The sequence below is a fragment of the Haliotis rubra genome, unplaced genomic scaffold (genome assembly GCF_003918875.1).
Source record: "Haliotis rubra isolate DU_JTF1 unplaced genomic scaffold, ASM391887v1 Scf643, whole genome shotgun sequence".
Lineage (NCBI taxonomy): Eukaryota > Metazoa > Mollusca > Gastropoda > Lepetellida > Haliotidae > Haliotis > Haliotis rubra.
The window spans coordinates 25,311-169,489 of NW_025767350.1; the positions used below are offsets into that span (position 1 = coordinate 25,311).

Consider the following 144,179-nt stretch of genomic DNA (forward strand, 5'->3'; position numbering starts at 1 on the left):
AAAGAATAGTCTTTTGCTGCAGGTAGAGACGACGATTTATCTATTTGTCTCTGAAACGGTGGTCCTTGGCCACGCCGATAGTATTCACTTCAGCCCTTGAAGCATTAGCCTGAATACTGTTTTGCAATACTTTAAGAAATAACTGGAAAAAGAAGGTACATTTCCACCTTTCTTTGTATGGCGCCAGTCTTTCCCCTTGAACCAGACCCTAGCAAGGATGATTCAGACCCATCTAATTATAGGCCTATCTTATGAACGAGTTATGTTTGCATATAGGACGACTGGTGTGTTTGGAAACCAGTTATCTGATTGCTGATATCCAAAGCCTTTTCTGCATTTATTTATATAAAATACTATTGTTAAGAAACAGCATACCATAAATAACAATATGTAAGGATTGCAGCGTCTTTATTGCTGTAAAGAAGTTGGCAATCCATAAACCATATTGTTCCCATCCTTCAATCGGAAGTGAAAACAGACCGAAGACGGCCTCCCGCGCAAGAGAAAAACGGCCCCTCGAAAACGGTCTAGAGAAAATTCGGTCTCAGTTAAATGGGCTGGTATTATATTCAGCTTCGGCTTTTTTCAATCTATAAATGGGCTGGTATTAAAAATGCTAATTAGGCAGGTTTTTTTCAACATGTGAAATCAGCAAAGGGAGTTGTCTGAACTTGCATGTAACATCGCTACCACAGCCCTGGTAGAATTATAACATGATTACGCGAAAAAGGTGACCCGTGAACTTCAGGCTAAAATATCCCCAAATAAAGTGAAACGTAAGCACAATATATAAGATTAAAGTGAGTGAGTGAGTATGGTTTTATGTCGTTTTTGGCGATATTTAAGAAATATCACGCCAGGGAGACCAGAAATGGGATTGGCACTTTGTGCCAGGACTTCGGGCCTGTCATGCGAACGCTTTGAATATATGTTGTTTTGAAAGGCGTACAGATTTCAATTACTTGGAAAAAATAGTTATTGTGTCTCAGTATACAGTACAACCAGAAATTATTGAGAATTTAAGATTGTAATTTTTTATATTTTTTTCACTCTTTACTCACGTATTAAATGTGAATATTAGCAGAACATAACTCCAGGTTCAAAGACAGGTGACAAGTTAGTATTTGTCAAGTCACCATGGGCAGCAATGCAGACTTCAATGCGGCGGGGCATACTACTGATCAAAGAAGTTAGAATGTCGTGGTCCATGCTGTCCAAATATCGGACCACCTCTTCTTTCATTTCAGCAATATTTGTCAGATTTTTCTTATTGACACTTTCCTTCATAAGTCACCAAACAGTTTCTATTGGATTTAGGTCAGGGCTATAGCTTGGCCAATCTAATAATGTCATATTTTGGGTCCGAAACCAGGCCTGTGAATGCGTGCTGGAAAATCAAAAAATTCCATAGAACACGTGAGCAGTTGGAAGTAAATGTCCCTCGAGAATATCTGTGTACCGCTCACTGTTCATATTCCCTTCAAATACACAGAGGGGCGTTGCCCCTAACACAGATATGCCACCCCACACGGTAAATTTCGGACTGTACTTTGGGCGCTGATACAAAGGTTTTTCAGTTTGTTTGGTCCAGAATTTCAGTGTAATATGAAACAGCCACACAGAACTTTCATCTGAGAAAATCACATTGTCCCAGTTAAAAGTTCTATGCTGTAAGCACCAGTTCAACCTTCGCTCCTTTTGTTCAGGTTCATGATCGGTGATGGAATTCCTCGACTTTTCTGCCAACCCATTGCATGCAGCTCAGTTCTAATTGTCTCCTTACAGACAGCCACAGTTCCTCTATCAATCATATCCAGCCTTAAGTTTTCTAAACTCCTTCGTTTGTTTTTAGAAACAAGAATACCAAGCCGCCTCCTGTCACCAACAGTCAATTTTCTGGGCCTACCTGCGCCTCCCTGGTGCTCAATGCCATATCCATTTGCAATATTTTTCAAAACACAATAACCAGTGGACAGAGGGATGCCTGTTCTACTTGAAATCACTTTAGCTGATCTGATGTCCTTGTTATAATACTCTAAAATCAACTTCCTCTTCTCTAAATCATCCATATTGAGGATCACTGAAAATGTCGTCTGCTAGCAAGTAAACAAAGGGGGATAACTCTTCACAGACAAATGAAAAAGGATTAACGGAGTTGTCTCTCTTGAATGAAACCAAGCACTTGATAGCTGGTCAAGGTTGTTTATACTAGAAATCCAATTAAACATATTCCTAAAATTCTCAATAATTTCTGGTCATACTATATATGGTATGGATATTGATCTGAAGTAAATTTGCCACTGGCAAATACAACATATTACTTTGTTGGTTACCTTGTCATGTTGGTGTTGTAGGTTAAACAAGAGCTGATACAATCAGCTTCCAAATCCAGTGTTTGTAAACAATAACTCGAAAAGAAAACATGTAAGCTGTTACGTAAACAAACGGTGTGATTTGAATCTCACACCGTTCATGGTCCTATCTCTAAACTAACTTCAGTTCATGCAACGCAGGTATGTTGTTGATATAGTGATATCCAAGTGACTATCTTAAATGATCACGTACTGCCATAATTGGCAAGTATGCTCAGAATTATAACAAATAATAATGTTTAGTAAACTCGGGCATAGTTTTCCCACTTTTTTCTGTGGAAAACTTTGAAACTTGAATTCATGTCAGGATTATCGGAGCGATTTAACTTGGCCGTTGTTTGCATAACTTTGCAGTAAGTATTTGTATAACTTTCATCACGCTTGCTCCTACGGATGTTTTAAAATAAAATTTATTACATGAAGTGAAAAATGTAACAAAGTCTGTTCTTATGTTCTCAGTTAGGTAAACACATAATCTTGTGATGTTTCGCGGAATGTCAGGGAGGAACAAATATGGTTATTGGATTGTGCATTCAATCTTGTGACAATTTATGTATGGTCACTGTGTCATATGTATTGATTAAATTTGTTGACAAATGTTTTATCTGTGTTCATGGCAGCCAACGTCTTTGTTTTGCCATTACATCCAAAACGCATCGCTGTACACAACCGTCCAATGTTTTAAATAGTCACCAACTGCATATAAGGTCATTTGATCGAATGTCAAGTTTAGTTGGGTCTTGTTTTGACTGATATAGTCATGATGCAAAATAGGTTGGTTGTTGGGTTACTGAAGACCAATTCTAACCCGGATCTTCACGGGTAATGCAGGATAGGAGAGAACAGGTTGATAAAACGTTGCATCTTGTAACGAAACACTGCTCTTCTCATAGGGTTGAACTTGCTGTTATATAAACATTAAATTTCATAAAAATACACCAGTGATGGTGTACTTAAGCATCGCTGATTAGGTTGAGAGGACTGTATGTTACAGTCAGATTGTGAAATCAGTCATTTCGTGAAATGACTAAAAATTTCAGTCATTTCGTGAAATGACTAGGAGGATCAGCCATTTCGCTATTGGCTATATAAATAATTTGATGTGAATGTGCTTGGTAACGATTGCCAATGCACGAACCAAATCGCCAAAATGCATTTTTTGTGGCCCCTACTCTCAGAAACACGAAACACATCTCTTAAGAGGGTACATGGGAAAGATCGTGCGAAAAAATCAGCATAAATGGCCTGTCCTACACTGCAATATCACTGCACATAAAGTCACACACAGAGAATGCCAAGGTTAACCAAGGAAGAAAGAGAACGAGCAGTAGGGATAGTTGAATGGCTGACACTCTTAGTTATTTCACGAAATGACTGAAAGTTTTAGATTTTTTAGATTTCACAATCTGACTGTAACATATATACTAGCAGCAACACATGCTACTTCCAGTAATAGTTTCTGGTTGATGATAGCTACCTCATTATGGAAGGGCAGTGTCCACGATTCAACTGATGTCTTATCAACACAATAGGTCTTCTATTTGGGACAACCATGGCAAGCGAAGGAATATATCAATATGTATAAGCAGTCAGTATTTTTTGTTTTTCAACTTTTACGTGGTATTCCTAAATAGTCTGTCCAAATAGACCAAAGTGTTCTGGCCTTGTTTCACAGTTTCAATGAGGCAATTGATGCCACATTAGTTAGACTTGACAACATGTCTGATAGAGACGACTGGAGAGATATCATGATGGAAGGTGTCACTGGAGGAAGAGCAAGAGGTCCTGAGGGAGGAACACGGGTTCAGAGGACATTAACTGGGCTTGTCAGACAGGGCAAACAGTCATTCACGGTCCAAGTAAAATATGCAAGAGTCTGACGTAGAATATGCTCCAAGTTATGCCCAAACTTGACCAAACGTTTCGAGGATGAACGTATAGTGTGTGTATCTTACAAATGTGCTTAATCCAGGCATCAGGTCGGAATGTCCAGATGCTGTGAATACATTTCCTGAAGTTGTAAGAAAGATTTCGTTTCATGAGTTTTGAAAGGGCACTTACCTCCAAGAGATAGCCTTTGGAAAATAATTTGGAGTATACATCCATGAAAAAACAGATACTTAAAACATTTAAATTGGGTTGGGTTTACCGCTGCTTTGAACACTATTCCAGGTCTTTTAGCATATCAGCTTATTGTAAGAGGAAAGTGTGATGAATGAATGAATGAATGAATGAATGTCTTTATTTCCTCCAAAAATATATTCGAAGATTACATAAACAAGCATCAGTCAGTTACATATATCTACATATGATATGTACAAAGCACGGTTATTTACAAGAATGATAGTTCAGAATGTATACATCAAGGAATCCTTTAAAGAATAGATATAGTTCGAAAAATGTAGTATGATGGTTTGCCATGCTGTTTCATGAAGGCCACGGATGTGAAGTTTTGCACCACAAAACAGTACAAGGGCATCTTCATCATCAAGCATTTCAATTAATACATATAATTCTACGTCCAGTAGGTCAAGTAGCGTCATATAAAAGTTGTTTCTTTGTCTCATTACAGATTCACAGTGCAAAATGATGTGGGCATCGTGGTCATAGCAGTACTTATTACAAAGCATACATTCTTTTGATAATTTGGCTTTAGAACCGACTAGTACAGCAAGTTGTATATGGTTTTTATATTCTGGGTAAAGATACATTAGAGTGTAAAGCCTATGTAGATTCAGTGTTTGATGGATTATAGCATATCTGGACATATCCTCTCTAATGGAGAGTCTCAATTTCCATTGAGCTTCTTCATAAGAGAAGATACAACTTATAACTATTCTGCGCCAAATTGTCTTTGACGGAAAAATACCAGTTTGCACGTAGGTTAATACATAGTCCAGTAGATTATACTTCCGTGCTGTACATAACAGAGTGTTGCAAATACTGCGTGAGCTAATATTCAAGTGAACAGTGAGTGCTAAAAATGAACAAAACAGAGTTTTCGTTGATGAATTACAAGCGTTATTACATAATCTTCCAAGGAATAATAATCTACACTTGTCAATGTGCCCAACCATTGTCCAGAGACCTAGGTTGGCACATACAGAATCTGTTGGCATACGTCTGTTGAACCCTTGAATACATTTAGCGAAATATCGTTGGGCATTTTCCACCAGATCAATGTTTTTGCCATATAGCGTAGGCATGGTTTCACAACCATAGAAACTTGTAGGTAAAACCATTCTTTTCCATATATTAACACATGTAACTGGATGTAAGTCAGTACTGTTAAGACCCAATGAGCGCAAAGAATTTATGGTTTGCCTGGCCTTTTGACAGTTAGCGAAAACTCTATCTTTACAAGACACATCTGATAAGAGTAGAATACCACCATATTTTACTGATGGACTTACATTAATAGAGGTGTCGCAAAAGGAGAATGAGAGCTCAGGACAAGATTGTTTCCCTTTCTGAAAAACTACAACAGTGCTTTTCGATGCATTGTATGTTAGGCGCCATCTGGAAGCATATTCTGAAACAATATGAAGTGAATTCTGCAGCCCAGACGGAGTGTTATTTAACAGTGTCGTGTCATCGGCTAACAGGACTGATTGTTTAAGGTTATGGTAAATCAGTCGAGCATGTGTAGGGTTCTAACAAACATAGAAATAATCGGGGCTCGATTGAAATCCACCATAGGCATCTGACGTTCCTAAGAGAGTATAGAATGTACAAGAGGGAAAATAAGAGAAAACAGAAATTTCTGTTCATGTCCGTATATTGGCCTTAAACACATTGCTTGAAATTATAGTATTGGTGGTATTCTAAACAATAGTCACATTACTAGTATAACCTTATACACAGCATTTCTACGTAACTTCATAATGTTTTTCGAAATAATCAAATTACACACGTTGTTTGTCCATAATACATGGAAGACGGTACGGAATAGAGACTTTTTAAAATAAAAACACAACAACAAGGGACAATTTCACGTTATATTTAATTGCTGGAAACGTTATGGCGAGTATAAATCTTAACATGCATGCCTAATGTACTTACGCAGTCACAAAATAGCCGAAAGGTTCTTGACTTATACTACAGAATTATATAGATCCTAATATGTTGATCTTCAAGTGTTAATTCATTTAAAAAATGGGGCAGTTTTTTCACGCTGGTTTACTAATGTCAACAGCCTATGTATATTTCTATAATAACGTCAATACGATATTGAAATAAACTTACACACTATATACTAGTAATTAGCTGTTCGTTTCGGTAGAGATAATTTCAACTGACAACCAAGTTTCTACTTCAGATACATCAAGAGGTAGACAACAACTGGCCGACACATCTGATATATCTCCGGCTACGTACAGTTCAAGTATGCCTACAGTAAAGGGGTTAACGACCGTCTTGCTGGCAGCGTTCATTGGTAGGTTTGAGACTCACCGAGGTAATTGGATGTCATAAGTATCAGGTCTAATCCCCGATTACCCGCTGTATTAAATGTTTCGCGTGTGCAAGGACTAGGAGTACATTGCTAGGTTGGCCGACTCGACAGTTTTATGTGGACTTGAACCTTTGGTATTTTAATATACATACACTAAACGCCAAAAGAAACGTTACCCTCCTTTCTTAATGACGGAGGTACCTATCTTCAGCTGGCGTTGTGATACGTGGACGTCCACTTCTTGGTCTGTTTACGGTGACCCTAGTCTGTCTGAAGCCCTGAATAAGTCTTATAACCGTGATACAGTGGCATCCGAGGGCGTTGGCAACAGCATTGTATGTCGACCCCATCTGTACCATCCCAATGGCTCTTTCTCTCCCTTCAGCTGTTAATCGTGGCATATTTCTCGTACTTGTGTATCATATCATGTTGTCTAGGCTCTCTTCATACCCTATAGAATGATTCTACATGTGAAATGGATGCAAATACTGCTTGAATGTTGCTGCGTTTTGGCGATTGATATTGCTATATGTAAACAGAAAATAGAAAAATGTTACTTTGCAAAGCAAAAATGTTAACAAAGATGATTTTAGATGTTCCTAAACCTTTTTTCACAATATCAAAGACACGTTTTACTTGTTTTCACTAATACAAATCAGCATAAAATGTTTTAAAAGCCTGAAATCATAGGAATGATTATTTTACAGTTTTACACACTCTACAACAGTTGTTTCTTGTTTTAATAGTTGAAAAATGGTGACTTTAAATGGTTTATCATGGTCCCAAAGCAGAATTTTATTTTAACCTTTCCTTTGGACATCTAAATCACTGTTATTAGTTTATTTCGGCATGGACGAATATAGGACAATTTAACTCTTCTAAAATAGATGCATTTCACCTTAATATGAATGCATTTGAGAATTCGTGATTTGCATAAAGCTGTGTTGTTAAAGGTCACATGCAACGTAAAACACAACTTTGCAGATTCTGATACCTTTCGGTATGGACTTACCGAAACAAATCATCAAAAATGCAAATTCAACTTATAAAGTTGAAAAATAACGCGATGAAAAAAAACCGCGCGAAATCGGAGTTCAAACGATTCACTAATTTTCCCCCGACTTTTCGGGGGAAAACTGGTTTCAACAGCTGGGCTGCGCTCATAGCACGTGCGCAGTTAAATAGGTTCGCGCAACTTGGAAGCGGGCTGTCCGGTGAATACTCGGTGAAGGCTTTGGTGTGAGCTATTTTCCCAATGTTTTGTTGATATCTCACAGGCGCGAGCTTTTTATATGTTATGACAGTAAATAAACTGTTTATATGATTTCATTTGTCTATTTCACCACACGTTCTTCTTACCGAGTCACTTTCTCAGTTCGATACTTAAAAGCAATGTCATTATTTAGCGTTGACAGAATTTCTAACTGTGATATAGATATGTCGTTGTCACAGACATAACTCAATGTCTTGTTTTATTGACACCTGTGTGTCTGCCTGCCTGTCTGCTAATGGCAATATTCAATACACAACTGCGATCACTGACCACATGCAATTTGAACTTAACACCTATCAGGCTATACACCATAAACAAAACGCATTGATTTATGGCCCGAGTTCGGTCACTGTCACATTATGTAATTACACAGACAGGCAGGTGTGATACTTGAACACATGACAGGTTATGATGTCTGTTGATTGCAAAATGGTATACACAAAAATGAGCATGTATTAACAAAAAGCCAACATCACTATATATACACACACAATGAGCCGTGTGAGCATCTGCAAATGAACCAGCCGTTACACTTGAGTGCACAATATTGCACTTTTGATTTGCGATTGTACGCTTATAATTTTGTTTATATGTTTTTTCATAACCAGCGATGTATATTATATGTCATGAATAAGTGATAATTGTGTTTTAATTATGTTTGATTTTTTGGTTGCATGTAACCTTTAAGCTTTCTCGTAAACTAATACCTTCTGACATATCTTTGATAGTTTTTCAGTAATTCATAAAGGTAGGAGGGTAACGTTTCTTTTGGCGTTTAGTGTATATATATTTCAGTATATAGTTTTCGGAAGTGCGAATTTGCAAATAACCTTGTGAAATGTCGATTTATTGTGTGACATTGTCGATCCACACGAGATCGTTCAGATCTTTGAGATTTTTTCCATTCGGGCATTCCCAATGAAAAGTAATCATGTTAACGTCGACAGGTGAAATTTATACTCTGTAAGCGTTACTTTTAAAAGTTTCTAGAAAATAAACTGGTGGTCGGCAAATAGACGCATCAAATCACCGTAAATCACTTTAATTAAAAAGTTTGATTAGTTTTGTTTGTTGGTTGTTTATTGCCGCACAAAGCAATGTTCCAGATATACTGAGTCAAAAAAGAAACTTCACAAAATGTAATTTGAAAAACAATGAATAATTTTTCTCTGATGATACATCTATGTATCCGAAATGGGATCCCTATCTTTCGACTCTGGAAAAACGTCAGCAAAACCCACTCAAACCCATCCATTCGTCGTGCAAATGACGATCACGTGATCGACTTCTGGTCATCCGTGGAAACCTCACAGCTGCTGCTGACTGCGACCAGGTGCTCACCCCTGAACTCGTTCCTTTCATGGCGGCTTATGGCCCAGGTCTACAGTTCCAGCATGATAATGCTCGGCCGCATACCGCGATTTTGACACGAAATTTCCTTCAAAACGCTGGGATCAACGTCATGGACTGGCCATCGAAGTCCCCTGACCTTAATCCAATAGAGCACGTTTGGGATGCACTTGGGAGAAGGCTTCGTGGTCTTAGGAACCAACCTCAGAATTTGCAGGAACTTGGCGCTGCCTTGCAAGAACAATGGTGCAGAATCCCCAACCACGTGTTCACAAGCATCAGGCAGTCGATGAGGAGACGGTGTTTGGCGGTGGTGCATGCGCGGGGCGGCCATACACGATATTGAACTGAGAAATTTCGCATTTTTATTCTTGTGACTTGACATTCTGTATACCCATGTTTTGGAACGGCGGCGTAGCCTAATGGAACTGATTATGGCACTGTCAGTGTATCGAGTACACCACACAGATCTCAGCAATGAAATAATAACAATTTAACCATCTTACCATCTCTTGTTCTTTTATAGTGCCCTGAAGAAAGAATGTGAAGTTTCTTTTTTGACTCAGTATATGTTGCGACCCGTGAAGATCCGGGGTAGAAAAGGAATTCAGCAACCCATGCTTGCCACAAAAGGCGACTATGCTTGTCGTAAGAGGCGACTAACGGGATCGGGTGGTCAGGCTCGCTGACTTCGTTGACACCAATTGCGCAGATCGATGCTCATGCTGTTGATCACTGGATTGTCTGGTCTAGACTCGATTATTTACAGACAGCTGCCATATAGCTGGAATATTGCTGAGTGTGGCGTAAAACTAAACTCACTCACTCCAGCTATGTTGCGGCGGTCTGTATATAATTGAGTCTGGATCGGACAATCCAGACTGAGTGATCAGCATCATGAGCATCGATCTACGCAGTTGGGATACGATGACATGTGTCAACCAAGCCTGACCACCCGATCCCGTTAGTCGCCTCACACGACAAGCACGGCTTGCTGAAGACCCGGATTCTAACCCGGATCTTCACGGGTTGTGGTTTTGAACCACTTTCTAATTTAGCGCTGGCAGTTACAGAGCGAAAGGAAATACCTCAAAGTACGAAGTAAATGAAAGTTAGTAAAAAGTTTCATAAATCGAAACAACACCCATTCACTTTCCCGGACATCGGCGTGGCACTTAATTAAAGTTACTAGAACCTTTGAATCGGTCTCTTTTAGATGTTTTTGAATGAATACATATTTCATGCTCTGAACAGAGACTGATTCTGTCATTCCTTTAGGTACATCATACATGTAGCTCGTTTCTTGCTGTAGTGAGTGAGTGAGTTAGTGAGTTAAGATTTTAAGTCACATCAGCAATATTTCAGCCATATCGTGACTAAAACAAGAAATAATTTCACAACAAATAAAGGTAAATTATAAAAACCTGTCAGCGAAGGATTCTTAAGCCCAATTCACACTAGAGCACGATCGCTGTACGAATGCATAATTTAGGCATCGTACAGGCATCCGTGTTGTGATTGTGTTGTGAGCATACAGTGATTGTGTTGATCGTGTTCTTAGCCCATCACGAATATTCAAATTTAAAACCTGTTTTAAATTTGTAAAAATCGTGATATGGTCGTAGTCATTGTATAAATTAGATATCATATAGTGTTTGTGTCGATCGTGCTTCATCTTCTGGACACGACTCCACCACGAACACAACACGATCAAGAAATTTCTCAAAGAAATCAAAGTGTACGCAGCTTTGTGTGATCAAGACAAGGAGACACAACATGCCAACGAAGAAGTTCTCAGGTACTTCTACAGGAAAGAAGATGGCACTTAAAAGAGGGAGACGATCCAAGCGTCCAGCTAATCTACCTCTTTCTGATGATGATGATGATGTTGATGATACTACAGACAGTCCTCAACCTGGGTCTTGAGGAGTTACTACCGTTACTGCTGCTGTTAAAGTTCACCAGGAAGCAGATGGACCCAGAAGCCCTTCTCCACCACCTCCTGCAGACCTCATTTCAGCAGCACAAGTCGGTTTGGGCAGTTCACGTCCACCTGCAGACCATTCAGTCTGTTCTAACAGTAACCTACAGGTAACTGTTATATGGCCAGGTAACTGTAATATCTAAACCTTATTTATTTCATTTATTTGAAGAAATGGCTCTGGAGAGGGCTGTGGCTTTTTGTGTGAAGAAGAGTTCAGCTGCCCGTCTCCTTGGTGCCCAGGTAGCGGATGCTGAGGTGGTTATGGAGCATCACACAGCACAGAATAATGGAGTCCATGGATGACGTATTGACTTGGCACGGCATTCTGAGAAGGCACTAGAACTTGCAGGATGGTATGCCGAAAGCGTTCTCGACGATTCTTCGTGCCCTGACAGTCGATAGTTGTCTGCTCATCTGACGTCTGGAGTATGGTTTCATCAGCCAAGTTCGCAGGGGAAGGGGTCGTCACTGATGATGAAGTACGGTACTTCTTCCTCGCCACCGGGAAGTTTTTCAGGTGCAGGGAGACCCAGTTCACCGTTCTCCAACAGTTTTCTGAGGTCAGAAGAGCTGGCCATCCGAGCAGGAACCATTCGCTCCGATTTCGACATATACTAAGCAGCAAAAGAAACGTCAGTTTGGAATTTTCGTTGGCAGAAACGGATAAACATCTCCAACTTTACCTGAGCAAAGACATTCCTTCGCCAAACTCAGAATGGAACCCAGGAAATGGTCTCAAAATAGCAAACTGATCTCGGAGATGGTACGGTGTTCTCCATCTTTTTCATGCAACTCATGCTGCACGTGCTGTTCACAAGGACCAGCCCTATAAAATGCATCCCCAAACCTGGTTGAAACATTCACATTACAACGTCAGCAGGATGCCGCAACTCACGACAGCTCAGAGGAACCAGGCGCTAGGAAGACTTGAAGCTGGCCACACTGCACAAACCGTTGCCAATCACTTCCAGGTCAACGTTCGGACCATCTACAGGCTACAGCAACGTTTCCGGGCCAACAACACACCAACACCACAAATGGTCGCCCCCGTACTGGCAGACCAAGGGTGACGGCAAGATGACAAGACCACCATGTTGTGCGACAGCATGTACAGAATCCCTTCATGCAGGCATCCAAAACAGCACGCCAGACAGTGGGAACACACGGAAGACCAATCAGTACTGATACAGTACACCGACGTCTTAACAGCGGGAACCTCCATTGCCGTAGACCTTACCGTGGACCTATCCTCACCCCTCGTCTTCGGCGTGAACGTCTACAGTTTGCCCTACAACCCCAAAACTGGCGATACAGGCAATGGAGAACTGTTCTGTTCACAGATGACGGTACTGCGTATCAACTGCAGATGGCAGGACAAGAATATGGCGACGACGTGGCCAGCGTTACTCAGACCAATGTGTTATGGAAAGAGACTCATGGGGAGGTGCAAGCATCGTGGTATGGGGTTGAATAGGCCTGAACCAGAGAGTGGGTTCTGTGGTGTTCCAGAACCTTGGTCTAGGGAGAGGAGGCAGCATCACAGCGGTGCGCTACATCGACCAAGCTCTCAGACCCCACGTCACCGGAACAACATTTTCCCGCATGATAACGCCCGGGCCCATACTGCCAGAGCTACACCGGACTTCCTACAGCAGAACGGTGTCAACATAATGCAGTGGCCAGCCCTTAGTCCTGATTTAAACCAATTGAACACCTTAGGGATGAAATTCAGAGACTGAATAATGTCATACCAAGGCCGAACACAGCCGATTTATTGCGCCATGCCTTTCTCAGAGTGTGGTTCCAGGTGCCAATGGCCTTCATCAATCGATTGGTGCACTCCATGCATAGACGCTGTGCTGCAGTTATTGCCGCTCGTGGTGGTCACACTAGATACTGAAGTCAAGAGTCTGAATTGACTGCAAACGTTCTCGTAATGTCTTGAAATTCTGCTGAGTTATTCATTGATGTGTCAAGATATTCTGCACAAAAGATATTTTTGATCCGTTTATTATGTCTATTTCTGTAATGATTTGATTACAGTGCCTATCTAATTTTGAATTTGTAATGACGTTTTATTTGCTGCTGAGTATAGATGAACCTGTAGTCATGGTCCACCAAAGCAAAAAGCACCTTGGAGAAATAGCCCTTATAGTTGTAGAACATCGGCCCAGATTTCCTCGGGCGCCTGATGCGCATGTGTGTCCCATGCAGAGCTTCTCAGGCGTGGGGCATGTTCCATTTCTCCATCAAGCCGTCAGCAATTACTTTCCACTGTTCGGGAGTATTGCATAGAGGCATGACTTTGGATGAGTATACTTTTATGATGGCCTCGCAGATTTGTGGCACGAAGAGTCCAATGGTGTTCTTGGCGACTCTGAAGGAGTATTGCAGGTCCAGGTAGCCGTTTCCCGCAGCGAGGTAGTGAAGAGCAACAGCAATCTTCGAGCCTGGGTCTAGTGCTTACCTGATAGGAGTATCTTCCTCTTTGATGTAAGGGCCGACTCGAGTGACCAACTCTTGGAAGAGAGCATTGTCCACCCTAAGGAAGTTCTTGTAGCTGACCTGGTTTTCATTGATCAGCTCCGCTAGCAGAATCTTATATTGCCCATGCAGAGGTATCTGTAGCAACCAATCTCGTGTCCACCCTGTCCTGACTCCTCTCTTTCGTCCCTTCTTTGGTGGCCCTTCCTCCAACATCCTCCTCCTCTCCCTCATCTTCTCCTCCACCTCCATCTCCAAATCCACATCAGTTAGTTCCAGCTCCAGCTCCAATCTTCTTCTCCTAGTTGTCATCTTAGAAACCTGATGTATACTGATGCCCTTTCCCTCATTTCCATCCACTGCATGGTATACCCATATCACGGTCGTGAAGGGGAGTCCTTTTTAAGGGAAGAGTTCTGGTTGGTCACAATTTTGTGTAAAATCGTGCATAATTCGTACAACCATCGTGATGACATGCCTTTAGCTTTTGAACCTTGTCCAGAATAGATAATACGCGATGACTGCACAATGCAGACCGTTTGTTTCTTTCAAGTACAATGTCGTTATCAAAAACCAAAATATTGATGTCTATGCCTTACAGTCGGCGACATACACATAAAAGAGACAAAACCCTTTCCATATCCACAGAAATTGTTGACCTTACTGTTATTTGTTTTGGTTTAAAAAAATTATTCACAGGAGCCAAAATGAAGCCAAACTTGTTTTACAAAGATCCTTTCACCCAGTTATTTTACAAAGATACTTCTACTGTCCAAAACAAAATACGGCATGAAAATAATACGTCTGTCCAAATGTAGACTTTAATGAGCACAAAATCAGTGAAAAAAAGATTACGGTAATCTTCACTGAACAAGATGTACTCACAACGTTGTTTTTTTCTGTTTACAAGCATTGGTTGGGTTATGTTTAATCAACATACAGTGTATATTGTTTTGATATCAGTTGACCTTTTCAAAAGGTGTGCATTGTAATACTTTTAGTGACCATTAGTTTCTCCATCGTTAAGAGGTGTTTTGATAATATAATCAAGTTCACCTTTCATCTAAATGCAATACAGTGAGTGAGTGAGTGAGTTTAGTTTTACGCCGCACTCAGCAATATTCCAGCTATATGGCGGCGGTCTGTAAATAATCGAGTCTGGACCAGACAATCCAGTGATCAACAGCATGAGCATCGATCTGCGCAATTGGGAACCGATGACATGTGTCAACCAAGTCAGCGAAACTGACCACCCGATCCCGTTAGTCGCCTCTTACGACAAGATAGTCGCTTTTTATGGCAAGCACATGGGTTGCTGAAGACCTATTCTACCCCGGATCTTCACGGGTCAAATGCAATACAGAATGGAGTTTACTTTATTAAAACAAAACACGTAAAACCATAACCATTTTATTTGTGTAGAGTGGAGCTTTGAGTGAAACAATGAACTGCCCATTGCGTGAAATGAGCAAAAGCGGTCACCCAAATTTTTTTTCATTCACAATTATTGCCCATTGCATGCATTGGACGAACGGCCTGCCCAATGTGCAATGTGCAGTTGCACAGATCGAGTGTCACATATATCCAGTGTCTTTCACTTGCGACATACAAACTAACATGCTGTTGGCGTCTTACGTTAATGTTTCAGATATTGCAACAACGACCCCAACACTGCCAATAAAGTATACGCTTTACGGCACAACGAAAACCTGGAACGAGGCCCGTGCTGTTTGTGAGTCGAATGGTCAGCAGATGCTGAAGTTGGATACTGAGGCCAACTTTGACAACTTCATGGCGTGGAAAAACATCTGGGAGGCCAATGGACAGCTGTACGTAAAATATATATAAAGCAAAATTATTGTGAAACTATTTCATGAACCTATAACAGAATCTCGCTGTGAGCTGCCAACTGCCTGTTTGTAACATATTATCAATATGTTGGCACTTTGATCAACAAATGTACAGTTCGGATATTGGTTGTGAGAAGTGACATTTTGAAAAACTAGCTGGTACCTTCACGAAGCTTTCAGGATACGTTGTTTGGGACTGGCGACATGTGTACCACATAAATCACGTATAACTTGACATGTGTATGCATTACATGACGTTCTGTTGTTGTGACGCATGTGTGACCTGTCCGGTTGAAGAGACATGTGTGTTACATGTTCTGTTGTGACATGTGTGACATGTTCTGTTGTTGTGACCTGCGTGTCACATGTTATGTTGTGACATGTGTGACATGTTCTGTTGTGACATGTTTCTCGTGTACATGTTGTGTTGTGACGTGTGTGACATGTTCTGACATGTTTTGTTGTGCCATGTGTGTCACATGTTCTGTTGTGCCATGTGGGTCACATGTTCTGCGGTGACATGTGTGTAACATGTTCTGTTGTGACATATGTAACATGTTCTGCGGTGACATGTGTGTAACATGTCTGCGGTGACATGTGTGTAACATGTTCTGTTGTGACATGTGTGTCATATTTCTGCGGTGACATGTGTGTAACATGTTCTGTTTTGACATATGTGTGTCACATGTTCTGTTGTGACATATGTGTGACAGGCTCTGTTATGGTATGGGTCTGACATGCTCTTTTGTGATCTAATGTGACCTGTATGTCACATGTTTTGTTGTGACATGTGTGTCACATGTTCTGTTGTGACATGCCTGCGACACATGCGGTTCTTGTGACGTGTGTGACATTATATTGTGTACTCAGGGACTCCTTCAAAAGGGATTATAGCGCAACTCTTCCAATGAAACCATAAAAACTTAATTACGACAGTCGTATCGCTAAAATCGCTTTGTGGGACGGGTCCGAGACCGACCGTACCGCCTGCATTTATTAAAACGGTAAATTAATGTTCTTATATCGTATGTTTAGATACAAACTTTTATCATAATGCCTTACTTTATAAAAATGACTTCGTGAAATTACAATCAATAACATGGGTGTTTCAGGACCGAAGGTATATGGACTGGACTACACCAACATGTTCTCACAGACCCTACTGTGTTCAACTTGGAGTGGCATGACTGTGAGCCACTTGGAGCCTGGGTGCCTTGGGATAACAGCGAACCAAACGCACCAGAAACGGAAAAGTGCGTACGGATACGATTAACTAACAAGTTCCGCACATTCCAATGTAGTGCTAACCGTCACGTGGTTTGTCAAGAGGCTACAGGTAGGAAGCTTCTTTAACTGGTGCCGAAGGCCTGTTGTAACACATCTGTGTGGTATAAATGTAAATGTGGGTCTTGAAAGTGTACACATTTAGAACCTGTTATTTTGTAACAGACCATCGCAGAATATTTCATGTTGCCAGATCAATTCTTACCACATATAAATATCAGAAAACGAAATGGCTGAAGGCACTCGATTTAATTAAAGGTGTTTCTAATTCTAAGTGGGAAGACATCAACACAAGACGTAATGAGTGTGTATGGGCACAATATCACGCGTAGAGAATTCCCAACATCTTCACTGATTCATGTTCCAAAAAGCTGTCGTAGTGCAGGTCGTAAGTCTATGCTGATATATGATGGGTACATGATCTCATTGAAGCGGGATTTCAACTCTGAGGAAAATTCATTCTGATGTCTTGGAGTAGACTAGTGGTTAAAGCATTCGTTCGTCAAGCCGAATACCGATTCGATTCCCTACATGGGTATAAATGTGTGAAGCCCTTTTCTGGTGCCCGCCAGCCGTGGTGTTCCTGGCAGTATTGCTAAAAGCGGAGTCCTAAACTCCCTGATTTAATTTCGACACAATGTTGATCAATGTATGACTCGTCACACTTCGCGAACTAAATATTGATGTGTTTTTATGTGTTCACTAGATGAATGTACCTTTGAAAGATTTGATGGTCAGGACGTTGTTCTCCCTACGGCTGCCTCCTCCATTAATGTGGGTATTGATGACTGCCAGCGCGCATGTCTCACTTATACCGGAAGTGTACAGTGTGTTGCTGTAGTCTACAGCGAAACAGCATCTGGCGACCCTTGCAGGATCTACACTAGGCAGCAGGTGTACATAAACGACAATCCGGAAATGACGTCATCGTCTGGTAGAACAGCTCTCGTGAAGCGGTGTGTTCAAGGTACATATACATAAGAAGGTCTAGATCTTCCTTATGATGCAGGGATAGGAATGATTTAGGTATAGAATCGGTTCAAGCAACTTGTGTCGGTCATAAGGGATGACCTGAGTGATCTTTTGGCCAGACTAAGTGACTTGGTTGATATCATGTCATCGTAGCAAAACAGTGTGGATCATTGCTCATGATATCAGTCACTGGATTGTCTGCTTCACACTGTCACATACAGACGTCCGCCCTATAGCGTAATTACTCAAAACATCAAACTCTCAAATAATTATGGTTTTTCACTGACAGTCCAAACCTTATGTAATCCACATCTTTGTATTATTTCAGAATGAAAATACTGGACCTTTCCAACTTCTTAACCGATTAATTATAAATAAATCTTTCCTTTTTTTAATGTCATGATAAAATAACTTTCAGGTGATTACAAGTCGACTGCCGTATCGGTTCCAACAAACACCGATGTTGACCCAATAACTACATGTCTTGTGACCACTGAGACATCATGACATCTATTAAGACGTCAGAACCGATCTCAGCATCACCCACAACTATGGATATTCAACTGGATATTTTAACCGACACTCAATCAGAATGCATACATTCTTCATATGGAAGTTTTAGTAACGGTGATCCTGTGCACGAAAGTGCATTTACACCCGCAAATAGCTTTCCTGAGACGAACTCATTGACGTCCAGTTCAGTGAATTCTCCTGAGACATCCATCATAGAGACCGAACCTTCTTCCGAATCACATTCTACATCCACAAATCGCATGTACTCAGTCGCCGTTTCAATGATTTCCAATTCAGGAAAGACATCCGTCATTGAGACCGAATCTATCGAATCACATCTGACATCCACAATGACATCAAATAAGCTTACTCCTATCAGCCTGTATTTTTCAACCTCGTTAGTCTCTGACAGCACAACGACCAAAACAGCTTCTGCGTCAAACGTTGCACCCTCTGAAACATTAACGATGACCATGTCTGAATCGTCACAAATCACCACGTTGATTGATGTTGTTGATACAACATCATCTGAGGGTACAAAGTCTACATCAACTATAGTCAGCGATCCTCTGGAACCGGAAACAAGCACACAGGTTTCCAACCTGGATCTCGATCCATCTACGGTGGCGCTACGTACTGGTAAGAATTCGTTATCTCACCAATTGCCAATTGATGTTATTATCAGGACGTTGTCTAACAATACAAATCGATCATGTATATTGAAGCATGAATTATTGTTAATAGTGACACACCTTTTGGCAATGAAACTCCCAACTCAACTGTCATATGTATATTTTGTCAATATGATGGTCAATACTAGTAAACTAGTTGATATAGAATATTCTGTCAGACAATTACCATTGATTGTGCATCTTCTGATAACCTTGATGTGATCGAGCGCACCTTCTCAGCAACTGACACGACTAATGCTAACCAAAAAGGCTTAGTGGGCACGAGGATATCAGGGTTCTTGCAATGACATAAAAAAAATGCAAATATAGCTGAACTGTCGTCTCAAGAAGTCCAATCTGAACATATTCAAAGTCTTTGACTTCCACTGACATCATGTGTTGGAAGTTCCTGTAGGCGAAGGGGTTAAAACATATGACTCTGAAAATAAATGTGTTTATTTCTGCAGATTTCAATTTCCCCAGGTACAAGTACGCCGAGCGAGCACCAGTGTATTTGCACATGCATGCACCCTTTGATGTCGGTGGCAATCCACCACAATGACAATATATTGGATCCAAAGAATCTCTCCTCCTACAGAAGGTCCAAGACTTCGGCCTATGATGATCGTGTTTCGGCCAGAGCTATCGGCGGTTCAGGACTTGCCATCATCATCCTCGTCACAGCGCTCATCGTGTGTGTAGATGTGGACAGAATGGTCCGAGCGATGGGACGATGCAGAAGAGTGGACACTTCAAGCCCTTTGAATGTTTAGTTCGATGTTTTTAGAAGCGGAGGCAATTATAAACTACAAGCGCATTCCATGTTGTTTCGACGTCGACGGGACCTACGTAAATACTTCGTGTTATCCAAAGTTCGACTAAATCACAGCTTGGCATTCATTTACTTTGACAAACAAAGAGAAAATGAAGTTAATGACTGAAAATGTACAGGGAAAACTATTCGAGACAACCGTAACTTCGACTCATTAGCGGTCAATTTAGATGAATAACGAAGAAACACGCAGCCAAACGGAAGATCATCACATCAAATTTCCGCATAACGCTGTTTGACTTTATTATGTATATTTTTATATGTATGTATAATTTAGGAATCTAAATTAGATTTAAAAGTTTGCCCCTTCCCTGTAAGAAGATGTAACGGTAGGTATATTCCCCACTGCATGTGTCATGGAAATTGAGTGGGTTAAAAGCAGACACTAGAAACCCACTTCATTCCAAAAAGCGAAGCCTTCAAAAGTTTCAAAACATTTAATCTTTTTTACTCCCAAGTTATCTGCTTCGATAATTTGAATATAACTGAAGGTTTGTGTGATTTAATATACGTCATAGCTTGGTGTCATTTCATTGTTAAGTACACAAAATATTATTTTAACCTATAACTGCTGCATATGCTTGACTAGGGTATTACCATAAAGAAGTCATCATCTAGTACGCATGAAGTATCTGCTGTAGTGTAACTGCATAGATATTTTTACATGGTAATTTGGAGCAGCAGGCAAGGAAAAAGCTAGAAAATGATATTACCTTAACAGAATCATGTACATGCTCTAATTATAACCATTTCCTATTTCTGGTGCCTACTTTTGTTTTGGAAATGTTGGCGGGCTTGTAGCCAAAGGTATAGTCCGTTTGACTTCATTTGAGACCGATGAATTGCTCACTAACACAAAATCTAAGGTTACAACAAAAGTAATTTTGCACTGTCACATGAAATCGACAGACCAACTCTGATTCGGGTGTCCAAAATTATGAGCCAAATCATCAGAGTTGGTCTGTCGATTTCATGTCACTATGCAAAATTTGGTTTTGTTGCAATTATTAGAGTTTGTGTTAGTGAGCAATTCATCGGTCTCAAATGAAGTCAAACGGACTATACCTGTGAGGATTGTGACCAATTGTTCTGCAAGGACACGTAGGTGATGGCTCAAATCCTAGGTTCGCCCTCGTGCTTATGCTAATCGCCAACGGCTGAGGGATGGTGTAAATCCAGTTGGGGTTCATGCTGGAAGCAAAGTACCCATAGTCCTATCATGGTGATCTACCTTCAGTTGGTGGCGATCTATAGCCCGTTTTTATATTGTATTGTTAAATATGATGATATATTTTATAGTTACATGAAAGTTTTGAATCTCTATCTGTGATCATCTAGCCTTTTACTGTCCTTTGTTGACAGGTTTTAATTTGAAATGTATTGTTTAAAAATATTGTATTACTGTATAAATTCTTCAAGTCACAATATGGTGATCTACCTTCAGTTGTTGGCAATTTATAGCCGGTTTGTATATTCCATTGTCATTTATAGGTAAAATATTTTAGATTTAATTACTAGTCTTAAATTTCTTCCTGTGATAATCTAGTTGTTTTACTGTCCTTCGTCGACAGGTGTTTTAAAATGTAATTGTTTTTATTGTTAATTTATAACTTTTAAGTCACAATGTGGCTGAAATATTGCCGATGTGACTATAAATTTTAACTCACTCACTCACTCACTCACTTTAAGTCACAATATGGCTGAAATAATGCCGACGTGATTTAAATTAAACTCACTCACTCGTGCTGATGCCTGTATACCACCTAAATAACCAGGCTTTTTTTTGTTGAACGCCAACAACGGTGATACAGCTGTTTCAATGTTCAAAGCAAGACCCTCGGTATTTGACGGGTAATCCGAAAGTCATGAGCAAGAGAAAGCGTATGAAAGCCACAGTTAAAAACGTTTTCATCATCTGCGTAGATTATACACACATCCACGCAGATGATCATTTACTTCTACATAGTGACTTTTATCGCCATATGTGAGATAATAATAATTGTGCTTAACGTTACTCAGAACGTGATATAGTCTTGTGAAGTTGCGACCAGAGTTGTATGTTGTGTGCGTGCGTGCGTGCGTGCGTGCGTGCGTGCGTGCGTGCGTGCGTGCGTGCGTACGTGTCTGTGTATGGTCATTGATTTCATATTCATTTGGCCTTTTCTGTGCTCACTCACTTTATACATTTTATTTTGTCAAACTATCAGCCTCAAATAAATTTATTTAAATTCCCAACACTTGGGAACAACTAAATGAAGAGTTACTTTATTGAATGTTCTGATCGAACCTTACTTAAGTCAATACACCATTGACCATTATTAATTTCGAAACTGATTACATGAAACAGACCTATTAGTCTCTCAAGAGATGACGGTTATCAAAGTCGATAATTCAATAATAGACGACACATTCTCTTTATTTGATTATTTATGTAACTAAAAGTATAATCTACATGGATGGTACTTTACATTTCTACGCATATATTATAGTCCTAATACGCTTCCATAGTTCAGCATCCAGTGAGCTTTGTACCAAACATTTTAATTGCAAAAATGTCCATACCCACTCCATATGTATGGAATTTTGAATGTGCTAAAACAAATGTTTCTTCTTAATCGTACACTTCGCTCTGACGCCCTTACTTCAGAATATACTGACCCGTGAAGATCCTGGTTAGAATTGATGTTCAGTAACCCATGCTTATCGAAAGAGGCGACTAACTGGATCGGGTGGTCAGGCTCGCTGACTTGGTTGACACATGTCATCGTATCCCAGTTGCGTAGATCGATGCTCTTGCTGTTGATCACTGGATTGTCTAGTTCAGATTTGATTATTTACCGCCACCATATAGCTGGAATATTGCGGCGTTAAACAACAAACAAAGTCAAATATGTCAAATATGACCAAACATGACTGGTGTGGTCAAAGAGTTCACCGGAGATTCTGACTAAGAATTGATCCTCATCAGCTGATGCTGGGCGCATGAAGCGACTCAGTAGTTCCGAATGTCAGACTCGGTGACTTGGTTAATAAAGAGCCTGTCATCGCACCTGACTGCATTGTATCTTTTCTTATAATATCAATCACTGGATTGTTTTCATCATAACTCATTATTTACAGATAGCTGTTATAAAGCTTGAATAACCTTCAATGTGTCTTGAGGCCAAGCGTTAGTCACCTTGACTTGGCAAACAAAGTTCAACGAGATACAAAAACGTGCTGCCTTATTCCTCACAGACCATGTTGTATTGTGCTTTGGGATAACAGATAACAACCATTTCATTCTTTATTTGAGCTGTAGTCACAGAATATGAAGTACAGTTTTCTCAAATACAATTATACATCATTGTGAGTACAAGTCAATATAAAATAGAATTTTATGTATGTTAATGCAACACAGTTTTGGGCCAAAAAGTGGCTGAAATATTGTCGATATGTCACCCTGGCCCCACTTTTATGTTGAATTGTGCTGTCCCTTTTCGATATATTTTTTATTTAGCCTAAATATATTTATTTTTCATGTGTAACTTTCTCACAATAAACTTAAACTATTGCCGATGTTTGTTTTCACTCACTCACTCTATAGTCCTTCGATGACAATGTTTGAAATAAGGGTGGAATAATAGTAGGTGCCTCGTTGCAAATAACTTTAAGATTGCTGAGGCGGCGTTAAGCAGTACCAACTCACTCAGTCACTCACTCACTCAAACCCACCCACCACCCACCCACTCACTCACTCACTCACTCACTCACTCACTCACTCACTAAACCATCACGCCGAAGACCCGACTTCGATTCACCACAAGGGTACAATGTGTGAAGTCCATTTCTGGTGTCGCGGCGTAACACTCACTCACTGATTGTGTACCAGCTGAGCCAACAAGTGAGGGTATAGTACAAACACAAAATAGGTCGTGGTGAACTGGGATTCACATCAAAGGATCATAGGCCTCTTGTACACCTATGGGATGCAACTCTCCACAGTTAATTTGCAGCGTCTTCTACGACATGGCCATCCTTGTCCCCGAATTTTTACTGAGGTGCATAAAAGGTAAATTGCAATAGGAAGCACAACAAATTCCATATTTAATCAAATACATGTGACAAAATATCTCCATAATCATAAGGAATATCTACTTCAAATGATGCTGTCATTTTCTTGCTCCGCCGTAGGCACTAATAAAAAATACGTGCAAGGAAACCCTCCAAACAGTTCCGCACTAGTAACTGTGTTACCATCCGCAGTTAATCAATTAATGATATCTGTATTTAATGGCACGATGTCAGTAATTGCATTGGTGATATCAACAAGAACATGAATATAGCTTTAAATCGTATTCAGATATCGGTTTAATTCTTTTCAAGTTATCAATAATATGGTTCACCAAAATTAGAGGCACCGTTTCACACCAAACTTCTCTAAAAATAAATAATTCACTTCTCTCAATACTACTAACTATCAGCACTCAGGGAAGCTACCATATAACATATTTTAAAAAAAATACGTATTAAGATCACAATATTAAATTAAAAAGTTCGAATGAATTAATGCAACGTTGCATTAAATCGCCTCTTGCGCCCTCTACCGGCCGAACATTATTTCAAGCGAACCTCATAGCGTTTTGTCCCTTGGAGCACTCTTTACGAATATCCTACTGTACTTGTGATTGTTCAAAACTACTTCGGCAGTCACCGGCAACACCACGTGCGACAGTTTTCGATGTACGGAGCAATTGTTTACATGTATATTCCATATATGGCAAGTGTTCTCTGTTTGTAGGCTATTCGCCTCGAAGTTTCGATTATCGATTTCGCAAGGGATAATAAGTCTTTATTGTATCAATAGGAAGCTAAAGTGAGTGCATATGCCTCAATATGTATAATATAGGCCAACATATTATCGAAATGTGTGAAATTGTGCTTTTAATTCATTTCATGACATCATGAATCTATACGCACATATCTATAATGATTTCGATTCAAAATATTTTTAATGCATTTCAAAATATTTTCAGAAATTCGAGAATCCTTTCAAACAATTAAAGATATCAGTAAATTTCGAAACAACTGCGAAAACGGCTTGACACGCCATTATCCAAGCAAACTGTGATACATGAAAAAGTACACATTTTACGTACGCCGTTGTTGCGGATGTGGATCTGAATAACGCAATCAAGTGAGTGAGTGAGTTTAGTTTTACGCCGCACTCAGCAATATTCCAGCTACACGGCAGCGGTCTGTTAATCATCGAGTCTGGACCATACAATCCAGTGATCAACAGCATGAGCATCGATCTGCGCAATTGGGAACCAAGTCAGCGAGCCTGACCACCTGATCCCGTTAGTTGCCTCTTACGACAAGCATGGGTTACTGAAGGTCAATATTCTAACCCGGATCTTCACGGGTAAACGCAATCAATTACTGCATGCATATCCATTACACAAAAACGTGTTTTCTTTTCTATTTTTGCATATAGCTGATCAACAACAGCATAAATACCAGTGAATCAAAAAATATAAAAATAATCCTCTATTCCGACTCTCATCAGTAGCACTCCGTGATGGTTGCACCATGTCTGCGAATAATAGCAGTGAGAGTGTTTAGTTTTAGGCCGCACTCAGCAATATTCCAGCTATATGGCGGCGGTCTGTAAATAATCGAGTCTGGACCAGACAATCCAGTGATCAACAGCATGAGCATCGATCTACGCAATTGCCATACGATGGCATATGTCAACCAAGTCAACGAGCCTAACCACCTGATCCCGTTAGTCGCCTCTTACGATAAGCATGGGTTACTGAAGATCAATTCTAATCCGGATCTTCACGGGTAACAATCATATAAGTACTATATCTACTGTTGTTATAATTATTATAATAACCACTGCCACTAAAGGCCACTATAAGCAGCATATTATATCAACATTTCAGTTGGGCAGAAAATATTAAATGTTATTAGATTAGATTATAAACTTCTATGCATGTTGTAGTTTTGCCGCGGCCATTGAATCCATGTGTATTGGAATTATATTCTCAACTCCCTGAGGAGGGTATTACGTTTGTAGTTATAAATCAAACGTGGATTAGGTCTATAACAATACCTCTTTGCATACAGACATAAATGTAACGACCAAGCTTAAGAATTCCTACTCGTGCATATTTAATGCATGCGTCACATTTGGAAACACAATTGAGACAAGACCCATCCGAGAATCGAACCCACAGTTTCAGAGTGAATCTCCTCATCGCCAGCACATACAATCAGCAATCTAACCCACTCAGCCACAAAAAAGCCTGATGACGACAGTACCTGGTAAGATAATCACACCCGCTCAACGCTCCTCTTTTTAAAGATTTGATGTACAAACATCGCAACCCTGTCTAAGTCCATACACACGATGAACACAAACACGCACGCCAAGATGGCGATCCCAGTCTTTCCAATTGCTTGGGCTGATGGACGGTCATCTGCGGCAGATGTCTTGGACCTTCTGTATGCAGACACCTTCTTTCTGTCTATTGCAAGATCCAAATCCTCCAGGTCAAATGGTTCTTTGTACCTGCAGCTACAGGGGCAGTCTGTAACCTCTGTAGAAAAGTAAATGCATTATATCAAACCACACTTCTCTAAATTTGAATTATGCATTTCTCTCAATAATACTATCAGCCTTCAGGGAAGCTTTCATTCCAATACAAATACGTATTTAGATTACAATATTAAATTAAAAAGTTCTAATGAATTAATGCAACGTTGTATTGAATCGACTCTCGCGCCCTCTATCTTCATTATTTCACGCGAACCCCATAGAGTTATGTCTCTTGGAGCTCTCTTTACGAATATCCAACTTGTGATTGGAACCAGTTCGGCAAACACCGACAACACCGATCGTTTACATTCCCCATATAGTAAGTGTTCTCTGTTTGGAAGCTGTTCGCCTCGAAGTTTCAATTATCGATTTCAGTCAAGTCGTAAGGGGTAATAAGTCTTTTATTGCATCAATAGGAAGCTAATGTGAGTGCATATGCCCTGTATATATAATATAGCCTAAAATATTGTCGAAAATGTGTGACATTGTGCTTATAAAATTAGAACAAGCAAGTTTTTACCTGCAGGGAAGGAAATATGCCTCTTTCACAACTTATTAAACCGGTGCTAAAGGTAAACAGGTGAGATGACAGTGCATAGAATAAGATTTTGAAAGGTAAATCCGGACATATTTTACAGGTGGTTTGTATTTCCATCAGGGACACGTGCATTCGTGACCAATTCAACTCATGTTATTCCGGGACAAGCCGAAAACTTCTTGGAGGTTACGGAAAGGGGGCGAGTGGTGACGAATGGGACACGTGCGCAAAATGCTGACACTATTGTAGCATAAATTATTCATCCTGCGAAATTTGTCGTTGCTTCGTATATTTTCAAAAACATCAAATTTCGAGTTTTCGAAGAAAATTTGAAGAAACATGAAAATATTCGAAGCAGGAAGCAATAATTGAACTTCTCAGTCAAGTAAATAGTCATGTCAGACGATTGCCGTTTTTGTTAACATTGTGTTTGTCTATTACCGTTGCGTACACGATGTTACGAATGTCAGTTCGAGATAACAATAGAATTTCGGAACATAGCGTAAAATAGGTCATAACATTTATTCATTATAAAGAAGACAGCTGATGGTATAATCGACAGCAAAACTACTATTTGTAAGCCCCGGTTAAAATCTAAAAGATCAAATGGTAGAATTGGTTTTGTTTTATTCGTTGATAGATATAAATCTCTGACATACTCACAGTAGACATTTCAGTGTAAGTTAGTATCCTCGTGTAAGAAACACATAAGTTACCGTCGAAATATGTGATACTGTTGCTGACCCAAATAATCCAGCAACATTACGCCCATCCGTAATTGACATTAGGAGCACCGCCCCGAGTAGGGGGAATTCAATTACATGCAATTAGTCTTTAGATTGAGTCTCACTAACAAAACCAATATGTCCACCAGTATACACGTTTTGGGTCGTAAGAACGTCCAGGGAGAAGATTTTTCCCTTTAGAACGTGCATGTGTACCTAAAGGGGACTTCGTAATTCTGATGGTCAGGCACGGAGACTTGGTTGAAAGCGTGCCATCACACTCGACGGCGTAAGTAGTTGTTCATATTATCAACTATTTGGCTTGTATTTGGTGCGGCCTTAAACTTCAAACAGAACACCCAAACCACGGAATAGGATAAACACTTACCATAAACAATTGATTTGGTTGGTGCCAAAGAAACATCTTTCAATGTTGTCATCATTCCGTCGTGAATACTCGAAGATACCGGTTGTTGGTCACGAGACGTCTTTGAATCCCATGAACTCGGATCTTTACTTGGATAAGGAGATTCAGTCTTTGCAGAAGACTTGAAACTGGATTCTTTCCAGTCAGATAAACTTGACGACTCATCGATAAGAAACATCCCGACCGTTGTGTCAACGCTTGGCATCAACGAGGTCAGGGTCATCGCAAGCCCGGATGCGTACGTTGAATGAAATGATGAATCGCCTGTTGACTGAACGCTGGACAGCAATGACGACGTCATCTCTGTCACAGACGCGTACGCTGACTGAAGCGCTGAGTCGACTGTTTCAGGGACGCTTGGCATCAACGGCGTGGTCATCTCAATCCCGGATGAGTACGTTGACTGAAACGATGAGTCGCCTGTTGACTGAACTCTGGGCAGCAATGACGAGGTCACCTCTGTCACAGACGCCAATGATGTCTGAAATGAACTGTCGACTGTTATGTGGACGCTTGCTATCAACGGAGAGGTCAGCTCTTGCGTGGACGTTGTCAGGATCGAAGAAGCACTCGCTGGGGGAAGCTGAAAGCAGCGCTGTTTGAGTAGAAGGTGAAAGAATCACAGATGATGCTCCATCGGCGCTAGAGTTGCAGGAAACCACCGGTACCATGTTATCATTGGGTGCAACGTCCGGGGCAGTCGGCTCATACACACCTGCGGAAAGACACCAAACATTGACGCCAGTGTACGACCAATCTCGACGAACAACCTCCAGCTTCCCCTCACGCTCACACACATGAAAGATTTTATAGCATCAAAAGGCTTGACTCCTGAGAGTTTCTAGGCCTTCAGTCCTAGCTACCCAACAACGAAGCAGGTGTGATACATGGGGTCTCACCTTAGGCAAGTGAGTTTGTTCAAAATTGTCTCTGTTCACTCAGCAGAAAATGGATACCTGGTGGAATAAGTCATGTGACTATAAACCTTCTAGTGCAGGCGCAGCTTGGGTTATCCGGGGTGATAATAATCAGATTGTGATTTCAGTGCCGTTGAGCACCGTATGTGGAAACTAGGCGCTATACAAATCCATTATAATGATTATTATTATTAAATTGCACAAGAACTGTGTTGCCTGACGCCACACAGCTGGATTCCTGCCGTATTACGGCGGCCTGTAAACAAACCGATCAAGTTGTTATCCGTGAAGATCCGGGTTAGAATTGATCTTCAGTAACCCATGCTTGTCGTAAGATGCAACTAACGGGATCGGGTGGTCAGGCTCGCCGAATTAGTTGACATATGTCATCGTATCCCCATTGCCTAGATCGTTGCTCATGCTGTTCATCACTGGATTGTCTGGTCCAGACTCGATGAGTTACAGGCCGCCGCCATATAGCTGGAATATTGCTCTCTGTCACTTTATTGCGTTATTCAGATCCACATCAGCAACAACGGCTTAGGCAGTAATGCTAGTCTGGATTGTCTGGTCCAGACTCTATTAAATACAGACCGCCGCCTTATAGCTGGAATATTGTTGAGTGAGGCGTAAAAGGAACTTTCTTTAATTTTCGGCATGTATTTATGCTGCAAGTGGTTGCCGAAAGTTTTCTAACCAGGTTTTCATGTGTATTTCCTAAAACAATTTTATTTGATGCACAATGATAATGGGGACTGTTCACTGTAACAAGGATGCCAACCTACTTTTGGGACGCCTGGCCCTGCGGTATTCCAGATGCCACTGTGCAGTACTGGATGCCATAAATCTTTTTCTTGCACGCCGATGCCTACATTTCAATATTGAAGTACATTTTCATTTTTTTCTTGCAAAGGTGACATATTATTAAACTATTTGATTAAACTTTTTTAACTTGCATGTGAAAATTCCAGTCTAATTTACTTAGCTTCACGCACGTACTAGCTGAGTACACTGGTATGTAGTAGTTTGTTGTTGACGCCGCAACATACCAGCTGTCTGTAAATAATCGAGTCTGGACCAAACAATTCAGTCATTACATATATCTCAAATGTATGTTTTCTTATACCTTCAGACAACGAATAAGAACTATACAGTTCCAAAAACTGGCAGAAAAGGTGTTCACAATTTATTTTTTCTTTTAACTTGTCGTTTAACGCCGCACTCATCTATAATACAGCTGCATGTATATTGCAGCGGTCTGTAAATAATGGAGTCTGGAACAGACAATCCAGTGATCAACACCATTAGCATGGATCTACGCAATGGGGATACGATAACATGTGTCAATCAAGGCAGCGAGCCTGACCACCCAATCCTGTTAGTCGCCTCTTACGACAAGCATGGGTTGCTGAAGATCAATTCTAACCCGTTCTAATTCATTCACTGGTATGGGTCCTGAGTTATCAAAGTGCATGTGAAGACAAATTGGGAGGTATTCGGTGGTACCGGGAATTCCCGTATTTAGGCCCACGCGAAATTTAGCCCATGGGCTTAAACTTGGATTAAATTCTCGGGTGTTTTCAGTGACGTCCTTTTCCAAACGCGGAGACTTTGACTCTGAATAGTGTCACTGCCATAGATATCAGTCAGTTACTCCTGTCATATTAGTTGGAAGTTAAAATGTTGTTTTGGATTCAGAATTGCCGATGTGACGTAAAGCCCAACCACACTTAACTCAAACTATTAGTTTGAAGTTCATGTTTTGCATTTAATAGACTGTTATAACTTCAACATCATTCCGTTCCTGAGTTGAAATACTCACTCGAGTGAACATTTTCACTGCTTTGAACTCTAGAAACAGTGTGGTTCTAAATACTCTCTGTAGAGACTAGTCATTGTCTTAGATGTCAGTCAGTCCTCTCATAATAGTTTGAAGTTCGTGTTTTGCATTAAAGATTGTCAACTTTAACATTCACGTTTACATTTTCACAACTTTTAATTTTGAATTTATACACCAGTTTCCTGATTAAAAAATGTTAAAAATCCTGATTCTTTTCCTTTTTATCACAATATTGTGCATTTCGAATTTAAGCCAGTGGCGTAAATACGGGAGTTCCCGGTGCATTCGGTGGTGGGAGAGATCTCTTATTAGGAGTTTGAATTGAGAACAGCCCTTGGGTGTTCCTAAAACTTTGCATACACTATTCTCATATGTATATTTACTATTGCGAGGCAAAAGAACAATAACACTTAACAGCTCATTGGGTGTTCCTAAAACTTTGCATACACTATTCTCATATATATATTTACTATTGCGAGGCAAAAGAACAATAACACTTAAAATCAGCTATTTCTTTTCGGAAACTTTACCGGACCATAATTAAAGATCACCTGGAATAATTATCTCAAAACCAAAATTGGAAAATACAAGTTCTTAGGTTCTTAAATCACCAGTACTACATCCATGTAACAATCTGTAAATAATCGACCCCAGAAGAAAAAGTGAAAATAGGATTCATGGAGGCAATCAGCCGGTTACCTTCGATGCATCTTTTAACGTAAGTATTTGTTCCACTGTCAGCTACCAGGGACGGATTACTTTTAACGAAAACCGACTGCCGGCCCCAAAAATAACAGGCTGTCAAGGTAGGTGACGTTATTTGATGGAAAGCCACACATTCCATGGCCTCCGAGGAATAGTTCTTGCAAGCGTCCATGCATTCTTGTGTTGTCTTCACTTTCGTCCTCCAAAGAATTGTTAGACCGGAAGTCCTGTTTGATTCAAACATCTCAAATGTGCAATCCCCTGCAACGAAAATGACATGGAGAATTAGGACAAAATATGAAACGTTGTTCATTATGGGAATCGAACCCGGATAATCAGCGTTACAAACAGATTAATCAAAATCACATGTTGTACGTCGATGTGTTAATACAAGACACTTGATATGGATGTGCAACTTCTTTATTATTTACACACGACGTTTCTGGGCTAATACTTGCCCCTTTATCAGGTGAATGTTGATGAAGGTGCAAGTATTAGAAGAAACGTTGTGTGTAAATAATAAAGAAGTTGCATATCCATATCAAGTGTCGTGTATTACCCTACCAACTTCTAAATGCCTATCAAGATGTGATACTTTCCTGTATGAGGATTTGGCATATCCTAGTCACGATATAGCTGAAATACTGCCGATGTGACTATAAACCTAAACTAACTCACTCACTTATCAGTCAGTATCAAGGTTGTTGATCAAGTGTCGCAATAAGCCAATTTCCACTTTCGCGAAATAAGTTCGTTTAGAGTGATGTCCCTTTGTGATACTTGTCATAAGGGGCAGATAACTCTCAATGGCAAAGCTGGAAAATTGCTTCTCAGAACATCATATTGGATAAACGGGTCGTTCTGAGAGGAAGCAATGACGGCGCTAGTGTATTATCGTTGCGAATTAAACACCAAGTACTCGCCCAACACACTGTCCAGTTAATATGGATGTTCCATGTTAATGTCAATATTTCGGACAAAAAATGTTAAATTGAGCTGAGTCGTTTTATGTGTGTAAAATCTAATTGTTCAAGAATCAACGCATCATTTATTTAGATGAAGGGGTCATGGTTCTCTCAGCGTTCATCTGATACGAGATCTTCACGATCTTCTGTTAATGGCTTTGTGTTTGTGTTGCAGAATATATTGCATCGACTTTGTGAAGTCTAAAGTACTTGAAGGGCGGTGGGGTAACCTAGTGGTATAGATTCTCTCTCTCTCTCTCTCTCTCTCTCTCTCTCTCTCTCTCTCTCTCTCTCTCTCTCTCTCTCTCTCTCTCTCTCTCTCTCTCTCTCTCTCTCTCTCTCTCTCTCTCTCTCTCTCTCTCTCTCTCTCTCTCTCTCTCTGTGTGTGTGTGTGTGTGTGTGTGTGTGGCCATGACGTACTGGACCAATATACTGTCCAGTTAATGTACCCCCTAACCATAATTTATTAACGATCCCCTTATTTTGAAATGTGTACATGAAAACTTGTTTTGATTGTAACTTTATGTAATTATATTTGTGTATATGTGTATACTTGGTCTCGTAGCTGTATGGCGGAAACATTCCCGTTGCGACGTTAAATTTTAACCCAATCACCCAGAAACAACACGCACCTGTGTATTCCTCGCAGACAATATGGTATTTAGAGCTACATGCCCTAGTCCTGAACCCAGCACTCTCAGAATCATGAAGTCGCACACATCTGTGAATGGCAAGATGATCCGGCTCAGATAAACCACCCCACTCGACCCATCCGTGAGGCACACAGTCCAACGACCATCTCAGACTCGACACGTTGTCGTTTGGTTGAGACTGATGAAGTCCAGTCCAGTAATCGTTCGTCCTGTAATAGACATCATGGTCGATTTCGTATGTGAGGGGTGAGTGAGTGAGTGAGTGAGTTGGGTTTTACACCGCTTTTAGCAATATTCCAGCAATATCCCGGCGGGGACACCAGAAATGGGTTTCACACAATGTACCCATGTGGGGAATCGAACCCGGACCTTCGGCGTGATGACGTTTTAACCACTAGGCGACCCCACCGCATCTTCGTATATTAGGGTCATCACGCTCCACGGATGCCCACCAATTACAATCCATACAAAACATGTTCACCGTTTGTGCGCTTCCGGAAAGGTTGGTTGGTTGGTTGTTTAACGCCGCACTCAGCAATATTACAGCTATATGGCGGTGGTCTGTAAATAATCGAGTCTGGACTAGACAATCCAGTGATCTAGGCAATTGGGATACGATGACACGTGTCAACCAAGTCAGCGAGCCTGACCACCGATCCCGTTAGTCGCCTCTTACGACAAGCACGGGTTGCTGAAGACCAATTCTAGACCGGATCTTCACGGTTTGCACAAGGACAATCGTAATTCTTAAACACACAGTACTCACAAAAGTGAATTATTTTTCCAATCAGCCGCGATTTCCTGAAAATTCGTATATTTCGCCAATGTGTCCGGAGTGAGCATGTGTTGACCTTGAGCTTGACATATTGCATAAACCTCGTTCCAGGTTTTAAAACCGGGGTAAAGTGTGTATTTGACAGGAGTTGTTGGTAACGATGCTGTAATGCCTGCAAAAGAACGAACAACAACGAACGTGGTTATCTTAAATAATAATAATGATAATAATCAGTACTTCTATAGCGGTAAATTCCATATACCAAGTGCATGCTCAAAGCGCATACAAATAGACTGCTCATTAATATTCCGGATATTCCTGTGAGGCGCTAGAAGGTTATAGTCACATGACTTATCCCACCAGGTACCCATTTTCTGCTGAGGGAACAGAGGCAATTTTAAACAAACTCAATTGCCTACAATGCTTTTATATCAGTGTATGAGTGAGTGTGTTTGACGCCCGTTATTGCTGCTTGTCAGCTAAGTGTCAGGTGCTGGCCTAAGGTAAGGAAAGTCTCTTACGTTTTACCAAATCTATCTGCATGGGGAGAGGGCTGTAAAATGATTACATTTTTACTAGCCTTCATTGTCCCCACCGTGAGTTTGCGAGTTCACATTCCTGCTGGTTGCAAGAAGTAGTATACACAATGGGGGTTCTGGACCAGGGCCTTCCCAAGGCCTTAAAATTAAGGCCTTGGGAAGGCCCACTCCAGAGTCCCCATTGTTTCTGAAATAATCACTTTTTATCGAGCATGGGTGTCCGTCTGTCAAAAGGCTAAATGTTCAACGTATTGCCGTACTTGCTATAAAGTAGCGAGGTGATAGCTTCTTGAAGCTAAATCATACCGCAGCTCTCGGCAGTCCCGGCATTGCCCAGCTGCCATCTCAGAATCACCAAGCGAGCGCTGTGAGCGAGTTTCAGTGTCTGTCTCAGCTCAACTTGTACAGCCGAACGACCGGCTGGCTAGCTGGCTGGCTGGCTATGTTATGGTGATGTCCGAGAAACAGTTTATTGTGAATCTCCTTCTATGATTTGTTTGGTTTTCGTAATGACGGCTTGCCGGGCCTGTTGCTTCCCTAGTTCTATGAACTTGTGTTTCTCGTCTTTGCTGATGACAATGCTTTTACGAGTCTCGGTTCGAATATCTTGCTTCATTCTGTGGTACTTGGCGATTCCTGAGAGCACCGAACGAAACTCTTCCTCGGATATTTTGCTATCGGTGAGAGCGGTGGAAATATGATCATCTAAGGGCCAATCCCACCAACCCTGCCACTCCGGCTGTTATTTCGATGCCTAACACCATGAGTGCGGCCATGATGGTGGATAACAACCCGATACCTGCCGTGCCTAATCCCATGACGGTTGCCATCAGGGCGGTGTCGACACCGTTCACGGAATTGACAGCTCTGTGATATTTTTTCTGCAATGCGGACCGTGTATCGTGTTCACTTTCTAGTTGTTGTTTCATGTCGCATAACTGTTGCAAACGAAACCCGTGTACGGTTTCCAGTGTTTTTGCTACTTTGTCGACGACTGGATACAGTCCCATCCTATATATAATCTTTATTTATAAAATAATATTTAATTGGTTTTCCGTCAATCTTTGATGAATATATTTTAAGCTGATGAGGTAAATATGTTCGTATATAAAAATGACCCGGAGAGTAATGTAAGGCTCCTGAAAAACCATGATCCCCTCGAGGCTTGTAGTGGTGACTCTTACTGGTTGTATATAAATACGACAACGTTTGTATTGATGGCAATCATGCCAGCTTATTTTTAACCCATACAGAATTCTCACATCTTCTCCGGGGGCATCTAAAAGAAAGACTTAATAAGTGTAGAACCTTGTATCACACTGATCCACGAGGGTGGGACCCCAGTATACATTCTTAATTGTAACCAATTATGTTCGTATTCCGGCCAGATGAATAACATATTACCCGTTTGATCTGGTAATGTTGATACGTACGTCCCTTTTTATTTCTGGAAAAAAACTAGTCAGTACAAACCCATATTTTTTTATTTCGATGATATTACCATCATCATCTATGATAAGATAGGGGTAGGTAAGGATAATATTGATAATCCAGTTCAATTGAGATTCGATTATCAATTCTCATCGTTTGTAGACGTTGTTTTTAAAGTGCAGGACGTACAAGGTGTTTTCCTCGCTGGGATGATCGAATGTCCGTGTGTCACTGAGATCGGCAAGCGTGACATTGGAATGATGGTTAATATCATATATATATGTTACGAAATGGTTTTCAATTGGTTTTCGGATATTTCCTCGGAAGTGCACTTCAAACCCATGAGATGTATGTTGTCGGGTAGGAACATTTTGGTGAGCGATATCGTGTCTTCCACGGTGACGGTCACTCCCTGCAGACTGGTGTTAACGTTAGCGTTAACGTTCACCCGCACGTAAACGGAGAAACCATGGTATTGTTGTTGTTTGGTCCAGAGGAGTTTGATCCCTTTCACGATTTCAACGATGCCACGCTCTGACGGCGGTTCGCTGAGGTAGACTTGGATGTACAGCGTGTATTTCGCTGACAGATTTTCCAGGACGTCTACCATGCCATCGAATTCCGACGCCATCTACAATCCCACGTTTTGCGTCCTGGGTTTGCTCGACAGCATGTGAGCTACTTTTAGTTGCGTCAGCGCGCTGACGATCATGCTGCTTCTATGCATCGGGAAATAAGCTAAGAGCAGCGTTCCATCGTTCACGACTTTCATCAGATAGCTATCTTTGTTGTCTGTGAAAACGTGGGGAGAATCAAGCGTGATATTGAGAATCCAATCGATTAGGGATGACACTAACACCCATTTGTTGTCGTCATTGAAGATGAGAGTGTACTGCGTGTTTCTGGAGACAGCCGTGGTCTCTATGTCGTGCAGGTGGAACAGCCTGCCGCGGAACGCTAACTGGGGTTATCACCATTCGTCATCGCGGATCAGGTCATACCGTTTCTCCTTCGGTATCGACAGCCTAGGTCGTTCTTGCTATGTAGAAGGCGGCAGTGCGACACGTTTGTAAATGTTGTTATTCAGTTGCAAGGCGTACAGTTTGCCGTCGACGCCGGGTTCGTCGAAACCGCTTGGTCCACGAGGTCGGACATCGCTATGTTGGCGCATTTTCTAGCGTGTGTTCCTGGACCTTGAGACTCAGTCATTGTCGTATGTGCAGCGTCGCGCTGAGATATCCTATACTTACGGGATCGTGTTTAATATATAAAACTGATATTTTCAATTCTGTGATGTTGCCTCGGATTAATTTCTTGTACTGCCGCGACGAAAATGATTCGGTTCTGCTGTTGTTGTACTTTTCTGTTTTCATCGGCATGGCTTTCAGCAGCGTGGAATGTCGTTGGCCTTAAACATTGTCAGTCGTGCTCAGCTGATCGAGATGAATACACAGTTTGCAGTATGGAATGAGGTCGGGTCATTTCGTGCCGGTCACGGTGGTTTATGGTGGTATGTCGTTCGACATAAACCCGATCATTTTTGCCAACGGTCGGCTGAGTCTCAAAGTGTTTTCTCCGTTGATGGCTAACACGACCATGCCATTCGAGTAGTTCATTTTGAGTTCTGCTCCCACTGGTTTGAATATTTCGTCGTTGAGCGAGCAAATGCTGTAGTAGCCGTCAATTAATTGGTTGCGGGTGTTATTGATGAACAGCTTGTTGTTGTGTCCACCGAAGTTAGTCCATCGCAGAGCGCGACTTCGAGCTGACCTGACGTGTTATCGTGATTCCCGGCAGCGTGACGTACATATTGAAACAATATATATAAATATATGTAATGATAATTTTAATATGAGTGATAACGAAATTGCGAATCATGATGGATTCAAATGGAACGAGATTTAAAACGAATTTTATCGATATTTTCTAAAACTATATCGTAACCGTCAGTAATGCTCAGGTGGTGGTAAACTGGAATCAAATCCCGATGCAGTTTTGGCAAAACCAACTCAATTTTGCCGTGTGGTGTGCGACGACGGGATCGGGTGTGACACTCAACTATGGAACAGACAAACTGAGTAAGGCAGTCACCTTGTTTCATGTTTATTATCAGACGAGACGAATTTTGAAGGAAATAGGTGCACCTCTTCCACAAGATACAGCGTGGAGTATGATTGATGACCCGTACGATCGACGTGTGTACGAACATGTTTGCGATGAATTTATGATTTCCACGAATAAAGACTTTCGCCTTCCCGGTGTGAACCATGGTCTCGGTAAACTATACACTTATTTCTATAAATCCAAAACGTTTAGAATCCCTCATATGGACGGTGAGTACGTACCTGGATACCAAAGTTTACGGGCCCCATGACGAATGACCAAATTCATGTTTCGTACATCAAACAAACCCACCCTTGAGCATATTTCTAAATCTAATTTTTGTTTTTCCATATCAAATTTATAAACATATACTTTTAATGTCGCAATACGGACGAAAGCAAGATCCTTTCAGAAGATCGAGAGTGTATCTCAGCGTCAAAGCCGTGCGTCAGTCGGTGACCATCACCAACAATCCGAGCACGATCGATCAAAACCAAACGCTGCTGGTTCAATTCCCCAACCTGGGCGCGAACGGCCTCATCGTACCCGGCATGGCTAGACTGGCTTTTCACATCCCGTTGGACTCTGAGAACGACAAACGCACGATTGTGCGCAACCTGGGTCACGCCATCGTCAAGAAAACCAAACGGGAACGAGGTGCTGAGCATCGACGACAGCGATGTGTTTTACTGTTACGCAGACTTCTGGAGAACCCCAAACGAACGCAATAACATGTTGTATCAAGGACTTTGTAGGGCTAACTGCAAAAAGAATGACGTCCGTGTGGGAAAAGCTTTCACGCAAAACATACTCGATGGGATAGTGGCAAAGGACAAAGCCGTCGCCGAAGCGTACGGGAACAGGTTTTGCATACCACTCGACTTCGAGCTGCTCGAGGGGCACATGCCGTTTTACCAGGCCGCACTGGGCGACAGGCTGGAATACGAACTCACGTTCAACGACTACGGCAAAGTTATCTTCACGCTGGATGTCACAGAGGCCAGCTACATTGTTGACAACATCTCGCTGGAGTTCGACATGGTCACGAGCACGGAACTGGCTCGGCAGATTCGCAACCAGTATTCGGGAAAACTGTCCATCCTGTATGATCGTCAAGGACAAGAGCGACACGTTGTGGAACATCAACCTGAACGTGCCGGCTAGATCTATGAAAGGCATCTTGATTATTTCCGTGGCGGAATACCCGCCGTTACAAAGAAACAGCGAACTCACTTGGAATCCCGAGATAACGAAAGTGGAAGTGACCGTCGAAGGTGTGCCCAACCAACTGTTCAGCCAAGGCATGCGAGCTCACCAGCAGTGGGACGAAAGAAAAAAACAACCGGCCATCAAATGGCACCCACTGGAAGTCAACGATGTCGTCAAAGAGTTTACCCTACATGATGATTGGTTATTACCTGGACGACCATTATACGCTCTGGCTGGACATGCGATCCACGGATGACAACAGGCTGCACGGCAGCGGACGCTGCATCGAGGGGATCACCATCCAAAATCACCAAGAAGACGCAAACCGCCGGCAAGTTAAATTTATATTTGTATGTGATTATGGATGCTCAACTCAATATAGACAATGGAAGATTCGTGCAGGCCATTTATTGATTTACCTCGCGATGCGCACTGCACCATCGTGTGCGGTCAGATGGGGTGCGGCAAGATGGCATTCGTGCTGGACATGCTGGAAGAATACTATCGTGATGTGTTCGACCACATTGTCATTATCTGTCCTACTTTACAGATGAACAAGACATACACGGAGAAACTGTGGGTGATGACGGACCCGGACGTGCACAAAATCCATCCGCGAACGCTCCTTCAGGACTGGTTGCACGCTTACCATGACAAGTATAAAGGAGAATCGACTCTGTTCATCCTGACGATTGCAGCGCCAACAAGGAAATCGTGAAAACAAGAGACGTGCTGTCATACCTGGCCTTCCCGGGCCCGCACGCGAAACAAAGCGTTCGGGTGCTGACGCAGAAATTCAACTAGGTGCTTAACAACTTACGTGAACAGATGCGATGGGTCGCCATATTTCACTGCAAGGACAGGGATTCGTTCGAGGAATGCTTGTGAGAAAATGATGTGATCCCGACCAAACAAGAACGAGAACACATGAAGAAACTGTTAGCAGAAACGAAACACGCTAAACTCGTGCTAAAAAACGGACCAACCAGTAGCTTACCAACCACTTAGCAAAAATGCTAGAAATTTTATCTAGATAGACAAAGCAAAAAGCGATGCATAGCCGAGTTTTTACCTGATTGGCTTACCTAATTTATAATATGGTGAGTTTTATCGAAATTATCATAGTGTGTAACTTGACTTTCATCTCGTGTTTAGCGTGTGTCGGATTTTATTTATTTAGACTTAAAAATCGTTTGTCACATTATAAGATGGAGTCCAACGAACTTCTCCATCAAATGATTATGGGGGATGCCAATAATAATAATAATAATAATAATGATAAGCGAGAGAGACTGGTGACGCTCGCAGTCGGTAGCAAGCCAAACAATACTTGGGCGGTGACTATACTCCAGATAAAATTCATAAAATGGCCGTTGAAGAAATTGATAAGCAGTACGTTAGATACGAGTCCAGATTCGGCGCCGAAATTATAGAAACCATAGGTTCTGGTTTGATTCGGATCTTCATCGACATAACATCATACTTCTTTCCCATTCCACCGGAACGTCAAATTGACATGTGGAAAGAACTAGATAAAGATCCGATCATCCAACAGGCTTTGAGCTACGTCAGCTGCGAGCTGTACCACACATACGGCATGTTTTTGACTCCTTTAACCGTGGCGATCATCACAGCAAAGCACTGTCAATTTAAAGAAGAAAAAAAATAAAAATAATAATAATATACAACATGGATGCTGCCTCGCAACAGGAGGAAATGACGCCGACGGAAGCAACAGCAACGCCGATACGACTAGTCACCACCAAGAATCCTAAAAAAGTCACCGCCGGTAGAAAAGCTGATTTAGCCAAGCACCACAATAATAATATTAATAACTATTGCCGGTGCTGCAGCGGTGGAAGCAGGATTAATCGTATATACTAATAACAAGCAACCACCACCAAAACAAACACAAACACAATTAGAGATAAACCCACATATTGTGTTATAAAATAAAAATAAAAAAATAAAATGTTTTTGATATATACACACATGATGTCGTCGTCCAATGGAAAAACATTCGTCAACGATGCATATCACACTGCTGTGGTAGCCGGAATAGCTGTAGGTTACGCTCGCTTAAAGAAAATGGTTCTCAAACAGCCAACGATCAAGCTCGATTTCAACCTGCATGACATGGGCATGCTCGCCATAAACTTAGGGATGGCTATGGCCACCAAGGACATTCTGGTGAAACAAAGAATTATACCTTAAAACATTTTAAAGTATTAATAAACAAAACAACATTATATAAAAAAAATGGCTACGAACGCCATGATGGTTGGTGGTGCATTAGTCAACGCCCTGGCATTCTCAAATTACGAACGTCGAGCGCGGTCAAAATAGAAGCGGAATGAAAACGTCACGATTTGGCCGTGGAGAAACTGCAAGCCGCTCAAGCCGAGTACGCCAAAAAGCACGTGCAGAGTTCATCAACGACCAACTCGCTCGCGAAAACCACGCCATTCAAATGTTCAAGAACATCGACTACGCCATGCGAGAATACTACCTGCGCACCAGCAAACGACTCGAACCCCTCGATGACGAAAAAGTATTACACGCCTTCCACGGAACAGAAAGACCGGGAACTGATTTTCGTGGTGCTGGGTATAGCGGCAACCATGTTGATCGTCAAACAATTAGACTAAAATATATTTATGTGTGTATACATAAAAGATGGGAAGACGTGCACCGTATAATTGCAAGTACGTTCTGCTCGGAAAAACCGAAACCTGCGGCAGGAAATGCATCGCCGAATATTGCGGCATACACACATTGTCCTGGAGTGGGCCTTCCCAAGGCCTTAATTTCCAATTAAGGCCTTGGGAAGGCCCTGGTCCAGAACCCCCATTGTGTATACTACTCAAGAGGACACTAACGGGATCGGGTGATGAGACTCGCTGAGTTGGTTAATTCATGCAAACATGTGCTGGTTGCGTAGACCGGGATCTTCCCACTTACCCAACTCCTATTGTTTCAGGAGAAAATATCACTGGGGTGTGATAATCCCCTATAATCCCGTATTTTGCTCCCTGTGAAATAGTATCCGGGACCAAATGTGATAAAATATCAACTAGTTTTGACTCAATGTTTATCTTTATTTATTAATTATATGGCATTGATATAACTTACAGCCCCTGTAGACAAAGGACTGACCGCCGCGTCCATTGGGAACGAAACGAGTGTTTATTTGAACCGATGGTCATGGTGTCAATCACTGGATTGTCTGGTACAAACTGCCGTCGTATATTTCGGAAAAGTGCGTCCGTCAAACAAACAATTAAACAAACAAATACAGTGAGTGAGTGAGTTGGAAGGTGGGTGGGTTGGTTTTGACAGGTTAACCAGAGACAGAGAAGACAAAGTACGTGTGTCTCATTCACTCACCACCATTCACCAGGTTTACCAGAGACAGAAAAGACAAAGTATAGACCATTCACCAGGTTTATGTGAAAAGTCTCATGTCACATTCACTCACCACCATTCACCAGGTTTACTAGAGACAGAAAAGACAAAGTACGTGTGTCTCATTCACTCATCACCATTCACCGGGTTTACCAGAGACAGAAAAGACAAAGTACGTGTGTCTCATTCACTTGCCACCATTCACCGGGTTTACCAGAGACAGAAATGAGAAAGTACGTGTGTCTCATTCACTCACCACCATTCACCAGGTTTACTAGAGACAGAAAAGACAAAGTATGCGTGACTCATTCATTTACAACCATTCACCAGGTTTACTAGAGACAGAAAAGACAAAGTACGCGTGTCTCATTCATTCACCACCATTCACCAGGTTTACTAGAGACAGAACAGACAAAGTTCGTGTGTCTCATTCATTCACCACCATTCACCAGGTTTACTAGAGACAGAAAAGAGAAAGTACGTGTGTCTCATTCACTCACCACCATTCACCGGGTTTACCAGAGACAGAAAAGACAAAGTACGTGTGTCTCATTCACTTGCCACCATTCACCGGGTTTACCAGAGACAGAAATGAGAAAGTACGTGTGTCACATTCACTCACCACCGGGCCTATTAACGACAGGAAAGCACATGTCTCTGATGTACTGTTTGGGGGACGGTGTTGTAGACTAGTGGTTAAAGTGTTCTTCACGCCGAAGGCCGGGTTAGATTCCCCTCATGGGTACAATACAATGTGATTGATGGAATATTGGGTACCTCGGAAGGATGCGAAAGCAGCAATAACGCGTTGCGCCGTGTGGCAGCAAGAGTTGTGTGATCCCCAGAGGTTGAAATTGATGAGAAGATGTGCTGTTGAGATTGACATCCAATGATCGAGGGAAAAATACCAGCGCCTTGAGTCATGCACTAGTGCGTGGATATGTGCGCGGTATAAATATCCAATAATAAAAAAAATAATAATAGTATTGCTCAAAGCTACGTAAAACTATACTCACTCACGTTAAGCGTGCATGTGTCTCTGATGTACTTTACATCATGCACCAGGCTAACCAAAGACAGAAACAGAAAACTCACGTGTTTCTGATGTACTCACCTCCATGCACCAGGATCACCATTAGCAACTTCATTGTAGCTTTGTTTAGTATCTAAACGAGAATGGACAAACAAATTTAATAGATGCTGCTTTATTGAACAACTACACTGCAAGGGAAATCAATTGATGCTCTAATTAACTGCAAGTGTTGACTAATGTAGAAGATGGTTCAATATTGATTATAATAATTGTAGAAAATGTACATTGTGCACCTTAAATGTAACAGGAGACGATATCCACTATCTTTTTTACTGTCAATATCTTAACGAAATAAGAAAAAGGTTTCCGAAAAGGTTCACTACAAAGCCTTCAATATTTAACAAGATTTATATATTTCAGACAAAAAATGTATCCACTTCAATAACATTGCCCATATTTTGTCCATATGTAAATTCAGATAAATAAATAATTGTATTATTCATGTATATGATATTTATGTATGTCTGATGTGCCAAGGGTCCTAAGCGACTGTTTTCTATTGATCTTTCTTTCACCCCATTTTGTTAGAATGCTAGTTGCTCCAGCAGGTACGACATGAATATCAATCGTTATCTGTCGGTTCAATTCCAAACTTGTTCGGTCCTTGATAGGAAATTGGAGACATACGCTATTTAAAGGTCAATGTCACCAGATGGAGTAAAGTAAGCCTCTCTGGGAGAATTACTCTAGTAGCATTGACATTACCAGAAATGTGCCTGAATACAAACTAATAAGACCGACAGTACCCTTTCATATCCACACGAAATCCCTGATGGTTGGTACAAGCCATAATAGGGAATTGCAACGACATGCTTTTGGTCACTGATGCCTCCTCAAGTCCACCAAAAACTTTTGAAAGCGTTATTGAGGCCATGAATGTTGCAACCTTGATCGAACACCTTCTGAGCTAGACTCGTAAAGAAATCTTGATAAAAACCATGCTCTATTATACTTCAAAAGTATAACGGGAAAGTCTACTTTTGGAATGTTGAATACATCCCTCTTGTCCTACAACCTTGTGAAAAGTGTGTTGTCTCTGAATATATATGCAGCGGTTCAAATGTAGCGGTTTAACGGGTCCCTACTAATTCAGGTTCTTGTTAAGGTAAATCAGCGGAAGGGAATTGAATATTTTATGGCTACTGAACGACAACAGGTAATTGATACACATGAAGCTTAAGTTAAATTAAATATTCCCAAATGTGAAATAGAACTTAAATTTCATTTGCTTTCATGGAAGGAATTAAATGACAAGTCACAAACATATAATCGCTTATATCTTTGATATATTGTTGGCAAGGTGCAGACTTACCATCTCTGGATTGTGTGGCCCCCCATCAAATGGTAGAGAATATTGTTGGGTGTGGCGTTTGGCAACAAAAACAATAACTTTCTTTTATAAAGTATGTACGTGACGGGTGCTACTCGTAGAACGTGACAAACTTACTCTTTTCGCGAACACGTGACAACGTCACTGATTTTAGCTATCCCTACTTGTTATTGTCAGCACTATTTTTTTTGCGTCCAATGGAATCAGATTGCGACAGATAATCGATACAGTCTTGTTAGCTCTGATGTTGATGTTTAAAAGGGTATAATCGAACAATCAATATGTCTGACAACAAGCAAACAGTTGCACCTTAAGTTTGAAGGAAAATCGAATACAGAAGTATAATAAAAATATTATTTTATGATCAATTGAGTCTGTTCAAATCAGTATGTATGCTTGGTAACACAAATATACGTCAAAGCAATCAATCAGTGTATGTTTTTTTACAAAACCTATCAGTTTCACGTGACATACATACTCAGAGGCAAAAGTTACTGTGACATGGATTTCTTTTATTGGTAATCTTTCGATTGATTTTCTTGGATTGAACCAGAGAAAGGGTGTGGTAAAATGGTGGAAGTAGCCAAAATATTGAAAATAATTTAGTTTAGATGGGGAGTTGAGAAGTTGGACGTAAGAGGGTTGGGAAGTTCATTGCGTATAAGTTCAACTAAGTAAGTAGTGTAAAGTATATTGTGACTTATTGTCCAGTACAGTTAAACTGTTGCTGATAAGCTAATAAGGAGTCTACTAAATAGATGAAAAGGGTTGAATGTTAAAAAGTAGGGCTGGGGAGGCAGGGTACGGTGTTTATGTTTTGGTTGTGAAACGTGCGGTGTGTGGGCTTGACATTGTGAATTAGTCTGGATAATCGAGTTTACACTGTAATGTGTGGTTTAAACATAGTTTTGTATTCATAAAAATGAATTGGGATTGGTGAACAAGCTATACAGCTTATATCAACACTGCTCCCATACAACATATAATACAAAATTTAGGTGCAGCATGTGTCGTCATCGATAGTGACTATTTAGTTTACACTGTAATATGTGGCGGGATAGATATGTTTTAAAGGGTTTATTCTGAATTTAAGGGTACCTTTTTTGTTTGGTGTTTTGATATTTTGTTTTCAGACCCAGTCTGGTAGTTTAGGGTAATTTGGTTTCTTCTAGTAACTACTAGGTAGTACCTATGACTTTTGTTTTTCTTTTCTTTTTGGGGGTTGGTGGGGGTGGGAGGTTATATTGTAAGGAGTGTAGTTCATCCTATTCGGTAGGGGATAGAGAAGGGCGGGAGCGACTCACTCCAGTGTGAACATGATAAATGTTTAGTAGATGTGCAGGAGGGTTAATTTGTCTGCATCCCAGTGAATGTCACCTATTGCTCTCATTCGATTTGAATCGTTTTGACACGAGTTGACCAAATTATAAACAAGATAATACAGGTAGATAATTTCATATATTGAACGAGTTTCAAGTCCTCCTCTGGAAACGAAAATGTTACGAAAGGTGAACTGGATACACGTGTCACCAATCAGCTTATCAAAACCTATGCGACCACGTCCAGCTGAAGCCTTTACTTTACTTGACTTTTATTCTCAATAGACCACCAATGGTGGTATAAGAGTACATATCACACACATCAATTATTTCATACAGTCAAAATGGCGGTGGAGTATAACAATATATTGTAGAAAATCAGTTTTTGGTATAACATGTCTATTATCTAACTTTTGTTATAGTAAAAAGATAATATTTTCTAATGATGATCATGATGATCACGTTATTCAGAATTGAAGGCCATGTGGCCAAGAGTACAACAGGTAATACAACATTGTCATGGTGTGTAGAGTTGAAATCTAATTCATAATACAATTTTTTTAACGTAGGTTTTGCTTCAGGAATATACATATTCCTTTAAGAACAGTGACACTGTGTATCTTCATAAGGGCTCGGAATTTGACAATTGAAGGTGGGCTGTAGAAATAGGCTGGAATACATTAGGATCTGCATCGGTTATAAAATGGACATATTAGCAACAAGTGATATTCGTCTTCAAGCACGTTTAAAGTACATTTGTTACAAACTAATTCTTTATATGGGACAATTATCTTTGAAAAACGTTGTTTTTGTATATTCAAGTTATGTGATTGGCATCGGAATTTGATCAATATTCGCATAAGATCTTTGTTTAATGCGCCACAGGAAATATACAGTTCAGGTTCAAGAAGTGACTTAAATGTACTATAATTTACAAGAAATGATGAGTTTCTTATTTTACTATTCCAGTGTTGTATATTAATATATATACAGCGTTGTTTGAACTCAAACATGAAGTGAGTTACATCGCCACAATCTTGGGCTAACCAGACATAGGAGAAACCTGTAGTCAATAGAAACATTCGAACATGTGAAACCCAGTTTGTGCCTCCGTTATCATCATAGGCTTTCATCATCTTATAACAGGCATTCGGGTATCTATTTTGGTCCATACGAATAATTCGGCACCAATATTTAATACACCTTGACTGGTAATGTACACACAAGTTATATCTGCCAATTTATCCAAGTACAGCATTTTTTTACTGAGTGACAGAAATCCTTTATAGTACTCACTATGAACCTTTTCAATACACGTTCTATAAGTATAGCCCTAAATTTCACTTCCATAGGTTAGAATTGGTAGTATCTTACTGACATATATATTATTAGCAATAGTTAAAGACATGCTTTGATACTTGGTGAACAGTTGAAACAGAGGGAGACATGCACGTCTGGCTTGTAAAGATAGCGTTTCACATGCTTTGGACCAAAGCAAACGAGATGAAAGTACAATTCCTAAATATTTATAATAAGGGGTGGCCTCTACAGGTAGACCTTTAAAATACCATTTTTCATTTCTCTTAACGCGTCCTCCGTTTCGAAAAACAACCACCTTAGATTTATCCCGATTTACTTCAAAGCCCCACGTGTTACAAAAATCTTCAAGAATGTCTAATTTTCTTTGTAAATCAACAATGCTATCTCCTAGTAGTGCAACGTCATCCGCGAACAGTAATATCTTTATAGCTTCTATGTATTCATTTACATAAATTCCAAGAGTATTGCCATGATGGAGATCGTCTGCAAGTTTATTGATGAAAAGGATGAAAAGTAGCGGACTGAGCATATATTTATAAACTTTGGTAGGTATTTTAAAACAGTAAAATCTGAGTTAGTAAACAAAATTCTATCAGATACAATGTTTGAGTGTTTGAGCAATTTGGTTGGTGTAAATTTTCTTCTAGATTCATGAAAAGCAGGATAGCGAAATACATAATGGAACTTTTGAACTTTTGGAACTTTGAGGTGTATATATTCTGTATATAAATGCAACGTTTAGAGATAGGTAAATCAGTATTATATGTTACGATGGCAGTCCTCATTTCACAAACGGAATGCTTTACACATCATTTATTCATGTATATATACTCAGCAGCAAAACAAACGTCAGTACGAATTCAAAATTAGATAGGCACTGTAATCAATTCATTACAGAAATGGACATAATAAACGGATCAAAAACATTTTGTGTGTACAATATCCTGACACATCAATGAATAACTCACCACAAATCCAAGACATTACGTGAACGTTTGCAGTCCATTCAGACTCTTGACTTCAGTATCTAGTGTGACCACCACGAGCGGCAATAACTGCAGCACAGCGTCTATGCATGGAGTGCACCAATTGATTGATGAAGGCCATTGGCACCTGGAACCACACTTTGAGAAAGACCTGGCGCAATACATCGGCTCTGTTCGGCCTTGGTATGACATTATTCAGTCTCCTCTGAATTTCATCCTAATTAAGATGTTCAGTTGGGTTTAAATCAGGACTAAGGTCTGGCCACTGCATAATGTTGACACCGTTCTGCTGTAGGAAGTCCCGTGTAGCTCTGGCAGTATGGGCCCGGGCGTTATCATGCTGGAACATGTTGTTCCGGTGACGTGCGAAATGTGGTATGACGTGGGGTCTGAGAGCTTGGTCGATGTAGCGCACCGCTGTGATGCCGCCTCCTCTCCCTGGACCAAGGTTCTGGAACACCACAGGACCCACTCTCTGGTTCAGGCCTATTCCATCCCCTACCACGATGCTTGCGCCTCCCCATGAGTCTCTTTCCATAACACATTGGTCTGAGTAACGCTGGCCACGTCGTCGCCATATTCTTGTTCTGCCATCCGCAGTTGATACGCAGTACCGACTCTCATCTGTGAACAGAACAGTTCTCCATTGCCTGTATCGCCAGTTTTGGGGTTGTAGGGCAAACTGTAGACGTTCACGCCGATGACGAGGGGTGAGGATAGGTCCACGGTGAGGTCTACGGCAATGGAGGTTCCCGTTGTTAAGACGTCGGCGTACTGTATCAGTACTGATTGGTCTTCCGTGTGTTCCCACTGTCTGGCGTGCTGTTTCGGATGCCTGCGTGAAGGGATTCTGTACATGCTGTCGCACAACATGGCGGTCTTGTCGTCTTGTGGTCACCCTTGGTCTGCCAGTATGGGGGCGATCATTTGTGGTGTTGGTGGCCCGGAAACGTTGCTGCAGTCTGTAGATGGTCTGAACGTTGAGCTGGAAGTGACTGGCAAAGGCTTGTGCAGTGTGGCCAGCTTCAAGTCTTCCTAGCGCCTGGTTCCTCTGAGCTGTCGTGAGTGGCGGCATCCTGCTGACGTTGTAATGTGAATGTTTCAACCAGGTTTGGGGGTGCATTTTTATAGGGCTGGTCCTTGTGAACAGCACGTGCCGCATGAGTTGCATGAAAAACATGGAGAACACCGTACCATCTCCGAGATCAGGTTGCGTTTTTGAGACCATTTGTTTGGGAAGGAATGTCTTTGCTCAGGTAAAGTTGGAGATGTGGTCAAAAGTATACAATCAAAACATTAAATGAGTTTATAGTTATCAGTTTCTGCGAAGGAAAATTCCAAACTGACGTTTCTATTGCTGCTTAGTATATAAGCCTTTCCTGCAGTATTGTACATCACTTGCTTGATAATGGCGTTAGCAGCTACACCAAAACGTCGCTAACATTATAATATAGAAGTTGTGTATCCATAGAACCTTCCCCGTTGTTCAGCACACCAACTTCTAAATGCCACTGAAAGAAGTTCACTATATATGGCTAGACCAGTGTTTAACTGCGTACTATTTTCAGCGTTCATTAGACGAACGTTTGACAGCATCCTCTTATTTGTTTAGATAAGACCATTGAATGTGGAATGGTTCTGTTTCTACATTGAGGTACCAAGGTGTTTTACTGTTATGTGCGTCTCCGCTATCCTTGGGTAGGAGCGATTTGGGTTCATGTAGGTGAAGATCGTCAATAAATAAATTTCATCATCTGTATTTATTCAAAGAAACTACAGCTGTATTTTTAATCACCCTGAAATTCAATCAAGTGATATAGACATACATGGTTAAGTTCCCATACCTCATTTCTAATTCCTCCACCTATAACCAGACAGCGAGAACAGACAATTATTATAGAATTGTGTACATACGGCTCATTTATAGCGTCACATACTTCTAAAAACTCTGAATGCGATGTATATGTAATGCAAAAGAAACGCAAGTTCCAATTTGTTGGAATATTCCTGAAAGTGGCATAAATCGCAACTCACTTAATATGGTAGGGTGTTACAGTGATTTGATTTTATGATGATGGTTAGGATGTGGTTAAATGTACGGTATTAGCTTGTCTTAGTGCTGGCCACTCACCATGACTGACTGACTGAGTTTGGTTTTACGCCGCTTTTAGCAATATTCCAGCAACATCACGGCGGGGGACACCAGAAATGGGCTTCACACATTGTACCCATGTGGGGATTCGAACCCGGGTCTTCGGCGTGACGAGCCAACGCTTTAACCATTAGGCTACCCCACCGCCCCCACTCACCATGAAAGAATACTTATCACAATACCTTATTTGTCATAGGCCCCGCCCTTTCATCTGGCACTTCCGACACATTGGTCACACAGTATCATGATTTAATTGGTTGGTGTCATTATGTTGGTAAGACAATTCGAATCCAGTCATTGGCGTAAAATATGTAATTCCCTTAGTCACTTCAAAAAATGAATGTTTCCGTTATGTCACGATATGACTATTGCATGATATGACTACGTACAAATAGCATGCCAAAGGAAAGTCTACACCTATATTAGATATTCTCTAAACTTCAAGTCATACAACGCCATTCGTCGGCAAGAACATTAATGAAAAACATTTAATACTATTCAGAAACTATGAATGGCGATTGAGCTCCCGTTTGTAGTCGATCATGCGCAGACAGGTCTGAATTGTGGGTAATATCGCTTTCTCGCTCTATCACTTTCTCGCTCAAAATGTATCGCTTTCTCGCTCTATTGTTTTCTAGCGCAATGATCTCGCTTTCTCGTCTCGTGCTATTGCTTTCTCGTCTCGTGCTATCGCTTTCTCGTCTCGCCTTATCGCTTTCTCGTCTCGCGTTATCGCTTTTTCGTCTCGTGATATCGCTTTCTCATCTTTCTCATCAATGGTCTTATCTAAGCAAATAAAAGGATGCTGTCAAACGTTCGTGTAATCAAAGCTGAAAATAGTACGCAGTTAAACGCTGGTCTAGCCATATATAGTGAACTTCTTTCAGTGGGATTTAGAAGTTGGTGTGCTGAACAACGGGGAAAGTTCTATGGATATACAACTTCTTTATAATAATGTTAGCGACGTTTTGGTGTAGCTGCTAACGCCATTATTAAGCAAGTGATGTACAATACTGCAGGAAAGGCTTATATATACATGAGTAAAGTTGCAAGTGTCCATGTCATATCACTCCGTAAATAACAACCGTTTGCTCTCTATCATGTTTATCTTATATCAAACATAACATCAATAAAAGCATGTTATAAATATATTATTGAGACAGTTTCACTGACATATGTATGCAGAAGGTTGATGTGTAAAGCATTCCGTTTGTGGTATGAGGACTGCCATCGTAAATTATAATACTGATTTACCTATCTCTAAACGTTGCATTTATATACAGAATATATACACCTCAAAATTCCAAAAGTTTAAAAGTTCCATTATATATTTCTCTATCCTGCTTTCGATTCAAATGGAATGACTGACTGACTGACTGAGTTTGGTTTTACGCCGCTTTTAGCAATATTCCAGCAACATCACGGCGGGGGACACCAGAAATGGGCTTCACACATTGTACCCATGTTGGGATTCGAACCCGGGTCTTCGGCGTGACGAGCCAACGCTTTAACCACTAGGCTACCCCACCGCCCCTCAAATCGAATGAGAGCAATGGGTGACATTCACTGGGATACAGACAAATTAACCCTCCTGCACATCTACAAAACATTTATCATGTTCACACTGGAGTGACTCGCTCCCGCCCTTCTCTATCCCCTACCGAATAGGATAAACTACACTCCTTACAATATAAAGTTTAACAGTTTAACTGTTCTGCACAATAAGTCACAATATACTTTACACTACTTACTTAGTTGAACTTATACGCAATGAACTTCCCAACCCTCTTACGTCCAACTTCTCAACTCCCCATCTAAACTAAATTATTTTCAATATACAGGTGTTTTATGATATAGTGCTTTATTCCCCAAGTAATACTTTTATTACTTTTTTTCTTAAACACACCTATCACGTCGGTCGATGAATTGTGGCACTGTCTCAAGTCGATAGTTGGGATATGGTGACAGACAGACATATAAATATATGAACACAAGAAGTATGGGAGACTATGGCACATACATTTAGAACAATACCTTTTTCACATAATAGTAGAAATGTATATGTGTGAAATATGCACACATAAAAAAGACCAGATGAACGGCACAGGGTGTATAAAATTCCATCACTGATACAATAAAGCCCGACGGGGAGTTGGTCTGTTGTTTAACACCGCACTAGGCAATACTCCAGCTATATGGCAGCGGTCTGAAATAATCGAGTCTGGACCAGACACGCCGTCATATGAGCGAAATATTCTCAAGTACGACGTAAAACCCAATTTCACCTCACCTCACCTGGACCAGACAATATAGTGACCGACATTATGAGCATCGATCAACGCAGTTGGGTTACGATGACATGTGTCAAGAAAGTCAGCGAGCCTGACCTCCCGATCCCGTTAGTCACCTTTTACGACAAGCATGAGTTGCTGAAGACCAATCTAACTCGGATCTTCACGGGTAACATGGGGAGTAGGCAAACGTGTGGCTTAGTCCAGTGAAGAACAGGACTCATAAAATACCTAATGGACAAATGGAAGCCAGGGATTGTTAATCCCGGATGAATAATGAGATAACAAAGGTGGCATTTAACAAGGGAAATGACAATAAAGAAATTTAAGCCAGGAATTAATCCAGGCCTAATTAGTGATGTAACAATAAATTAAATGATTGTTATCCTTTTTACAGACTTTGTAAGAGCACTCATTTATTTCTACGACAACACACTCGGTTTCTGGAATTATTGTTAGATTATTGTTTGGACAAGTTAAAGGGTTAATTACAAAAAATGCCACAGAATTTGAAAGCATATTCATTTTGTTTCTATACGACTAAAACAAATGGCGATAAAGCCTCCTGTAGGAATAAATCATACGCAGGCAGGACGTCATGTGCAGACAGGGCAGAATTATGTGAAATATCGCTTTCTCGCTCTATCGCTTTCTCACTTTCTTGCTTTCTCGCTCTATCACTTTCTTGCTCTATCGCTTTCTCGCTCTATCGCTTTCTTGCCTTGGTATATCGCTCTCTCGCTTTCGCGCTTCCTTGCTTTCTCACTTTCTCGTGCCTTCCTATCGCTTTCTCGTCTCATGCTATCACTTTCTCGTCTCGCGTTATCTCTTTCTCGCCTCGCGCTATCACTTTCTCGTCTTGTGTTATTGCTTTCTCATCTAGTGAAATTGCTTTCTCGCTTTCTCGCCTCCGAAGTTTAAAGCGAGAAAGCGATGGCCCCCTAATCAGCCACCATACCAACAACACTTATAGCCCGTGCCAAACCTAGCACCAGTTCTACGACGTCGAGACGTCTATAACCTCCGTTCAAGATGCTCAGCTCGCAAACCTGAGATAAACGTCCATGTCTCATGGAAACACTTGCCATGGGGAGCACGTCAGTGGAGAAGAGTTCTCTTCATGAATGAGTCACTTTTCCGTCTTCATTGAACTGTCGGTAGGACACGTGCCTGCAGGATCACTGATGAACGTTACATCAGGCAGTGTGTTCTGGAAGGGGAAGTTGGGGCGTTATGATCTGGGGTGGGGTAACAGCTGCAGCAAGGATGCCACTGATAGTGCAGGGGCTTACATAGCAAAAATGCTTTCCGTGAGAAGTGCATGTTAATTTTGGAAACCACTGATAATTGTGATCAGTATTGCATATGGATTCAGAAAAACCATGGTTCCATTTTATCTGATGATTATAAGTGTCATTCTGGGGTAACTGAACATCGGTACCCATAATCGAGCTGCAACACAAATGTGAGGAAAGCATATTTTTATAAACCTATCACAACATAGGCATGTAGTATGTCAAAATGTACCTTGTGATGGGTGTTTTACACCTACCATTATATATCTTGAATCTCAATAATATATGTATGCATAATAATCACTATGATCATAATTCTTTCTGCCAAAACCGAAGGTTTGCTGCAGAGGGTATGCATTCAACCCTGTTTGTGTGTGTGTGTATTTATGTGTTACCATCTTTACTCAAATAGTACTTGATGGATTTCAATGAAACTTTCTGAATCTCTTGAGTATCTCCCCAGGACAAATCAACTAGATGTTGAAAAAGTACACTCTTCAAAAAAAAGAAACGCAAAAGCAAAATATCATTGAAAAATTTGGTCTTATTCAATTGTGTAAATCAACGGGGGAAAACCGGTACAGCATTGAAATTATGTAGAGCAATACATTGGTATCTCGTGCTCATTTCGCAAGAATGATAGTCATCATAGTCATATAATTACTGCTGTCCACGAGGTGACGTTGACGTTACTGCCTTGTATGTGCTAGAACTGCACGACACCTCATTGACACAGATTGTATCAGTTGTTGGATGTTTCGTTGTGGAATCTTTCTCCATTCCTCCTGCAGCATGTCGAACAACAGTTACTGTTAAAGCCTCGATGGCGGATTACGACGTTGACGTACACGTTTATCTATCTGATCCCACAGGTAATCAATTGGTTTCAGATCCGGGCATCTGGAGGGCCAGGGGAGTACATTGATGTTGTTATTGTCTAGGTAGGCCACTGTAGCACGTGCTGTGTGAGGTCTGGCGTTGTGATGTTGGTACAGCTCCCTTTGGCGGTCGACAAGACGATGCACGTGAGGGGCGTGGTGGGTGAACTAGCTAAAGCGCCAGGCTAGTCATCCAGCGAGCTTGAGGTGACGGGATCGCGCCCACCTGTGGCCGGGTGTAAAAACCTTGGAGTCAACTTTGTGTGCGGATTCTTTCAGTGTTGTCACAACCCCTAGTGTTCAGTACACAACCCTGTGCACTTAAAAGAACCCACGAATCCGTTGGTATATGACCAGGTGGTGGCCACATGAATACGTGCAAACACCTAGTTGCGGGTACAGCAACGTGCAGTAAACTTGGACAAAGTACTGTGACTATGTGTCCCAGTCCACCCAACTGTGAAATGGTACCTCGTAAGGATGGGGAAGCCACACTAACTCGGTGCGCCTAGTGGCTGCAAGAGTTGTATGATCCCCAGGGAGCTGATATTGATAATACGACGTGCCGTTGTCGATTGACATCCAGTGATCTAAGAAAAAAACAAAGCGCCTTTGAGCAGCTGAGCTGGATATCGGCGCTATACAAATGTTAGTATGTAGGAAAGAGAATCTGGTCGGTATATCTCGCGGCCGTACGATTGCCTTGGACGAGCACCAATTCCGATCTGAAGGTGTATGAGATAGCTCCCCACATCATCACACCATCTCCACCAAATCTGTCCACTTGCCTGATGCAGTTGGATGCAAAACGTTCATTGCGTGGTCTGTAGACACGTTGTCTTCCGTCACGTCGCTTGAGGGGATACCGCGATTCATCATTGAACCATATGTGCCTCCAGTTTCCAAGGTGCCAAGGCTGCACCGCGTTTCACCACCTGACTCACGGACGTTGATGTAATCGTGTCAGAGAGGACAACTTCTGGACGTCTGGCACGCATACCTACCTCTCGGAGATGGTTCCTGATGGTCTGGTCGGACATTCTCCGTTGTTGTGCTGTGTCCCGAGGAACGATGGCAGTCACGTAGGTGGGTTACCCGGATGTAGCGATCTTGGGCTGTGTGGTGACTCACGGTCTTCCTGGTCTTGGATGGTCATTTGTCGAACTTGAATGCACAAAAAGATCCCACAAGCCAGTTATTGTGCTGGGATGAATGCTGAAGGTCCTCGCCTCAACACTCTAGGATTCGCCAGCTTGTAATCGCCCAATGTCAATATTTCGGTGGGCACTGTTCAGACGTCCCATTTTCTCATCCAGTATTTGCAAGGGTCTTGGATGAATTTGCTAGATGCATTTGGGTCTTCTATAGTCATAGGTTGCACGCGAAAAGCAATAATTGCGGCTTTTCGTTGTGTTCCATACCAGTCAAGCTCATCATGACAATCATGATCGATAAAACCATTCAAAACCGTTTATGGTTACATTCGCTCACGCATGAGCTTCTAAACCATACCAACAACAATATTCAACCCTCAAAACATGCTTAATTTGACATTTGCGTACAAACTTTCATTTTTTCAAATTTTATTTCCGTTTCCTTTTGGGGGGAAAGTGAGTGAGTGAGTTGAGTTTTACGCCGCACTCAGCAATATTCCAGCTATATGGCGGCGGTCTGTAAATAATCGAGTCTGGACCAGACACAGTAGTACTTTAAACATGTAATAGTGAAAGGAAATTGCTGTGCAAGGCGGAGGCATGTTCTCTAACGAGGGCCCTTCTAGTTTCCAAATTAAGAAAAAAAGAATTCATGCTTGTGTTTGTATGACAAATAATGTCGAAGCTTGTATTTCAACAGCATATTTTGTTCTTGCAGGTTAATGACGGATTGATTGACTATGCAAGTTACTTAACAATGTGAAAGTTAAAATAAATACACTAGTGCACATTATATATTGCATTTGCATACCCCACTTGTAATATGTAGTTATCTGTTTACTGTGATATAATTTGACACTCCTGTATTAATACATTCAGTTTGTATTGACTGCAGATTTGGCTTTATGTCATTTGTCATTTAATTACCCAGACACGAGTGTCAGTGTGTCAATTCTGACTGAACTGGTAGGCCTGATTTGACACTTGTGCACGGCTATATGATAGCCACATTAACCATATCTGGGTACTATTATTACTACATATCATAAGTGTATCATTAATTGAATAAATTGGTTCCATTAATATAGGCCAGTACTTACAATGTTGGTGTCCGATAAAGGAAAGACAATATTTGATTAATTTATATGATTATGTCATATTTTATGTCACCAAATTGAAATTAGAAGCATATTATGTGGTTATCTATATGTCATACATCATAAGCTGATATGCTACTTGACTATGTTTTGATAAGTTTATGAAAACATGCTTTTTTCTCGAAATAGTGTCGCAAGCAAGTTTGGGAGCTCATATTCAATCACCCCACGATGACATAGCAAACAGAAAAAATGGAACCATGTTTTTCCTGAATCCACACACAACAGTGATTACAGTTAGTATTGGTCCCAAAAATTAACATGTAATTCCCACGGAATTACACAAGCCCCTACACTATGATGGTGATTGAAGGGAACTTGAATGCCTTCAGGTTCCGAGAGGAAATTTTGCAAATGGCCGGTTTTTACAACAGAGTGAGTGAGTGAGTTTAGTTTGACGCCGCACTCAGCAATATTCCAGTTAAATGGGGGCGGTCTGTAATCGAGTCTGGACCAGACAATCCAGTGATCAACAGCATGAGCATCGATCTGCGCAATTGGGAACCGATGACATGTGTCTGCCAAGTCAGCGAGCCTGACCACCCGATCCCGTTAGTCGCCTCTTACTACAATTTTGCAACAGAACGGCCATGGAGCGACAATATGGCGCAAGGCTATGCGTTACTTGAGTTCTGCTGCAGTATTCTAATCAGAACAATGTTAATGCGTTTCCCTGGCTCGCATGCTTCTCTGATTTGTCACCCACTGAAAACGTCTGGGATGAAATGGAGCAACGTTCCCAACGTTTTTCAATCCTCTAACAAGGTTGCAGGAACTCCGCTAAATTGGATATAGAATGATCTTCCCCAAGACTTTAATAAACGTTTAGTAGACTCTGTTATTCCAAGGTGCCATGCCTACATCAATGCACAATACCCGAGAAGATCCGGGTTAGGATTGGACTTCGGCAACCCATGCTTGTCATAAGAGGCGAGTTACGGGATCGGGTGCTCAGGCTCGTTGACTTGGTCGACACATGTCATCGTATCATAATTGGGCAGATACAGCGTTTTAAGAAAGGGGGGTGCACCAGTTCATTTTCACCAGAGACCAAATGGATCTGCCTATGATGTAATAAACTTTCATGACAAAGAAAGGGAGTGGGGTGCGCACACCTGCACCCCTTATCTGGATCCGCCTATGGTATCCCAAATGCATATATCGATGCTCATGTTGTTGATCACTGGATTGTCTTCTCTAGACTTGGTTATTTACACAACCCCGCCACATAGCTGTAAAATTGCTGAGCCTGGCGTTAAAAAGCACAGGTATTTATCATCCAAAACTGTGTTCCACGGGAGATATCGCTTGTGTGAGATCATATGAGATATCGTTTTGACGGTAGATTTTGTACAATGCCCTGACAATGCTATGACGTCATCAACTTAATGACGTCACAATGCTATGACATCGCTGCACTGTACTCTAATGGTAGTACAGTGTTGAGAGATGTACACTTTTCATTGAATACTAATGAAGAATGATATTTAATGATAAATAGAATCTCACCCTCGTGTCTACTGATATCAATTATATCAACACTCGTTGATAAAGGTAAAAAATATCCTCGGCAAGTCTCGGATATTTGTAACTTTATCAACTCGAGTTGATATAATTGATATCAATAGACACGAGGGTGACATTCTCTATATACGATACAAGTCCAAACAGAAAACTACATCAGACATCCTTTTCTCACCTGTTAAATTTATCTCTCATTCGTGAAACATTTTGAAAACTTCACCAAGGCCTGTGACCCTCAGTAAAAAACATTTGTGCAAGATCTGCATGTCGCTTTTTTTAGTAGAATATTCGTAATATATCGTATTGCATATTCGTTATGTTGTTATCTTAGAGATGATGTTAATACCCCTTTGTCCAGCTATTTCTATAGATATGGGAAAAGGAAAAGAGCTTGCTGAGAAGAAAAATCTGACATTTGTAATGATCGAGCTTTTATCCTGACCTCAACATTAATGTCTTGTTTCAATTACATAACTTGTTCGTTGGAAATGACACGTTTCTCTTCATCTTACCATAAAAAAGTTTTATTTTACTTGCCTTTCTCCACGTACTCCCTTTCCCGAGAACACAACCATGCATTCTAATACTCTTTCCCCAGAACAGAACCATGCATTCTCGTATTCTTTCCCCAGAACACAACCATAGACTCTCCTATTCTTTCCCCGGAACACAACACTACATTCTCCTATTCTTTCCCAAGAACACAACCACGCATTGTTTCCCAAGAGCCCAACCACGCATTCTTTCCCAAGAACACAAGCACGCATTCTTTCCCCAGAACACTACCATACATTCTTTCCGAAGAACACAACCACGCATTCTTTTCCTAGAACACAACTAGGCATTGTCGTATTCTTTCAACAAAAACACAACTATGCAGTCTCGTATTCTTTCCCAGAAGAACAAGACCACGTATTCATTCCCCCGGGACACAACCACGTTTTCTTTCGCCCCAAAACACAACCACCTATTCTTTCCCCCAGAACACAACAACGTATTCTTTCCCCAGAGCACAACCATACATTATCGTATTCTTTCCCCAGAACACAACCATACATTCTCGTATTCTTTCCCCAAAACACACGATGCATTCTTGTACTTTTTCCCTAGAACACAACCACGTATAATTTCCCCAGGACACAACCGTACATTCTCGTATTCTTTCCCCAGAGCAACCATACATTCTCGTATTATTTTCCCAAAGCACAACTATGAATTTTCATATCGCCATCATTATGACGTCTGTTGTTGGTGTCTCTAGAAATACTGACATACTTACGTCTTTCTTGGTTCCGCCGTGTCTCCAGCTATCTTATCTAGGAGAATGAACCCGACTCCATTATGCAAAACTTCTTGATATTTTTATGCTAATCCTCTTCGTACCAGGTCACACGCGCAAACCACATCAACGCTGAATGTATGGTCCCTCTACAGCAATTCTCTTCTCCTCACACAGTTATAAGTCAGTTGTTGACAAGGCCGAATCGTTCCTGACTTTCAAGAAGCGAGAACGGTTTGAATGTAATCGATGAAATCAAGCTAATCTCACAGAAATGACAGGATCAATAGTGTTTAGCTGACACCTGAAGTACACTCCATGACGTCATATACAGCGTCGCTCTTGAATTTATGAACCCGCTGAGTGCTGAACCAATTCTTTTAGAAGTAATCTGAAGCTCTAAACGTCTCGAAACTATCACTCACGTGACAACTAAATGATGTGTATGTGTCTAATAAGGGAAACCCGATCGATTAAGAACAGTTGAAACTTAACGCATATGTTTATATATCGGGATCATTTATTGCCAATGTGTATCTTTCACTTGGCGAAGGGCAAAAAGTAGGCCCTAAATGGTCTATATACGATACAAAACGTTGTTATCTTCTGCTTACTGTCATGAATATATATCGGAGACTCTTGGCCCCATTTGTCGAGATCTGAAGCCTATAGACTTCTCTGTCGACACATATTTGAAGGGTTCAAACAAGGTCTTCCCAAAGACCTTGATGTTTGACTTGAATCTCAAAGAAATCCCAACGATACATTCACGGTTACATTTACGATATAAGTTTTTCAGTGTGCAAGGAAAGAAGACTAAATAATAATGATGCTTGGAAACTTACTAAAGCTAATGATCAAATCAATATGTACGTTCACAGAGATCTGGGTGTGTAAATACTTGTCTTGCGGACACAGTAATGAACTCAGTGAACTAACTCCAGTGGGAACAATAACGCATTCTTGGTTAGTCCAAAATAAAAGTCTCAATCCCCTCCAAAGCCCACTCCCCGAAAAGCCCCTCCATTACGATATGAGTATTCTGATTCCCAAGTGTACTGAGCGCATATAACAATAATAGAACCAACGTACATGGATGCATTTCCTCATATGTATTATTCCCTATTACTACCAATGAAGGTTCGCTTCAGACATTAACAAACAAAGACATATTAGTTATCTTTAATTTAAAATAATACAATTTGAATAACATTCCCCCCTGATTGCAATAAGATACTTTGTTGAAACTTTATTGTTATAACATGACACAGTCAACATTCGAGTTATATCAAGAATGCATGGACATAGTTTCACTGTTAAATAGTTTCACTGGATGATAGATATACATATGGGACCCCCTAATATATTTCCATTTCTGGTGTCCCCCGATGATATTGAAAATTGCCAAAAGCGGCGTAAAACCATACTCACTCACTCACCCTTATATATTTCATCATAATGATGTTGATATCTATGATGATGATGATGATGATGATGATGATGATGATGATTGTGCTGCCAATGTTTCGTAGCACTTTTCGGGTAATGAAAAATAATGTTTCAGTTTGAAGGGTTTGCCAAAAAAGCCCACATGCATGTGAAGCCACTCATTTCAAGAAAAGAAGTACCTCTGCCTGGCCGTTCGAGGGTATATAACTTGTGAATATGTCATCCGTTCAGTGAGTGAGTGAGATTAGTTTTACGCCGCACTCAGCAATGTACCAGCTTTATGACGGCGGTCTGTAAGTAATCGGGTCTGGATCAGAGAATCCAGTGATTGACATTATGAGCACAGTTTCCACACACGGTTAATATGTCCAATACTGATTGGTCGCATGTATATTTATTACATTGATCCGTACATATTATGATTGGTTTAATTGTACAACACGCCATAGCCGAACAAAACAATGCGAACTTAATGATGCCAATGTAATCGGTTTACTGACACATTAGTCGCATGGGTTAAAGCGTTCGCCCGTCACGCCAAAGACCCGGGTTCGATTCCCCACATGGGTACAATGAGTGAAGCCCATTTTTGGTGTCTCCCGCTCTGATATTGCTGGAATATTTCTGAAAGCGGCGTAAAACCATACTTACTCACTCATTACTAAAACATTATTTGTAAACAATAGAAGAGAAGCGATGTGAAGAATGAATGATCTCAAAAAAACTACATTTCGTATTCCTATCTTCTGTCAACTTAGACTTTTCAAAAAACATTTGAACATTTTAAAAATACTTTCTGTACTCTAGATCCCTCGCATTTGTACTTTAGATCCCATGCATGAATGACATAAATTTACTTTGGAGTCGAGTCGAGTCAATATTAATGTGAGACGACTACCTAGGGACACGTCGACTTTGCATACTTCGATCAATATCAATATCAATATATTTATTTAAAAAGCAAGCTACAACGTGGAAGAAGGCTGTTGATAAAAATTTAACATTTTCCACCGATAGTGACAATCGATTTGAAATGAGTGAAAAACTCATACTGACACAATTGTCATCAATAAAACAAGTTCGACATCAAAACTTGATAAAATCGATTAAATCACTTCATTCAGACAGGAAAGTCATAAACTTCGATTTCTCCTAATTGTACAAAACAATAAATTTAGCCTTTGTCTCATTAAAATCGACAATACAAGTAGTGACGCGGAAAATATGCTTTTGGAAACGATTGTGATAACATATTGTGTTGAGGATGATGTGCACTAGCTATCAATTTCGATTGAAATAGAAAACATCATTTCCCCTGTTGATCCAAGAGTTTTTGTTGGCATCCTGAATATTCATTGATCTTACGCTCCACGCCATGTTGCAATCAATGCTGAACTAAAGATGCTTTGGTACAATCGGAATCTGACAAAAGTAAAGTTTTATTGTTGAATATTTACTCTTTTAGAGATGTTCGTAAACAATCGGAGTCCTTAGCAGCTTCGTAGAACTAAGTTAGTTTCTGTAAAATAGGAAACTATTTGTCAGCAATAATTTTTCAAATTGTACGGCTACTACCAGGCATTTGAGAACGGATGGCCTTTAAGGCACTACCCGTAAAGATCCGGGTTAGAATTGGCCATCGGCAACCCATGCTTGTAGCAAGAAGCGACTAACGGAATCAGATGGTCAGTCTCACTGACTTGCTCGTCACATGTCATCGTATCCCAGTTGCTCATGATGTTGATCACTCGATTGTCTGGTTCAGACTCTATTTACAGACCACCGCCATAAAGCTGGAATATTGCTGAGTGTGGCGTTAAACACCAAACAAAACAAGCTAAAAAACCCACAGCCAATACACTTACCAAAACTATCTATTTTCCTTCCTCGTGCGATTGTCTGTGTTCAACGATCCTAGCCGTAGCGACGTTGGTGTTATGTATAAACTCTCATTTAGAATTGGTAGATTTCATAAATCATACTTTGCATTACCTTAAATCAAATTTCCAAAGTCAATACTGGATTCATGTTATTGCTGCTATGGAAACTTGGGTAGTTAAGTCTCGAAACAACACGACAACAGAAAACACAGGTTGTCAAAACAGAATGGAAACACGTGAAAACTTTAAGTTTCAATTTGTAAAGACGCAAATCGCTTTCTGCTCTGTAAAGGCTGATGTTAAAGGAAGCTTTTGTGGCTGTTTAGAAATCATTTTCAACATGATTTAACGCGTTAAATATTGATTATTGTATGCATTGAGTCCCAAGTGAACACTTTTATGGATATAACATAACATATGATCTACTCATAGATGTTGCAAGGTTTCATTAAAAGTACAAGGAAATCTTATAAGAATAGAACAACAAGACACTAAATATGTTTTGTGCAAATTTGTAATGTCATGTAAACCAGTACTTCAAAAACCCGTGAAGATGCAGGTTAGAATTGGTTTTCAGTAACTCATGCTTGTCGTAAGAGGCGACTAACGGGATCGGGTGGTCAGGCTCGCCGACTTGGTTGACACATGACATCGTATCCCAATTGCGTAGATCGATGCTCATGTTGTTGATCACTGGATTGTCTGGTCCAGAATCGATTATTGACAGACCGCCGTCATATAGCTGAGGTATTGCTGAGTGTGGCTAATCTCACTCACTCACTCACTCACTCACTCACTCACTGTACTTTAAAGACATGGAAATGTACAGTTACACGCCGATATGCAAAGAGACAGACTCATTCTCCATGGGGTAGTCTTACGGTTAAAGCGTTCGCTCGTTTCGAGTCCAGGTTCGATTCTTCGATAGCTACTCTTAGAAGCCCAATCTGGTAGCATTCGGTTTGTTGGAATATTGTCAAAGCGCCCTTAATCCGTTCTCATTAACTGACCCCGAAGCGAATTAATATTGTTGTAAGAAAGTGTCACGTTGCGCACATAGTTTTCTCTGGACACCTTTCTACATAATATTATTTTCGTTTATTTTAAAGAAATACCTTCAAAGCATACACTTTTCCATGAAGATCCGAATTAGAATTGATCTTCAGCAACCCATGCTTTTAGTAAGAGGCGGCTGACGGGATCGGGTGGTCAGGTTTGCTGTCTTGGTTGACATAATTATGTCATAGTATCCCAATTGCGTAGATCGATGCTCATGTTGTTGATCACTGGATTGTCTGGTCCAGACTTGATTATTGACAGACAACTGGAATATTGCTGAGTGCAGCGTTAACAACAAACAAACAAACACAGCATACATGCACTGGCCTTATATTTTACACACAATGTCTTAAAGATAAAACTTTAAGATATAGTCACATTGCCCCCATAGGTTTGCCATAAACACAATTCTACACAAGGCCTTAGGGTTTAAAGAAATAATCACAATAACATCTTATACACACTTTTACTACATACGCTGGTACCAGTATAAGAATTAGAAACATTGAACACATTTTGCAAAACTGTTATTGATATAGCCGGAATGTACAATGTCTTATAATGAAAATGTCCTTTTGACTAAAACACAGTCCAGTATAATGCTCTGAACACGAATCACATTAAACGCATTGTTTGGTTTTCTGCACATATTTCTACACGACGCGTACCTTGTTTGGATATTATGTAGCGCAGTATAAAATCCTTTGAAAAACAAACACAACAAATGCATTAATGTATTGTTTGCACATTTTTATGAGATTTGAAAGTAAACTGAGAGGCAAAGGAAAGTTAGTTTTTAATGCAAATTTGAAAGTACTGATGTTAAGTTTGATTATGTTTTTTCACTATCGCTCATTCCTGCAACCCGAAATGAATTTCGAGCCCCTGCCAAGTTTGAAATGTTGTGAAAAAGCAAATTCATTATTCTCTAAGATACCCGTCAGAAGTGGCGAATCATGTTTTATTTTTTAATAGTTTTTAAATCAAATTATTTAAAACAAATATGTTGACATAGTCTTTGATTACTGACTGAGCGCCAGGGGACTATATTTTTATATAAAACAGCTGGCTTATGGCATTTTGTATATTACAGTCTTGTATATTGCACTTGGCCCATTTGACCCCCAGCCGAGAGCACGTGGTCAGAACATTAGCGGGTGCCCAAATGACCGCTTCCTGAGTGACCACGTGGCCAGACTCATTAGATGCGTCAACGTGGCGCAATGTTGACTCATTACACAGAGAAACGGTCACACGATATGCTTTTACGTATGGAAGATAGGTGTATATAAACACTGTCGACTTCAGGATTGTCAGTATCACCTCGACTTCCAGTCAGACATCTCAACTATTCGTTCGCTCGCACCAGCTGATTCAAGGTAAGGTCGACAAATCTTTTCATATTCTAAAAACTGTTTCTGTAACTACCCTTGAAGATCCGCATTAGAATTGGTCTTCAGCAACCCATGCTTGCGGTAAGAGGCTACTAACAGGATCGGGTGGTCAGGCTCGCTGACGTGGTTGACACATGTCATCGTATCCCAATTGCGCAGATCGATGCTCATGATCACTGGATTGTCTGATCCAGACCGTATACTGCCGACATACAGCTGGACCATTGCGGAATCTAAGAATCTAAGATTCGTTCCGTTCCGATCCTCTTCATAAATACTCCATACGATTTTATTCATGTCATGCCTTGGTAGTCCCATACTGTTCCTGAGCTGTCATCAGTCTCAGACACGGACCTAAAAGCGCACTTTAATTCCATTCCTTGTTTCTGTAGACATTCAACGTCCACCGAATATCTTAAAACGTAAATTCTGGTATTTTCTCGGGAAAATCGTATTGTTTCCGTCAACGGAAAGTAAAACATTCTCCTGAGAAATAAGTAAGATGTGGCCTTAGATTCTAGCAATCTATTACATACATGCTTATCTGCTTGTAGAAATCAACAATGGCTCCCACCAACGTTCTCGCTATGTTCCGCCCTGCTCAGGTCCAGGAATTTAAAGAGGTGAGTGATGATGTCATTTTGTGAATACGTACTTGACAATTGACAATAAACGGAACTCCTGTCAAGAAACATATTTCATACAATGTACAGTGTATCCATGACAACCAGGCGAAATCAATGTCCGGGAAAAGGCTTTAAAAATCGTATCAAAATGTCAAAATGGTAAAATGACTCAATTTGTCTGTATTTATGATGAAGTCAAAGATGACACTTTTGAAATGGAAAGACCATGAATCGGAAATGGCAGCAATAGGAAAATGCCCCGGTATGGGGTTGAGACAAAGAAATTCTTGTGGGCTTAAGAATCGAGTGTTAAGCTTTGGAAAATATAATTAATTATGAACATTCCTTTCTTATACGGGCCTAAGAGGGATTTGCAACGAAATCAGACAGACTTAAGCACGAGTATACCGCTCTTTGAGGTTCTAATACGCACAATGATATTAATCAATGTCTATTTCATGTTTATTTCAGGCCTTTGCTCTGATCGACGTCAACAGGGACGGTATCATACAGGTTGATGACCTGAAGAGTATCTACGCCAACCTGGGTAAGAATACTGATGTAGAATATCAAACAGAAATAGGTATTATAACGTTGAATATCTAATGTAAGCGGGGGCATGAGTGACGTTCCATGGCTGTACCAGGATACGCTGATAGTCCCGGTTATGATCTAGTTCCATATCAAACTAGCTTTTGGATTATATGGCTTCATAAAGGTCCACGGATAGGAATCGTAGTTACCACACAAAGTTAAGTTGCTTGTAGTAGTTGCGATTCTTTCAAAAAGGTCGAACTTGAATGATGGGCCATTTCATGATAAGCCGTAAAGCTTTACTGTTGTAGGGCCAGCGAGATAGCATGGTTAGGTGGTTAAAGCGTTTATCCCGAGATGCCCGGGTTCGATTCCCAACATGGGCACAATGTGTGAAGCCCATTTCTGGTGTCTCCCGCTGTGATATTGCTGGGATATTGCTAAAAGAGGCGTACAACCACACCCACTCACTCACTCACTTGACTTTTGGACATCAGTACTTCAAGTAATGTTGCTGTCAACACCCGTTACACTGGCTTCTCTGTCTCGTTCCAATCACACTTTCAAGAATGTCGAGAAAGAATCGAATTAATCCTGACTTTCATGCTAAATGATAACTTTGCACTCACCCAAAGATATTGTTCCTTGATATTTCCAGGAAAGGTTCCATCTGACGCCGAACTGCAGGAGATGCTGAAGGAAGCCCCTGGTCCACTCAACTTCACCACCTTCCTCAACATGTTCGGGGAGAAGATGGGAGGTAAGTCACATGGCAGTACGATGGCAAAGCCAAAACTTCAAATGCTGTATTCGTACATTCATCAAATAAGGAATACACCAGTGATGTGAATGTCAAAAGAATCGATCTCAAACAAAGGAAATGTTTACCCTGTCACCATGCACAGGATTTAAGACATCCCCGATGAACATTCTTTCAACAAATAATGCTTCCAATAATGAATTTGTTTTTCTTCTTTAAAGGTACTGATTCTGAAGAGACAATCAAGAATGCTTTCGCTATGTTTGACGAAGATGGAAAGGAACCCTCCTGAGGACTAGTAAGCAATTCAAACACTGTGCTGTTAATTTCCCGAAAGAACAAACAAATGAGTCACTGGCGGTTAGTCAAATCTAAATTGATAGCGTTTGAAGTCATGGAGTCACAAACGCTTTGATAATTGAAGACATAAAATGAAGAGACGATGATTACCATAGATACAAATATAGATAGATATTGTTTTGATTGCCCACACCCGACAGGCTAATGGTTGTCTCTGATCTTTACTCGAGCTTTCATCATGGATTCGTAGTCAATGATTGTTCATATTAAACTAACCCGCCATTACTTAAAATAGGCTTTCTAATCAATTTATTCTGTAACTATGGCAGATTGGGTGCTTTCTGGTTTATCTGAAGCTCACTAATCATATATATCCTTTCATTCTACTTCAGCATCAAGGATCTCCTGCAAAACATGGGAGATAACTTTACCCAAGATGAGGTGAGTACACAGTGATATATGTGGAGCTTCCTGAGTGACCACGTGGCCAGACTCATTAGATGCGTCAATGTGACGCAATGTTGACTAATTACACAGAGAAACGGTCACACGATATGCTTTTATGTATGGAAGATAGGTGTATATAAACACAGTCGATTTCAGGATTGTCAGTATCACCTCGACTTCCAGTCAGACATCTCAACTCTTCGTTCGCTCGCACCAGCTGATTCAAGGTAAGGTCGACAAATCTGTTCATATTCTAAAAACTGTTTCTGTTACTACCCTTAAAGATCCGCATTAGAATTGGTCTTCAGCAACCCATGCTTGCGGTAAGAGGCTACTAACAGGATCGGGTGGTCAGGCTCGCTGACGTGGTTGACACATGTCATCGTATCCCAATTGCGCAGATCGATGCTCATGATCACTGGATTGTCTGATCCAGACCGTATACTGCCGACATACAGCTGGACCATTTCGGAATCTAAGAATCTAAGATTCGTTCCGTTCCGATCCTCTTCATAAATACTCCTTACGATTTTATTCATGTCAGCCTTGGTAGTCCCATACTGTTCATGAGTTGTCATCAGTCTCAGACACGGTACTAAAAGCGCACTTTAATTCCATTCCTTGTTTCTGTAGACTTTCAACGTCCACCGAATATCTTACAAACGTAAATTCTGGTATTTTCTCGGGAAAATCGTATTGTTTCCGTCACGGAAAGTAAAACATTCTCATGATAAATAAGTAAGTAGTGGCCTTATAGATTCTAGCAATCTATTACATACATGCTTATCTGCTTGTAGAAATCAACAATGGCTCCCACCAACGTTCTCGCTATGTTCCGCCCTGCTCAGGTCCAGGAATTTAAAGAGGTGAGTGATGATGTCATTTTGTGAATACGTACTGACAATTGACAATAAACGGAACTCCTGTCAAGAAACATATTTCATACAATGTACAGTGTATCCATGACAACCAGGCGAAATCAATGTCCGGAAAAGGCTTTAAAAATCGTATCAAAATGTCAAAATGGTAAAATGACTCAATTTGTCTGTATTTATGATGAAGTCAAAGATGACACTTTTGAAATGGAAAGACCATGAAGCGGAAATTGCAGTAATAGGAAAATGCCCCGGTATGGGGTTGAGACAAAGAAATTCTTGTAAGCTTAAGAATCGAGTGTTAAGCTTTGGAAAATATAATTAATTATGAACATTCCTTTCTTATACGGGCCTAAGAGGGATTTGCAACGAAATCAGACAGACTTAAGGACGATCAACTGCTCTTTGAAGTTCTAATACGCACAATGATATTAATCCATGTCTATTTCATGTTTATTTCAGGCCTTTGCTCTGATCGACGTCAACAGGGACGGCATCATACAGGTTGATGACCTGAAGAGTATCTACGCCAACCTGGGTAAGAATACTGATGTAGAATATCAAACAGAGATAGGTATTATAACGTTGAATATCTAATGTAAGCGGGGCATGGTCCACGTGACGTTCCATGGCTGTACCAGGATACGCTGATAGTCCCGGTTATGATCTAGTTCCATATCAAACTAGTATTTGGATTATATGGCTTCATGAAGGTCCACGGATAAGAATCGTAGTTACCACACAAAGTTAAGTTGCTTGTAGTAGTTACGATTCTTTCAAAAAGGTCGAATTTCAATGATGGGCCATTTTCATGATAAGCCGTAAAGCTTTACTGTTGTAGGGCCAGCGAGATAGCATGGTTAGATGGTTAAAGCGTTTATCCCGAGATGCCCGGGTTCGATTCCCCACATGGGCACAATGTGTGAAGCCCATTTCTGGTGTCTCCCGCTGTGATATTGCTGGGATATTGCTAAAAGAGGCGTACAACCACACTCACTCACTTGACTTTTGGACATCAGTACTTCAAGTAATGTTGTTGTCAACACCCGTTACACTGGCTTCTCTGTCTCGTTCCAATCACACTTTCAAGAATGTCGAGAAAGAATCGAATTCATCCTGACTTTCATGCTAAATGATAACTTTGCACTCACCCAAAGATATTGTTCCTTGACATTTCCAGGAAAGGTTCCATCTGACGCCGAACTGCAGGAGATGCTGAAGGAAGCCCCTGGTCCACTCAACTTCACCACCTTCCTCAACATGTTCGGGGAGAAGATGGGAGGTAAGTCACATGGCAGTACGATGGCAAAGCCAAAACTTCAAATGCTGTATTCGTACATTCATCAAATAAGGAATACACCAGTGATGTGAATGTCAAAAGAATCGATCTCAAACAAAGGAAATGTTTACCCCTGTCACCATGCACAGGGATTTAAGACATCCCCGATGAACATTCTTTCAACAAATAATGCTTCCAATAATGAATTTGTTTTTTCTTCTTTAAGGTACTGATTCTGAAGAGACAATCAAGAATGCTTTCGCTATGTTTGACGAAGATGGAAAGGGAACCCTCCCTGAGGACTAGTAAGCAATTCAAACACTGTGCTGTTAATTTCCCGAAAGAACAAACAAATGAGTCACTGGCGGTTAGTCAAATCTAAATTGATAGCGTTTGAAGTCATGGAGTCACAAACGCTTTGATAATTGAAGACATAAAATGAAGAGACGATGATTACCATAGATACAAATATAGATAGATATTGTTTTGATTGCCCACACCCGACAGGCTAATGGTTGTCTCTGATCTTTACTCGAGCTTTCATCATGGATTCGTAGTCAATGATTGTTCATATTAAACTAACCCGCCATTACTTAAAATAGGCTTTCTAATCAATTTATTCTGTAACTATGGCAGATTGGGTGCTTTCTGGTTTATCTGAAGCTCACTAATCATATATATCCTTTCATTCTACTTCAGCATCAAGGATCTCCTGCAAAACATGGGAGATAACTTTACCCAAGATGAGGTGAGTACACAGTGATATATGTGAGATACATAGTGAGATATGTGAGATACATAGTGAGATATGTGAGATACATAGTGAGATATGTGAGATACATAGTGAGATATGTGAGATACATAGTGAGATATGTGAGATACACAGTGAGATATGTGAGATGAGATATGTGAGATACATAGTGAGATATGTGAGATACACAGTGAGATATGTGAGATACATAGTGAGATATGTGAGATACACAGTGAGATATGTGAGATACATAGTGAGATATGTGAGATACATAGTGAGATATGTGAGATACACAGTGAGATATGTGAGATACACAGTGAGATATGTGAGATACATAGTGAGATATGTGTGAGATACACAGTGTGAGATATGTGAGATACATAGTGAGATATGTGAGATACACAGTGAGATATGTGAGATACACAGTGAGATATGTGAGATACACAGTGAGATATGTGAGATACACAGTGAGATATGTGAGATACACAGTAAGATATGTGAGATACATAGTGAGATATGTGAGATACACAGTGAGATATGTGAGATACACAGTGAGATATGTGAGATACACAGTGAGATATGTGAGATACATAGTGAGATATGTGAGATACATAGTGAGATATGCGGGTCCGAGGTCATTTTACAGAAAAGGGAGATAACTCCGGGATTACTGCGAGAGGTGACTACCTTTTATTTGGCTTGGTTGCATCAATACTTCGAAACCTTGCAATATGTCTCCAATAGTTTTTCATATCTATTAACATGGCCTCATTTCTGGAACAGCCCGAATGTTGTTCTCCTTATTTTTTTAGAAAGTGAATTCGTAACGTTGTCACAATAAAAGAATGTATAGAAAAGCATATATATCTATATGGTATACATATTAATACTATTGTTTGTTTGTTTTTAATCCAGATCAAAATGACATGGAAGGAAGCACCTATTACTAAGGGTCAGTTCAACTACGTGGCCTTCACCGGGAAATTGAAGGGCAAACAGGACGAGGAGGAGATGAAGGCATAAACCTTGACCTTATATATAACCTTGACCTACATGAGCCTTACACGTAACTTTGACCTACGTCTTAGTGTCGTTGCCAATGCATACTAATCGTAAAGCACATTACTGTGAAGTGTAACTGTGTCGATACGTAACGTCAATGTGTACATACGACGTATTATTGAACATTGAATTTATCTAGTCTTCTGAATTTTTTAAAGAACAATGATATCAGACAAATTACAGTGTGGATGATTGTCAAGTGAACGAATGTGTACCATACATGTATATACGTTTGTATTTATACTATCTCAGTAATAAACATCAACAGAAATGACCTTGCTTTCTCTTGCCAATTCTTTATCACGTGCGGCCTATATCCGAAGAACAGGAGGGGTAGTTCCATGGTTATACAACTTCTGTACGTCTACAATATATGTGACGTTTCGGTGTAGATGCTAACACCGTTATCAAGCAAGTGGTTGGTTGGTTGGTTGGTTGTTTAACGCTGCGCTAAGCAATATTTCAGCTCTATGGCGCCGAGCTGTAATATTCGAGTCTGGACCAGATAATTCAGTGATCAACAGCGTGAGCATCAATCTATGCAGTTGGAATACGATGACATGTGTCAATCAAGTCAACGAGTCTGATCACCCGATCCCGTTAGTCGCCTCTTACGACAAGCATCCGTTACTGAAGACCAATTCTAAGCCGGATCTTCACCGGTCATCAAGCAAGTGATGATAGACATAGAAATAACCCCTTGTTCATCATATCGACTTGTTCATCATATCGACTTTATCGACTTGTTCATCATATCGACTTGTACACGCCACTCAAAGAACCTATATGTGCTGAATAGACGCTTACCTTTTTACATATCATGTCAAGGTAGACATACTCTTTCATATTGTCACATTCTGAACACTAGAAATGTCTTGCATAAATGTCAACCCGGCTGTTGATTTTTATATGCTGTATGAGTAATTTATTTCCGTAGTTTCACTGTATATATCTCGTTTAAGGTGTAGCACAAGTACTAAGTCTTAGATATTTTAAATGATGGAGGATACTGGTTTTTGTTCCCTTGGCATACTGGTTGCATATGAGATCTTCCTTTTCTAAATATATTTATGGAATTTGTGGATGTCAACGTCTGTATCGTGAGGAACACAACAGTTCGGAGTACATGCTCCTGGGGAAGGGGTACAAAATCGACATGAATAAAAAGCCGACATCCAATAACACTTTTGAATGCAATTCAAAGACCATAGACAGATGCCGTTAAGACGTTGACTGACGCATTGGGACTATATTTAAGGTTGAGTTCAGTTGGGTTGATTTTTGCGTCGCAACGAGACCAAGACTGCGCATACAAATTTTCAGTACAAAGTTTAAATGATTTTTTTTTAAACACATATACATTCATTACATTACTTGTGTACAGAAAAAGTCATAGGACCAAATTTAGAAGCAATCAATCCACCGTACACATTACATAGTTACAATTTATGACACAGGTCAATTTCCCTTAAGTAGTTCATAATGAAATGCGTTATTTCGGTTGTACATATATTTTTCATCATCATAACACGCTGATTGATTAATTACTTTATCACCATCATCTCACAGGTCATTCAAAGACAATTTGTCTTCGTCGGAGAGAAAAGTGATGTAAACTCTGATCGGGAAATCTGTATAAATAATATAAATCATCATCATCATAATCATAATCATCATCATCATCACCATCATCTCACAGTTATTATCCTCTGTTAATCATCAATACTGTAAATATCATATTATATCATCATCATATACGTCGATGTTTGTTTCGGAAAAGGTAATATTATTTGTCTTATCGAATGTAAACAGTCATTTTGCATACAAGCTGTTCTTTGATATTCATTCTGTTCGAGTTCGATTATCCTGAAAACCGCTGTGCCATGACAAAATTTTATTCAGATTTCGTAGATTCAAGATCAGAGTGATATCCGATGCAGCTGGCTATTTTCATTTCAGCTTTTGCACGTATTTGTTGGTCAGCATACGCTCTCCTTTCTGAAACACCTGCTAGTGAAACAGTCTCGATATAGTTGGAATTTTACAATAAGACGTCTTTCACCAGAGAATTCTTAAGATCATGGAAAGGGTATTGTCCCTTTTGTATTTGCGCCATCATGGTCTACACAATCAATATGAGCTTGTGCCATGATAGAATTGTCCTTGAAAAGAAGAAAACTCAACTCTCAAAACACTCACCACCAGGGAAAAATATTATCCAAAAACGCAACTTGTCCCAATGGATGTCCGTCAAGACCTGTGAAATCAATGAAGGCATTTTTACCAGCATCTTATCTTACTTCTCTGTGATTGATTAAGACAGCATTCCGTAGATCGTCAAGCACATTAAATGTCGATTTTGTTCTACAATGAACAGTATGCAAATAACCCTTATCTGTATATCAAATATTGTATCAGTTCCTTATACATATTGCAATATGTTTTAAACGGCAAGTGTCGTTATTGTAAGAATAGCACGGTCGGAGAGAACATCAACACTAGGCTAAAATCAGAAGAGTAAACACATTTGAACTATCTACATGTACAAATACAACTATGATGTAAATACTCAAGCTTACGAGCAATCAAAGTCTGATTTCAAGACGTACTACAGAGAAAAACCTGAATTAAATGGAAGCAAACACGCTGGAGATAATCAACAAAGGTAGACCTTTAATATTGTAAATCGGTCTCAGAAATCGTTTATAATCAATATCTCCTGGTGAAAGCTTCTATGTATTCAAGTTGAAGACATACGTGAATACTTCGAGTTGAGCCAAGATCGACACAATCGAAAATCAGACGAAAACTGAAAGACTACGAAGGTATTAAGCTTTACTTCGAGACAACCGTAGGTTCGACACATCGAAGTTCAACACAAAGATGTTTGCCTGTACCTCAACCAGCTCTTACTTACCACTGTCGCAACTGATGATAATTCAATGTACGCCTTTGAAGATACTCGTGTGACAAAAATGGCCTCCCTTCGCAGAGGATCGCATCAGCTATCACAGAAATTGATGCTAGATCTAGAGCTGCAATATATAGTTTAAGACGAGAAAAGGCTCTCAGATCGATGATCATGCTGTTGATCACTGGGTTGTCTGGTCCAGACTCGATTGTTTACAGACCGGTGCCATATAGCTGGAATATTGCTGAGAGCAGCGTGAAACAACAAAGCAACCAACCAACGTTAACAATGCTATAACTGCCACACAGAAATGGGAAATATAACTGGGTGTCACATGTAAGAAATGTCTTTTATTTGCGTGGTTAAGTCAATATGTTGGAGTGATTGAGTTTAGTTTTAGCCGCTTTTTAGCAATATTCTAGTAATATACCTCTACAAAAACTGGCAAAAACTTGTTCACAATTCAAAATTTCTTAAGCATTACACCATCCTCAGTTCTACTCAATTTCACAATAATTACATTGCACGCGTATGTTACGTACCATTTCTACATAGGTTCGCACTTCTTAAAAGAAATAACACATTGAGCAAACTGTTTTGTCTTGGTACTTTTGTACATCATTTGGTTTGTTTAAAATAAAAAATCACAAAGCATTTGTTGTTTAGTTCTAATACACGCCACTTGTAGAACACTTGTGTGGAGAAATAACAAGCTACTGCACAGACATTGTACACATACTTATTGTATTTTGACGGAGACTTATAATGGACATTTGGCAGTTACGTTTAATGACTATAGAAGTGATGTTTCCTTATCAATATTCTGATCCATTATCACATCACAGGCATTTTTCAGACTTGAAACATCATTTCGAAATGATCATGTTGCACGCGTTGTTTGGCTTTATACACTCACTGATTAATAAAGGAGAGTATATAATGTGGTTCTTTTGATCTACAAATATCACCTGATGCTGGAAAGCATTGACAGCAGGTAAAAACAGTTTGATTTATATGCTTGGTAGATGTATGCGTGAATACATTTATGAATATCAAAAGCGAAGATAAAATATGTAGATGCTGTATTAATAATAATATAATTAATAAAGAAGACGAATATCATTTTCTTCTTGTATGTATAGGATATAATAAAGTACGTAAAACATATATTAAAGAATTATATTTTGTCCATTCACCCATTGATATATGTTCTTCTCTACTGAATTGTTCAAATGAAATTGCAATTCAAAATGTTGCGGTTTTATATCAAGCCATGATGTAAATTGTATGTATGAAATGTACTAAAGGCCTGTGGCCTCCTCAGTGCTGAAATAAAGATTGATTGAGTGAGCAGTGACACAGTGTAAATGACATACATTTCCCTGCAGTCTGCTGTATTCAGTCTATTACGTGACGTTACTTACACCCCCCGTCGTGTAATGTGTCTTTCACAACCCTGACCTTAAACACATGTATATTACAGTGGTGTATATTGTAGTCGTGTATATTTCAATATGCATATTCGACCCCCAGCCAAGAGCACGTGGTCAGAACATTAGCGGGTGCTCAAATGACCGCTTCATGAGTGACCACGTGGCCAGACTCATTAGATGCGTCAACGTGACGCAATGTTGACTCATTACACAGAGAAACGGTCACACGATATGCTTTTACGCATGGAAGATAGGTGTATATAAACACAGTCGATTTCAAGATTGTCAGTATCACCTCGACTTCCAGTCAGACATCTCAACTCTTCGTTCGCTCGCACCAGCTGATTCAAGGTAAGTTCCTCAAATCTTTTCAGATTCAAGAAACTGTATCTGTAACTGTTTCAAAAGCCATTCTCCTGGATAAATACTCTCCCTCGCTGTTCATGATCCGCGATCGGATTTAGATTTGGCTAAAATCCCCAATTTTACTTCGTATACATTCAGTGGAACCAGTTCGGCTCCAAACTTTATTTTCAAATACATCCGAATTCAACCGGAATTACACGAATGCTCGTAATCTTTCGGAATTATACTCATCACCTGCAAAAGACAAAGGCTGCCGACGATGGTGGAAGATGTAATTTTAGATTCAAGCTTTCATATCGTACAGTAAAATACATGCTTCTTTGCTTGTAGATATCAACAATGGCACCCACCAACGTACTCGCTATGTTCCGCCCTGCTCAGGTCCAGGAATTTAAAGAGGTGAGCAATGTTTTATGTGAACTTAAATGTACGTAGGGATGATGGGACTTGAAATCAAGATTCGGTCATCAGTATTAAAATTCATTTGACTGTGAGTACAACGAGTAGATTCTGTAGCCACGGATCCAAGTAGAACTGCTGTCAAGGAATTAATACAGTGTATATCATATTCGTTGTAACAACTGCGATCTCTCAAATAGTGAAAAAGTGAGTGAGTGTTGAGTGAGTTTAGCTTTACGACGCACCCAGCAATATTCCAGCTATATGGTCTGTAAATAATCCAGTCTGGACCAGACAATCCAGTGATCAACAGCATGAGTATCGATCTACACAACTGGGATACGATGACATGTGTCAACCAAGTCAGCGAGTCTGACCACCCGATCCCGTTAGTCGCTAAATAGTAAATCAGATATGCGATACAACTGCATATATAAACCTGTACACATGAGAACGAAATGCTTTCATGACATTCAATAGGAGATTATGTGTAAGGTCTAGCTTGTACTATATGACACTCATTGACATATGTGTCACGTCTATTTTATGTATTTTTCATGAATATATCTTGCCTGTTTCAGGCCTTTGCTCTGATCGACGTCAACAGGGATGGCATCATTCAGGTTGATGACCTGAAAAGCATCTACGCCAACCTGGGTAAGAGCGAACTTATACAGAATGTTTTATATAAGTAGATGATATAAACAGAATGAGATAAATACGATTGAATAATATGGAATGTCTTCATGCAGAAAGGGGAATTAGAGAGGCCAAGTGATCGAATCGTTCGTTAGTTACGCCGAAGGAACGGGTTCGATTCCATTTTTGGCAAAATTGAAGGAAGACCGTTTTTGGTGTCTGGCGCTGTCACATTGCTTGAATATTGCCTAGAAGGCGTAGATCAATTTGAATTTGAATGGTAGGCCTGCTGTATGTTCAATTAACCCACTGGTACGGGTTGGTAATACCAGCTACAACGACTGTTTTGTCTCCTTGGAAAAACACTTTTAACGAAGTCGCTAAAGAGCCGAGTTAATGCTTACTTTGACATTACTAATAATTATCCACTCCCTCATTCATCCCTTGTTCCTTGACATTTCCAGGAAAGGTTCCATCTGACGCCGAACTGCAGGAGATGCTGAAGGAAGCCCCTGGTCCACTCAACTTCACCACCTTCCTCAACATGTTCGGGGAGAAGATGGGAGGCAAGTCACATGGCAGAACTTTAAAAAACCATTGCATTCTTATAGTTTTATAGAAGATAAATAGATATTGCTGATAAACTAGTGACGTAATTGTTAAAAATAAGTGACCGCAAGGAAAAGTCATGTTTAACACGAATTGGATTATTTGCATTTCGAACTAGATATTGTTCATCTTATACAAATGAATGCTGATTTTAATAAGATTTGTTTTTCTTCTTCAAGGTACTGATTCGGAAGAAACAATCAAGAATGCTTTCGCTATGTTTGATGAAGATGGAAAGGGAACCCTCCCTGAGGATTAGTAAGCATTTCTATACTATATTATAACATTTACAGTATTTCAACTGGCGTTCTTCTTGAGTCGGATATATATATGCATCATTTAAAAAAGACATGATTTATAGAATTGAATATACTTTGATTGTCTTCACCAAATTGTCCTTCATCTCCACCAAGTGTTTGAATCCCATAATTGCCCCAAGTATGACCTTTGGTCTGCTCGCAATTTTCTATAGTAACACATTAACCGGCCATGTCGTTATGTAACGTTGGTCAAAAGCAGCCTTAAATTCAATTGAATCTGTTCACTTTTGACATAGTCTAAGTTCATCATGGTTTGTGTGAAACTCACTCATCATATCTATCATTTTACTCTACTTCAGCATCAAAGATCTCCTGCAGAACATGGGAGATAACTTTACCCAAGATGAGGTGAGTTTACGAAGCAGAATGTTTATAGTTCTCAGTGCGATATTCAGACCAGGGTCATTTAACAGAAAAAAATGGAGCCTACTCCGGAATTCAGAATTAATGGTAGCACACTAAAAAGTTTGGTGCTCCGTTTGTCCGTATATACGTTCAAAGCAATACTTCACGATTTTCACTCTTGTTTTGTATCAACGAATTGTATTCACTTCAATCGATAAATAATGTATGGAGTGACATATATACAGATATACTGTATGACTTGATGCTCATCATTTTTAATCCAGATCAAAATGACATGGAAGGAAGCCCCCCATCACTAAGGGTCAGTTCAACTATGTGGCCTTCACCGGAAAGCTGAAGGGCAAACAGGACGAGGAGGAGATGAAGGCATAAACCATGACCTTATGAATAACCTTTATCGACCTCAAACGCAACGTTGATCGACGTCTTGGTACCTTATACTGTATACTGGTGTGCAAGTTGGTTACCATGCAATGAATGTGTGGTGATAACAATACCGGCCATGTCAATTTGTACATAAGATTTGATATTATAATAGGAAACATTTGTGTAATCGTTGACATTATTTAATTTATTTACAGTGATATCGGACAAATATCGGAATAGATGTATGAACGAATATGTTACGAAACATGTATATACGTTTTTGTTTATACCACTTCAACAATAAATATGACCAGAAAAGGAATTGCTTTCTCTTATCATTCCTTCACATGTGTGAGAATTCAGCTTGTCTCGAACGGATTTGTGTATGTTTACAAATGGTGCATAGTCGTCCGTTACGATCTATATTGCACATCTAATGACAAATCTGTATCACCATGATAACTGTCACCCATGACCAACAATTTTCCTCAATGAAGCTTCCTATTGTTATTTGCTTGCACATTCACGTATCTATTACCTTATCACATTAGCGATTTCACCGTGATAAAGAACACATCGACACATTTACAAATACTCCCTAAAACACTCTCTCACTCATCATGCATTTTCTCTCTTCCCCAAAACTCACTCGCTCTCCCTAGAACAATCTTTCATTCAACATACATTTTCTCTTTCAACTATTTCACTCTTTTTTCCCCAAACACACAGTCTGTCTCTCATCCGGAACACTCTCTCACTCAAGATACATTTTCCCTCTTCCCTAGAGCTCACTCGCTCTCCCTAGAACACTCTCACTCAACATACATTTTCTCTCTTCCCTAGAACTCACTCTCTCTCCCTAGAACACTCTTTAACCCAACATACATTTTCTCTCTCAAATATTTCACTCTTTTCGGACAAAACACACAGTCTGTCTCTCCCAAGAACATTCTCTCACCGAACATGCATTTTCTCTCTCACCTTTGTCGCTCTCTTACCCAAACCACACACTCTCTCCCCCATAGAACACTCTCTCACCGAACATACATTTTCTCTCTCACTTATAACACATTCTTAACCAAAATACACACTCTCTCTCAGGCCCCTAGAAAACACTCATACCCAACATACATTTTCTCTCTCACCTATCGCACTCTTTTACCCAAAACACACAGTCTGTCTCTGCCCGTGAACACTCTTTAACCGAAGATACATTTTCTCTCTCACTTGCAACACTCTCCGACCCAAAACACTCACGCTCTCAGTCCGATAGATCACTGTCTCATCCAACATCATCTTTCTCGCCGAACATTTTCTCTTTCACACAACACTCTCTCACCCAAAACACACACGCTCTCAGTCCGATAGATCACTGTCTCATCCAACATCATCTTTCTCGCCGAACATTTTCTCTTTCACACAACACTCTCTCACCCAAAACACACACACTGTCAGTCCGATAGATCACTGTCTCATCCGCCATCATCTTTCTCGCCGAACATTTTCTCGTTCACACAACACTCTCTCACTCGAGAGAAATGCGAGTACACGTGCACGTATACGTATACTGAATGTTATTTGCCCTTCACCACCCACTGTTTCTCAACAACGGGCGGTGGGGTAGTCTAGTGGTTAAAGCGTTCGCTTGTCACAATGTGTGATGCCCATTTCTGTTGTCCCACGCCGCGATATTGCTGGAATATGATAAAAGCGTCGAAAAACTAAACTTGCTTACTCAACACAATTTGATCTATTTCCAATATTAACAAAACAATACAAAAATCAACGCACAACGTATTTATACCACATCTGATTGAATAGCTTGAAAATACTCATTCTCAGTGCAACATGGATGTTAATCTGCATATGGTTATATCAATGTCCCATTCCTTTTATTGAATACTGAATTTTAAGAAAATCATTAAATGCTGCAATAGACAATGGCTCTGCGGACACCTGTCCTTGGGGTATCCTCCCATTTGTCAGACATCCCAATAGTAAGACAGGTTAAAACAGCTAATCTCATGGGTGTTACCTATTAATGAAATAGGATTGGCCCATAAAATAAAGAGCGTCCACCCGGAGAGCGGAAGGTCGCGGGTTCGAATCCCGACCGCGTCATACCAAAAGACGTTAAAATATGGTACTTGTTGGTCCCTGTCTGGCGCTCGGCATTAATGGGTACAACAAGGACTGGTCGACTCGGAGTCAGTATAATGTGTCTGAGTGGGGTATTCATGCTTCACTGCGGCATGGTATATCAGTGGGCAAGCACTATAAAACCAGCTCAAGTCTGGACTAGTACAAGCAGCCGCACATACACATACACACGCATTGCACGTCGTCATATGAGCGAAATATTCTCAAGCACGACGTTTAACCCACTTTCACCTCACCTCACCTATACATGAAATCCAACAACAGCTGTGAATACCTTCACTATGAAGATTATATACATTAGACTCTACTTAATTCACCAACAACCATATACAATGGGGCACCTTTCTTTATGGTAATAATTTTCTCCGAAACATTCGACTTCAACACAATACATGACTTTAGTAGCTTGTTGACAGAGATTTGATATAGATAATTTACAAGAACACTTTTTATCAAAAATAACTCCAAGATATTTTTACACAATAACAATTTTCCTTAGGTTCAACAAACTGGTTGAAATATCCAATTTGGACATAACCATTTGTATATGGGTGTTGCGCTAATTAATCCCTAGTCCGGTGTCTAATAGGAACATATCGTCCTTGAAAGAAGTAATGAAATTTATTACGTAACCAAACGCATGGCCTCCCCAGATGTACGTGACTGTGACCCTGAGGGAGAATTTTATAGTCTGATTGATATCATAATCTCGCTACTGTGTAGTGCGCTATGAAAGGGCTTTAAGAGAGTCATTAAGTGATACTCCTCAGAGCGTGAATGCTATAATACGATTCGGTATGTACTAGCCTTGCTTTAACCCTTAGAGTTTGTATGGTAGCCTAGTAGTTAAAGTGTTGACTTGTCACGCCGAAGAACCGGTTCTGTTCCCCACATGGGTATAAAGTTGAAAGCCAGTTTCTGAGCCCGTGATTATGTTAGCTTGGAGAATAAACCATAACACAATATTCATGGCTTGTCATGGGCTTGTCAATGAAACATTTCACTCTGCGAGGAAAATGAAATATCATGTTTCAGTGTTTATTCTTGATTCTTAAGCCCAATTCGTAAAAGGATTTCACATATTTATTGTTTAATAACATGAACAAATAACAATAACAACTGGTATTTTGGAACATGGAGCTTCTTTATAGTACGTCATCATTTCAACTGACCCGTGAAGGTCCGGGTTAGAATATTGATCTTCAGTAACCCATGCTTGTTGTAAGAGGCGACTAACGGGATCGAGTGGTCAGGCTCGCTGACTTGGTTGACACATGTCATCGTATCCTAATTGTGCAGATCGATGTTCATGCTGTTGATCACTGGATTGTCTGGTCCAGACTCGATTATTTACAGACCGCCGCCATATAGTTGGAATATTGCTGAGTGCGGCGTAAAACTAAACTCACTCACTCATCATTTCAACCAATTATTGTTGCTCAGTATATCAACCACTGGTTTGCAAAGTATGTACTCGATAACGCCAAAGCCTCCATCACAAGAACAGTACCGTATAGCATGAAATAAGGAACAAGAAAAACAGCTAATGAAATTCATTTGGCCTTGCCACTCATTCCAAATATCCTAAGGCTTGTCGAAATACGATGTCAAGGTCTATTAAACAGGCTCGTTCACAAGGTGAAATTATATATAACAATCTACTTACTCCAGTATATTAAACACAATCACATTGACGGATCTATAGCCACTAACTGACGTCACATTCACGGGTCTGCAGCCACCAGGCGCATTGCGCCATTTGGTAGTGAGGGCATTTACGTGTACATACCCCATAAGCTGACGGGGCCTGATCCAGGCCTATAAGTACCACAGCAACAGGCGATTGCTCCACAAACATGGCGCTGCCCAGGACGAGCCTGATATGGGCTCTGCTCATCGTTTCATTCACAGTCGTAGGTAAGACAGTATGATATTTTATTCATGTGTACAGGTGTACCTATCATTATTATGAAAGATTAAGAACATTAACAAGTATTTCCGATGGATGCATCATGAGATTTGTAGAAGCTTTAACTTGAAATGCTTGTCATAAAACCAGATATCCTGAAAACTATAGGTTTGAATATTTCTCCTTTCTTGTCAAATAAGTCTGTACCATAGTATTTTCATGTGAGGAACGACCGCAAGTGAAAATGGCAACTCTGTTGGTTTCATGAACATGCTATGTGTAAAAAAAGCCAAATGTTCTTGGTTTATACCAATTTCTTGTCGATCTGACATGTTTGACAAACAATAATAGGTAATTATATAAATGTAACAATCAAGGTAGAAATGTGCTTTTTCAGAAGAAATATCCTGTTTTCTAAGATATTAAAAAAACCATTTCATTTCTCAATACATAATACATATGCTTATTGGTCATGGGCGTTTCTGGTGTATTCTGAACGAAGAACTGTCACGTTTTCAGAAGGTCAAACACGTTTTGCATTTGTGTAAAGTTTACTTAAACCTTCAGCTGGGTTTATACTGCATGAGTGATGAAGAGGAACGCCTTTGTATGGATAGTCAACTTCTTTATTGCAGTAGAGAAGTTGTCGAACCATAATAAAGTGCCGGTCTTCGTCATACCAGCTTCAAAATGCCACTAAAAGAAGTTCTGCACAAATGATGTTGAAAACTTAAGCTATTTCTGTATACAAGAGCCAACGTATGAAAATCCAGTTAGTTATGTAAGTCTAAAACAACAACTCGTCTCCCGTGGACTATTACTGTAAGAATATCTGTATCTACCTAATGAGGAATAGTACCTACCCTTAACTCTTTAATGTTTGTATGTCCAGGGGATTTCACTGGCAACATAACGGTATTCACGGAGTTCTTTTGCTTGTCACAATGTCAGATGAAGTAAGCAGGTCCATGTGAAATAGATTAAATAATGATTAAAGTTTAAAGTCACTTTGGCAATATTTCAGCTATATCGTGACTAAATCAAGTTATTGATAATAATGATGTAAGGTAAATTATACTGACTGACTGACTGAGTTTAGTTTTACGCCGCTTTTAGCAATATTCCAGCAATATCACGGCGGGGGACACCAGAAATGGGCTTAACACATTGTGCCCATGTGGGGAATCGAACCCGGGTCTTCGGCGTGACGAGCCAACGCTTTAACCACTAGGCTACCCCACCGCCCCTAAGGTAAATTATAAAAACCCGTCACCGAAGGACAGTAAAACAACTAGATTATCACAGACATAAATTTAAAACTAGTAATTAAATCTAAAACATATTAATTATAATTGACAATACGATATAAAAACAGGCTATAGACTGTCAACAACCGAAGGTAGATCACCATACTAGGGACCATGGGGACTTACATTACTTTTGCTACCTACATGGACCATAGTGGGATTTACACCATCCCTTCAACTGTCAGCATTTTTTGACAATCTAGCCATAACATTAAAATAAAATATATACTGCAGTTTAAAAGCATAGTAAGCTTAAATTTACTTGAATTGTTTTGAGACTGGATTAAATAGTGTTGTTAGTACTTTACGCCCTATGTAAATATACTGACTGTATATACCGAGTGAGTGAATGAGTGAGTATGGTTTTATGCCGCTTTTAGATTTTAGCATTGGACATTTGTTCTTAACAGGTTAAAGCAGTTGAACCGTCCTGTGTTTTCGCAGTCAAATCCCCTCTTCTCAATCATGGCTTCTTAATTATGTCCATCTGTGTGCGTAGGTTCAGTTAAACTCCTTGTTTGACTTGGCCTTGGCCAATCATACTTGTTGTAAGAGGCGACTTTGTTTGTGCATCTCATCGCATTAGGAGTACGTGGATCGATGCTCATTAAGTCAGTCACTTGATTGTCATGTCCAGAATCGATTACATGTATTTACATATCGTACATCTGAGAGCGGCGCTAAGATGTAAACAAACAAGCTGACTAATCTGAATGCACTGTACGCCTGATTACAAATGAAAAAGATAAAACCAGCAACATTTTGAGAATAAATATTGAAATTTATTAAATATCGAAACTGAAAATTGGCGTTCCACAATCAACATATGTTCCAGAGACATCCAAAGTTCACTCAAAGCCACTAAGTGGTTCCAGTCACATAATTTGTCACTTTAATGCCTTGTATGACCACCCGGTACCTCCAGACATGCATGAACTCCAGACATGTGGAACCGAAAACATCAGACGTCTGATGATGTTACGTGGTCCCGTTCGTCCTCCAGAGCTTGAGTCAATCACTGCAAGAAATATGTCATGTCCATTCAGTCCCTCATGGTTGAAATAAAGTTTGGAATTGTTGGGTTCTATGTCCATAGTCGACATAACCTATGGAACATCATACTGGCATGTGAAGGTATGTCTTCATGTGCCAAATGTTTGGTCAAAACATAAAGTATTTCCATGTATTCATAACGGTGGCTGAACATAACCTATGGAACACCATACTGGCATGTGAAAGTATGTCTTTGTGTGCCAACTGTTTGGTCATAACATGAAGTATTCCTATGTATTCATAATGGTGATTGAACATAACGGTATGAATGTCCTTTCTGTGTTTAGTTTTATACGGAACTGAAATAATGGAATTAAAGACAACGAATATGTCTAAACTGTTCAGAAGGGTTTGAAAAGGGTCTGAAATGAAAGGTTACTTATACGTCTTCCACAATGATGAAATGGAATTGGGAATGTTTGTCTGTCATGCAACATGTCTCGTAAGACGTTTCAAATATATTGTTCATATGATGCTGTTATTGATAGTGTTTGAGTACAGTGTTACCTGATATCGAGTGAGTGAGTGAGTATGGTTTTACGCCGCTTTCTAGCAATATTCCAGCAATATCACGGCGGGGGACACCAGAAATGGGCTTCACACATTGTACCCATGTGGGGAATCGAACCGGGTCTTCGGCGTGACGAGCGAACGCTTTAACCACTAGGCTACCCCACCGCCCCACCTGATATCGAACCCAAATGCTGTGTTAATCTCTCATTGCGCAAGAGGTAGCTTTTCATAAACAGCTGCTTTGTTCTGAATCTGATGTTCATGTGTGTGCCTCTTAAATGCCCTTCTGCATTTGGGTTGGTGAGCATTATTTCTGTCTGCTAATATACTGACGTTCATAAGAAAGTACACACCTGGTGTTTTGGGACTATTTCCATTAAAACCATAAATATTTCGCTAGCAATGTTGTAATTGGGTACAATATCTGGTGTTTTGGAAACACTTGCACAATGTTTGTGACAAGGCAGAATCAAAACACTTTTAAAAATATAAATGCTGTTTTAAAGAAAACATTTTACCAAAGAATCAGGTGACTGTGTACTTTCTTCTGAACGTCAGTTTATATACTTTAATGAAATTGTCAGGGATTGCATTCAGAATTATCAAATAATCTTATTAAAGATCGGTAACTATAGCTGTTATTTGTAAGTCAAATACGTTCTGGAGTAACCCCACCTGATGTGAATATATACTAACAGGAAACAACTTATGTCATCATGTTAACTTAGCCTGACTGCACAAGAGGAATGCATTGCAACCCACCCCCCAACCCTCCACCCCCGTTTCTATTTCATATACAAGTGGCATGTACAGCAAGAGTATTGTTTGGGTTCGTGTTTTAAATATCACATTATTTTATTAACGTGTTAGTGTTTGTTTATTGGGGGCTCCTATCACTTGCAATAAAGTCTTATGACGATAAACACGATTTCTCCACACCTGGTCTGGATCACGTTATTTCATTTCTTGGTTGGGTAAAATATCTGTAATCATCATAACATATGATTTGGGGTAGCGTTCTGCAACCTGGCTGGGGGGGATGTTTGGTCGGGGTGTCTGCATTCGGGACCTTGGTGGGGATTTCAAACTATTTTCTTCTGGATGTGAGGACGGCATTTAGGCTTCCCACGCCCTTTTCCTTTTTGACGAGTACCACACGTAACTGTGACTGTTATTTTCGGGTAAACAGTTGAAAAAATGGGCTTGCCATTGAATGAATTTGTATGGTGTCCCACTTTTCTCGCCCACCACATGTCACGTTTATTTGCTAGTGATTCATTCCCGCGAGGTAGTGGCGTCTAGTCGACCCTGGCAGGTACCCATGTACTTATCTTGAAACTGTTTTGACGCTTTTTTTGAAATCTCAGCATGAAAGATGATGTCATTGCAAATACAGCCATGTGACAAATTGATGTCAATTTTTCAATGCTTTATCCCAACCCAACCATGCCCAACCAATCTTAGAGTGTAAGTTGACGTACACTGCGCTGACGTACAGTAGAGTCATGCTATAGGAATCTTAAGATGTGAACTTTTTCTGGTACATGAACCTTTTATGATGAGAGACGCATTGACAGGGGGGTTATTGTCAACTTTGGAAATGATTTAATTGCACTTCAGTCAACCGAGACTATTGTGGCGACTCTATTCTTGGCGTTCCAGCTTTATGAACAACATGAAAAAGCGACACAAAATACATACCCTGGAAGAGGCATAGTATATGTGGACACAAAGAATAGGCTGAGAAATACATCCACATGTCAGTTCACACAAGGCCGCAAAAAAATAAGTTAAAAATAGACAGTAATTGTGTAGGTATGTTTACTGATTCACAGCTTGAGCACCCAGGTGTCAGAGGAGATACAGACAACGTGATGAATATACGGTTTTTACATTGTATTTCTTAAGCAGGGTACAAACATTAAAGTTCATGTGTATCATGTGATCGCGGATAGAAAGTTTTCACATAGCATCATCTCAGTAAATATGTCAATATCACACATTTAAATCATGATTAAACTATTTAGGAAACTTATATTAATAATATGTGATCTGCAAACGCGTGTTTACTGTATGAGTAATTTAAATGTGATTATTGATAAAGGATTATTGAAATTATTATTGCATAGATACAGACAGAAAATATACCTTGTATATCACAGTAAAACGCTGCCTGTAAATGCCGCCTGTTTAGTAAGCTGATACTGGGCATCGAGAGTTTCCGGGCCCATCGTTTCATACGGAAACAATCCACTGATAAACGACTGGGAACAGCTAACTGGCTGTGTGCTCGCTGTGGCATTGCGTATTCCTTGTTTTGTGCTTTCTTTATGTATTTATTGCTGTGTACTTCTTTCTTTACGTCGTACTTGAAAATATTTCGCTGCGTGTGTATGTGTGGCTGCTTGTACTAGCCCAGACTTAAGCTGGTTTTATAGTGCCAGCTCACTGAGATACCATGTCGCAGTTAAGCATGAATACCCATTAATGCCGAGTGCCTGACAGGGAACAACTAGTACCATATTTGGACGTGTGGTTGTTTTGGTAAAAAAACAAACAAACAAAAAACAAAAACTTCACACACACACGCAAAAAAACCTTATTATTTCCATTCCAACACCGTCGACTCGAACCTAAAACGTACCGCCTCGCGATCGTCATATAAAATGTTTACCTTTTAATCAGTCGCTGCCACAAGTCCAAATAACACGACAAATTGTATTAAGAATTACAATATATGAGAATCAAGAACATTATTCAGATAATTTAGTCTTTAGCATTTATTATTTCCCCCGACCGACCGACCCATGTTCAGAATCTGGTGGCTACGTGAAACGAAAAAAAAATGATGCCATAAGAGACACTAAACTAACATTCTCTTCTTATTCCTTCACGAAGCTGTATGTAACGAAACACATGATTGGTGTTGAGCTAGTGAGCCTGACCATATTAGTACTAACATGACCTTCGTGGAACTACCATTGGACTGTCCCTATTGAGGTACTCCATTGAGTAAGTGAGTGAGAGGCGAACATTGTTTTACGCCCCTTTTAGCACAAGTCCAGCAAAACCAAATCGGGTGACACCAACAATATGCTTCACAGATTGTATCCATGCGGGGAAATCGAATCCCCGGGTTTTCGCGAACACTTTAACCACTATGCTACCCCACCGCCCCTAAGCTTTTCCTAACACTGAACATGATTTCACGTTTTTCAGCGAGTGAGAAGTCGATCCTACAAACTGTGTACGATGCAGAGTCGGCGGGTCAGATCTCAAACAGTCAAAAAAGGCACTGGAACGAAGTCTATCCTATCAACTGTGTACGATGCCGAGTCGACGGGTCAGATCGCCAAAAGTCCACGAACTGACACTGGTGGCAAACAGCGTGTTGTCAAGTGAGTGGTATTATATGCAAAATATACCGAATGAGGGATTTTTACAAGGTTCTTTGCAACATTAAGTCAAATCACGGTGTTTTTGTTTTACATCTAGAATTCTATGGCGCATGGGTAAATTTGATCACATTGATACATATGAAATGTTATTTTCGTAGCATGCTTAAGAAACAAAATGTAAAAAACGTTAATTCAGCAACTGTGGCAAGTCGGACCAGAACGAAAGTAAAGTGAGTGAGTGAGTTTAGCTTTACGCCGCTTTTAGCAATATCCCCACCAATATCACGGTTGTTGACACCAGAAATGTTCTTCACACATTGTACCCATGTGGGGAATCGAACCCGGGTCTTCGGCGTGACGAGCGAACGCTTTGACCACTATGCTACCCCAGCGCCCCTAACAAAAGTAAAGAGATACGTCAATGTTATTTCTTTTTGAGTTTTACGCATGTTGTGTGTAACCCGTGAAGATCCAGGTTAGAATTGATCTTCAGCAACCTATGATTGGCCATGAAGAGGCGACTAACGGGATCAGGTGGTCAGATTCGCTGACTTGGTTGACATATGTCATCGTACCCCAATTACGTAGATCGATGCTCATTATGTCAATCACTTGATTGATCTGGACGCGATTATTTACAGAACACCGCCATATAGCTGGAGTATTGCTGAGTGCGTCTCGCTGACTTGGTTGACGCATGTCATGTAGCCCAGTTGCGAAGATTGATGTTCATGATGTTGATCACTGGATTATCTCGATTATTTACGGATCACCGCCATATAGCTGGAGTATTGCTGAGTGCGGCTCGTATTGTCATGTAGCCCAGTGCGAAGATCATGATGTGATCTTCGTTATTTACAGATCACCGCCATATAGCTGGAGTATTGCTGAGTGCGGCTCACTGACTTGGTTGACGCATGTCATGTAGCCCAGTTGCGAAGATTGATGTTCATGATGTTGATCACTGGATTGTCTGGTCCGGACTCGATTATTTACAAACCGCTACCATATAGCTAGAATTTTGCGACGTTAAACAACAAACAACTGAAAACCAGACATTTGGACTTAAAATGACGTCACCTCCTCACGTATCTATGACATGACTTTGGAAATGCGAAGTTAAACAGCAAACAAACTAAATAAAAGCATGTTGTTGTGTTGTAGACGGCAGACATGTGAGCCCGAGCGCTTCAGGACAATAGACGGCGCGTGCAACAACATCAACAACCCCTCCTGGGGGTCCACCAACCAGAACTTCAGGCGAGTCCTATCAGCGGTATACAACGATAGTAAGTGCGAAGACTAAATCGACTGATTCTTCAGACCCGCTGAAAAGAAAACTGAGTAGCAGTACCGTATTTCTCTTTAATTTTAAAATTTGTTGCAGTATTTAATCTAATGTATAAACCGACATTTTTAGACGTTAGAAATTATGAATATCTGTGTACACGTTTTCGTAAACGAGTGGTGAGCCTGCACTCACAACTGGCGATATTGCTGAGTGCAGCGTAGATCGATGCTCATGACGTTGATCACTGGATTGACTGGTTCAGTCTTGCTATTTACAGACCACTTCCATTTAGCTGGAGTGCAGCGTTAAACAGCAAACAAACAAGCACACAAAATATTTCGTCATTTCCCGATCAGTTTGATACCCGTGAAGATTCCAATATGCATCTGTCTTCAGTCACCCATGTTTGTCGTTAGAGGCGACTAACGGGATCGGATGGTCAGGCTCGCTGACTTGGAATAACTCAAGTGGAACTGTCTGCGTCTTAAACTACGGTTCAACCACTCTAGTAATTACTGGATTGTCTGGTCCAGGCTCGATTATTTACAGACCGCCGCCATATAGCTGGAATAATGCTGAGTGCGGCGTAAAATCTAAAGTTACTTACTCACTCAATCACTTTCAGTAACTTAAGTCGGAATTGGATGTGTGCCGATGAGTCAGAGGCTTGTCACAGTGAGTCAGTGAGTTTAGTTTTAAGTTTAGCAATATTCCAGCACTATCGAGCCGGGGGACACCAGAAATGGGATTCACACATGTGTACCCATGTGGGAATCGAACCCGGTGTTCGGCGTGACGAGCGAACGCTTTAACCGCTAGGTTACCCTACCGAGTTTCACTGAACGTGAAACGTGAAAGACCTGCATTAATGCGTGCTCTCCCCCCGAATAAATTTTGCGACGTTGAAGAAAACTCACTCAATCACTCACTTTATCGCTAAAACACATTTTAGCTTCTCTACTTCATTGTTCCGTACCTTCCAGCTAACGGCACTCCTCGCATCAATGCTGTTTCCGGGTTACCTTTGCCAAATGTCCGCACAATCAGCAATAATGTTCACTTCGAGTTGAACCGGCCTTCTCGCCGCCTCAACGTAATGGCCATGCAATGGGGTCAGTTCCTTGACCACGACCTGACGGGTACCCCCGTCACTACCAGTAAGTGCTATCAGTGTGATTAAAATCTATGTCGACCTGCATCATTTCGGGTTGTTTGACAATATCAAAATATCACGCCGTGATACAACGGAACTACTCAACACGAACTACATTCATTGTTTTCAATTTGTAAGGTGTTCATTACTCTGTAGCAGCAGTGTAGCAGTAGTAGCTGAAGTTGTAGTAGGAGGAGGAGGAGGAGGAGCAGTGGAAGTAGCAGCGGCAGCAGGAGCAGCAGTTGTAGTTGCAGTAGCACCAGCTGTAGTAGCAGTAGTAGTAGTAAAAGGAGGAGGAGGAGAAGTAGCAGTAGTAGTAGTAGTAGTAGTAGTAGTAGTAGTAGTAGTAGTAGTAGCAGTAGTTGTAGAAGCAGCAGCGGCAGCTGTAGTTGCAGCAGCAGCAGTAGTAGTAGTAGTAACGGTAGTAGTGGTAGTAGTAGTACTGGTAGTAGTGGTAGTAGCTGTAGTAGTGGTGGTAGTAGTCGTAGTAGTAGTAGTAGTAGTGGTAGAAGTAATAGCAGTAGTAGTAGTACTAGTCGTAGTAGTAGTAGTAGTAGTATTAGTAGTAGTAGTAGTGGTAGATGTAATAGTAGCAGCAGCAGGTGCAGCAGGTGTAGTGCAGTAGCAGTAGCACCAGCTGCTGTAGTAGTAGTAGTAGTAGTAGTAGTTGCAGCAGTGGAAGTATCAACAGCAGGGTCAGCAGTAACATTGGTGGTGGTGGTTGTGGTAGAGGCAGTAACATGGAGACCGACTGTCATTAAACCCGGTTGAAATTGATTGTGGGTGCAGGGAGGCAACTCTGACTAGTGGCTGTAAAACTGTTATGAATGGATGCTGAAACAAATTTGTTGGTTTTTTTTAATGAAAGCGGAAGGGATAAATTAAAGCAAACATAGGGACATAGGTGAATAACGTTACATCAGTCGTCACAATGACCACTTACTTTTCTACTTTTCTATCTCTTCATTAGACAACGGTGAAAAGATCGAGTGCTGTAATTCTGTCGAAGATGTGACTACAGAGTGAGTTGGGCCCTTCGAGATAAGAGAAGTTTCTAGAAAAGGGAGACAACTCAACTGGATATCTCCATGGAGCAATTAAGACTCCGAATTCTAAATAAAACGTTATATTGAAGTAAAGCTAATCCACAATTAACCTCAATGATCAATATGTATGTTCTGCTTTCGAAACAGTAATTCTTAAATTTCTTTGTAGATATTGGAGAACTGTTCTATTCCATTAAGAAATGAACCCATAGTCAGTGACAAATGTCACAACATAACACATTTATCCAATGACCACTCCGAATTATATATTCCCAATGATATCCTGTTTGCAATGTTTCAAGTCCCACCAACCCCTGTTTCCCGATATCACTGCCACTTCGGGACCCAGCCTTCCCCAACAGAAACTGCATGAACTTCGTCCGCTCCGAGCAAGCTGAGGTCTCTCCTGGAGGTAAGGGTGTTTGTCTGTATGTCACTAGTCTGTCTCAGTCCCTGAGCCACACTATTTTCCCTACTACCTAGCCTTCCCTGCAATGCTAAAGGTTACAAAAAACAAAATGTTTTCCCATAGACTTCTATAGTAACGTTATATATATTTTTAAAATCATCCAGGCTGTCAAGAGCCATGAGTCCATGTACACATGGGTACAGTCTGGCCTTTGAACTTCAATAAATTCACAAATTCCGGCTAGCTTAGGACCCCCATATTTTTCGAAGCTGAACATATCAACCCTAGCTTCGCACCAAATGTCACCTACTTGAACATATCTGTGCACACATTTAGCATAAGTCATCGTGTTAAAAAATGTAGTACTAGATATTAAAAAAATGTGGTGAGTTTTAATTACTGGACTGATATACATTTAAAAAACATAGGTATCTTACATAATATCATCCAATCACAGGTGTCACATGCCTCCATCAGAACATTCGTAACTACTCGACTCTTTCTGTGACCTACAAGAAGACTCGTAACTGTATAGTACGCCATTATTGCCAAGTGTCGTGGCAAACCAATCAAATCGCGCGTAGTAAAATGTGAAATGAACTCAAATAATTTCTTTGCGATTATCGATTTCATTATTATTTCTGTGAGTTTAAAATTACCTTGTTACTGATATTTGTTAACTGCATAAGAAATTTACTTAAGGTGACTTTCGTAGCCATGTTTGGAAATTCAGAGTTATCTTTCCTTGAAAATAGGCCTGAACTCGCTCAGGGAACAGCTGATTTATTTAGTGTGGTAGAATCTAAAGCCGTAAATGAAGCAAGTCTAGATTACACCAGGTTCCTGATTCTCCCAACTCACTGGGGCTCCTTTTAAATGTAAATGGGTTTATTTGTTATGATCAGAATTATATATATTCAGGGACTAAGTGTTAATCTGGCATGTCACCAATATGACATCTATATCACGACGTGCTGTGAGTAATCGGGATCATACCAAACTGGTGATTGATATTATGAACAACGACCGACGGTATCGGGTCGCCCAATCCACCGTAGTAGTCTGTCTCTCATGGCAAGTGTCGGCTGCTAGGCATCTGGTCTAAACCGGAATCGGCCGCCTTCTTGTTCCAGCCGGCAAAGCTTCGAGCTGGAGTGCAGAGATTGGGGATTCGATCCCTGCTCTCATCACACCAGTCGTTAATAGATGACAGTCAAATACTGATGTGTCGAACTTAAAGTATATCGAAGGTCGCTACAACTTCTACACAACGTTGTTTGGCTGAACTTCTAACCCAACCTGCACCTGGCGCTCAGCATTAATGAGATAAACAAACGACTGTTTGGGTCGTTGTTAGTCTGTAATTTTGTATTTAACAATAATGTTGGTTTGTTTGGTTGGTTTGTTGTTTGCACGATTTGTTCCAGCCCCCCGGGAACAGAAGAACTCCCTGACAGCCTTCATCGATGGCTCCCAGATCTACGGAGCAAATTCTGAATTGACGGAGAGTCTCATGGACCACACGGGCGGTTAGTATCCATCACTTCATATGTAACAAGGCAGATGTGAGCGAGTGAGAACTTTGACTGAGTCAGTGAAGGATGGAGAGCGAGACAGTGAGTGTTTCAGAGGTTGGTTTGTTCGTCGTTTAAAGCCGCACTCAGCAATATGCCTGCTATATGGCGTCTGTTTGTACATCATCGTGTCTGGACCAGACAATCAAGTGATCAACATCATGAGCATCAATCTACGTAATTGGGATACGATGACATGTCAACCAGGTCAGCGAGCCTGACCACATGGTACCTCTTATGACGCCTCTTATGACAAGAATGAAGATCAATTCTAACTCGGTCGATTGTCTCTGAGAGGGAAGCCCGAGCACACTATCAAGTAAAGGGACGCGGTCACCGGTCTGAAATGAATCTAACTCACTGATTCCTATAATCTTACCACAGGTCTTCTGAAGGTGACGTCAGACAACCTGCTGCCAGCTGGAGCGACGACAGCGTGCGTTCGTGACCCCACTGACCCAGAAGACGATTGTTTCCTTGCAGGTTGGTGTCAACGATTGAGGTCCTGAGAGGGCAGAACACTTTTTTTAAATGACACAATATTAGTGTCATGATCAATACGAAAGTTTCAACCTCGTCTCACTGTCAAGGGAATTTACCCCCACACCCATCGCCAATAAAAATGAAATAATGAAATAAATAAATAAAATAATAAAAATAATAATAGTCCCTTTTGACTACTTCCAAGATTCAGGATTTAAGCATGCTAAGTATGCGGACCTCGCCTTTAAAATGTCTCACTTGCATCCCAAGTACACTGTCGTCAGAGACCCCATTGTTCTCGGTGCCCTTGGTTTGGCACCTCCTGATCTCTTGGCGCAGATCAGGAGAGTGCTCGGGTTCTCCACCGGGAGCACAGCCCTTCTGATACTCTGGGTAATGCAGAAGGCTGCAGCGTTGGGGAGTCTACATATTTCCCGGAAAGTTCTTGGTGGATTCGACTAGGCAGCGTTTCCTGGGAGAAGTCCCATTCGCTGTCTGGGCTGCGTGTAGAGGGGACAAGGGCCCTGAGCTGATGATGAGCCTTACCAGCCTGACTGTGCCAGGATCACCCTAACCCTCTCTGCTGCATACTATTTTTAATCTGTAAAACGTAAATAAATAAAAATAAAAATGAATAATTATAATTTAAAATATTGATAGCGAATTGTCTCAAGCAAAATACGAAAATCAAAGTAATTTTGCTCACTACTACTTACCATCATCATCATCATCAATCAATCTTCAATTATAATTATCAATATGACATTCTTTTATGCCACAGCATAATAAAATTGACAATGATAAATATTACATTCCTTGTTGACAAACAGTGTAAATATACTCATGCAAATAATGGTTGTCACCCCTTTCAATTTTCTTAATTGAAGGGGGTGGTGGGGGAGGGGGGTGACAACCATTATTGGCATGAGTATATTATCACTTATTGGCATGAGCTATTATCATCTGCATCATCCTCAAACTCCTTGTTGTACTCCTTTTCCAGGTGACACTCGTGTGAACGTCTTCCCCGGCCTCTCTGCACTCCACACCCTCTTCGTCCGCGAACACAACCGCATTGCCAAAGAGTTAGCGTCTCTGCAACCAACCTGGTCTCACGAACGTCTCTTCGACGAAACCAGGAAGATTGTCGGGGCACAGTTGCAGGTTATTACGTACAACGAATGGCTACCGGAAATCATCGGCAGGGACGCCATGACCCTGTACGATCTCAGTTCCGGTGACTACTCGTACATCGAGGAGGTCAACCCAACTCTTCCAAACGTCTTCTCAACGGCGTCTTTCCGATTTGGACATACAATGATTCCCAAAACCATGCGCTTCGAAAATAGAAGTGTCTCCTTGACACAACTGTTCAATCGGCCTTCCTACGTCCGAAGGAACATCGTTTCCGTCTTCGAAGGCCTTCTTGATGGAGTAAATCAGGACTTTGATGCCTGGTACTCGGACGAGATGAGGAGTCATTTATTTGAGACCACAGCCGAGACCGGGATGGACATCGTAGCTCTCAACATCCAGAGGGGAAGAGACCATGGCCTTCCTGCCTATAACGCATGGAGACAATACTGCAATCTGCCAAGTGTTACTTTTCCAACCAACGTTTTTGCTGGTCGAGCTGGGCGCGACATAGAAAGGACGTATGCGTGAGTTCAACTTTTTATACCTTATATTTTTAAAACCTTCCGTCGGTTGGTGAATTGCACATACACATTTTTGCATTCTAAAGTGTAATTTCCAAAACTTTCAATTTTAAATTCTGCATTACGATTCTTTTTCCTGATATCAATTGTCACAGGGATGATTACTTTATTTTTACTCAAGGTGTTAGGGAAGAAACTGGAAACACGAAGCTATGAGCTATTAAATAAACCTTTGCTTTAGCTTTGCATCAGCCTTCTCGGGTAGACGGGGTGGTGGGGTAGATTAGTGGTTATGCGTCCGCTCGTCACGGTGAAAACTCGGGTTCGATTCGTCACATGGGTGCAATGAGTGAAGTCCATTTCAGGTGTCCTCCGCAGTGATATTGCTGGAATATTGCTTAAAGCGGTGTGAAGCCATACTCACTCACTCACGTACCTGTACATCCACGCTGATACGATAGATGTTATTAGTATTTTTGTGGTTTGCTGTGAACCCCAAAACGAAAAGAACCCAAGACGCCTTAGTGATTAATTAGTGTTGGTTGGGTTTGGGGTATTTGACTGTGTAATGTTTCCATTAAAACTCATTGTGAACACCGTGGTCGAACATTGATCAAAGCGGTTTCTTAAAATCTCAACATATATAGAACAAATTTTTCACTGAATTATTAAAAATACAATATGTATAAACGTTGCAAAACTGCATTAAAAATCAGATATACATTTTCTGAAACTTATATTCAATTGACATCACGACCCGTGAAGATCCGGGTTAGAATTGATGTTCAGTAACCAATGTCATAAGAGGCAAAAAGTGAGTATGGGTTTAAGCGGCTTTGAGCAATATTCCAGCAATATCACAGCGGGGAACACCAGAAATGGGCTTCACACACTGTACCCATGTGGGGAATCGAACCCACGACTTCAGCGTGACGAGCGGACACTTTAACCATTAGGCTAACCCCATTGCCCCGTAATAGGCCACTAACAGGATCGGGTGGTCAGGCTAGCTGACTTGGTTGACACATGTAATCGTATCCCAATTGCGTACATAAATGCTCATGATGTTGATCACTGGGTTGTCTGGTCCATACTTGATTATATACAGACCGCTGTCATATAGCTGAAATGTTGGTGAGTGTGGCACTAAACAACAAACAAACCAACAATATTATTACATACCCAAATTACTGACTAACAACGACCCAACCAGTCGTTTGTGTTCTCCCAGGAAACGCTGCGTAGTCGAACCCACCAAGGACTTTCCGGAGAATATGTAGACACTGCAGCCTTCTGCATTACCCAGAGTGTCAGAAGGTCTGTGCTCCCGGCGAGAACCCGGGCACTCTCCTGATATGCGCCAACAGATCAGGAGGTACCAAACCAAGGGCACCAAGAACAATGTGGAGTCTGACGACAGTGGACATGGGATGCAAGCGAGACATTTCAAAGGCGATGTCCGCATATTCATCATGCTTTTCCTGAATCTTGCCAATCACGTTGCTGTCGAAAGGGACAGAAAATTCAATGATATAAATATCATATATAATTCATTGGCTTTATCAAACAGGACAAGATCAGGTTTGTTGGCAGGAATTCTTCTGAGGCTGTATATGGGCCTATTCCACAGAAGTTTGAAAGCATCATTTTCCATGACGCCCTGGACATGTTCAGGGTCATACCATGGATGGACCTCTGAGTCAAAGCCACAGACATGGCGGAGATGGTAGTAAAAGCAACGAGCCATGCTATCATGTCGTTTAAGATATGCTGTTTGTGCCAAAGAAGGGCATCCACTGACAAGATGTTGGACAGTCTCTGTAAATTCATTACACAGTCGACATTTCATATTAATATTTTCTTCAAGAATCACATTTTGGCGATTACGAGTGGGAAGTGACTGGTCCTGGGCAGCAAAAAGGAAGCCATCAGTTTCACATTTAAGACCAGCTGACTTCATCCAGGCGAAGGAGTCGGTGGGATTGCTATTCTGTTCCACACACTGCATGTACACACGACACAATGGCTTCTCGGAAAGCTTCTCCACAAAAGACCGACTCTGGGCAGACTTGGTGAAGGACTTCACCTGGTTTACTCCCATCGCTGTACCATCCAGCTGTACAACGCCATCAGCAAAATCAGCATCAAATTTCAGATTCTGTCCAACAACCTCGGCACGCTTAAAACAGCTGTGGAATTCCTTGCTTTCATCATGAGTCTTCACATGCATCACCAGAGGATCATCCGATAAATAAATATGTGCAAAAGTACTCAATAAAATTCTATCATGAAGAGCCTCTACATTAATCAAACCCCGACCTCCAGAATTGATTGGCATATATAAACGGTTAATAGAGGAACGAGGGTGTTGGGATCTGTTATCAGACATGATCCTTCTGATCAGGCCATCAAGACTCTGGATGTCTTGTGTTGTCCAATCAACTACTCCAAAGGAATAGGAAAGGACTTGCACAGCAAAATTATTGGTGGCTTTGACCTTGTTTCGAGCATTTAGCTCTGAGCTCCAGATTTTCTTTAAGCGAGATTTATACTCAGCCCGAAGTTTTTCTTGAATCTGGGCATTTTGGAGCTTGTTTCGAACTTGCATTCCAAGATAGGTGTAGGCCTGATCTTCCACAAGATGCTCAATAACTCCTCCCCCCTGTGACTTGACCGATCCATCATTAACTACCTTGCCACGTTTCAAATGAAGAGTATTACATTTGTCGAGCCCAAATGTCATGCCAATATCATTAGAAAAGGACTCGACAAGGAGAACCTGCTCTTTCAAATTGGTATCTCCTTCGGCAAGGAGCTCGATGTCATCCATGTAAAGGAGATGAGTAAGTGGTGTTGGGGATCTGTGCTGAGGAATTCCGGGATGGTAACCCTCCTCTTTATTGAGCAGAAAGCTCAAAGGATTTAGAGACAAACAAAAAAGCAAAGGACTGAAGGAGTCCCCCTGGAAAATTCCCCTTCTGATTGGAGTAGATTCCGAAGTCTGCACCTGCCCTTGTGAGTACATCTCAAGTTGAGTCGACCAGCAACTCATTAAAGACTTAAGTAAATCAAGTAGTCGCTGAGGGAGGTCAATACAACAAAGAGACAGAATCCATTCGTGAGGGACAGAGTCGTTTGCTTTTTTGTAGTCAATCCAGCACATGGAAAGGTTACGGTGATATGTTTTAGCCTCTTCCAAAATCACTTTCTGTACAAGAAGTTGATCCTTGCACCCCCAACATCCTTTTCTTGCTCCCTTCTGTTCTCTGTAAATTATATCACTGGAAGAGCAGTAAGATGACACGAGGTTTGTCAAACACCCTGTGAATATTTTGTATTGTGTATTTAAACATGTGATAGGGCGGAAGTTTTTGGATCAGTCAAGTCTCCTTTCTTGGGGAGAAGTATTGTGCGACCTTTGCAGAACCATGGAGGAACATCACCTGTGTCCACGAGAGTATTGAAACAGTGTAGTAATGGTGTTTGGACACAGGGGAACAGTTTCCAATACCTGGTTCGAATGCCATCAGGCCCTGGAGCTGTATTAGATTTGGACTTTTTTATAACGCTTTTCAGGCAATCTGGTGAAATGTAACAGACAAACGACCTAGTTACTTTCTCATGCATTGCATGGTCATATTCACGGACCCACGGTGCCTCAAGGTTACAGTCGCCGGGTACAGACTACAACTGTTTCCAGAACCTTTCATTGGCATCCATGGGAGGCTGTTTATCATGCTCACCATCACCGCTTGTTTTAAGTTGCCTTTAGAAGTGCTTTTCATTATTTCTAAAAAGTATATTTTGTTTGATGAATTTGTTTTTCTTTTCCCATTTTTTCTTTCTTTCAGTCCAAACTTTTATTTTTGCCTTAAGAGAATCGACAATTTTGAGAAATACCTTTTCTTTTGTTGTCTTGTACTGTAATTTTAATTTTCTCCAAATTGACTTTTGCCATTTTGACATTGGACTTCCTGATGATCCTATTTTCAGGCACAACTCTATCCAGGAAATGTATTTTCTAGTTTCCGTACTTGAAACCGTTTTTTCTTTGGTGTAGTCTTCTTAGTATTAGATGTTTTTCCTTTGGAAACTGTGTGAAGTTCCTCCAAGGTTCGAGCAGCAGCGTAGACACAACAATTAACTTCATGTAATGAACAGTCTGCAGAAAGTTTCATAGAAATAATGTCATTTAATAAATTAATTAAATTTGTTTGTTGAATTGGCCTCCGTTTTTCTAAAGGTATATCAGATATTTCATCATAAATAGAATGAAACAAAATATACACAGAATTTTCTGAAAGATCTGCAACTGAAAAAGAGGAAGAGTGAGGGTCCGACATTTTGGGGACAATTGGCTCTATGACAGAAGAGTTTCCATCAGAAAGAGGAAAGAGGTTGACACGGACATCCATTAGAAGTTTTGGGTCTGCTGCCACTTGAGCATTCTGCTCATGCAAAGGTTCCTGACGGGCAGCAGTTGTGGGTTGAACTGGCTCACGGCGTATGAGATTTTTAAGACGCCGGAATTGGTCGCGGAGATTTTGCTCCGTCAGGTAAGCATACATGGGCATGACATTGTCCAAATGCAGCTTAAGCGACTTGCCATTGATGCGTGGATTATCAGGCCACCCTGTCGCTTTTGCACACTCAAGTATTGTGGATTTGAGATGGTTTGACCAAGATAATCTTGGCCGGGTTCTGTGCCTTCCCCTGGGTCTAGTCCCATCTCCAGTATGGTTTGTTTCTTTACCGGAGGAAGGCTGACTGGGATGCGGAAGTGAAAGATTAAATTCTTCTTGGCTTGTAGTAATCCAATAAATTACCCAGCTTCGGGGGGTCAGCCCTATCTGGGTGATGTACGTTCAGTTCAGGGAATATAATTCCCCTATCTAGGCCCACCACGAAGAGGCGTACATCATCGGGCCCTTATTATTATTAATATTATTATACTAACATTTGTATAGCGCCGATATCCAGCTCAGCTGCTGAAAGGCGCTTTGTCGTTCCCTCGATCACTGGATGTCAATCTCAATGGCACGTTGAATTATCAATCTCAACTCCCTGGCGACCATACAAACTGGATATAACTGGAATATTGCTGAATGCGGCGTAAATCTAAACTCATTCACTCATTCAAATGACATCACGGATTTCAGTTCTCCTGATGACATTGACCTGTACACTGGAGGCGTCTCTGAAGCTCGAGTTCGAGGGGCCGCTGTAGGGAGCTTGTACGCCTGCTTACTGGGGGAACAGTTTGCTGATCTGAAGTATGGCGACAGTTACTGGTACGAGACCCAAGATCCAGTCAAGGGATTCACTACAGGTAGGTGGAATGGCATCCAGCAAAGAATTCTACTTATGTGTTCTAATTCTATATTGATGTCAAGAGGCGAGGAGGTAAACATTGTTTGCTGTTCGTGCTGAAGGACTCTGTGCGATTGTGTGAAACCCACATCTAGTGAAACCCACATCCAGTGTCCCCGTCGTGATATTGTTTGAACTAACGAAGATCATGGTTCGATTCCTCACACACATAATTTGTTATATCCACTTCCGATGCCTTTCCCCGTAATATTGCTGGAATACTGCTAATAGCGTTGAAAGCATAAACACTCTGTCTGGGGTCTGTTGTTGCAGAACAAATTGCCACCTTGGAGGAGGTATCTCTATCCCGCATCATCTGTGACAACATCGGCATCACCAGCATCCCGACAAACCCTTTCCTTTTGCCTGGAGACAATAAGTAAGTCAAATACGTTGAAAAGAGTTATGTCCCTTACTTCAGGATCAGTTTCTTGTGAGTCAAAGATGGATGCTGTCCAATGAAACGTACCTTTGATTTCTACCATTCATGTACAACATGGACATTTTCTTCTTCAGCAACCAGGTTGTTGACTGCAGTTCGACGGCTATCCCATCCTTAGACCTGTCCTTGTGGGGCCCTGATGAAGACACCACCGAGGGACCAGCGCAACCTCCACAGCCTACGCAACCTCCACAGCCTACGCAACCTCCACAGCCTACGCAACCACCACGGCCTCCACGACCAACGCAGCCTCCACGGCCTACGCAACCTCCACGGCCTACGCAACCACCACGAGGACGGCCAGGTGGACAGTCGGGTGGACGACAGGGTGGACGACCGGGTGGGCGCAGACGGCAAGATCAACGGAATATGAACGACAAACGGAAAGGTAGACAATGAACACAATCCGTCATTGTTCATCGCGATATTGTGTGATTACTTTTCAAGTGACATGGACTGTATTCACTACACAATTTCTCGACGGAAAAGGAAACTGTCCACCTTAACATGAAGCCCGAAAACCGTCAATTAGTATCTCATTAATTCTATCTGTATTTTGTCTGCGTTTCTCATCTCTAACCTCAAGCCAGCAAGAAAGCGGTAAGGGAAAAAAAATGATAAAAAATTAAAATCACGTGGTAATAGCATTTATATTTATGAATGGTGAAGATCTAATCATATTGTTTTAGAATAATTCTTTAATAAATGTAGATGAATAAAATCAAACTGACCCTGGATTACTTTTCGTATGCAAGGGTACGAGTATGGTATTCATCACACAGAGACTTCAATTGAAAATATGAATTAAAATTAAGATTTTTATTTTGTTTAAGTCGAAATAAAAAAAAATTAAAATCCAGGGAAAGGGAAACACGGGAAAATACAATGAGACTAAGTTTGTGTATCAATACTGAATAAACATTTTTCAAATCCTCATGCTTTTCATATTGTGATATTAAGTTTATTAGTAGCACTAGACAATATACACGCTGTTTGAGGACTGTCTGTAAGTTATCTAGTCTGGCAAACCAGTGATTGATATTGCAAGCAACTATCTATCCCGTCGGGGCACCATGACACACAAACTGATCAGCCGATTTATTAGATAGTCGCTTATGATCATAGTTGGGGCGGGTGGCGGTGGGGGGTTTGGTGGTGGTTAATGTATTTGCACGTCACGCCGAAGACCCGGGTTTGATTCCCCACATGGATACAATGTTTGAACCCCATTTCTGGAGTCCCCTGTCATGATATTGCTTGAATATTGCTAAAAGCGGCGTAAAACCATACTCAATCAGTATGATCATAGTTTGGCGGGGATCTATAACCTTAGCAGGAATACCCATGTTGTTTTATGCCATTTTCTCTTTATAGCAATATGACTGGTGCATCTTAGCCCTTTAAGTGTTATTTTTCAAACAGCTGGAACGTATAGCATGAATTGTGTCCTGTTGGCAGATTTAAGTGCAAAATAAAATGTAAGTTTCTTGTTGAATGGTATGATTCGTGTAGATTTCGTTTTCGCCAAGACCAAGACCAAGTCCGCCTCTTTGAAAAGAGGCGATGCCATGTCGTAGCAATTACCGAGGAAAAGTTCAGGTCATTTTCTAAAATCAGCTTATTTTATCTGTCATCTCGGAATAATGAGTTTAGTTTTACATCGCTTTTAGCAATATACCAGCAATATCACGGTGGGGGCCACCTGAAATAGGCTTCACATATTTTACCCATGTGGGTGAATCGAGCCCGGGTCTTCGGCGTGACGAGCGAACGCTTTAACCACTGGGCTACCCCCACCGCCCCTCATCTCGGAATAATGAGACAAGATATCATCAATGCTTTGTCGAGTTGTAGCCATATATGGGAATCGAACTCGGGTCTCCGATGTAACGAAGAACACACCCTGTTCCTCACATACACAGACTTGTTTCACTGTGCATCGTTATTGTGCAGCGATAGCTTTCGTATTTAGAGTTATCTCCCTTTCATCGTTAAGTCACCTATTCTCGTTAGCTCGTGGGCGCACCTTTTTATTGATGAACCATATACGATATTATTGCCAGAATTCGTCCAGTCTCAAACTTCGTAACTTTGTAGCTGTTTTCTAAATGTCATCTTGGTAACTGAAAACACTCATGTATAATTTATTCGTTAATCCGGACATTTATTATTCCGGGAGTGTTCTTTGGAAAGGTCTGTCCGGATTAACGAGTTTCATTGTTGGCTTCGTTATTCCAGTCCCCGGTAGTACAATCCTATATTTGGCCCACCTTAACGTGAACTGACAAAAGTGAGTGAGTGAGTTTACTTCTACGCCTCTTTTAGCAATATTCCAGCAATATCACGGCGGTTGACACCAGAAATGGGCTTCACACATTGTACCAATGTGGGAAATCGAACCCGGATCCTCGGCGTGACGAGCGAACGCCTTAACCACAAGGCTACCCCACCGCCTCTATCACATAGAACAATGGACTCGTTCTAGACAAGGCTTTCGAATTCATTGGAAATGTGTTGTATTTATCTAATCAGCGTGTCAGTCACTGTACAGAAGAACATTATACTGAACCTATTATCACCTTTATCCGGAGTGATTGGGTGTCAGCAAGCCCCCACATTCAGTACAAACCCACCAGGTTTTAGTGTTTTGCCGTACAGCTCAAACACCATGGCAAGTTAATGTTACTTGTATCGGTAAACGTCCTGAAATGACGTCCTTTAGCGAAGTGATTTATATAAAATTGATTGTCCGCATTAGAAACTGAAGTAGATGTTATCGCTGGGCCGTCAAAGCGGTTCAGTATGGCGCCAGAGTCCGGTATGATCTCTCAAATCCTACAGCCTCAAGATGTTGATATTGATAAAAAGGTAAAACGTTTTATCCTGAAGAACAGAGATAACAAGAAGACCTACTTACCGACCATTTAAAGTCCACGAATAATCATTACAATGAGTTGCTTATGGTTAAAGAGTCCGCTCCTCACGCTGAAGACCCGCGTTCGATATATATTCCCCACATGGGTACAATGTGTGAAGCCCATTTCTGGAGTCCCCCGCCATGATATTGCTGGAATCTTGCTTAAAGTGCTTACTCACGCACTCACTCACTCACTCATTACAATGAGCATTATGTGTAAGTGAGTCGGGTTTTTACGCCCATGCGAACCGGGGTGTTCGATGTGACGTACAAGGCTGCTCCACAGCCTCTGCAACATCATGAACTGCGGATATAAAACTAGTTTAAACCAACACCTACTCTTGTAAAGTACACTAAACGCCAAAAGAAACGTTACTCTCCTTGCTTAATGACGGAGGTACCTATCTTCAGCTGGCGTTGTGATGCGTGGACGTCCACTTCTTGGTCTGTCTACGGTGACCCCAGTCTATCTGAAGCCCTGAAGTCTTATAACCGTGATACGGTGGCACCCGAGGGCGTTGGCAACAGCATTGTATGTCGACCCCATCTGCACCATCCCAATGGCTCTTTCTCTTCTTCAGCTGTTAATTGTGGCATGTTTCTCGTACTTGTGTATCAGATCATGTCTTCTAGGCTCTCTTTATACCCTATAGAATCATTCTACACGTGAAGTGGATGTAAATACTGCTTGAATATTGCTGCGTTTTGGCGATTGACATTGCTATGTGTAAACAGAAAATGGAAAAATGTTACTTTGCAAGCACAAATGTTAACAAAGATAATTTTAGATGTTCCTAAACATGTTTTCACAATATCAAAGACACGTTTTACTTGTTTTCACTCATGCAAATCAGCAGAAAATGTTTTTAAAGACATAGCAATCATAGCATTGATTAGTTTACAATTTTACACACTCTACAACAGTGGTTTCTTGTTTTAATGGTTGGAAAATGGTGACTTTAAATGGTTTATCATTGTCCCAAAGCAGAATTTTATTTCAACTTTTCTTTTGAACATCAAAATCATTATTATTTACTGTTCGTGACTTGCATAAAGCTGTGTTGTTAAGCTTTCTTTTAAACGAAAACGTTCTAAAATATCTTTGATAGTTTTTCAGTTATTCATAAAGGTAGGAGGGTAACGTTTCTTTTGGCGTCTAGTGTATTACTAATGACATAAACGTTTATCTAATTGATACACTCTGTTGGATGCAGTAAGCAATTTGATAGAGAAATCAATACATTTTTCCAATCACCAAATAAATATTTTCAGTTATATTTTTATTACCATTTCTTACAAGAGTTACCATTTTTAGGACCCGTAATTATATTATATGAAACTAAGCTATATGAAACAATATACATAGAGATGAAAACATGGGACGAATCCAGACTTATATACTCACAGAAACGAATAGGGGAACACGTGAAAGTAAAAGTGTTCCTTTATTTATTTTCAGAATTTCACTCACAGTGCAAAACATACCTTGTGAAGAAACCTGGAAAAGAATGAAGGAACACTTGTACTATCGTGTGTTCCCTTATTTGTTTCCATGAGTATATATTCCTCAAGGTGAACCTTCAGTGTCACTGGGTTAATGGACGCGCACGGAAACTGTTTAGAATTATGCGGCAGCATCAGCGAGTAAGTACAAACAATAGGGTTAGTCCTAACACAATTTTAATCCTTGCTTTGTCAGCTATCACCCTGCTTCATATTCATGTAAAACGTTTCGTAACTCGTTTATCTCCCTTTGATAAATAAACGAGAAGAACTGAACCATCTCAGCTTATCCACGCCGTCCCATACGTCCATTGATGGGTGGGTCTTAAGCTCCCGAACATATCATCTCCTGTACAACTCCACACAGTGTCAAAGTTTCTGTAAACAGAGTTGTTCACCCTTGGCCAATAGATGGCGTTGATGTAATCTTCGGCCTTTGAGACAGGGTAGCCACGCTTAAGAGATAACCGTCCGGTGATAACTGTGATCATCATTCCTGAATTGATGCTGAAATGTTTTCGCATATTTGAGTAGATCGTTAATGTATTTGTCTTATAGTTTGAATTATCAGTCCCTCCTGGGTGACATATTTTAGAAACCATGCTGGGGAAATGTCGACTGAAGGAGAGGCGGCAAGACCTCGAGTGTTGGTGATGATGCTGGTCTGTCTTTAGTACACTGGAAAGTCTCAGCTACTACATTATTGAACTGAAACCTCCACCTGAAGCCTGGCGACAATGGTTCCTTTCGTGCCAGAAACCACTGTTAGTTGCTTCGTCTCCTTTACGTTTCCAGGTTTGTGAGCTCAGTACTCATCCTTTTGGTTGAGCAAATGGTGAATGTCGTAGCTTCGCTTCCCTTCAGGCTTACCTCACACCATCCTCGATAATCTCCAGGCTATACGTTCCGATCACTCTCCACTATACCCTGGATGCATCCACGGCTTGGCCCCATGAATTTATTACCTTCCGTTGCTGGTTTATTATCCAATCAGGTGTCTACGCTGGGAAGTTGAGCGAACCAATCACAACTCACTTTCGCTTCTTAAATTATCTAACCGTTTAAACTTGGCAACACAATTGATGCAGAGGTACTCTGAAAGAGGAAGAAGAGTTCTTTCATTTATTTTTTTAAAGTTTCAGATCTATCAATTTTGTCTGTATGATTTCCCCCAAAAATCTGAGTGGCACTGCGATCAAACCTTCGCGACTGCGACCGCTATCTTTGTTGACACTGGCAAGCTCGGATGTAACGGCGGTTTAGCTGATTGGCTACTGTGACAATGCGGAGCTAGCAAAGGGAGATAATATAATTATCGGGGCCAAGCCGTTGATGCATCCAGGGTATAGTGGAGTGTGATCGTAATATACCCTGGAGATTATCGAGGATGACCTCACACATCAAGCTGACATACCGCGATATTACTGACATATTGTCGAAAGCGTCCTTCAACTAAACTTACTCAGGTTAAACTCATGGTTGTTATCCAAATAATACTTACTCCGAATAATACTGCATCATGAAAACTTGAAACATCTCACACACTCGCATTTCACCCAACAGTATCTCTTTCACCCAGCATGTTCTCTCACTTCCATATTGCCTTTTCGGCCTGGAGAAAAAATAAACATATACTATGTTGTTAAGTCCCAAAACATGTTGAAATGCACAAAGTCTTGCTCTCATTTATATGAACAGGTTTCAAACCTTTTATAACAATTTCTAAAGGGTTTGCTTTTACAATGAATTAGGCAGCGTCGCCAAAACGAGTCCTTATCACCACAAAATAACTTAAAAACTTCAGTTTTGTTTAAGTTCAAGCAAGTTCATCATATGGTTATTAATAAGTATGAAATATTTTACCTACAGCATATCATGAACTCGATCCTTTTAAATGGAAATCAGATCTTCCCCACTTCATTATCCAACATCATATACTTAAACGCCGCCACAGAATTCTATCTACGTAATACCACAATGGTTTTCAATTACTATCAACAATTAGAAGCCCAAGGAACAATCGACGTCACGTAAGAACCGGACATGGGGCTCTTGAGAAAACAATAAACGGAAGTCTTCAGAGACGGTGCTCCCCAACAATCGCCTTAATTGTTTCATTGGGCGCCTGTCGTCGTCCAAATTAGACGATCTCCGACGATACAGAAGCTACCGAGATTTGATCGCTCTCTTCCGTTCGTTTTAGTTCCTGTCCAAGTTTTCGAGTGACTTGTGTTTCACTTATATCTCACCATGATGGTGTTGAGCATGAGTCGTTCTTGTGTCTGATAAGCGGTTATTTCCTTTGTTTTGGAAGGTTTCAATTGGTTCAAGTGGCGTGTATGTCAATCACGTGTCATTGTTTTAAGAAATTTGAAACCTTTAATTTCGTTTGGTGTTTTAGAATGTATTCGCTGTCTGTATGAAGATGGAAAGTTGTGATCAAAGGACCTTAAACGAGGGTACTCATAGACATAGATGCCAGCTGAATACACTGTTCGCCCATATGGTAATGATTAATAGGGGTGGGTATTCCAGGGAATTTTCATATTGCGATATATTGCGATGCGAAAACATGTATTGCGATATGTATTGCAATATATTGCAAGAAGTTTTTTTTTAACAAAAAAATACTTATAATCGATTAATGCTTGATTATAAAGCAGAGACACTACAAAACCACAATGCTTGATTAGGCTTTATTAAAAACTTTTAATCATGACAAAATAAAAATGTAAATAATGTTTGGCACAAATGAAACAAGGAAAGAACAATTTAAAAAGCGGAAATATCTGAAGATTTCCGAGTGTTACGAAGTGTTCCGAATGCATGTCAAAATATCGGTTTTCGATCAGCGTATCGCAATGCCTATCGTTTTCATGTCTGAACCGGTAAATACCGGTAAAACGATTATATTGCGCAGCCCTAATGATTAATGGTTCCGATTCAAATGCTGAAAATTGTTTACTCGAAGTCCTGCGGACCGACGAAAATGTTCGAGACATCCGTACATCGAGACGAGAAAATCTGAAAATATTAATCACAAAAGGACATGTCCTAAATGGATATAACGTGTAAAAGTGTTCGACGTCAGGGAGTCTCATTACCGATTCCTTAAACTTTCAAAGTCAAAAATAATTCCAGTATTCAGCTATGATCTCGGCCCGCGTCGACAGGAATCCATATTGGAACCAATTTCGTGCACGTGACTACCACATAACATAACGAAATGAAGCAACAGTTGGGAAACAGAAAAATGAAATTTATAAATAAGGTCGTCATGTTATATGATCTAAACTGACGTTAGACAGAAACGATACCAAAATTCCCCACACCGGTACAATGTGTGAGGCCCATTTCTGATGTCCCCGGCCGTGATATTGCTGGAATATTGCTTAAAGCGGCATAAACCCATACTCACTCACTGTGTTGTGAACGGAACAACTGGTTGTTCTCCCATCCGATTCAGAAAAGCAGACACATGCTATTTGGGAGACATCTTGGACGTCACGGCAAGACGTTGACGAGTTTGGCGGCCAGAACGTCGGTAAGTAGTTCATGTGAATTCTGGCATTGTTTTAGAAATGGAAATAGCGTTTGGGTTCTGCAGCAGGCAAAGCAGAACACTGGGACGAAGTAGTCTGTGGACACATTCTGAATAAGCTGAACCGCTTCTTACAAGAAAAGAGAACCCTTTGCCAATTCCTGCTCTGCAACTGACGTCCGACGCTGGTCCACTTTAATCCTTGACCGTCTCTCTGCTAAGGTGATGTTCTCGGTGTCATTTTTTACATATTCGAGGCTGGTCAATACTAACTCTGGTGTCGTTTCTTCAGCCTATCAGTTCCTAACTTCTTTGAGTGGCATTTACAAGATGTTGTGATGACAACAGGGAGAGTTCTATTGATAATGAAGAAGCTGTATATCTATAAAACCGTTGACCGTTGTTTATCAGTTCATACGTGGCATTATTTGGTTGCCTGCATATCATCGAACATACTGTACATCAGGGTACATGCTCATGCTATCAATCACCGGTTGGTCTGGTCTAGAATCGATTGTTAACAGGCATTCAGAGATCAGTAGGAATGACTTGACTTAGGTTTCTTTACTCCTTGAGGAGCATAGGGCCTCAACAGTTGTCCTCCACGCTTGCCGGTCAGTGGCTATGCTCTTGGTAGCCTCCCAGGTTAAACCGGTTTCCCTCAGTTCCTTTTCCAGGCTTCGTCTCCAGATCTGTTTTGGACGTCCTGTTTTCCTCTTGCCTTGTGGGTTCCAGTCAAGCGCTTGTCTGGTGATATTTGTTTTGTGTTTTCTTAGCGTATGTCCAATCCAACGCCACTTTTGTCGCTTGATCTGGGTCTTGGTTCGCTGCTTCCCACAAGTCAAGGTTGGAGACTTTATCGAACCACTTGATGCGGAGGATCTGTCGGAGACACTTGTTGAGGAAAGTCTGTATTTTGATGGAGCTGGTATTGGTTACTCTCCACGTTTGCGATCCATAAAGCAGGACAGAACGAACATTTGAGCTGAAGATTCGGAGCTTGGTTTTCATGGATAGGACAGCGCTTTTCCAGATTGTTCTTAATGTGGTGAAATCATACTGAGCTTTTCTGATCAGTGGGAATACTAAGCGTTAAATTCTAAAAAAAATCAGTGTTAGTGAAGTCATGGACAGTGTCCACGAGAATGCTAAGAAATGAATGTTATTAAGTGTTTTGTTCTGTAGAGAAATCACATGTGCAATTTTAGACAATGGAGTTAATGACTAGTCTTGTGGAAAATATAACTGATCTTTTGACAGTGATTTTCGAATCTAGACATATTTGTATATAGTTTGTTGTGTTTAGCAACGCATTTTGGTGCCGTTATGGCCAAATTTAGTGCAACCAACTATGGCGCTGTTTTGGCGATGTTTCGTTGTCGCTTGATCACATAAAATCACATACGATGGTGAAAATAGTTTCCTGTTTGTGGCCAAGGTTGGAGGCTGACATGGGTTGACTCCTTCAACAGTTTGATAGAAGACCTTTGATCGCGGTATGATTCGCTGTTCAGAACTGCATTCCTCAATTCCAAGGGTACCATTCCGACTGCTGAAAAAAAAGATCTGAACTACCTGGCTCAAATATTTCTATAGAATAAATGATTAGACATGACAAAAAGCCAGTTTACATTGTTGTAAGACGTCGTGAGTGAGTGAGTTAGTTTAACGCCCCACTCAGCAATAGTCCAGCTATATGGCGGCGGTATGTAAGTAACCGACTCTGAACCAGACAATCCAGTGACAAACAGCATCAGCATCGATCTACGCAATTGGGATACGGTGAAATGTGTCAACCAAGTCAGCGAGCCTGACCACCCGATCCCGATGTCTTATCAAAGATCTATATTCATTGGTGATCACATAATAATATAAAAATGTATTTCCAGCAGTAGCTTAAAATCTCTAGTCTCCATAGAGTTCCAACTCGTTGGTTTCACAATGGAAAGCGCTAGCCAACTCACTAACTCAAAAGACGTCCTTGCCCGAGAATATCACAATACCAATAATCAGTTAACAAAATAAAAACGTACGTCTCTTAACATTACGACATGAATATTCACAGTCCGAATGAGAGTGGGAACATCTCTAAACATTTTCTCGAATATTTAATAATTAATTCTATCATATAATATCGTCCCTTCCCGTGAGTCTTCGTACTTCATATGCGATTGGTGGCCCGCCGGGACATTTGCGAAGTCAGGCACATGCGGAGGTGTTTATGCAAATCCATTTGTTACAAATACCAGTGCATGAACCTTTTACGTTAAAACACACTAAATACAAAATCGACCACGATGGTGCTTCAGCAGAGCGACTATTTCAGAGCGCAACGCTCAAACTGACACGCGTGTTTGCAGTTTGTCTCGTTTCAATCCAGATAAGCAACTTACTTCAAATAAAATTGACTTTCAAATGTTGTTTGACAAACATTACCCTCCCACTAATGCAAGCAAATAAAATCCCGTCGGTGCTAAGCGGGGTGTATTCAAGTATTCAAGACAGACATGAGACGAACATCGAGAAATATAAAACACTTTGGAGCCCTATCTAACGGCTTATGTCATAACAAGAACGTCATATATCCCCTTGTCATCAGGAATATAGGATACTGTTGCAAAGGGCATTTGTGAATGATTAAATGACTACTGACTTATTTTGAGATTTAGGGGAAACAAAAGAGCATTCATGTTGAAGGAGTGGTCTGAATAACAGCTTCTTTTTGAAAACGGCATTTGTCTCAAAGATGTAGACTTTTAGCTGAGTCGCTTTCACGTATAACGTTGAGAAACATAATATCTATAAATACATACGTACGAGTATAATTAGTGAGTGAATGAGTGAGTTTAGTTTTACGCCGCACTCAGCAATATTGCAGCTGTTCGGCCGCGGTCTGTAAATAATCGAGTCTGGACCAGACAATCCTATGATCAACAGTATGAGCGTTGATCTGCCCAATTATGATACGATGACATGTGTCAACCAAGTTCAGCGAGCCTGACCACCCGATCCCTTAAGTCGCCTCTTACGACAAGTATAAGTTGCTGAAGACCAATTCTAACCCGGATCTTCACGGGTCCATAATTATTGATTATGGCATTAAATGTATGTTCTATTACCTAAAATGGTCGACTGCTTCAGTGGTCCAGTAGACTGAGCGTCTGTTTAGAGGGCAGGACAGTGGTTCGACCCCAAGTCGTGTCATTGCCAAAGACATCGATATCTGACACTTGCTGTTATCCGACATTAAGGGATAAACACGGACTGGACGGAGTAAGTATTCAGTGTCTAAGGGGTTTTCATGTTAAATTTGAATGGAATGGCATGGAATTTCGGTTGGCTTAGCACACAGTAGCCTTGCTCCAAGGCTGTACTGAATGCTGAGCCCATGGATGTAAAGTAAATTCTATCCTTCGAAGTGGCAAGTCTAGATAAGCAGAGGACCCGAGTCTGTTATTTTTTAGAAATTATTTAAACTATTAATTTTTACCTTAGAGGCTTGTGCACGGTCGCGCACACGTACACGCACACGTAGGAGATATTCCTTTGTGTTAATGTGGGACATTAATGTATATGATAGAGGAAATGATTATTCCATTCATAACGTGTAAGGGATTTCGTGCAAACGTTTTACTTGAAGTGCACGTTAACGTGGTTGGTATTAAACTCGAAACTTTCACTGAACATTTCAGTGATACAAAGGGCTGAACGTTGCTGTGATATTGCTTTAAACTAAACGTTTTTGAGAAGCGGTGTCAGAAACGGCTACGTGCAGTCGTCATGTTGCAAGTAGGAACAAAACAGAGCAGTGTGGCACGACCCTATGTCAACGTTTCACAGACAGTAATTAGCAAATTTCAATGACGGTGTCGACAGGGAAATATCGTTGATGACAGGCGTCGTTCTGGTCAGCCAAGGGCGATAACTGGCGCATAAGACGTTTCAGCAGAACGACCGTGTAAGGAAACCGTCATCAAAGTGCCTATCATATTGGAGATGAGGACAGACGATTCGTTATCGGCTACACAGATGGAACCCGCGTGTCTGACGTGTTCGATAACGATTGACGGAACGTCAAGTTGTACATTCGAATCAATAGAATTTCTATAGCTGTACTTTTGGAGTGAGTGAACTAGAGAATTTAATTTTATATCCCCTCTATAGGGCGGCGGTCAGTAAATAATGGAGTCTGAACCAGACAATCCAGTGAGCAACATCATGAGCATCCATCTGCGCAATTGGGATACGATGACATGTGTCAACCAAGTTCAGCGAACCTGACCACTCGATCCCGTTGGTCACCTCTTACGACAAGCATGGGTTGCTGAAGGCCAATTCTAACCCGAATCTTCCCGGCCGAGTCTCAATGAGTCTGACGTTCCTTGGTAAATGACGTGATGGGCAGTAAGGTGCTTTGACCAATCATCTAACAACGTCTATGGTCACATGACATTCAACGACTAATCCAAAGCTCATCAAAACCAGAGGACACCAGAAATAGGCGTAACATATTGTACTCATGTGGGGACCGAACACGGCCATTAGCCGTGACAATCGCTTTAACATCTTGACAACACGCCCGCGCGAATCTATAGGACTTTCTACTGCTGTACTCCTGGAATGACTTATTGAATGGTTTGTGACAGTGGTCATATAATTGTGGCCGCTATTACCTGCGTTGAGTTATATCCCTTAGTCGTAACAGGTTCCCATGATCATGGTTTCGGATCGAAGTGTTCTCCTAATTCGGATGCCCGTAGGTTTCGCCAGAAGGAGAAAAACATCGACGACCTGTTTTAGTGTAGGATTTTCTCCCACATCAAGTGTACGAGTCTGGAACTAAATGATATAATGTTCGAAGCTGTGTTGAACCAGACTGACTGACTTAAAGGACGAAGGATAACTATGGTGTTAGACTAACATATTGTAGCTGAAACATTGATGACAACTGTTACGAGCCGATTGTACAGCTGGGACCACATCATGAGTATATATCTGTTTCAGCAGTAAGTTTATTAAGGAACCCTCAAACCTCTTGATTTTGTAGAGCTGAAACGCATGGATGGTTGAGTCTGGTAGAGCTTAGAAGAAGATACGTATATGCTTATAGAGCTTAGAAATGGATGAGTATATGCTGCTAGAGCTGTGAGGGGATGCATATAGGCTGGTAGAGCTGAGAAGGGGATGTGTATAGGCTGCGAGAGATGTTAGGGGATGCATATAGGCTGGTAGAGCTGTGAAGGGATGGATATATGCTGGTAGAGCTGTGAGGGGATGTGTATAGGCTGGTAGAGCTGTGAGGGGATGCATATAGGCTGGTAGAGCTGTGAGGGATGCATATAGGCTGGTAGAGCTGTGAGGGGATGCATATAGGCTGGTAGAGCTGTGAGGGGATGCATATAGGCTGGTAGAGCTGAGAAGGGTGTGTGTATAGGCTGGTAGAGATGCTTTGGGGATGCATATAGGCTGGTAGAGCTGTGAGGGGATGAGGCTGTGAGTGCATATAGGCTGTGAGAGGGATGCATATAGGCTCTTAGAGATGTTAGGGGGATGCATATAGGCTGGTAGAGCTGTGAGGGGATGCATATAGGCTGGTAGAGCTATGATGGGATGCATATAGGCTGGTAGAGCTGTGAGGGATGCCTATAGGCTGGTAGATCTGAGGGGAATATAGGCTGTGTATAGGCATATGCTGGTAGAGCTGTGAGGGGATGCATATAGGCTGGTAGAACTGTGAGGGGATACATATAGGCTGTAAGAGATGTTACGGGGTGCATATAGGCTGGTAGAGCTGTGAGGGGATGCATATAGGCTGGTAGAGCTATGATGGGATTTTTATAGGCTGGTAGAGCTGTGAGGGGATGCATATAGGCTGGTAGATCTGGGAAGGGTGTGTATAGGCTGCGAGAGCTGTGAGGGGATGCATATAGGCTGGTAGAGCTGTGAGGGGATGCATATAGGCTGGTAGAGCTATGATGGGATTTTTTATAGGCTGGTAGAGCTGTGAGGGGATGCCTATAGGCTGGTAGATCTGAGAAATGGTGTGTATAGGCTGCAGAGCTGTGAGGGGATGCATATAGGCTGGTAGAGAGGGGACTGTGAGAGGGGATATGCATATAGGCTGGTAGAGCTGTGAGGGGATACATATAGGCTGGTAGAGCTGTGAGGGGATACATATAGGCTGGTAGAGCTGTGAGGGGATACATAGAGGCTGGTAGAGCTGTGAGGGGATACATATAGGCTGGTAGAGCTGTGAGGGGATACATATAGGCTGGTAGAGCTGTGAGGGGATACAAATAGGCTGGTAGAGCTGTGATGGGATGCATATAGAGTAGTAGAGCTGAGAAAGGTGTGTGTATAGGCTGCGAGGGCTGTGAGGGGATGGATATAGGTTGGTAGAGGTGTGAAGGGATGCGTATAGTCTTCTGGGCCTGAGAAGGTGATAAGTATATGCTGCTAGAGATGGGAAGGGGATGCGAATAGGGTGCTAGACATGGGAAGGGGATGCGAATAGGGTGCTAGAGATGGGAAGGGGATGCGTATAGGGTGCTAGAGATGGGAAAGGGATGCGTATAGGGTGCTAGAGATGGGAAGGGGATGCGTATAGGGTGCTAGAGATGGGAAAGGGATGCGTATAGGGTGCTAGAGATGGGAAGGGGATGCGTATAGGGTGCTAGGTGCTAGAGCTATGATGGGAAAGGGATGCGTATAGGTTGCTAGAGATGGGAAGGGGATGCGTATAGGGTGCTAGAGATGGGAAGGGGGTGCGTATAGGGTGCTAAAGATGGGAAGGCGATGCAAATAGGGTGCTAGAGATGGGAAGGGGATGCGTATAGGGTGCTAGAGATGGGAAGGGGATGCGTATAGGGTGCTAGAGATGGGAAGGGGATGCGTATAGGGTGCTAGAGATGGGAAGGGGATGCGTATAGGGTGCTAGAGATGGGAAGGGGATGCGTATAGGGTGCTAGAGATGGGAAAGGGATGCGTGTAGGGTGCTAGACATGAGAAAGGGATGCGTATAGGGTGCTAGAGATGGGAAGGGGATGCGTATAGGGTGCTAGAGATGGGAAGGGGATGCGTATAGGGTGCTAGAGATGGGAAAAGGGATGCGTATAGGGTGCTAGAGATGGAAGGGGATGCGTATAGGGTGCTAGAGATGGGAAGGGGATGCATATAGGGTGCTAGAGATGGGAAGGGGTGCTATGCGTATAGGGTGCTAGATGATGGGAAAGGGATGCGTATAGGGTGCTAGAGATGGGAAAGAGGGATGCGTATAGCTTGCTAGAGATGGGAAGGGGATGCGTATAGGGTGCTAGAGATGGGAAGGGGATGCGTATAGGTTGCTAGAGATGGGAAGGGGATGCGTATAGGGTGCTAGAGATGGGAAGGGGATGCGTATAGGTTGCTAGAGATGGGAAGGGGTGCGTATAGGGTGCTTGAGATGGGAAGGGATGCGTATAGGGTGCTAGAGATGGGAAGGGGATGCGTGCGTATAGGGTGCTAGAGATGGGAAGGGGATGCGTATAGGGTGCTAGAGATGGGAAGGGGGGTGCGTATAGGGTGCTAGAGATGGGAAGGGGATGCGTATAGGGTGCTAGAGATGGGAAGGGGATGCGTATAGGGTGCTAGAGATGGGAAGGGGATGCGTATAGGGTGCTAGAGATGGGAAGGGGATGCGTATAGGGTGCTAGAGATGGGAAGGGGATGCGTATAGGGTGCTAGAGCTGAGAAAGGGTGCGTTGTACTAACGCTTTGTCTCTGAAAATATATATTTTGGATTGAACAAATAACTCAATTTACATTAAAAAGGCGGCTCAGTGTGATGGAAGACTCGGGACTTATGGAAAATCTAAACTTGTTCGGTTAAATTCCTTTGCATCCCAGACAGGGCTAGGATGAGTGAGTGAGTGAATATGGTTTTACGCCGCTTTTAGCAATATTCCAGCAATATCACGGCGGTGGACACCAGAAATGGGCTTCACATATTGTGCCCATGTGGGGAATCGAACCCGGGTCTTCGGTGTGACGAGCGAACGCTTTAACCACTAGGCTACCCCACCGCCCTAGGATGAAGGAAAATAGTAAGGGCTTCATGGACTATGAGAAAGGCTCGTGTTGGTTATAGGCTGCTAGATACTAGGGGTGGATGAAGATAGGCTTTAACTTGGATCACTGTAGACTGCAAGAGTTGATATGAGGATGAATGTCATATTCAATAAATGCTCTAGTCTAGGAAGGAGACCATATATATCCATAATCAGAGACACACAGTAAGCTAAAACACACGCCTTTGAGGAGCAGTTCGGTTCAACTAGTACAGTCGTGGTCCAGAATACCAACATTTATCAATTATGAAAAAAAAATACGAAACCCCATTTTGCAGATTATTTTCATCTCAACCAACCTGGAGGGCGCGCTGTGTAACATTTGATAGTATTCACTGGTCTAAGATGCCTAATAACATTCTCAAAGTCTCCCGCAACACAGAGCACACGATGTATGGTTTCGGGGTATGCCCAATGCACGAGGAATTTCTATTGATCAACCACAACGAGGCTTGACAGAGTTATCGTTCTTTACTGCCACAGCGCAGTAATTGAAGACTATCCAATTGGTCATTGGCTCTTATTAATCTGCACTCCGCTGTCTTAACTATAGAGGTTTTAGGCAATACGTCAGCTGTCCATAACCTCTTGTCTAACACGGAGACTCCTTGGCGGATTTCTTTCACGCCGACACGTTTAATCGCCCCAAAAGTAAACAAAAAGGTAATATACTGTTTGGTTTGCGATCAAAATCGTAAAGTTGGCCACATTTTGTGTCGTTCTTGGGTTGTAAATTCAGACCGCGCAAGTCAATCCATGGCTTCAGACTTGAAACAGGGAGAGGTCACTCTCAAGACGGTTCCGTTGCCTGGAGGCGTGGTCGGGCACGAATCTCTCACGAGCGTTAATATAATAGTCCAAGTGGGAATTGTTCTTGAAGGTGAATTCGAAAGTTGACAAATTGCTTCAATTAAATGCTGAGAGGTGCCGTGGATCCCGCATACACTTTCTCATTGCTACGTTAGGTCTAATACGGATGATTATGTTTTTCTCCACTGCGTAGTTTCGTACGTTTTGACTTCAGATCACTGGCATAAATAAGACTAATTCAAAGCCTATTGAGACTAAAATCTTGCTGGTACCTCCTGCTGTGCACGAACAACAATTATAATTCAATTATATCATTCTAGCCAAAGCCCAAGATGAAAGGATTGATTTTGGTAGCTATCGCAGGTACAACCATCTTCTCAATTATAGATATTCCAGAGGGGCTTGTCCAATGTAGCACAGCGACTGTGTAATCTACTCCTGTCGCTTGAGCCTTCTCGAGTTCCTTTTACTTTGAAAATGTTTCGTCTCTGACAATGTAAAACGTATGGTTCCCCAAAGGTCCATTTCCAAGAAATATGTTTGAAGGGCATTGCTCTACGTGCCCCTAAATTTAAGTTCTGGGGTATCAGAATTGCTATGGAAAATTGTTAAAACATTGTTATTAATGTCATTATTCCTTTTATTGTCATTTTATATGTGATGGTATGTCATTAATCTCTTTATTGTCATAATTCATTTTGCATGTCATACATATGAATCATTATTCGTTTTATTGCCCTAATCTTTGATATGTGATAAATATATGAATGTCATTGTACCTATTTGAAGGGCATTGCTCACGTGCGCCTTCCTTTAAGTTGTCATAATTCTATGAAAAATTGTTAATAATACCCTTTTATATGTGATATATGAATTGTCATAATTCCTTTATTGTCATAATTCTTTTATATGTGATGTATATATGAATTGTCATTATTCCTTTATTGTCATAATTCTTTTATATGTGATATATATATGAATTCTCATAATTCCTTTGTTGTCATAATTCTTTTATATGTGATGTATATATGAATTGTCATTATTCCCTTTATTGGCATAATTCCTTTTATATGTGATATATCACCCGTGAAGGTCCGGGTTAGAATATTGATCTTCAGTAACCCATGCTTGTCGTAAGAGGCGACTAACGGGGATCGGGTGGTCAGGCTCGCTGACCTGGTTGACACATGTCATCGGTTCCCAGTTGCGCAGATCGATCCTCATGCTGTCGATCACTGGATTGTCTGGTCCAGACTCGATTATTTACAGACCGCCGCCATATAGCTGGCATATTGGTGAGTGCGGCGTAAAACTAAACTCACTCACTCACTATATGTGATATATATGAATTGTCATTATTCCTGTTATTGCCATAATTTCTTTTATATGTGAGGGATATGAATTAATTTGTCATTATTCTTTTGGTTAAACAAAATCTGTCTTCCACTGATCGGGCGATGTATTGTTGTTTTACGCCGCATGCAACAATGTTCGAGCAATATAATGGCAGGCTATGTATAACAGCGTATGGACCTGACAATCCATCGATGGACAAAATGGGCATTGATATGGTAAAACAAGGATACGATATGAAGTCGAGGCTGACCACCCTATCCCGTCAGTCGTCCTTACTCAAAGCATGTGTTGCTGAAAGCCACTTCTAATCCGGATCTTCCAAGAAGAGTTGCCAGTGTCATGCAGATGATGCCGAACACTGAGAATTGTCAGTTTGTTTGCTTGTCACCAAACCATAGGGGCGGTGGGGTAGTCTAGTGGTTAAAGCATCCGCTCGTCACGCCGAAGACCCGGGTTCGAATCCCCAAATGGGTTAAATGTGTGAAGTCCATTTCTGGTGTCCCCCGCCGTGATATTGCTGGAATATTGCTTAAAGTGACGTAAATCTAAACTCACTCACTCACTTAACCGAACGCGTGAACCTTTCAGCAAGGCGAGATAACCCATCATAGAGACCCATACTTCCCCCGACCTTCGTGATATTTACCACACAACTGACGAATAAGACCTTTACAGTGGAGCATGAGAAAATATACTTTGTCAACACTGGCATGATTTATTATAATAAATAAATGATATTTGTTCTGTCTATTAGTTAAACATGCATTAACGGTCACCATTTGAACACCGGACAAGTACTTTCAATAGCAAATGAGATACGGTTATGAATTATACGTGTACACGTGGCCTTACAAACCGTAAATATCTCATCGATGACAACACTCACGTAAGAAGGGTTTTTACAGCCACAATATATTTACTTTTAAAACAACTGTTTTTTCACAGACGGTCAGTCGACACATGTGCATGAATTATTACCCATTTAATACTTGTAAACCCATCTCAGTGACAGCATACTTCGGTTTGCCTATTATCACCAATATTGTTATTTATGATGATCGCAGTTTAAGCACATTACGCAATACGAGTCGCATGACAACAATTATAATCACCGTTTCGGTTCGCTCTTAAAGACACTTCAACTTGTAAGCGCACCGTTTTCATCCGAATTTTATTTGGGCAATAAAGTGGTCATACGGCGTTATTGCCTGGCGGCTAGTGAAATGATAGCCCAATATTTCGATTAATTGTCCATTATGATCGGCCGCTCTGCCTCTAGAGGCCACTTGACGTTTCCCGTGTTGTAAAAATTATCAGAGATCCGACCAAGCTATGTGGATTTCTGATAAAGGTGACAAGTATCGTATTGTTAAGGTATTGAGTGGGTTCGCTATTGGTGATAGGGCTAGGAGGATACGTCATTAAGTACTTAATGTACGACCTCTGAGAAGTGTTAAAGGTACGATGCTTAATTTTTGTCCATGTTATTAATCATTTATATGACGCCTTCACGTCCGATATGTTATTTGAATGGCGTGGTTGACATGCTATCAAACACGAAACAGCTTGTAGGGAGTTACGAGAGAGTTTTATGCATGTTGTTAATCATTGCGGACAAGTATATTCGCCGTCGATCGAATTAAACATCCTGGAAGCGAAATTGCTAATGTTGTAAATAATCCTGAGACTGTCGTTTGTTGATTCATTTGTAAAAAAATGTGGACTTATATGTTGGATAGTAAAATACAACACCACACGTTATAAGATAACCCGAGACGATGTGGTCACTGACAAGAGAGTCAGTGTTGGGGCACTCAGTAAACAGAGAAGACCCTTATACAATGTAAAGCAGATCATTACAACGTTACAGGGTACAGTACTACTAAAGGAACAACACAGGGAGACCTTACGAGACGACGCAACAGACCCTAATACAACACAAAACAGATCATTACAACGTTACAGGGTACAGTACTACTAAAGGAACAACACAGGGAGACCTTACGAGACGACTCAATAGACCCTAATACAACACAAAACAGATCATTACGACGTTACAGGGTACAGTACTACTAAACGCACAACACAGGGAGACCTTACGAGACGACTCAACAGACCCTAATACAACACAAAGCAAAACAGATCATTACAACGTTACAGATCATACAGGGTACAGTACTACTAAACGCACAACACAGGGAGACCTTACGAGACGACTCAATAGACCCTAATACAACACAAAACAGATCATTACAACGTTACAGGGTACAGTGCTACTAAACGCACAACACAGGGAGACCTTACGAGACGACTCAACAGACCCTAATACAACACAAAACAGATCATTACAACGTTACAGGCTAAAGTACTACTAAACGAAAAACACATTACAGGATCTTACAAGACAAGACAGAAGACCTTAGTACAACGCAAAACAGTTCATTACAACGTTACAGAGTACAGCACAACTACACGCAGAACATTGGATCTTAAAAGACAAGACAGAAGATCATAGTGCAAAGCAAAACAATTCATTATAGCCTAACATAGAACAGAACAGCTAAACGCATATTACATTAGAGCAACTTACTAGACAACACAGAAGACCTTTTTATATCACAAAACAATTCATTACAACGTACCAGCGCACAGTGCAACTAAACGCACATTACAACAGAGCAACTTACTAGACAACACAGAAGACCGTTTTATAAGACAAAACAATTCGTTACAACGTACCAGCGCACAGTGCAACTAAACGCACATTACAACAGAGCAACTTACTAGACAACACAGAGGGCCGTTTTATGACACATGTACCAGGGCACAGCAAAACGCACATTCATTACAGACGTACCAGCGCGCACAGTGCAACAACTAAACGCACATTACAACAGAGCAACTTACTAGACAACACAGAAGACCGTTTTATGACACAAAACATTTCATTACAACGTACCTGGGAAGTGCAACTAAACGCACATTACAACAGAGCAACTTACTAGACAACACAGAAGACCGTTTTATGTCACAAAACATTTCATTACAACGTACCTGCGAAGTGCAACTAAACGCACATTACAACAGAGCAACTTACTAGACAACACAGAAGACCGTTTTATGTCACAAAACAATTCATTACAACGTACCTGCGAAGTGCAACTAAACGCACATTACAACAGAGCAGCTCTCTAGACAACACAGAAGACCGTTTTATAAGACAAAACAATTCATTACAACGTACCAGCGAAGTGCAACTAAACGCACATTACAGCAGAGCAACTTATTAAATAACACAGAAGACCGTTTTATGGCACAAACAATTCATTACAAGGTACCAACACAGTGCAACTAAACGTACATACAACAGAGCAGCTTACAACAACAATTTTATGGAACAACGTAACAGAATACCAGAGTGCAACTAAACGCACATTACAACAGAGGATCTTACAAGAAAACACATAAGACCGCAGTGCAACGCAAAACAATGCATTACAACCTAACATAGAACAGAACAACTAAACGCACAACACAACAGTGGATCTTAAAAGACAACACAAAAAACCGTAGTACAACGCAAACCAATTCGTTACAACGTAACAGAATACGATGCAACTAAACGCACAGTACAACATATCACAACACAAAAGGACACAGGGCATTACGAGTTGACACACACTCACAAATGACATCACAAACATTACTTCAATGGCTGGGTGCCAAACTCTGCACGATAATTCTTGAAAACCTGGGTACTGTGAATGTGAATGAAAGGGACATAAAACCATACCCAATTCACTCATTCCAACTGAACCGACCGCCAAATCTTCAAACTATCAGCAAAATCACACAAAATTATTTGGTCTTTTTTAGAAATTCTGTTTATGTAACAGTGTGTAAATAAATGTCATTTTAATGTGTTAAACTTCATTATTTTAAACTTTGGTATCAAACAATTACAAACTGAATGTCAACACATCTTGCACTGTTTAATCAATTCAAAGCTATTGTAAGGGTAAGTGATCTGTGTCAAATGAATGGCCTGTTGTCAAGGTTCCTATATAGATTTCACTTTCTCGTCATATTCGGTCCTTCATTGGTGGCAGTATACATTTTTCTTATGAGGCCACAATACCTGCACAGCACCAGCACATTATTTCACTGTTTAATTAGCTGTTGGACTATAAGATACAATAATTTCCTTATCCCAGTTACAGCAACAACGATCGAATAGCCCGCTTTCACGCCAACAAATTTCAGACATTTCCTAAAAATATCAGCAAATGAATGTTCACATAAAATTATTCACCAATAATTTCAGACAGCAACAACGATCGCCCGCTTTCACCACGCGGACGTCATTTAATCACATCGTGTCGTGAGTTAGTCATACTACACACGTCAAGAATGTCACAGAGACAGATTAGCCTTTAAATGAGCTCTAGAGACTTCAACAGATAAGAAAGTCGTTAAAACACAATCAGTTGTGAGGGGATGAGCGTTGACTCGGCCTCTCACCTGACGACCGCCATTCTGTCTGAAGTGACTCCGCCATATTGGATATGTCTCCGCGCTTGCATGGCGTTTCACGACCAAATCCCTCCGCTGTTCGGGTAGACGTCATCAATTAAGCCGCGTTAGGCACTATGACTTATTACAGTGGGGTTAAGGTTATGCTTTCCTAAACTGACATTTAAACACCCTCATTCATAACTCCTCTCCCCGCCGTCTTTGGCTCCGAGGAGGCGCGTGGACTATGTTTTCAACAATGGCGGACGTCACTTCAACAGATCGGGATAAAATATTGTTCTAATAAACATTGAACGAACTGGAAACTGTTGGGGGCGTATGGCAATTACTTTGAAAGGAAAATTGCTGTTCATTGTCGGGATATTGGCAGATTAATGATTACACAAAAATCTATACGTCTATTTCTTGCATTACTACTACGTTGATAGCTAAATGACTTTGTCGTTAGAAATTGTGTATTGTCGATGGATATGGCGTTATTAGTCACTCAGGAAATTGAAGAAATGTTTTGCACTTGAAACGGGTACAGCTGACTTTGTAGGGACGAACATTAATCATGCATGTGCGCATGTGTTTATATGTTTATGTGTTTATATGTGTGTGACACAGCGCGGGTCTAATGGAAAATCAACCAAAGAATTTAATGAGATGAATGAATGAATGAATGAATGAATGAATGAATGAATGAATGAATGAATGAATGAATGAATGAATGAATCGAACGAATTAATTAATTAATTAATGAAAAGGATCGACACCTCAATAGCCTAAAACAAATTAACTTTTATGAAAACCTATCTGTGAGTAACAATGGGGTAAATTACCAATCCATCAATACATCATCCGGTAATCATTGAATATCAATCCATTCTTCATTTAATGAATTATCATTAAAATCAGTAAATCAACCTATGCAGTACATCTTGACATCAATAATGTCAAGAGTCGCTTCACTCCTTCATAAATTTACCTACCAAAAGAACATTTAGAAAATTAAAACGATAAAATTCAAGGAAGTCCCATAAAGAAGTCTTACCAAACATAAACTTAAAAGCGATAATGCTTTCAAATGGGGCTTAGATACGGCACTTGAGACCTTATTGAGAAAATGAATGGATAATGTGTTGGCGATTAGGCCCTGACTCTGAGGGTGTGGGTTCGAGTCCCGGATGGGACTCAACCAAACAAAAATACTAGAATCTGTGCTTTACTGAGAAAGTGTAATGCTAAACATAACGTGTTACAATTGAGAGAAGATGGCTGCTGACAAATTCAGAGCAGATTCAATATGGACAATTCACTCCAGTTATGTCTCTTTAATACAAGTTTTTAGTAATTATACGACCTAGAACACATATAGCAAATGACAACGCTCTTTCGCACAAATGAACATTTACAATGTGAGAAACAGTATCTTCAGTTACAGCTGTACTTGGAACATTAAGATAGACGCTTATCGATAGATTACCTATTATTTGCGAGGTTAAGGATGATTAAAATGTTGATTAAACATAATTCTGTGTCACCTAATTTCGTCACATATATTTCAGTAGATGAGTAGCTACCAATGATTTTCCTCATATGATGTGCTTGTTTTTCTTACTTTTCCGAATTTCAGCAGAAACGTGTTGAGTGTGTATGCACGTGTGTGTTTGCGAGCACGTGTTTGGGAAATTGCATGTTCTTATGAGGGAAATAATCAGTTAACTGTTCTGAGCCTCATAAACTCGTTTAAGGTATCTTTCCTCGAAATTCATGTAGGCAAGTTGAAATGACTTCTGAAAGGAACCTCAAATCCTAACTCGTTGAATGTACGGTAAACTCTAATTCGAGATTCGGCAAAACTTGATTTTTTTATGTTGCAATTTTGTATTACAGTTTAGGTGTAAACTTATGGTACGTCATCATACATTGATGTTGTGGATCGATGCTCACACTATTAACCATTGGATTTCCACGTCCAAACTCGATTGTTTGCAGGTCGCCCTGTAATAGCTGTTTCGGTTGATTTACTAATATCTTGCACGATCGATTCACAAATAGTTAAACTTATACGTTTGAGTTTCTGTGGGGGTAAGAATCGATTAAAAAAGGATCGGGTGGTTACTCTCTGTGATTGTGTGTCATTGTGACTTGATAAAGTGTTCATGCTATTAGCCATTAATTGTCCTGTGCAGGGTTATATTACTTGCAGTCCGCTGCTATGATAGATCTGTAATGTTACTGACGTAGGAACGAAAACAAAAGATAACAAACAAACGAAAAAAATCCTTGGATTTGATCGTGATTTCTTCTTAAAACAGAATAACGTGATTTCACGTTGACTATGTGTGTTGTTTTTAATCAAAGCCCTGAAATATATCAAAATTTTGAACCGATGATCACACGGAAATGATGAACAATCCATCACTTCACGCCATCTTTGTGGTGATATTGCAACACGCTTGTGTTGAAGGTGTGTAAACAGGGCTTTAGAACAGTAGTCAACGCAATATTACACCGTCACTCACTGCGATACTCCCCCGTAAATAAGGCCTGTTTACACAAACAACACGCAAAGCCTATAATTGATTTCGATGTCACCTCTCGATAAGACATGGGCAAACTTTATGGCAGGTTGAAAAAGGTCACTCACCTTGAAATGGGGTTAAAGTTCACTGCATATTGAACTGTACATTTCGAACTGAGCTTCGAGAACTGGATTATCCCTTTCGCTACTTACCTTTCCATATATGACTCTCCGTGACGTCGCCCTTGACCTTCACACTATTTCTTGTAAACAATATTTGCATAACGCTCATCAGCACCTGTATATGGTTGGCTAGGTCCCGTAAGTCCGGCCTTTGGATGGGTGTAAAAACAAGCTGGTCGGTTTGCAGTGGTATGTCGTTAAGGTCGACTAGTTCTAGATAATGGGCAGTCAATGTTTTTACAACGGTACGGTTAATGCTAAAATGTTCACCGGAAAATAACCAAATAAAGATCACGCTGCAAAATGTCATTTATATTTGTGCATTCATTGAGACAGTAATTTCTATTATCTGCATGATAAACAATATATATATAACACATAATACATACATATTAGTTTAAAGCACTAAAATAAGCAACTTTTTATTTGAACATTCTTGATCAATCATAATGGTAACGTAAAGTTGATAGCTTTGTTCAAATAACATAACATACAATAACATCTAACATCTGTTGGCGGCGAGTGTTGTCCATAACATCAGCTGACGGCTTACCCTCTATAAACCAGCATCAGTTTCAGAATAAACCTTTATTATCCGACATCGTTCATAAACCAGCATTGAAATGTTTTCTGGGAAAACCGACAATTGTTCCAAAAATACCATATCCATAATCCTCACATATTAATATTTCTCTTGCAAACATCATGCGTTTTTAATAAATTAATATATTTAAAAAGCATTTTGAAGCATTTAGAGGATTAAAAAATGTGCCTAAAATCAGCCCCTGTCCCTTAATTCTAAATGATCGGTCCCTAAAGCCCCCAAATGTTTGCGTCATCCTCTTTACGTAACCCTAGGTAGCAAAGTTGAGAGCTTTGGTTGCTAATACCACGGTTAAACATAGAGAGTTTACACAATCTATCACGCTTGTGCTTCACGCCACGGGCAACACAACGGTACGTAACACCGCCCATAGCTGGTCTCTATCTCACCATACCCGGTATGACAGTCTGTGTTACCCTCTTACCGACGACAGCTCATAAACAACTCCACACACATACCCACACCGCCCCTCGGCTTAATATCGAAGAAGGGACAATATAGTAATTACTGCTGCGCTAGCGTAAGCTATTAATTTGACGGTACGGCCGCCATATTTGAAGTTCAGTGTGACCTCTGACCTTGAGGATTTGGACTGGCGACACGAGGTTTAGTAAAATAGACTGCCGGTGTAGGTTCGTTATCTCCGACATTGATTTTGGATTGACACCGGGACTTACATGTGAAAGTGAAATGAAAGCTTAACGCGTGGAAAGGAGTAGATGCAAAGAGTGTTCTGACATGTGATTTTGACATGTTTGGCCCCACCTTGCACAGCATGTATTTTCTGCTGCGGGGTGAGTGAGTTTAGTTTTATGCCGCTTTTAGCAATATTACAAAAACAAACGGCGGGGGATACCAAAAATGGGCTTCACACATTGTACCCATATGGGGAATCAAACCCGGGTCTTTGACGTGACAAGTGAACGCTTTAACCACTAGGCTTAGGCTTAACCACTAATAACAGAAAACCTAAAAACTATAAAATTCCTGTATGTTTATCCACAGTTCTCAATAGTAACTGACCCGAAAAATATGCCCATATCCACAATGGCTAATGATTATAGAGACAACCTGGATGGCTGATCACGAAAAAATAGTTTGTATTCAATATTCTTTGTCGACAGTAATGGTGGTCAGATGTCCACAATGGTTGTTTATTATGAATATTATTACACTGGATTATCACGAAGAATTAAATATACCCCTCTACATGAGTGAGTGAGTATGAATTATGATTTGACCCTCCTTTCAGAGTGAGTTGGGTTTCAAGCCGCTTTTAGTAATATTCCAGCAATATCACAGCGGGGATCACCAGAAATGGGCTTCACACAGTGTATCTATCTGGGGAATCGAACCCGGGTGTTCGGCGTGACGAGCGAACGCTTTAACCACAAGGCTACCCCACCGACCAACTTCTTTTCATGAACATTGATCGCTCTTCACACCATCGATCAAAGCTTGGTATTGTGAAAAACAGACGTAAACGTGTTAAGTGGCCAGGAGTTTTGTGCCTTAGTAGCAAAAGGATTCTCTGGCCATTGGTTCGAATCCAAGTTTCAGTCAAATGTAATCTCTTTCTATGTCAGCAACACACCCACACAAGTGTAGAAACTTTATGTAAATGAATCACCGCTCAAAGCGGACATTAACTTAACTCTCTCATTAGAATTTGTAAACATTAGTATGTGATGGGGAAACTATGCCAATGAAATAACAAAATATGCGCGTAAATCGAAAGAAGTTTGCATATCTTTAAACAATTATCAAAACAGGGTGTTTTGAAGACTTATCTCTTCGGATAAAACAACGGCGATCATCCAGGAGTGAGTGAGTGAGTGAGTTTAGTTTGACGCCGCACTCAGCAATATTCCAGTTATATGGCGGCGGTCTGTAAATAATCGAGTCTGGACCAGACAATCCAGTGATCAACAGTATCGATCTGCGCAATTTGGAACCGATTACATGTGTCATCCAAGTCAGCGAGCCTGAACACCCGATCCCGTTAGTCGCCTCTTACGACAAGTATGAGTTGCTCAAGATCAATTCTAACCCGGACTTTCACGGGTAACGACCATCTAGGAAAAAAAGCACAATGTTTGCATTTTAGTGGGCGTGGTCCAGTTCAAACATGGCCAAGCAATAAACATGTTCACCTTTGGCCTACTCCTTATAAATCTGATAACGCGAATATCGTCGTGTTGGATCATTTCACTACCTCATGCACAATCAGATTCAAACAAATAACGTCATAAATAATCCTATCAGACTTCGGCCGATTGCTTTATTGTATTACATGGGTAATGATCATGGCTCCTAGTGTTGAACAACCTGTTATATTCGGACTATAATGTATGTTCATATTATCAAACGATGATGCGAAACTGTTTTTTTAATTTTAGATGTTCCAGGGAGATTGGCTTTATGTTGAAATAACTGGAATTATCTAAGGAAACCTTGGTCAAGATGAAAGGGTTTTTTTTGTTATTCCTTAAATTCACCGAATCGATGTGTCTGTTAACGCCGCACTCAGCAGTATTCCAGCTATATTGCAGCGGTCTGGAAATACGACCAGGCAACCGGTGATCAACACCATGAGCATCGATCTACGCAATTGGGATACGATGACAGCCGATCTCGTTAGTCGCCTTTTACAACACGCATGGTTGTTGAAGACCAACTCTACCAGATCTTCCCAGAATGAAGCAAACTTTGAAGGGTATGTGTGCGTGCGTGCGTGCGTGCGTGCGTGTATCACAGCTTACAATACACTGCCTTGTGTACAATATATATGACTTTTACAGCCAACTAGTTTCATATCTATTCATATCACCTTAAGACACACACTGCTTTGGTTTCGGTATATAAGTCACGTAAAATCTACTAAATTTTAAAATACTAAATTATCTATTGACTATCGTATAGATTAAAATAACCGACTGTGCAAGAAATACATACAAAAGCAAGAAAAGCCACGCTGATGTCCAAATATTTTAGGATACTTCGCGAAAATGGAATGAAATGAACCAACGGACACAATACCAACGTGACAATGTGACGTCATGTTGCTAAAACTGACCAATCACGTTTGTGAATAGATTACAAAGCACATGTCCAATATCGAAATCGTATTACACTCGATCTTTCAAACTTAATGGGTAATATATTAAATAATACCGGGCGCATTGACGATATCTACTTGTCTGACATAAATTAACTTGTTAAATTCTCGTTTATATGATGAATCGTAAATTGTAAAACAAACAGTCATCTCCATAAATTATATAATCCTATGACCCCTCTGGTAGATTGCTTTAAATAGTCTTGAACACATGTCCCGAACGCTAATTGATAAAGTCGGGTCTCAAGAAGAATGATATGAGGTACTTGCAGTTGTCTAAACTGTGAATTATCATGAATATAGAGTAGTGTGTCTTTTCAAAACACCGTAAAGTCAAGTAGATTTGTTTGAAAGCCTGTCCATATGAAATGTAATTGAAGCATACAATTGCTTAATATGCCACTCTTCCAATCTGTCTTGCAGTAGACAACGATAATGATCGATGACGCCAGGCACATACTCCGAGACATCTTACTCTTAAATTGCCAGCTAACCTTAGCTCCGACAGTCAATAGAGAAGCAGGTTTGAGTACCGCGCATGCCCGGATACCTGCACGTCGTCATGGTAACTGAAGGAGCTAATGGCTGCCAGGTCGCGGCTACTTGACGAGATCTCTTGGTGACGAGAGTTCGGGTTTGAGGCGGTTCTCGAGCTCTGGAGACGTAGCGATGATTGATTGAAATTAGGATACATGTTTAGAGAAAATGTGGAGAATTTAAACAGCCGTCTTGAACATGAGAGGGGTGTCGCTGCCTGACGGCCAAGTAACGTGCCCACATCATGGCGACGCTGTCTTCGGGCTCTTGAAAAGATATTTTTATCTGTCATAGTATAGGAGGACAGAACAAATTAGCTTGAATTGGTGCATGCAATTTCACACAGGTCTCTATGTTGAATGAGGCAATTCTTATGTTTATTGGTTGTTCTTAAGGGTAGTCCTACTATAAGTAGCGATGACTCGACAACAATGACGAGGACGGTGCGAGGGTTTACAGAATCGGTACCTTCATCTAAATATGTAAACTTATTCAAACTGAAACTAATGACAGTAGCATAACAGACATCTTTGGAGGCGGAACGGGGTCCACAATGTATTTAATTCAGATCTTCAGAGTACATCAAACATTTATGTAAAATCTGTGACAATTTGATTAAGCTTGCGAGACAGTGGGGTATCCTAGAGGTTAATCGTTAACTCGTCACGCCGAAGTCCCGGGTTCGATTCCCCACATGGGTACACTGTGTGAAGCCCATTTCTGGTTTCCCCTGCCATGATATTGCTGGAATATTGTTAAAAGTGGCGTAAAACCAAACTCAGTCACGTCATTTGTTTAAGCATGCACTATATAGCGGATAATTTTTGTATTATTTCGGACATGTACACTGTTCATGCACCGATGTATGAAATGGTGAGTGAGTGAGTGGCGGTTTGTGATGTGTGTCGCTGTGCAGTAATCCAGCAATATAACGTCATTGTGCCATACTCTTAAAGGGGCACCCTTCTCCCCTATCTACTGTACTGGTTCAGATACAAATCACTGTAACCCGTGTCCTGTGTGAACCTGAAACACTGTGAGGGTGTTTTGAGGGTTGATTGAAACATATTTTATTCATTCAAGAATAGGATTGGGCACAAGTTATCCAACTTAGAAAAACCATCTCCCATGTTTGAGGGTAATCAAGACATCTTCATTGATAAATAATGCATATTTGTCTCTGGGACAAGATGGAGTTCACTTTTACTAGTGCAGGGGCTTGTGTAATTCCTTGGGAATTACATGTTAATTTTTGTAATTGTAATCACTGTTGTGCATGGATTCAGGAAAAACATGGTTCCGTTTTTTCTGTTTGCTATAAGTGTCACTGTGGGGTGATTGAATATGAGTTCCCAAAATTGCTTGCGACACCATTTCGAGTAAAAACATGTTTTCATAAACCTATCAAAACATAGTCATGTAGCATATCAAAAGGCAGCTTATGATGTATGACATATAGATAACCACATAATATGCTTCTAATTTCAATTTGGTGACATAAAATATGACATAATCATATAAATTAATCAAATATTGTCTTTCCTTCATCGGACACCAACAAGTTATTGTAAGTATTGGCCTATATTAATGGAAACCATATATTCGATTAATGTATTCTCCCATTTCATAATATATACTACCATGATACACTTATGTACGTAGTAATAATAGCACCCAGATATGGTTAATGTGGCTATCATAATATTATAGTCGTGCAAATATAGGTGTCAAATCAGGCCTACCAGTACAGTCAGAATTGACACATTGACACTCGTGTCTGGGTAATTAAATGACAAATGACATAAAGCCAAATCTGCAGTCAACACAAACTGAATGTATTAATACAGGAGTGACAAATTATATCACAGTAAACAGATAACTACATATTACAAGTGGGGTATGCAAGTGCAATATATAATGTGCACTAGTATATTTATTTTAACTTTCACATTGTTAAGTAACTTGCATAGTCAATCAATCCGTCATTAACCTGCAAGAACAAAATATGCTGTTGAAATACAAGCTTCGACATTATTTGTCATACAAACACAAGCATAAATCCTTTTTTTCTTAATTTGGAAACTAGAAAGGGCCCTCGTTAGAGAACATGCCTCCGCCTTGCACATCAATTTCCTTTCACTATTACTACTGAGTACTTGCACTTTAATGTACTTTCACCAAACCGTACGCAGATAGCCCTTGTATCATACCTAACATAACCACCAAGATTCATTCAAATCCATCCATAACTTTTTGAGATATTATTCATATTCTCCATTTATTTAACATTGCGATTATTTTCAAAGTACCTCTGTGTACAAGTACATTAACCAAAAGTCGCCTGCTTCCCTCTCGCCCGCCAACGAAACCACAGACAGGTTACGTAACTCTGTCGCCAGAGCACTGCAGTGACGTCATATGAGGAACGATTTTCAGTTAGTTGTATAGAAAATGTGTAGCACGCTCATCATTTTGATGATTTCTCGACATCAACGACGACATGCCGAATCGTTGCTTTGTCGTCAATTGCTCCTAGGGGTCGGGCGCTGGTGTCACCATGCACAGATTTCCACAGGACCCCACAGTTCGTGCTAAATGGGTTATGTTTGTGAGTGCGAAGCGAGCGTTGTGGAAGCCTGAAACGATATCTTACTTGTGTTCAGATCGCTTCACGGAAGTTAAAGAATCAAAACTACTTACTAGTTGTAGTAAAATATGCATACGATTGATGACCATAAAGATTTTCTATGACACAACTTGTAACATAACGATTTCTTCCTCGGAAGTGAGGTTGTGGTCGAAGTAACAATAATATTGTAAGTAGTATTATATTGACACCCACCTCGCTGCCACGAGAGAAATTGTTATGATATACGCTATGTCATGCAAAATCCTATTATTATCAATAAAATACATATTTTACTACTAGTAGAAAGTAGTTTTGATTTTGTAACTCGGTGAAAACAAACCTAAATACCATTTATCCTCAGACTGGCGGATGTTCCCGACAGAATCGCCGCCATTTTAAAAAATAAAAAATCTGTTAGAATTAATGAGATTATAGTTTGTTTTCATCAAGTTAGAAAATCAAGACTACTTTCTACTCGTAGTTAAATATGTATTGGAATCATAACCAAACGGATTTTGCATGACACAACTTATAACATAACGATTTCTTCCACGGAAGCGAGGTGGGGGTCGAAGTCACAATACTGCGCGATAAATTTCTTGCTACATTCCCATGGTTAATGTCCACTCACCAGTATGTAGATACTAGTCAATGTGCGTCTTTATATTTGGTCTTATAATCCTAATTAGTTTATTATCATACTTGTATGCATTTTGAAACTAAATAAAAAGCAGACGATCTGCTGATACTTATAGTGAATTTATAACAGAACTGTAATATCTAGACATTTTATAGTTTGCCAATGTGAATCATAATTCGCACACACATCCTAGTGCATGTTGTCTGTCTCATTACACTTCACGGCGAAAACAATGATTCTGTTGAATGCTACGACAAATGAATAAAAACAAAATGCAAATATTAAAATTAAAACAGATTAAAATCATAGGAACAATATCAGGCCATTACCTTGTTCGAGGAATGTATCCATCAATATCCACAAAACTGTTTCAAATGATGTGTCTTTTAACAGTTTAATATACGAAAAAGTGATAAATCTTTTCAGGTATTGGTGTATAGTCTCATTGGTCACCCAAGATAGCACACCTGGCAACTAATTGCATAATGTCCGCCTTTCTTTAAAAACAGTAATTTAGTTAGCCAATAATGGGCAATCAATCAATGTATTGCCGGTTAATCCTTTGAAAGAAGGACGTTGTTTTTACGCAGACACCGACACGACAGAGTGTATTCAGTATAAATTAGTAAATCTACATACATAAACACTACCTTTTGACAATTCCGCTGTGTAAGATAAAAGTAATTAATCAATCAGCGTGTTATCGGTTAATCCTTTGATCGATGTTTATAATGTTGAATATTTACTCCAGACACAAGAAATGCCAAATGGGAACCTTTGTCGGGTAATCTAAGTGTGTTACCACTAATTATACCTGTTATAAATTCATTAACTGACCATCAAGTGAATGATGACAAATAACATGTGTAGGTTTATACCACCTAACACGGGTTACAACGAGGGAGTATTAATTGCTGTATTGCATGTGAAAACTTATGGGCCGACACTGTTTTGAGAATACAAACAGATTTTTACATGACATGATTAAATATCGAGGTAAAACAACACAGAAATGGGATCAATTTGGATCAGTCATTATACAAATAGGGCCTAACGACACCAATCGATTTTGACAGAATCGTTTATGAAAACAAGTTGTAACTCGGAAACTAGGCAAAGCAGGAGACAAAATTAAATGACAGTAGATTGTGAGAACATATAGCTTTCATTTTCCACAACAGTTGTCACGATTTCAGGTTTATACAAGCCTGTAAACAAGATAATTTAACCCCTAAAATGTAGATGAATTCTGCATCGGCTCTCAAAGCTATTCCTCATATGACGTCACAGAGGCGCGCCGCTCTGATTGGTTGAAATTTCGTTCGCGGGTGAGAATTGTGCACTGTTGTCAAAAAGGTCGATTCAAGTCAATTAAAGGTCGAAATGAGTAGTTTTAATGACGGGGTTTCATTTATAACGATGCCAGTTAGTGATTTATGTATTTGTACCCCCCTAGGGTTTATGTGACCTTTAACATACACTCTTCAAAAAAAGGGAAACGCAAAATAAACTTTGAAAAAATGAAAGTTGTCCAATTAAGTATGTTTTGAGGGTTGAATATTGTTGTTGGTATGATTTAGAAGTTCATGCGTGAGCGAATGCAACCATAAACGATTTTGAATGGTTTTATCGATTATGATTGTCATGATGAGCTTGACTGGTATGGAACACAACCAAAAGCCGCAATTATTGTTTTTCGCGTGCAACCTATGACTTTAGAAGACCCAAATGCATCTAGCAAATTCATCCAAGACCCTTGCAAATACTGGATGAGAAAATGGGACGTCTGAACGGTGCCCACCGAAATATTGACATTGGACGATTACAAGCTGGCGAATCCAAGAGTGTCGTGGCGAGGACCTTCAGCATTCATCCCAGCACAATAACTCGTATGTGGGATCGTTTTGTGCATTCCATTTCGACAAATGACCATCCAATACCAGGAAGACCGTGAGTCACCACACAGCCCAAGATCGCTACATCCGGGTAACCCACCTATGTGAATGCCATCGTTCCGCCCGGGACACAGCACAAGAACGGTTTGGAGCCCGGAGAACGTCCGACAAGACAATCAGGAACCGTCTCCGAGACGTAGGTATGCCCCTCAGAAGTTGTCCCTCTCTGACACGATTACATCAACGTCCGTGAGTCAGGTTGTGAAACGCGGTGCAGCCATGGAACCTTGGAAACTGGAGGCACATATGGTTCAATGATGAATCGCGGTATCCCCTTAAGCGACGTGACGGAAGACAACGTGTCTACAGACCACGCAATGAACGTTTTACATCCAACTGCATCAGGCAAGTGGACATTTTTTCTTGGAGATGGTGTGATGATGTGAGGAGCCATCTCAGACACCTTCAGATTGGATTGGTGCTCGCCCAAGGCAATCGTACGGCCGCGAGATATACCGACCAGATTCTCTGTCCTACCTACTAACATTTGTATAGCGCCGATATCCAGCTAAGCTGCTCAAAGGCGCTTTGTTTTTTTCCTCGATAACTGGATGTCAATCGACAACGGCACGTCGTAGTATCAATCTCAGCTCCCTGGGGATCATACAACTCTTGCAGCCACGAGGCGCACCGAGTTAGTGTGGCTTTCCAATCCTTACGAGGTACCCATTCACAGTTGGGTGGACTGGGACACATAGTCACAGTACTTTGTCCAAGTTCACTGCACGTTGGTGTACCAGCAACTAGGGGTTTGCACGTATTCATGTAGCCACCATCTGGTCATATACCAACGGATTCGTGGGTTCTTTTAAGTGCACAGGGTTGTGTACTGTACACTAGGGGTTGTGACAACACTGAAAGAACCTGCACACAAAGTTGACTCCAAGGTTTTTACACCCGGCCACAGGTGGGCTCGATCCCGTCACCTCAAGCTCGCTAGATGACTAGCCTGGCGCTTTAGCCAGTTCGCCCACCCCGCCCCTCACGTGCATCGTCTTGTCGACCGCCAAAGGGAGCTGTACCAACAGGACAATGCCAGACCTCACACAGCACGTGCTACAGTGGCCTACCTAGACAATAACAACATCAATGTGCTCCCCTGGCCCTCCAGATCCCCGGATCTGAAACCAATTGATTACCTGTGGGATCAGATAGATAAACGTGTACGTCAACGTCGTAATCCGCCATTGAGGCTTTAACAGTTACTGTTGTTCAACATGCTGCAGGAGGAATGGAGAAGGATTCCACAACGAAACATCCAACAACTGATTCAATCTGTGTTAAGGAGGTGTCGTGCAGTTCTAGCAGTAACAGGTGGCCATACAAGGCAGTAACGTCAACGTCACCTCGTGGACAGCAGTAATTATATGACTATGATGACTATCATTCTTGCGAAATGTGCACGAGATACCTACGTATTGCTCTACATAATTTCAACGTTGTACCATTTATTTTCGTTGATTTACACAATTGAATAAAACCAAATTTTTCAATGATATTTTGCTTTTGCGTTTCTTTTTTAAGAGTGTACTTTTTCAACATCTAATTGATTTGTCCTGGGGACATACTCAAGAGATTAAGAAAGTTTCATTGAAATCCATCAAGTACTATACATGTCCAACACATAAATACACACACACACACACACACACACACACACACACACACACACAAACAGGGTTGAATGAATACCCTCTGCAGCAAACCTTCGGTTTTGGCAGAAGCAATTATGATCATAGTGATTATTATCATGCATATATTATTGAGATGCATGATATATAATGGTAGTTGTAAAACACCCATCACAAGGTACATTTTGACATAATACACGCCAATGTTGTGCTAGGTTTATAAAAATATGTTTTTCTCACGTTGGTGTTGCAGCTCGATTATGGGTACCGATGTTCAGTTACCCCAGAATGACACTTATAATCATCAGAAAAAATGGAACCATGGTTTTTCTGAATCCATATGCAATACTGATCATAATTATCAGTGGTTCCAAGAATTAACATGCACTTCCCACGGAATGTATTTTTGCTACATAAGCCCCTGCACTATAAATGCCGCTTTTAGCAATATTCCAGCAATATCACGACAGGGGACACCAGAAATGGGCTTCACACATTGTACCCATGTGGGGAATCGGCTGGGACAAGACTGACTGACTGAGTTTGGTTTTACGCCGCTTTTACTAATATTCCAGCAACATCACGGCGGGGGACACCAGAAATGGGCTTCACACATTGTGCCCATGTTGGGATTCGAACCCGGGTCTTCGGCGTGACGAGCCAACGCTTTAACCATTGGGCTACCCCACCGCCCGCTGGGACAAGAAGGTTACAGTAGCTTAACAGGCATCTTGCGAGGGGAAGGGGATCCACAGCGTATTTAATCCAGGTCATCTGGAGTACAGGAAATATTCTCTGGAATAGCTGATTTAAATATGTAGTATGGCGGAGATTTATTTTGATAAAATAGCCTAATGTGTTCGGACACTGTTCATGTATGAAATGATGTGTGAGCGAGTATGTGAGTGGCAGTTTGTGAGGTGTGTTGCTGTGTAATATTCCAGCAATATAACGTCATTGTACCATACACTTAAAGGGGCACCCTTCTCCGCTATCTACTGTACTGGTTCAGAAACAAATCACTGTAACCCGTGTCCTGTGTGAACCTGAAACACTGTCGAGGGTAATCGAAAGAATTTTATATTCATAAATAATATATACTTTTATTCACTGGGACAAGAAACTGATGCCTGAACGCCTTGAAGGCGACTTGCGCGGACTGCCAGCTATTTAGCCGAGCACAGCACTCCTTTAAGAAGAGTCTGACTGTCCCAACAACGTTTAAAAACCCACTCTGTCCCCATGGAGCTACTCTCTGTCGTAAATGTTGGTTTGTTGTTTGGTTGTTTGTTGTTAAACGCCGCACTCAGCAATATTCCACCTGTATGGCGTCGGTCTGTGAATAATCGAATCTGGACCATACAATCCAGTGATCAACAGCATGAGCATCGATCTATGTAAATGGTAACATATCGAATGAATGGTAAGCACATATGTATGGATTATATTATTTACGACGTACAAAGCAGAACCTCAGTAAACACGAACCTCGATATACCGAACCTCGCTAGCCTTAGTCAGTCGTAGAGGTAAACTAGAGATTTCCAACGTCGAACTAAACCAACCAATAGCGTCGAGTGTTCCTGAAAGCCTACTTGGTATAAACCGATCAATTCTTTTAAATCATCCAGCAGCTGCAAACTATCAACAACGAATAATTTAAATTTGAAAATGATTTCGTATTTGAATATTAATTCCCTTTAAAAAGCGTGACTTTACAGCTGTATGCTGAAAATAATCGCTGTTTACAATCGGGTGTTTGGAGAGAAAAGTACACAACCAGATTTCAACCACCCATCCACGAGACGTCACATGATTGCTTTAAGCGTACTACTTCTGCTGTTTTCAAGCAGTTATGTTTGTTCGAACGTCGGATCGAGGGTTATATTTCATATTCAACTCAAGCAATAACCAAACATTTGACGCCGTACACTGCAGGGGAAATAGTGAAATTGATAGATTATACAGGTAATAACTTAATGAAGCCATATTTACTTGTCCCACCAACACTCCAGGTTTGTCACTAATTCCTAAAATGAGGACCGATTTGTCACATTCGACTCTATATTTGCCAACCTTTAACCCATCCCATATATATCCTTCGAGAGCGGCGCCTTCAAAAGTTTACCGCGTTTAAAAAAGGGGAGGAAATATGCTCTTGAAGTTGAGAGACGTCATAACCTTGTGCCATAAACGAGAAGATATATTGGGGGGTATTTTTGCATTGTGGGATTAAGTTGTAAAATAGATTCACCGTTTGTACTGACTAAAATGAATGAGTGTGTCTTGAGGTATTACACCGAATTCGGGTGTGTCAGCTCTTTTAAAGTGGTGGTTCAACCCATGAGTGAGTGAGTGAGTGGGGTTTTACGCCGATGTTTTGCAATATTCCAACAATATCATGGGCTTCACACAGTGTACCCATGTGGGGAATCGAACTCGGGCCTTCAGCGTGACGAGCCAACGCTTTAACCACTAGGCTACCCCATCGCCCCCTCAACCCTCCAACGTGTTATAGCCGACCAGGATCATACTTGTACATGTATGTCCTTTTTATAAAGATTTGCTTACGAAATACATAGCTGAATATTAACTATATAAGCCACCTTCATTAGCTTTTAAACTACTTCTTTCATCAACTGACCAGCATGTAATAATAAAGCTGTCGTACTATATTAATGCGCTTATTAAACGTAACAATTTGATATAAACTTTTGTAGAATCGTCGTGTTTCACTACTTGTAACGTAATTTACTGCCTGTAACATGATTTGCTGTTTGAATCGCTTATTACTACTTATTGCACCATATGTATAATGTATATGTATAAGTCCTATGTATTGGCCGGAGGCCTTTTGTACAACAAACATCGTTGACTTGAGTGTGACGTTGAAAAACAAACAAACAACCTTAGAGAATATATTTATTGATGAAAATGCTCCTGTACGATCGACGATGCTGCCATTGGGTTAGGTTTAGTACTCCCTGATGTCGATTCACATTCGCAGTACCAACGTTTGAACAGATGTCGCCTTGATTAACGGCCCTTGAGGTCCGGCCCTTGGCGCCCCAACCATAGACAAGAGTGATCAGTGAGTGAGTTTAGTTTTACGCCACTTTTAGCAATATTTTAGCTATATCACGGCCGGGGACACCAAAAATGGGTTTTACACATTGTAGCCATGTTGGGAATCGAACCCAGGTCTTCGGCAAGGCGAACGAACGCTTTATCCACTAGGCTACCCCACCGCTCCAGACATGGAGAAAAGCTTTCTATCTAGCAAAAGAGGATAACCAGTCAACATGCTATGACACTCAACGATTGATCGTGAAACGACAAGTTGCACGTGCAACACACTAATCTGAATCGCTGGCTGATTCTGT

The 144,179-nt window shown here is 40.8% G+C and overlaps 5 protein-coding genes and 2 long non-coding RNA genes across 7 annotated transcripts in view; 4 read left to right on the plus strand and 3 right to left on the minus strand.

The window, feature by feature from the left end:
- LOC124256922 overlaps window positions 1–7,758 on the minus strand; it is an 8,224-nt gene extending 466 nt beyond the window's left edge. The window contains exons 1-2 of the long non-coding RNA XR_006893127.1: window positions 7,655–7,758; window positions 1,370–1,374 (exon numbers count right to left, since the gene is read on the minus strand). This is a non-coding gene — a long non-coding RNA (uncharacterized LOC124256922). The remainder of the gene's footprint in view (window positions 1–1,369; window positions 1,375–7,654) is intronic.
- A 15,553-nt stretch (window positions 7,759–23,311) lies between these two features.
- LOC124256930 lies at window positions 23,312–23,802 on the minus strand. The gene is made up of 2 exons (XR_006893130.1): window positions 23,772–23,802; window positions 23,312–23,725 (listed from the first exon to the last, which is right to left on the minus strand). It is a non-coding gene; the product is annotated as an uncharacterized LOC124256930 (long non-coding RNA).
- Window positions 23,803–25,804: 2,002 nt separating this feature from the next.
- On the minus strand, window positions 25,805–60,838 carry LOC124256931. Its single transcript, XM_046690899.1, has 7 exons — window positions 60,635–60,838; window positions 43,971–44,022; window positions 34,161–34,341; window positions 33,374–33,603; window positions 31,771–32,037; window positions 28,276–29,029; window positions 25,805–26,625 (listed from the first exon to the last, which is right to left on the minus strand). The coding sequence occupies exons 2-6, from the start codon at window positions 44,002–44,004 to the stop codon at window positions 28,695–28,697; spliced, it is 1,047 nt and encodes a 348-aa protein (XP_046546855.1). The 5' UTR covers window positions 44,005–44,022; window positions 60,635–60,838; the 3' UTR covers window positions 25,805–26,625; window positions 28,276–28,694.
- A 6,141-nt stretch (window positions 60,839–66,979) lies between these two features.
- Window positions 66,980–69,092, plus strand: LOC124256913 (myosin regulatory light chain B, smooth adductor muscle-like). Its single transcript, XM_046690885.1, is given in 6 exon segments — window positions 66,980–67,039; window positions 67,514–67,589; window positions 68,235–68,336; window positions 68,558–68,618; window positions 68,620–68,634; window positions 69,029–69,092. Coding segments are annotated over 6 exon segments (378 nt in total).
- A 795-nt stretch (window positions 69,093–69,887) lies between these two features.
- LOC124256924 (myosin regulatory light chain B, smooth adductor muscle-like) lies at window positions 69,888–73,256 on the plus strand. Its single transcript, XM_046690895.1, has 6 exons — window positions 69,888–69,949; window positions 70,421–70,496; window positions 71,139–71,240; window positions 71,464–71,542; window positions 71,937–71,985; window positions 72,904–73,256. Exons 1-6 carry the CDS (start codon window positions 69,890–69,892, stop codon window positions 73,009–73,011), a joined length of 474 nt encoding a protein of 157 aa, XP_046546851.1. The 5' UTR covers window positions 69,888–69,889; the 3' UTR covers window positions 73,012–73,256.
- Window positions 73,257–78,123: 4,867 nt separating this feature from the next.
- LOC124256928 (myosin regulatory light chain LC-2, mantle muscle-like) lies at window positions 78,124–80,513 on the plus strand. Its single transcript, XM_046690897.1, has 6 exons — window positions 78,124–78,159; window positions 78,741–78,816; window positions 79,263–79,364; window positions 79,587–79,665; window positions 80,027–80,075; window positions 80,357–80,513. The coding sequence occupies exons 1-6, from the start codon at window positions 78,124–78,126 to the stop codon at window positions 80,390–80,392; spliced, it is 378 nt and encodes a 125-aa protein (XP_046546853.1). The 3' UTR covers window positions 80,393–80,513.
- A 3,839-nt stretch (window positions 80,514–84,352) lies between these two features.
- Window positions 84,353–105,161, plus strand: LOC124256926 (myeloperoxidase-like). The gene is made up of 12 exons (XM_046690896.1): window positions 84,353–84,536; window positions 90,621–90,799; window positions 91,964–92,088; window positions 93,074–93,247; window positions 94,214–94,265; window positions 94,592–94,701; window positions 96,126–96,227; window positions 96,657–96,755; window positions 97,759–98,416; window positions 103,573–103,742; window positions 104,057–104,162; window positions 104,300–105,161. The coding sequence occupies exons 2-12, from the start codon at window positions 90,654–90,656 to the stop codon at window positions 104,622–104,624; spliced, it is 2,067 nt and encodes a 688-aa protein (XP_046546852.1). The 5' UTR covers window positions 84,353–84,536; window positions 90,621–90,653; the 3' UTR covers window positions 104,625–105,161.
- The last annotated feature ends 39,018 nt before the right edge of the window (window positions 105,162–144,179 follow it).

Excerpts from the sequence above, each read along its gene's own strand:
- LOC124256931 (XM_046690899.1), bottom strand. The coding sequence starts at position 44,004 with ATGAAGTTGCTAATGGTGATCCTGGTGCATGGAG. Across the intron at positions 33,604-34,160 it reads TGGAAAAATAATTCACTTTT|GACGAACGATTACTGGACTG; the intron begins GTGAGTACTGTG and ends TGTCTATTACAG. Across the intron at positions 32,038-33,373 it reads TGTCTGCGAGGAATACACAG|GGGATTGCACATTTGAGATG; the intron begins GTGCGTGTTGTT and ends TTTTCGTTGCAG.
- LOC124256924 (XM_046690895.1), top strand. The coding sequence starts at position 69,890 with ATGGCTCCCACCAACGTTCTCGCTATGTTCCGCCCTGCTCAGGTCCAG. Across the intron at positions 69,950-70,420 it reads AGGTCCAGGAATTTAAAGAG|GCCTTTGCTCTGATCGACGT; the intron begins GTGAGTGATGAT and ends TGTTTATTTCAG. Across the intron at positions 71,986-72,903 it reads ATAACTTTACCCAAGATGAG|ATCAAAATGACATGGAAGGA; the intron begins GTGAGTACACAG and ends TTTTTAATCCAG.
- LOC124256928 (XM_046690897.1), top strand. The coding sequence starts at position 78,124 with ATGTTCCGCCCTGCTCAGGTCCAGGAATTTAAAGAG. Across the intron at positions 78,817-79,262 it reads AAGCATCTACGCCAACCTGG|GAAAGGTTCCATCTGACGCC; the intron begins GTAAGAGCGAAC and ends TGACATTTCCAG. Across the intron at positions 80,076-80,356 it reads ATAACTTTACCCAAGATGAG|ATCAAAATGACATGGAAGGA; the intron begins GTGAGTTTACGA and ends TTTTTAATCCAG.
- LOC124256926 (XM_046690896.1), top strand. The coding sequence starts at position 90,654 with ATGCAGAGTCGGCGGGTCAGATCTCAAACAGTCAAAAAAGGCACTGGA. Across the intron at positions 94,702-96,125 it reads AGCTGAGGTCTCTCCTGGAG|CCCCCCGGGAACAGAAGAAC; the intron begins GTAAGGGTGTTT and ends GATTTGTTCCAG. Across the intron at positions 96,228-96,656 it reads TCTCATGGACCACACGGGCG|GTCTTCTGAAGGTGACGTCA; the intron begins GTTAGTATCCAT and ends ATCTTACCACAG.